Source organism: Pteronotus mesoamericanus, unplaced genomic scaffold, assembly GCF_021234165.1.
Source record: "Pteronotus mesoamericanus isolate MK-2021 breed Mesoamerican mustached bat unplaced genomic scaffold, CSHL_Meso_final scaffold_165, whole genome shotgun sequence".
Classification (NCBI taxonomy): Eukaryota; Metazoa; Chordata; class Mammalia; order Chiroptera; family Mormoopidae; genus Pteronotus; species Pteronotus mesoamericanus.
Window position 1 is genome coordinate 5,054,816 of NW_026555307.1, and position 142,415 is coordinate 5,197,230.

The 142,415-nt window shown below is 50.7% G+C and overlaps 2 protein-coding genes across 5 annotated transcripts; both read left to right on the forward strand.

The window, feature by feature from the left end:
• Window positions 1–2,836: 2,836 nt before the first annotated feature.
• CHST8 (carbohydrate sulfotransferase 8) lies at window positions 2,837–60,871 on the forward strand. The gene is made up of 3 exons (XM_054588843.1): window positions 2,837–2,982; window positions 58,748–58,785; window positions 59,335–60,871. The coding sequence occupies exons 1-3, from the start codon at window positions 2,853–2,855 to the stop codon at window positions 60,433–60,435; spliced, it is 1,269 nt and encodes a 422-aa protein (XP_054444818.1). The 5' UTR covers window positions 2,837–2,852; the 3' UTR covers window positions 60,436–60,871.
• A 25,108-nt stretch (window positions 60,872–85,979) lies between these two features.
• KCTD15 (potassium channel tetramerization domain containing 15) lies at window positions 85,980–101,827 on the forward strand. 4 transcript variants are annotated; one of them, XM_054588987.1, is made up of 7 exons: window positions 85,980–86,114; window positions 87,682–87,780; window positions 89,183–89,275; window positions 89,910–90,085; window positions 94,851–94,995; window positions 97,374–97,679; window positions 98,833–101,827. In XM_054588987.1, the coding sequence occupies exons 3-7, from the start codon at window positions 89,210–89,212 to the stop codon at window positions 98,989–98,991; spliced, it is 852 nt and encodes a 283-aa protein (XP_054444962.1). In that variant the 5' UTR covers window positions 85,980–86,114; window positions 87,682–87,780; window positions 89,183–89,209; the 3' UTR covers window positions 98,992–101,827. The 4 variants fall into 4 exon arrangements, with proteins under 4 accessions (XP_054444962.1, XP_054444963.1, XP_054444964.1 ...); XM_054588988.1 differs by having other exon boundaries at window positions 87,685–87,780; XM_054588989.1 differs by lacking the exon at window positions 89,183–89,275.
• Window positions 101,828–142,415: the final 40,588 nt, after the last annotated feature.

Sequence of the window (142,415 nt, forward strand, 5' to 3'; positions counted from 1 at the left end):
TATCAGTCCCCTTTTTACATCAAACAGAAGGTTTGGGCTGAGGTTGGGTGGCACTTTATCAGCTGTTTTACCAGGCATTTTTAGCCATAAAACTTGCCATCCTTTTTTCCCTTTTTTCTCTCCCTTTCCCTCCTTCATGAAATGGCCTGACGTCGGAGGTCATCTGAGATCAGATTGGCCTCCTGGCCTCGGGTCGGACTCGGGAGGCCCATGTAGCTGTAGAGCATGTACCAGCCCCATGGCCAGCATGGTCAGGGCTCCGTGGCAGTTCCTTGTAGCTGGGGTCTTGCTGGGGACCATCAGTGGTGCGGGTGTCCAGGTGCTCACCAGTGTGCATGCAGGCATGTGTGTACATCCGTGTTAGTGCATGTGTCCTGTCCCCACTGCATCGGCCTGCGTAACGTCATTCCCCTCTTTCAACTCTGGGAATCCCAAGGGGTTAAGCCAACTCCTGGGGTGGGGGCAGCATGAGGACGGGAGAGAATAGCTCCACCTCCCAGATCAGCGGCTCGCACTTCCCTTGGAACTCGGGGCTGGCCCCGGTGCGCCCTGCGTGCAGTGCCTGGGAGACCGCAAGGCATCGAGCATGCTGTGGGCGGCACTGACCTTGTCCTTCAACACAGCCTGGGGCCTGCACTGGCCCCCAGGAGAGTCCCATCCGGGGCAGCCATGGAGGGGGAGGCCACGGCTCTACATGAAGGGCTTTGGGGTCTGAGCCATTGGGGACAGGGACACGTGGCTGCAAGCCCAGGGCAGGGTGTTCCCGGTGATGGCAGGGAGCAGCGGTGTTTTTCTGAGGTGGGGGCCATGCAGTGAGGTTGGGGCCAGCCTGAAACCCCAGGGCCAGCTACAGAACAAAGCTGAGCCTGGCTCAGCACTGCCTGCCAAACATAAAAGCTGGGAGGTCGTGGGAACCACCTGCTCGGCACAGCCCAGAGCGCCCGCGTTCAGGCGCGCTCCTGGTGCGTAGAGGCCTGGGGCAGGTTAATTAAAGTTAACTGAGTGAAAAAATAATTACAGAGACTGCAGAGGGGAGAAACCCAAACCTGCAATTTACTACTCCTCAGCCCCAGAGCTTTCCTGAGAACAGTCCGGTCCTTGGGATTTTTGGTCTGGGCAGGGGAGGGAGGGCTTCTCAATATCATTTCCTGCCTCATGCCCCACAGGCTGGACTCAGAGGGACAATAGCTGGATTCCTGCCCTAGGGCTTGGGTGCCAGGTCAGGAACTGGTTCCCTGCACTTGAGGAGACCCCAAGCAGAGAAACATCCTTGTGACAAGCAGCACGTCTGGTCCGGGGCCCAGCCACCCACTCTCCTGTGGTCTCAGAGGCTTCTGGGAGCTACCCACCTGGCTCAGCTCCCGTGGGCTCTGTCCTGTTCCAGGATGTGAAAAGCCAGGGCTCCTTGGGTGGAAAGAGGGTGATATGTGCCCTGACTGGTGTGGCTTAATGGGTTGGGTGTCGTCCTACAAACTGAAGGGTCACTGGTTCAATTCCCAGTCGGGGCACGTGCCTAGGGTCCGGGCTGGGTCCCCAGTTGGGGCTGTGCATGAGCAACCGATCGATGTCTCTCACACGTCAATGTGTCTCTCCCTCTCTTTATCCCTACCTTCCCCTCTCTCTAAAAATAAATGAATAAAATCTAAGAAAGAAAGAAAGAGAGAGAGAGAGAAAGAAAGAAAGAGACAGAGATGCCTCTGGGCCTGGGCTGGTGAGAACTGGAGAAAGGGTAACAGAGTGACTCTTTTTCAAAGGGGAGGTCCTGGGACACCTGCCCATCTGGCACGGCCTCCTGGGCAGGTTCATACCCTCCCCTCAGGCAGATGGCCTTCGGTTGTCCCATTTTGACCCTCAGCCTGGCCCAGCTGGAGTCGCAGGTTGATGCTGGGGTATTGGGGATCCTTCCCCTTCAGGAGGAACCAAGGCGAGGGGCCAATTGCCTGCAAGCACTGGGCCTGCAGTGGCCCATCTGTAGGAGCGTGGGGGCTGTTGGCACCAGCCTCTGAGGCTGGCCACAGTCAGACTTGGGTCTGGTTGCCCCACTTCAGCCTCAAACCTGAGGGTCTCAAGACTGGGGACAACCACGACTGGCCAGAGCTTCAGCTCCCACCAGTGTGACCATATCCACAATCCCACCAGTCCATCCATCTGCCTCTCAGGGGGGGACAGCTCTGGCTGGTGTGAGTGAATGGCTGGGTGGGTCAGTCTGTCCCTGACATCCTCTGAGCCTGGGAGGCTCCTTTGCAAAGCTTCCTGCTCTGTGGACACCCTTGTCCTGAGCATCTCACAAAGACGGGCCAGGGCAGAGGAAGATCCGAGCACTTCTCTGTCCACTGGGCCAGTTGCAAGGGAAAAGGACCTGGATTCCTGCCTGCACCTAGAGCCCGCCATGGGGCTCATGCGCACTCATTTAGAGGCTCGGAGCCTGGACAGTGCAGGCGGGAGGCCACTCTCCCTGGCTCTGGGTTTCAGGGCCTTACTCTGGGCTCCCTCAGGCAGAGGCCAGGGTGTGCCTCTCTCCTTGGTTTTCCCGGGGGTCCTGAGAAAGGAGACCTTGAAGAAAAGCTGGCATCCCAGCCACAGGTGGTGAGTGGGCTCCCCTCAGCTTCCTTGGGCTTGAAAAGGTGGAAGGGAGACATCTGAGTAAGCCAAAGGGCTGAGGGCCCTGGGGACTGCACTTGGTCACGGGCAGCGACGGGGCCTCCGCCCGCCCCGGAGGCCCTGTGCCTCGGTGATGGACCATCTTTCTTCCCCTCTGCCCTGTAGACCGTGGCCTGATGGACACCTGGTGTAGACAATGAGGGAAGGACTCGCTTCCCACACCCAAGAGGTGACCCCGGAGCAAGGCTCGGATGACCCCACGTGCCGGAACAATGCAGCTGGCCTGCATGTTTTCATCTATCCTGCTGTTCGGAGCCGCAGGCCTCCTCCTCTTCATCAGCCTGCAGGACTCCACGGAGCTCACCCCCCGGCAGGCGCCAGGTGAGTCCTCGCATTCGGCCCTGCCGCCTGCTTGCCCTCCAAGGCTGCCCTGGTGCCAAATCTGTGCTGAGACCCCCCAGCAGGCAAAGGAGGGGGTCCTGGCCTCCTCCTGGCGGGCACCAGCCTCAGTGTGGGAACACTGTGTCTGATGTCAGACTACTAGCCTTAGGGCTACGGCCTCTGACCTCTGGCCTCTTGGCCTCTAGCCCATGCACTCCTTTTGAGGATGATGGTCAGGCTTCCCATCTCTCAGCTGGTTGTTGCCTTTGGTGAAACTCAGATTTAAAGAGGATTCGGCCACCTCTCAGGGCCTCCTCCACACGATCTGGGGGACATCAGAGGGCGAATGATTTCTCCTTGAACCCACACCCAACTGGGGAGATGACTGAATCTAGCCCCTCTGCCTGGACAGAGGGGTCAGGGGGAGCTCCTGGCTTTTTGAGAACGAGGCTGCTCCTGCTGGCGCCCCACCTGCTGCCTCCTATCCCGCCTGTCCCTGGTGACCTACTGGAGGGGCAAACCCTCCCTGACTGGCAGAAGTCTGCTGGGGATGGGGGATATGGCAGTGAGGGAAGAACAGGACAGATGGTTCTGGAGCCTTTGACAGACAGGATGTGGAGAGGGAGCTTAGGCAAGGGGCCTGCTGGTGGGACATACCTCCTGCCTCAGAAAACACAGCAGGGTGGGAGGGCGGCAGGTGCAGGGCCGGGGCTGGGGGCCGCTGTGCTTTGGAGTGAGAGGAGAGCACCGTTGCCAGGCCCAGAGCACCTGTGTCTCCTGGCAGCAGTCCCTGGGGCCTTGTTAGGGGAAGATCCATGAAGACACCCATGTGCGCTGTGCTCTAGGACGTGGACAATATGAAGGAGGCCTGGAGGCTGGGGCTCAGGCAGGGAGATCCTGCACCCTTTCTGCCAGCTGCACTTAGAACAGGAGGGCAGAACATGGCCTGGGGGCACTTGGCCCTCGGGGGCTGGGGTCACAGGGTCCTCAGGCAGGCGGCCTCCTCCCAGATCCCCTCAGCGCTGGCTGGCGCTCACTCTCAGGGTAGAATGTGGGCCTGCAGTCAATAGGTGGAAAGGCAGAAGGAGCACGAGGAGGCCAGAGTTAGGGCGCCTGGTTTGGCAGCTGCTACTAGAGGCGCTGGCAGGGGAGGCCTATGAGTTGATTCTTTCATCACAGAGAGTCAGTGAGAGGCGGCCAAGGCCGTGTGTCCTAGGAGATGGCAACGAGTCATTGGTGCTGACTCACGCGGGGCTGAACCCTCACAGATGGTGGCTGTCACAAGTGGGTCTGGCTGCTCCCCAGCAAGGACATGTGACCAAGCTGGCTGCTGCGTGGGGACTTTGCAGCTTCCTATGAGGCTAACGACTCTGTGCCAGCAGAACCGGGCCCCGCAGGGCGGCACTGTCAAGACCGAGAGTCGGCCCGCGGCTGTGTGTTACCTGTGAGCAATCGAGCTCCTGGAAAGGGGGCCTCAAGCACAACTTGGGGTAAATGGCGCCTCACACTCCTGGTGCATGCCTTTGTGTGTGTGGCGGGGGTGCACACATGGGCAGAGGGTTCTCATGGCTACTGTCCGTGTCTTGTGGGATGAGCGTGTCTGTGGTGTCCGTGTGGGGCGGCGCCATGCGCCCACCTTGGCACGCACCAGGGGCAGGTGCTATGTTGCTGGGTGGGGTTGATCTCGTGGCTGGGATTTCCAGGGTGAAGCGGTGAGCTGGGTGGATGGGGGAGGATCACAGAGGCTCAGGCTGGCAGAGTGTGACGATGGAAGGAAGCTGAAGCCAGCCTCCCCTGCAGCCTGGCAGATACAGGCGAGAAGCAACCTGGGGTTGGAGCCGCGTTCTTCAGGCTGTAAATGGAGTTCGACCACCCTCGCCACACACCGGGTGATGGGCAACCTTGACACTTCGCGTAAATCACATCAAACACAGTCATAAAACTTTAAATAATGCTTACGTTACTTTCCCTGAGCAAAGTGTTCCTGACACAGGCTGTTTGTGTTGATTTGTTACTATTCATTTATTCTTTCCCTGTACTTCTCACAGCAGCCTAATTGTGATTCGGTACCAAGAAAGCAATATCAAAGTAATTTTCCACAACATTAGTTACAATTTTCTTCTGATCTTTCAAGTGAAACAATCCCATCCTGTTGGCTTCTCTGAGCATATAAACCTTGATTACATTTATCTGTTGGAAACCAGTGCTTACAAAGTGTATGTATCCAGTTGCAGAGGTGGGTGGCCCCAAGGGCCTCTGGGTGGATATCCACCCGTGGGAGATGCAGATGCGGAGGCTGCCCCACGGCGCCATCCGGACCAGGCAAGGTAGGGTGGGGGTGGGGGCAGGGCATCTGCAGAGGAAACTCCACGCAGGCTGCTCTGTCTTTCTCAGGGGCAGAAAGTCCCTGGGAGCGGAGTCGCTGGGACCTGCTGTTGGTGGCACTGACCAAGGTGGGAGGGGAGGGTGGACAGGTGAAGAAACGGAAACAAGCTTGAGGGCTGCTGGGAGCTCTTCGCTCCTGGTGGTCCCTCGGGGTTCGGGTGTCAGCGCTTTCTCCCTGGCAACTACTGGGTGTTAACAGCAGCTGAATTTCTCAGGGGCCAGTCAGCAATCCTCACCTAGCTCGTGCATCAGACGCAGTCTTATGGGGTTGCCAACTCTTGTAAATCAAGCTATATTTTCCAAACGTTTGCCATATTTAAATCAAATCTTTTGAAATGTGAGTCGCTGCCAGTTAACGTACCTTCATTCTAAGATTAGATTTTCTTGCGTATCAGAGAATTCACCTATCCAACTTTTTATTCTTCAATATTGCCAGGCCCTGAGGCTTCAAGAACCTCATTTCTTGACCCAGGAAACTAGACGTGCCCTTTCCCTAAGTGGGAGACTCAGAGAACATGCCAGAACTGGGTATAACACAGCCCAGCATGCGCGCCCTGGGGAGGCAGAAGTCAGGCTCCACGCCCATGGCTAGGCAAGCTGAGATTTCATGAGTTGGCTTTCTTCAGGAATGTTTCATCATGGAGAGTTGGGAACACACACAAAAGTAGGCCAGAACAGTGCGGTGAACCCCATGCACCCGGCGCCCCACCATGTGGTCAGGCGGGCCCCACCCACATCCCTGTCCACTTCCCTCCTTCTGTACGCTTGTAAGGCATATACAGATGGAATATCATTTCAGCTACAAATATTTCAATATATTTCTTAGTTTAAAAGATAAGAGCTCTTTGTTTTTAACATTCAACAATTTCTTAATATTATTAAATGTCTAAGCAGTGTTCAAATAACTTGTTGTATCACCAATATTATAAATACCTTTATTTCCAGTATGTATGTATGTATGTATGTATGTATGCATGTATGTATTCAGTACCCAGATCAGGCCCACACATTGCAGTTGGTGGGTGAGTCTTTAAATTTCTTCCATCTGTAAGATTCCATCTTTATTCCTCCCTTGCTATTTATTGGAGGAAACTAAGTGGGTCACAAGTCCTGTAGAGTTTCCCTCAGCTGGGATTTTTGCTGATTGTGTCTGCTTGGTGTAGTTCAATATTGTCTCCTGTTCTGTGTATTCCCTGTAAGTAAATTAGCATTGTCAGATACAGGCTTAGTTTTTCCTTCTTTCTTTGGCCGGAATTCCCATGCGGTACCGAGGTCTTCCTTCAGGAGGCGCACATCTGCCTGTCTCTCTTTTGCAATGTCAGTTGCCTAGATCTGTCCATTCACTGGGGCTGCACAATGCGCTGTTTAATTTTTATCATGCTTTCTTCATTCTTTTAAGTGGGATGGATTTTGTTTTAATGGGATGAAATGAGTCATTGTTAGTGATCCATGCAGCTCAAGTGACTGGTGGATTGATTGGTTTATTCATTGATACATTTTTAAAAATTGACTTTATGATACCAATTTTGTTGCTAGCACACTATAAATAGTTTGTTTCAATGTTTGGTTTTGGCGGAGTGAGTTTTCTGAGAGGGAGGCCACCCCATGCTTCAGTGACGGAACTCTGCCGGCCCGAAGTCGTGTGTAGCGGTGCAGGGGACTGGGGCTGGCGCTGGGGTGCCGAGGGGGGAAGGCAGCCATGGCGATGGCAGAGACCCCACTCAGGGGTCCCAAGTGCAGACCAGGGGGCTGGAAAGCTCAGACAATGTCTCCGTGCGCTGCCTGCGCCAGGGCATAAGGGCACCCCAGGATAATAATAATAACAACCACCAGGCATTTACTGCATGCCAGGTCTTGTGCTAAGCACTCTACATGTTTTAATGCATATAATTCTTATGAGCAATGATTATTCCTACTTGCAGATAAGGCACTAAACACTCCCTAGGGTAGACACACCAACAGCAACACGACTGACATCTGCGCATACTCCCAGGGATTCACCTCGTGACAGGTATTGTCACAAGTACACATATTTGGCATTCACGTAATGCTTTCAAAACCCCACGAGTTAAGTACTGTTACACCATTTGAAAGATGAGGCTTCTGGGGTGAAAGAGGTTAAGAGCTGCCCCCAGAACCACATGTTTTGGGCCTCGGGGCCACCTTCTGAGCTGGCTGCTGCCCACGGCACCTGCTGCCTTCCCAGCACCTGTGATGCTCCTATGGCCTGGTGTGGGGCTGTGCAGAGCCTGGGCGGAGAGAAGAGCATGGATCAAGGCTTGGAGGCCTGAGAGAAGGCGGTATGGCAAGAACTCCCAGTGGGTTCGGGGCTTGGTGTGCGACCTGTGGGTCTAGACTCATGGCTCAAGGCACAGCCAGGCTGAGGCCCAGGGAGCCCTTGGAGCGTTTGGGGAAAGCAAGCCTTGGCCGCGGGCCATAGGGAACTCAAGGGACTGGGATGGGGGCAGGGAGGGGTTGGCTTTAAGAAGCCCACTCTAGCAGTCACACGTGGTGGTGCCACAGGCAGGAGCAGGGAAGAGGACAGCCACCACAAGGAGTCCAGCCAGGAGGCGCTGAGTGAGGTCCGAAGAGACAGCAAGGCCTGGGGTGGGAGGGGACGGCGTGGGGTGGAGTCAGGGGTCAGGTTCAGAGTTGGACCGTGTGGGTGGGAGGATGAAGAAGGTGAGGAGGGCAGCCGTCTCGGTTCAGGGAGACTTCCGCGTGGGGTTTCTGGCTCTGGAAGATGGGGGTTGGGGTCCCTCACTGAGGCGGACACTGGACGGGATGTGGTCTGGGGGAGGGGGCTGGAGACCACGCGTCTGTTTTAAGCAGATGGCATCTGACATGCTTGGCATGGTGCATGGAGCTGCCATGTAACCTCTCACCCAGGGCTCCAGCCCCACAGACCTCAGCGCCAGGCGAGAGAAGCGGGAAGCCCGCCTTGCCTCCACCCGCATCTTCATTCTCAGGCCGTACACCCAGTCCTTCCCTCTCACACATCGAAGGGCAGAGTCCTGGCGGGAGGAGTCAGGAGGGCTCCCTGGAAGAGGGGACTTGTGAGTTTCTTATTTGCCTTCTCTACCTCACAAGAGGTGACCAGGCACTGACCTCCAGCAGAAGCAGCGCAGTGGGCTTGGATGAGACTCTGGAGTCTGGGGTTTCTCCCCAGAGCACACTCTGCTCAGGGTCTTGCCCAGCAGCTCATAGCTAGAAATCTACAGAGCCAGCATTCCAATGCCCACAGGCCTGGCCAGCTCCGGGGGCCTGCTCTGGTCCCCTAGAGGAGGAAGGCCCTGCCTCTTGGTGCCACAGTGACCAGAGACACACAGCCCTGCCTGAGCCCGTGATGAGGGCTACACTGCAATGTCAGAGGGTTTGTCTTGTTCCTACAACAACCAGTTTTGTCCAGGTGTATCCCGTTGGAGCTCTGAGAGCAGACCTCTAGGCCAAAAGCCCTGGGCGGGCCAGGCCACAGGTGGAACTGCTCTGAGACTCTCGTGGCTCTAACATTGCCCGTGTGAGACTGATGGAGAAAATGAAAGTGTGGTGGCCGTCCCTCCTTGGCCCTGTCCAGGGAGGGGCGGCCTGCTGGGCCAGGGTGTCCTACTGCTCCGGGCCAGGCGAGCCAGCCCCTCCAGTTTCCGTGCAGCCATCTGCTTTCCCTGGACGAGAAGATTTTATTGGAATCCTCTCGAGTCTGTTTCCTGAAACCATTCTCTAACGGCATTGCAGAACATCATATATATTTCCTACAAACCTTGCGAGGCTGACACATCCTTGTTGTGACTGTTAATATCAGAAGTGACATGTAATTGCAGTGATCCATCCTGTTAAGTAGCTGGCAATCTATCATTGCAAAATCAGCAGGGCTGGGACTCTCGGAATCCGGTGTTTCTAAACAATGCACCTGCAGCCTGTCCCAGCTCTTACCTCACCCAGAGTGCCGCTGGGCTCACGAGGGCCTCCCCGCCCTTCCCCGCTCGCCTGTTTGCGACCACAGCAAAGAAAAGTGTACTTTGGGAAAAGCCACCCACTGACTTTCATTCTCTGGAGGGCCTTCTTCTCATCACAGCATGCGCCAGGCTCTCAAAATCGGGGCTGTGGGTTGGGGTGCTTGTACCAGTGGCCCTTTGGCTTCCTGCCCCCCTCTTCCTTGTAAACTCCACAATAGCTTCATAGGGGTTCATCCTGGTGCCAGGGAGTGGTCAGTGAGCTGGAGCCCTGGTGGGCTCCGTGTGGACAACGTGAGGGCTGGCGATGGAGAGAGGACCGGGGCTGGCCAGAGCCCAGGCGCGTGGACGGCCAAGCCCACCTCGATGGGTGTGGGTGCCTTGGGGCAGGACCGGCACGTCTGGGGCACCACTCACACTGTGTTCTGTGCTGATTGCAGGGTGGTGTTGACTTAAACTGCACTGTGAATGCTGTTCCCCAGAACTGCGCAGAGGGCAGCACTGATGCAGGGGCAGAAATGGGCCCCCCATGTGGCAACTGGCCAGCGAGGGCCAAAAAGGGGGGTGGCGTCAGGTAGGCAGCCCTCAGCTGTGGGCACCCGGAGCTCAGTGGGTTTGGGGGGTCCCTGGGGATGCTGGCTTTGGGGCCTTCTCTGCTTATATTTTTGGGGACAGGGCTTCATGAAGGATCTTCACCACTGCCTTCCCTGGGAGGCCCTGACCTGAGGACGCCCAGCGTGGGCCCCGCCTCTGCAGTGGGAGTTGGTCTGCCTCAACCGTCCCCCACCTGAGGCTGGGCCCTTCCGAGTGGCTTGCCTGCCCTAGCTCCCGGCATCTGCTCCACTGATGTGGCCTCAGTTTCCTGGGTTCCTCCCCCCTGCAGGTGGGGGGAACACTTCCCTCCTCCCTGCAAGACACCCTGGGGTCTCCAGCCAGAGCCTCTCTTTCCTTTGGTACATTAAAATATGCTAAATGAAAAATAATGAGCATGTAGGAACTAATAACAGGAATCACCTAATTAAATTAGGAAACAGACATCATATTGCTGTAATCTGAAAATTCATATTAATAGAAAATGGTCCCAGAATTGTTATGCTAAAGGTTCCTAGGGGTGGGGAAATTAAAAAGGAGAGCAGAACGGAATATTGGGACAATCGTATCCAATAAGAGCAAGACTCATGTTTTAAAGGAATTAAAGTAAAATGCTAAAAATAGAAGGCAGGATCATTGTGTAGTTCTAATGAAGTCATGGACAAAAATGGCTTTGAAAGCCACAGAGCTCCCCACTCATGCATGATGATAATTTTGAAAACAAGACAATGTAATTAGCTTCAGTGTGCCTGAAACATAGTGCCAGTTACAGTTTCTCGGCGCCTGGCACTGTCCCGGTGCCTGCACTTCCTCTTCCTTCCCTTTGTGAGGGCGGCGTGTTGCTCTCAACTTAGACTCTGAGAGGTAAGTCAGACGCCCCACGTCCTGCCGTGAGAGTGGCCCAAGGCAGGATTTGGACCCAGATTTGCCTGATAGCAAAGCCTTTGCTTGGTCCGCTCTGCCCTCACCTGTTGCTACTAGTTAATGTCACAGTCTGCATTTCTTGTGTATTCTGTGTTTCTGCCATTTCTTCAAAGGGCACTTCTTGCCGACACTCAGCAGATTTTGGCAGCAGCCTGTCTCCCTGACCCCAGCCCCAAGGCTCCTCTGGTGTCTTGGTTAACAAAGGGCACACCGAGACACCTTCTGAAATTACAGTCCAACTGGAAAACTGGGTCTCCCATTGTGCCCGGGCCTGAGTGGGGGCCAAGGAGGGCTGGCGGTTCCGACACTTGCTCCAGCTCCCGGAAGACCCAGTTTCAGGTGGTGTCTCCACAGCAGTTAATTATTCCCCCAGGCCCTCTATTCAAGGGGTGAATTGGGCTCTGTTCACCTGCGACATGAGTCATGACTCAGAGAGCCCAGAGCGGAGCTCAGGTGTGGGCTGACCCCTTTCCCACTCACTGGGCCCAGGGTAAATTGGAGGGACCCAGGGAAGAGAAGGAGGGGGCCAAGATCTGTGTGTGAGATGCCCCAGAATTACATCTGGTCCGGGACGCAGTGACTGCAGCTGGGCAGGCGCTGAGCCCAGTGTTGGGGTGGTGCTGGGGAGGCGTTCCAGACGGGGCTGAACTTTCTCTCCCTCCACCTGCGCCCCACACCTTCCCCACCTTTCTCCCCATTCACCGCAGAGGCATCTTCAGTGGGAGTCGCCTGCCACCACAGCCGAGTCCCCTCTCAGCCCAGGAGATCTGCCAGGAAGAGCAGAAGGGCAGGACAAGACTGCAGCGCAGGGGGGCACAGGGTTTGGAGGGCTGGCCCCTTCTCCCTGGCTTGCCTCCCTTCTCAGCCCTCCTCGGCCTGTGGTCTCAAGGCTGTGAGAGGGGTGAGCTCAGGACACACAGTGAATCAGAGGACCCCGCTCAATGCCAGCATGGGGAGGGACTGCTGGAGCCCTAACACACGCTTCTAGGCCCCACCAACCTTCCCGACATGGCTAACATTAGCCGTGGAGAAAGGGTTCTGTGCCAGAACAGGGTCCAAGGGCAGGGCCGTTGCTATGGTTGCTGTCCTTCTCCATGGCCACTGGTTTTTTAAACCCTGACAAGGTCATGGTGGGAGTTATGACAATGGAGGCACTGAAGGGCTACTCTGGAGGCTGGTGCGCAACCACGGGGCAGTGGGCCCTTCAGCGCGCCCTGGGTGTGGGCGGCAGCCCTCACGCCTCAACTGCCAGCCTCTCCTGTTTATGGTGACACCTTTCATGTGGCTTTAGGGTCAGTGTGGGCATTCTCCTTCCCAAAATACTTGCAGGAAGTTGGAAGCTCAGGCAGAGCCTACCTAAGCCAGAAGTGCATAATTATGTATCTGCAGACATTTTCATTATAAATCTTCTTTCCCCAGATTTGTGGCTCTGCAGAATTAATTTGAATCATAGTGGAACTCAATGGACAATTCTTCCATTCAAAATTTTTACTTAGGTGGAAAAAACAACTGAACTTACATGGGTCCCATTGCCCCCAACAGCCTCTGCCTGGGGGACCCAGCACAGCTCGCTGGCTCCTGACAGGGCAGGGAGCACCTGGGGCCCTTCCCGTTCTCACAGTCTGGGCCCAGGCAGGGAGCTGGGGGCTGCCTCTCACTGAGCCTTAAGGCCTGGCCATGCCATTTTCTAGCCCCCAGAAGTCCCGAAGAGCACCCATAGCGTAGACTGGTCCCCATCCAAGCTCTGCCTTCTCTCCAGTTTGGTTTGTCCCCAAAGCAAGTCAACGGTCTGTCTAGTCCCTGGCCAGTAGTTCTCAGCCCAGGTGGTTCCCAGCCTGGACTGGACTAAACGCCTTGCCACATTTTGGTTGTGTGTTCAAATGTGCTTTGTTCTGTGAAAGGCAGCCGGAAAGGAGCCTGGGACTCCCCTCCCCCTCCCCCCAAAACTACCATTTGTGAATACATTCAGCCTTTGCCCTCCGAGTCTGGACCAGCTCTGGAGGGAGGGTGATAGGGAAAAGGAAGGGATGATGAGGGGGATATCAGTGAAAACAGTGTGGGGTCTTTAGTCCATCAGAAAATGTACGCTAAGCAGGATGGGGGAGGGGAAATGGACAGACAGCTCCCTCCAAGAGTTCTGAGTGGGTTGCAGGCCCAAGGTGGCCAGACCCTCCTTTTTATTTTTTTTCAAAGAAACTAGGAATCTATAACACATATTTCTGTGAATTCTTCTGATTTTTAAGTGACAGTTCTAATTTTAGAAGGTGTTTTCAAAGTCCAACAATAAGCCATCTTGGCACCTGCTGTTGGTCGGCTGGAAGGAGAGGGTCTGTCCAATATCCCAACCTCCCTCAGGCTGAGGCCTGCCCCCTCCTCCTCTCCCTGTGCATCTCTCCCCTCCCCCCAGAGAGGGTGGGGCCCCCTGGCAGGTACTCAGATCAAGCCAGACCCCAAGGGATCATGGGCAGAGCTTCTCCAGAAGCCTGCTGACCATCATTGTTTCCTGGGACCCCGAGGGGCCTCTGTGTGGCTCAGAGGTTCAAGAGCCCTGCCAGACACCTGCTCACCAATCAGGCGTGAGACCTGGGGGCCTAGAAAGTGACTGGTCAGGAGAGGTGTGGGGGAGGGACGAGGGCCAGGTGGGGGCCTGGGTAGGGCACACAGTGAAAACTTCCCTTCGTTTACGCACAGTTAATCATATGTAAATATTTGCACCGGAGAGCAAGCTATTGTTTCTGTGAAAAAAAGGACAATCATTTCTGGTTCTGGACAAACCCCCCTACAAAGCTGGGCCCTTCACCAAGGAGCCGGGGGTAGGCTGTGGAGTGTGCTTGGGTTTCTCTGGAAATCCTGTTTTCCACAGTGATGGGATATGCTACACTGGCCTTCTTCCTTCCCCAGCTAGGACACTGTCTGTGGCAGTCAGACCTGTCAAGGGTCTCCTGGGAGAGGGGCCAGGCCCGGCCTGGCAAGGGACACTTTTCAGACAATCCCTTCCCTGTTGCCTCTACTTCAGCAGGGGCCAGGCCACCCGGGAGGTGAGCGAAACCGGGGCTCCTGACAGCAGCTGGGAGGCGGCCCCTGGGGGCGTGGTCTGACTGTGGTGATGCAATGAGTGCTGAGTGCCTACTGTGCGCCCGGCGTTGCACTTTCTGTGCCTTACACATGTTCTCCCACTGAAGCCTCACAGCGCCCTGTCTCCATTTTACAGATAGGAAAACTGAGGCACAAAGAGACAAGTCACTTGCCAAAGATCACACAGCCAGGAAGTGTCAGTGCCTAAACTAGAACCCTCTGTGTGTCTTCAGATCCCAGACACACAGCGACTTACTGGTGACTCTGACAGTCGCTCAGAGCTGTAAAAACACCCACTGTGAGAGACACATGGTGTGGGAGGGCCAGCCTGGCGCCTGCACGGCTGGCCACGCGGGTGTCTGGGGTGTGCTTCATTCCCGTGCATTGCAGACATGTTCTTATCTGTGCACACATGTGTGCTGGTGAAGGGATGGGGACCTCTGGGAATGTGCATGCTTATCTGGCTCTCATTCACAATCGTGTGTGCACAACCATGAGGTGTGTGTGTGCTTCGGGCTTAAGGCTCCTGTGGAAAGTGCTTCCCACCAAAGTCTGGGGCTGGCTGCTCTGCGTGCACACGGACATCTTAACCTGCAATGAGCAGGTGTGGGACACGGCCATGCCCCAGGCTGAGGCACGTGACTTCGGTGCTGCACGGGCACAGAAGTGAGTGAGGAATTGCCACTTAAGCACGAAGTCGGCAAAACCAGTTATTGTAACCCCCTGCCTGAGACCTGAGCAAACCAAATAATGAAACTATATTCGTAATATTTCAGGTCAAGTGATTGCTGCTCGAATTAGTTCCTTCCCACAACCCAGCCAGAAGTAGCAGCAGTAATTAAAGGATTTTCTGGGCTTAAACCAAGTCTGCTCACCAAGCAGGTAGAATATGGGCTTGCAAAATGTGTGTGGACCTGTCCCTTTCTGGGGACTGGGAGGGACAGTCAGTGAGAGCAGGAAGGCCACAGGACAGGAGGAGGCCGGCCCTACCTGCTGTGGCGCTGTCCCGCCTGCCCTCACTTATTCAGAGACAGGGACCCCGAGGTCCCATTCTAATGGAACTCACAGTGACCCAGGTGACGGGGGACTGCGGGTGTCCACCCTCACTCCTGCCCAAGCAGGCATTGCAGCGCTGCTCCCAGGAGCCCTTGATGTCGCAGCTTCCTCCTCCCATTCTGCAGCTGCAAGTTAGGGTCTGAGGCCAAGGACATGCTGGCACTTCCCGCCGATCAGAGAACGAGAAAGGAAGGGCACCAGCATGGCCTGTCCATTCCGGTGTCCCAGAGAGAGTGAGGCAGCCAGGCCCAACAGCAGGAGTCCCACCCAAGCTGGGACATCGCTCCACCAAGCCTGTGTTTCCCTTCTTCCATTGGCTTCACTGAGGGGAACACATGGCCTTCTTGGAGAGCAGGAAACACCAGAATCTCACGAAAGTGAATACCAACAATGTGGCCAGCCTCGGCAATGTGGGCTGACTGAGCTGCTGTGCCCACGTGCCCTGGGTAAAAGGGAACCTAAAACTTTTTAAAAATTCAGGAAGGAGAAATCCCAGGAGCCAGAAAAAGACGGAGGATGAGAGGGAAGCGGTGAACTCCAGGGATGCCTGCCACGGGGCCCGGGACGGGGGCCTTTTAAATAAAGCTTTATTCCGGTAAAATTTATGTGCCGTACATGCATCTGTTTTACATGTACATTTCAGTGATTTTGAGTAAACTTACAGAGCTGTGCAACCATCACTACCATCCAATTTTAGGATGTTTTCACTGCCCCCCAACCCCCCATGCCCCTTGGCAGTCAGTCACTCGCAGGCAACCTCTACCTATTTTCTGTCTCTATTGATTTGGTTTTTTCTGAACATTTCACATAAATGTTATCATGCAATATTTAGCTCAGCATAATGTTTTGAAATTTGTCATGTTGTAGCTTGTATTAGTAGTTTACCCCTCTTTATTGCCAAGTAGTATTCCATTACGTGGAATTTCAGTTTATTCACTCACTAGTTGATGGTCATATGGGTTGTTTATACTTTTTTGGCTGTTATGACTAATACTGCTGTTAAAATTCACATGCAAGTCTTTGTGTGAACATATGTTTTCATTTTTCCTGGGTAAATATTTAGGTCATATAGTAAATTTATGTTGACTTTTTAAAGAAACTGGCAAACTGTTGCCAAAATGACTGCACTGTTAACAATCGCACCAATAACATACGAGGGCTCCAATGTCTCCACATTCTCATCAACACTTGTTACTGGCTGTCTTTTTAATTATAGCCATTCTAGTGGGTGTGAAGTTGTGGTTTTAATTTGCATCTCTCTAATGACTAATGATATTGAGCATATTTTCATGTGCTTGTTAGCCATTCAAATATCTTTTTTAGTGAAATATTCTATTCAAATATTTTGCCCATCTTTTAAATTGTTACTTGTCTTTTTATTGAGTTGTTATTCTTTATTTCCTAGATACAAGTACTTATTAGATTTATAAATAATTTCTCCCATCTGTGGTTTGTTTTTCATTTTCTTTTTCTTTTTGTTTTTTTTGGGGGGGGTTTGTTACATAAATTAACCCATTTATTATCGACTAGCAATGCTTCAAATTGTGGAGCTTCTGCTGGTCTTTCCAGTCCTTCAGTCTTCTGATGGCAGACTTGACTGCGACAGCGGAAGTGGTGTTGTAGGTCCAGGCACCACCAGCGACCGTTTTCATGCAGGAGCCACAGTGCCAGATCCCCACTGCTCGTCCTTCATCTTGGTTTTGCCACAGACGGAGCAAGCGTGTTGGGCGTGCTGGCCGATCTCAATTTTCTTCACCATTTTCCTGAGGAAGGCACCGTAACGGGTGCCGTATTCATCAACAATTCTCAATTTCTTGGTGCATTTAGCCATTTTGCCACAAAGTAGGTCAGACCCCCTGTTTTTCATTTTCTTAATGGTTTCTTCAAAGCACAAAACTTTTTAAACTTGGAGAAGTACCGTTCATTAACTTTTTTCTTTTATGGGTCAATATTCTTGGTGTTGTATTTAAGAAATTTCTGCCTAACTTAAGATCATAAAGATTTTCTCCTATGTTTTTTTCTAAGTTTTTCTAGTTTTAGCTCCTACATCTTTGTGATCTATTTTGACTTAATTTTTGTCCTTTGTGTTAGATAATGGTCTACCTTCATCTTTTTGAGTGTGGATATCCAATTGTTCCAGCACCACCTACTGATGACCATCTCTCCCTGCATTGAATTGCTTTGGCACTTTGGTCAAAAATAAATTGGCCATAAATATAAGGGTTTTACTTCTGGTGTCTCAGTTATATTCCATCGATCTATATGTTGATCTTTACTCCAATAGTACAATGTCTTCATTACTATGAGTTTATAAAAAGCATCATACACCATGAAATCAGAAATTATAAGTCCTCCAGCTTAGGTCTCCTTTTTCAAGATCATCTTGGCTGTTTAGGACTTTGTAAAGCCATGTAAATTTCCATTAAATTTTAGGTTTAGTCGATGTCTGCCAACAAAAAGCCTGTTGGGATTTTCATAGGCATCGCATCAAATCCAACAATCAATTTGGGAAGAATTATTCTCTTAACAATATTGAGTGTTCCAGTCCATGAACATGGAATGCCTCTTCATTTATTTAGGTCTCCTTTAGTTCCTCATAGCGATGTTTTGTAGCTTTCAGTTTACAACTCTTACCCTTCTTTTGTTAAATTTATTCCTAAGTATGTTATTCTTTTTGATGCTTGTAAACTTTATTTCTTAGCTGTATTTCCGGATTGTTTATTGCTTCCTTATTCTAAGATTTTATTTATGTATAGAGAGAGCGGAAGGGAGGGAGAAAGAGGGAGAGAAACATTGGCTGGTTGCCTCTTGCCCTGACCAGAAATCGAACTGGTGACCTTTCACTTTGCAGTACAATGCCCAGCCAAGTGAACCACACCAGTCAGGTGGCAATTGATTTTTCTATATTGATCTTGTACCCTTCAACTTGCTGGTTAATTCTAGTAGTTCTTTTTGTGAATTCCCTAGGATTTTTAAAATACAGGGTCATGTTGTCTGCAAGTAAAGAGAGTTTTATGCCCTGACCAGTGTCACTCAGTTGGTTGAGCATCATCCCACAAAGGGATAGACCGCTGGTTTGATTCCTGTTTGGGTCACATGCCTGGGCTTTGGGCCAGTCCCACTTGAGGCACATGCAAAAGGCTAGCTGATTGATAGTTCTCTCACACATCATGTTTTTCTCCCTCTCTTTCTCCCTCCCTTTCCCCTCTCTAAAAAGAAATAAATAAAATCTTTTAAAAGAGAGAGAGAGGGTTTTACTTCCTTTCTAATCTGAATGCCATTTTTTCTTTCCTGATTGCACTGGCTCGTACAATATGGAACACAAGTGGTGAATTCTGACCTCAGTGGGGCGGCACTCCCTCTTTCACCAGTAAGTATTACTGTAGCTGTAGAAAGGTAAAGGATGGCCTGGACCAGTCTGAGAAAGTTTCCTTCTACTGCTACTTTGTGGGGGAAAAAATTGTTTTTTACCATGAATGGGTGGTGGATTTTGTCAAATGTGTATTCTACATTCACTGAGATGTATAAGTGGTTTTATCCTTTATTCTATAAATTTGGTGTATAATGTCGATATATCAATCTTGCATTCTTGAGATAAACCTCACTTGGTCTTGGTGTATGATCCTTTTTATATGTTGTGGATTCAGTTTGCTAGGATTGTGCTATGGGATATTTGGAGAGATAGCTATCAGTAGTTTTTTATTCTTAAGATGTGTTTTTCTGGCTTTGGTATCAGATTAATACAGATCTTAGAATGAGTTGGGAAGTGTGTCTCCTCCTCTCTACTTCTGGAATGGTTTGCAAAGGATTGCCATTATTTCTTCTTTAACTATTTGGTAGAATTCTACAGTGAAGACATCTGGAGCCAGATTATTTATTTATTTATTTATTCATTCATTCTTTGTGGAAAGATTTTTTGAATTACTAATTCAATTTCTTAACGTTAGGACCATTCAGATTCTCTGTTTCTTCTTGAGTTAGCTTCAGTAATTTATGTCTTCATAGGGCTTCATTCATTCCATTTAAATTGTCTCAAAATTGTCAGCATCTCATAAAGATGCTGATAGTATTCTTATACTCGTTAGTGATGTTCCCTCTTTCAGTCTTGATTTTAGTAATTTGTGTATTCTCTTTTTTCTTTAAGCCTAACTAAAAGTTGGTCAATTTTGTTGATATTGTCAAATAATTAACTTTTAGTTTCATTGCTATTGTCTTTTATTATTTTCTGTTTCATTGATTTCTACTCTAATGCTTATTATTTCCTTCTTTTGCTTGCTTTGAGGTTTTTTTTTTTAAGTTTCTTAAGGTAGAAGCTTAGGTTATTGATTTGAGATCCTTCTTTTTTAATAAGAACATTATAGCTATGAATTTCCCTTTCAAACACCGCTTTATCTGTTGTCCACTTTAGTTATCTCATTTCCCAGATCTCCCGTTAAATTTCTGTCTGGCCTGTGGGTCTACGGCTTCCCCCAATCCGTATCATGAGCTCAGGCTAGCTGAGCTTTAGAACTATGATTTCCAACCACATTCCTGGGCATGGCCTGCTCTGCCGCATTCGAACGTCACCCATCACGGAACTGGGTGAGGAGGATGGAAGCAGCCCCAGGCTAAAATGCCACAAGCTCAGTTCAGTAGATTTTCTTGGGGAAAAAAATTGCTTCTTAATATGTTGTAAACATTTAGTCAATTGTCAGAGTTCTTCAATTGCTTGCTTTTCTTTTTCTTTTCTTTTTTTTTTTGTCTATTCTGTCATTTCTTTGGGGAAAGGAATTTGCCAGATCCTCACTCAGCCATTCCTGAGGCCCTCCCTGCAGGACTGGGGTCCTGTGTCCACACAGACAGGACATGAGCTCTCTGGCCTGACCCAGGCGCTGATATCGGGGGCACCCTCCCTTTGAATATTGCCCTCAGAAGCCATCACACCTCTGCCCATTAGACCAGATTGCCTGAGACAATCCCAGTCAACACTGTGGCCTGATGTAAGTATTATCAGTGCCTCCCTCACTCTCAGAAGTGGCTTTATTTTTAAGACAAATCATTGTATAGATATACTTATATAAGAAGAAAAATTTAACCAGCAAGAATGGGGTGGAGATGGAGCTGGTCCCACCAGTATGGGCCCTCACCCTGTGGACAGCAGCCAGGCCTCAGTGATGAAGCCCTAAGCTCACAATGGGACTTCTGGCACTCACACCCCCGCCTGTACAGGAACCCCAGCCTCACCTGGCACAGGCCCCTTCATCCCTGACCCATTGCTGCATCCCTACAACCGGTGTAGTCCAGAGGTGGGTGAAGTGAGGTTCCACTTGCCACTTGCAGCTTCTTCTGGCTCACAGGCATCTGTGGAGGTGCACTGTCTTCCAGCATCCACTCTCCCAGAGGAGGAATGAGAACTGGTCTCCCCGTGGGCACCGCTGCTTGGCACACTGGGTCCACAGCAGCGGTGAGGCAGGCTCCCGCCTCAGCGGTATTTGATGTGTGGGTGGTTGTGTTGACTGACGCAGCTGCTCACATCTCTTCATTCCCCCGGGTCTCCATTAAGGCATGTAACGACCAGGCAAAGGCAGACATTTCAAGTTGTTGCTGGAGAGACTGGGACTGGGGTTTTGAACCTGTCATTCTTTTGAGCTACAGAGCCTGGCTAAGGCATGCAGGGCTGGGCGAGAGCAGCCACAGAAGTACAAGTGCAATGCCAAGGCTTCCATCTACAAGGCACAGGGAGGGGCAGCTGCTACTTAGAACAACGGTTCTCTACCTGGGCCGCTCATTGGAGTTGCCTGTGTAGGTGTGAAAAACCTGATGTCCCAGCTGCATCCCAGACCAATCAAATCCGCACCTTTAGGGGAGGGATCCAGGCAGCAGTTTTCAAGGCTTGCCAGGCGACTCCACTGTGTGAACAGCTTTGAAAACCATTGGTTCAGAATAGTGCTTCTCAGACATGAACAGAACAGTCACTCGGACCACCTGTTAAATGCAGATAATGATCCAACAGGTCTGGGTGGGATCCAAGGTTCTGCATTTCTAACAGCAAGTGTTTATATTCAGAATCATGCTACTTAGAGTGTGAGTGTGGATCACTAGCACCGGCAACATGTGGGAGCTCCCTAAAAATGCAGTCTCTCGGAACAGGCTCCAGATCTACTGGACTAGAATCTGCATTTTAACAGGTGGTTGGAATGTGATGGGAGGTTGAGAAGTGCTGATTTCGGAGACTCTCCTGGTCCGGCCTGTCTGAGAGATGGAGGGTGACATCAGGCCTCATCTGGGATCACAGGCCAAAATCTCATTATCAGAATGACAAAGCCCAGGCTTGGGTCCTTTCAGCTCTGTAGCTCTTTTATCCTCTCTCTCCTGGCCCACTCTACTCTGGCAGGTGACTCAGCTGGGCGTGGCGCTCTCTCTGTGCCCTCCCCACCCCCTGCTTCAGCTCCCTCCTTCCCCAGTCTGCCCTGGCTGGGGGTGCTGACTCCAGGGCTGCCCCACACTGCCCCAAGCCTCTGAGTTCCGCTGTGGCTATGGCACAGCCTACTGACTGCAGAGAGCTCTGTCTAACACAGCATCCACCCTCCGCCCCACCTTGAGAGACCCAGCTGACCCCTCTTCCCACGGGCCCCAACCCTAATCCCAAGATGTGTCACCTCCTACAAACTCATGGCTCTCCAGCAGCTCATCTAGGATGGTTGATCTGCTCTGCTCCATTTTCACATGCGCTCTGTTGCCCTCTGAGCTTCCCCTCTTCTCCAGCCGGTAAAGAGCTCCATCCCTGCCCTTGGACAAGTCACTCCCTCACACCCTGCACCCTGGCCCGCCCCTTCCCCACTCACCAGGGGCTGCTGTGTGGTCAAGGCCATGGGTGTGCTGTGACTGGCCTGAAGCGCCCCATCTACTGTCTGTCTGTGCCGACCTCTGCCTCCTCCCTGGTGTGATCTGAGCCCTGCGGGAGCTCGGACCCAGACCCCCATGCCCAGGGTGTGTAACTTGGGGGTCTTGGCTGGGCCACTGCAGCTTCTCCTGACAGCTGGGGTCAGGGAGGGAAAGGAGACACAGAGGGACAGTTTCTACACTGACAGTGACAGGCCTTTCAGGAGCACTGATAGGACTCTGATTCAGGAAACGGAAGACAGGACTTCCCTGGGTCTGTCAGCTCTGCATCCCGTCGCACTTCTGGTTGCCTTGGCAACGCAACAGGTTCAACTTCTTTTTTGGGCATCTGTGACTGTTCTGGCAGGAAGTGACAGGGCCCATGGAAGTGTGCAGATCTTCAGGGGGCAGGCACTCAGTGTGCTCAGGATGACGCCCGCCTCCTTGCTGGGTGAGCTGCCTCTGGTTGTCGTCCAGCTCCCTGCCTGTTCACATGAGCATGTCCAACCAGCCACCCATCCTCCATCCGTCCATCCATCCGTCCATCCATCCGTCCATCTATCTGCCCATCCATCCGCCCATCCATCTGTTTACCCAGTGAGCAGTCATTGAACACCTGCTGTGTGTCTCACCTCATGCTAGCTTGCTCAGACAGTCAGTTCCTGACTCTCTGTGTCAAACCAGAATGCCTCTGTGGGTCTTAAGGTGTCTGAGCAAGCAGAGAGGTCAGAAAGTCCATGGTGACTTTCTTTTTGAACCTGGCACATGTGTGAGCCCATTTAGAAGGTATTCTCAACTTCTCACCGCCACTCCACGGCAAGCCTGCCTACCACCTTCTACCAAACCCTTCTTATCTACCTGCAATTTGCATAAACGCAATCACCCGCCAGGTACTGCCATCCATTTTCCTTTACCTAACTCTGTGTGGGAGACCTCTTTCCAATTGATGCCCATAGAGTGTAAAAGGGGTGAGCTCCTTTTAGCAGCCTTACAGTGTTCATGTAAAAATGTACAATTTAACCAGCTCCCTACCGATTTATGTTTAAGTTGTGTGCAGTTTTTGGCTAGTTCATAGATTATTTTTGTTTCCTCTGGGGTCACTTTTTCCTACTTCTTTCGGTCTTTCTTGTGTTGAAGCCTCTCTGCACGTGCTGAGCGACCTTAAGTTATCCCTTCATAGTTGAGAGAGGGACAGCAAATATCTGATTGATGTGAACGGGGGACAACGGAACTTTATACACAAAGTGTGGTGAAGAGTCAGCGTCTTGCTGGAGTGTTCCAAGGACGAGTGTACTAGTTTGCCAGGGCTGCCACACACCAACACAGACTGGGGGCTCAAACAAGGGAAGGACAGTCCTGGGCGCTGGAAGTCCCAGACTGAGGTATTAGCAGATCTGGTTTCCCCTGAGGCTTCTCTCCTTGGCCTATAGATGGTCTTCTCCCTGTGACTTCCCGTGGTCTTTCCTCTGTGTCTGTCTGAATTTCCTCTCCATATTAGTACACCAGTCATATTACATTAGGACTCACCCTAATGACCCACTTTAACTTAATTACCTCTTTAAAGGCTCTATCTCAAGTCACATTCTGAAGTCCTGGGGGTTCGGACTAAAACGTGAATTTTGGGAGGATGCCACTCAGCCCGTAACTGAAAGACTTGCAATCTCCAGCCTTGCGGGAGGAGCGGGGGAGGAACCCCGGATACGTGCGGCTGGGCAGGGAACCTGGGGCACTGGCATCTGTCCCTCTGAAGCCTGCCAGTTAATCCTCTTATTTCAGAGCCTCTCTGCTCCCCTCCCAGCCTGAGTGCCGGGTCCTTTGTCCTTGCTCTCCCAGCAGATAGTCATCTCCCATCTCCTGCCAGGTGGGGACAGGCGAGGGGATGGACACTTCAACCTCCAGATTCAGTGAGGTGACTCCGTTCTTCACACAGGCCGCTCACCTGGGGATCTGTTACCACCCTCCACCCACTTTCTGACATCCCAAAACTTGGAATCTGTCACCTGCTGCTGTCCCCACTCCAGGTCTCTTTGTTCATAGGGAACAGAGTGTTATTCCCTGCTGTCATCACACTGGGGTGTTGAGAGGAGGATGAGATAAATGCACATGTTCAGTCCCGTGTCCTGCAGGGAGGCAGCTAGAGTGCCCAGGCCCGGCGGATCCGGTGGCAGGGGCTGCAGCCTCCTGGGCTTGGGAGGGCTGAGACCGCGGCTGCGTCTGGGGCCTTGGGGTCTGCTCTTTGAATCCAGAATCGCTGTTGCTACTCGGAGAGGAAGGGAGGCTCCCAGGTCTTGCTCTGCCTGGGGCCGGTGGGGTGGGTTCTGGACCCCAGGCTCTGGTTCCCAGGGCCTGGAACCTGCCTTGCCGGCCAGCTCCCTCTCCCCCTGGTGATGTCATAGTGTGACTCTCTAAAGCCAGAGACGAGGTGGGCGTCTGACACCTCCCAAATAATATGAGTTTTCCATACTGTTTCTGAAGCTGCTAAAATATTTTGGGATTTTGGGTTTTTTTTAACCATTTGCACTTCCCTTGCTATAAGGCAAACACCTCCTGGCGCTGGGTGCTGGGCATGGGTCAGGTGGGGGAAGCTGGGACTGGAGAAGCAGGCTCAGAGCATCTCTGGGTTTGCATTCACCGCCCCTCTGCCCCGGACACATGGGGAGGCCTCAGGGGAGACCAGGCCTGGAGGAGGGGCCCTGTGTCTGTCATCACTTCACTGCACCCAAACACACACCACACCCTACACACACACACTCTGCCAATACCACACACATGCTAAACTTGCCACATATACACATACCATGCTCAGCACACACATACGACACACTCACCACATATACATACACACACACCACACACCACACTCTATTCTATTGGCCACTGTTCACCAGCCAAAGTCACACTCAGCTGAAGCACCTCTGTCAACCTGAAGTCTACTCACTGCAGAGGGGGCAGCGCTTTTCCCCATTTTAACCAACTCCAGGGCTCCCACGGTGACCTCAGCCCCTCACAGCGATCAGAGGGAGGCAACTTCACTCCAAAGTCATGAGGACACAGAAGGCAAGGAGCTGGTGTGCAGTGCAGGAGCTTCCAGAAGGAAGGCCCTGCTTGCCTATCCTAAATGTCACCCCCTTGGTTCCTCCCTCCCTGCAGGGGTCGGCCTGGCCCGGCAGCTGGGCCAGGAGCTGAGGCGTCCCCATCAAGGATGGCCGTGCCCATCGCCATTAAAAGCGTCAGCAGCCAGCACTGTGCTCTGGCCCAGCCTGGATGCTGAGAGGAATGCTGGTCCGACCTGGCCTGAGCCAGGGTGGCCAAAGCTCGGTCTGACCAGCGATGCTTTGCCTGCCCTTGGCCTGCACCTGTCGTCACGCCCAGGCTCAAGGCCGTTTGTCCCAGATATGCCTTGTCTGTAGCAACAGGAAACCCAAAGTCCACATATCCATGAATGAAACTTTTGCAAGAAGTGATAGGGCCTGACCGGAAGGCTGATGGTCTCTTGGGACCCTTTCTTGGAGCCCCATGGCCACTCCTAGAAGCCCAGTTCAAAGGTCTCTAGAGCCAATGCTGCCTTTAGAGGTGTGCAGTTGCTTTGCCACCAGCAGAGGGCGCCCTGAGCCAGCTCACAGGGTACTAATCTGCCCTCAGTCATCTGTCCTGGTCTTCTGAGACTGGGCACCCCCCAGGACAGGGCCCAGGTCTGTTCCTGTCTCTGTTTGCCTCCAGCCGCCTTCCCACTTCCCATAAGCATAATGGATGCCAGGATTAAGGGCTGCTAGGTGCTTAATAAATGTCTGTTGAGTGGAAGGAAGGGAGGGAGGGATGGGTAGATGGTTGGATAGATGGGATAGAGGGACATATGGGTGGGTGGGTAGACAAGTGGTGAGTGAGTGGATGGATGGGTGGGTGGATGGATGACGGGTGGATGGATGGATGGATGGATGGACGGACGGACGAACAGATAGATGATGGGTGAGTAGGCAAATATACTATGAGGGGGAAGTGAGAGGGAGATCAGTAAAGGTTTATTGATAGACTAAAGCCATAGTCCCTGCCGGGGACTAAATTATGTCAGAAAACAGAGAAAAAGCTTAATAACATCTCCAAGAAAAGAGCCCGAATGCTGCTTTCTTTCTTGCTTTTTTTTTAAGCTCTCATGAACAGTGTTTCTGTTCTCTTGTCATTAGCTTTCCCTCTGTCCTCCCTGTTCCCTGGTCATATCCCTTCCCCTCCTCAGCCCGGGCTGGGCATTCATGGCTAAGAGCACAAACCTGTCAGGGGCGTAGCTGCACAGATGAGCTTTCTGAGCAGAAGCAGCTGTTTCTCCGCAGCACCCTCCCTCCCCCTGACTTGGCCCTTCCCTCCCCTGCTTCTTATGTTCTTCAGCTGGTCCTGGCTCAGGCTCTGGGGTTGCTGGTATGAGTGCACTAAGTGGATCAATAACGAGTCAGCCCTTTGCAGAGAACGAACCACATCAATCAAGTGCTGAGTGACAGCTAATCATTTTCAGCTGGTGTTCACCCTTCCAAAGATCCTCAGGCTGCGCTCTGAGGCCTGCTGGAGACCAAGAAGCAGTACCAGACTCTGCCCTTCCCCTGCAGGCTGGGAGTGCTCCCTCAGGCCATGTTTCCACGCCAAACACACATCAGTATGCGGTTTAGTGGGAACGGGTGCATGACCTGGGCTCCCGAGAACGGGTGTGCCTGTGAGTGTGAGAATAGCTGAAGGGCGAATGCCTCACTTTGGGGCATGCCTGAGGGCGCATCTGCGTGTGTGTGTGTGTGTGTGTGTGTGTGTGTGTGTGTGAGACTGTATTTGTCGGAGAATGTGCATGTCTGTTTGTGTGTGTATGACTGCATGCATGTCCGTGAATATCTCTGAGCATCCTGTGAGTATGAACACACAGGTGTTTAGGAGTACATGTCTTTGTGAACATGTGCCTCTGTGTACGTGCATGGGCCCACACGAAGGTATGTGCTGGGTGCCTGTGTTTGTTATCAGGGCGTTGCTGTACAAGCCAGAGGTCGCAGCCCCCTCGGACACTCCTGAGTTCTCTCCAGGGACGATGTGCCTGCAGGATACCTGTCCTGGGCCAGCTCGCCGTCCCTGGGCCAGTGCCTGGGAGGGAGGAGTGGTGGCTGGAGCCCTATCTTCTCCCACTGTCCCCTTCCTGAGAGAGGGTCCTGGGTGGACAGGAACGGTTCCATTTCCAGGGACAGCACCAGACGGGGCTGCTTTCAGGAGCTGTCTCGGGTCGTCAGGACCCCGCCTCTCCACTCCTCTCCTCCACTTTCCCCCATGGGCTTCGCTCCCAGGCAGCCTTCCCTCTAGGGGTGGCCTGGCATCTCCGGCCGCCCTATCAGCCCGGCTCCGTCCCCTGGCTATCCCTGAGGCAGTTCCTAGGGCCGGGGGATGAGCTGAATCCCATGTCCCTCCTCGTGTTTATGGTGTCACCTCACCCAAAGCACAGGGGCTGAGAGTGGGGAGGGGGCGAGCGGGTGCTGGTGGAAGGGGCGTGGAGAGATGGGTGGGCGGACGTAGTCTATTGCACTTTACTCCACGACGTAGGTCTCTTGTCCCAGGCACTAACTGGTACATCCTAATGGGTGCTGGGCCTGCCTCCTCAGTGTCCTTAGCCTCACCCAAGGGGCTCACAACAGTCACTATGCAGGCCCTGTGTGAGGCCAGCTGTTCTTGCTTGCTTCAGGCTTTCAATGACCCTGGTCTCTGACCACATGTGCTTGACCAGACTCCACTGGTTACCACCAGCCACCCAGGCCCTGAGCTGGTTCCTGTTCCTCAAACCCAAACCCTACCCCAGGTTCCATTGCCAGGCCTCAATGTCTCCTCCCTGGGCATGGGGCCCCTCTCCCTGTAAAGCCTCTCAGAAGAGGGGGAAGGTGCTGGGCCAGGCCCCCACGCATGGGGTCAGGTACAGTGGCGGGGCTCGCCCTCCCCAGTGGTCCTCCCACCCTAGGTAAGGACACACCCGGCCCCTCGGGGGCACAGCCAGAGGAGCCCCAATCAGCCTTGTGCAAAGTGTGGCTGCAGGGCTGCTCTGGGCAGGCACGCAGCTCTTCCAAGTCCCCATGAATAATTGAAGACACCTTAAAACGTGCTTCTGCAGTCGGGAGGATACCCCTCCCCCACTGTGTGCAGGAGCAAGCCCAGACAATGCCCCTGGGTGGGCCCCATCTGCTGGGGACAGCTCTGAGGGGTGGGGAGTGGAGGCCAGGCCCAGGCCTGCCCACCCTGGGCTTGTCCCCCTCCCGTCTCCTCCGCCCCTGTTCTACCCAGTCTCCTTCCCCACCACCCTTAGAGCCCCCAGGTCATGAAAGTCTCAGCCGGGAGGGTGTGCTGCAGACGGCTGGCAGGCACAGCAGGCTCTCCCAAGGGCTCCTGAGCCCCGTTGCAGAGGCCAGCTTTGGGTGGGGGCAGTGGTGGGGTGGGGAGGACTGACTTGGGGCCATCCCTGGCAGCCCTTCCTCTCCACAGCCACTCCAAGGAGCCCGGGGGGCAGACCACACTTGGTTAGACCCCCATGAGGGCCAGGCTGGAGCAGAGCCAGCCTGTAGCTGCTTTAAGGCAGATCCCTGGAGGAGGAACCCGGCAAGTGATGGGGAGACAGGGCAAAAGTGTTTGCCCAGAGTTCCAGGGAGCCGCTGAACTCGGCTGTGTGTGTGCACGTGCGGGCGGGACGGGCACAGGTGTCATCGTGAGGGCCACGAGTGTGCATGAGCGGTGTCACACTGTGGGTGCATTGGGAGCTGTGTGGCCGTGTATATGATTGAGGGAGCACACTGGGTCCCCAGGTCTGTGGCTTGCTCTGCGTGTTGCAGAGACCTGACTGGGGAGAAGAGGTCCTGGGCCTGGAAGGGCACCCCCTTTGGTTGCAGGCTGACCCCCGCACACTGCCCCAGGGTACCCCCAGGGTATCCTACACCTGAGCTTGTCTGAGCCTCCAACTGGCTCCTTCCAGACCCTCACTCTGGGAGCTGAGCCTCAAGTCCTAATCCTTCAAGCTTGAAATTCCTGGTAATGAAATTTGCAAAAGGTGAAAATTAAAACCAACTGCCCCAGTCTTTTGTCACTGTGCTGGCCTCGCCCCCTGCTGGGCCCTGCATGACCTCTCGGAGGCTGAACCTGCTCTTCTCTGGATAACTCTGCCCTCGCGGAGGGACCTCAGTCTCCTCCTTGGTAGAAAGGGACAACTCTTTCTCAGCCATTCTGGAGGCCACATGAACGGGAGAGAGGATTTCTCCCTCGGCTCTCCTGCCCGCCTGGGACTTCAGGGTTCCCAGGAGAGAGGCGTGAGGAGGGAAGGGTTTAGGGTGTGCAGGGAGCTGGAAGAGTTGGCCTGCGGCATTCAGCTGTGGGAGACCCTTCACCTGTGGCCTCAGCATTCCCTGTCCCTTTGTGTCCCTTCATCCAGTCACGGTAGATGCTTTGGGAGGCTCAGGTCAGAGTGGCTGGGCTCAGCTGGACTTGCTGACTCAGGACACCGAGAATGGAGCCATTTAGGGCAGCCTGGGTTTACTCTTTCCAACGGCCACGAAGGAGGGAGCCCTGGCAAGGGGGGTGGGGAGATGTGGGCCGAGGGCTGTGAGCAAAGGGAGTGGGAGGAAGTGTGACAGCAGGCCTGGCATCCGGGGCGCCATCTGCCTTGCCGCGGGGCTGCTGCTCCCACCGCCACCAGCACCCCAGCCGGGCCGCCGTCCCTGACTGCTCCTGACCTGACAGGCCCCCTCCCAACACGCAGGTGCCGGGATGATGTGCCTCGTTCAGAATCACTCAGGAGCCATTGACAGCCCCACACCCAGCTCCCCAGATGGGTCCCACAGGTCACGATCCTCTCACTACCTCCCTTCCTCCAGAACCATGTGTTTTCTTGCTCTGAGGAGGAGCCTGTGCTCCTGCCGGGGAACAGCCTGGCTCCGTGGGCATCCGCTCCTGGAAGCCTCCATCTGTAGAGCTAGGGATGGAAAGGCAGGGTCGAACCACCACCTCGTGCTGACCCAGGAGGCTGGACCAGGCTCCCATGGCTGCTGCCAGCACCACCCAAGGAGTCCCTGCCCGGTGGGGCCTGGGGCTGGGGGGCAGGACTGAGCCTGTGTATGTGGTGTGTGCGCCTAGGCTCCTGCAAGCCTGTGGATGTGTCCCTCCTCACACATGAGTGTCTGTGCACATGTGTGTCCCACATAGGCCTGAGTGGGCCTCGGGAGAGCCGGGCCTCTGTGGCTGGCGGGTCCCCTGCTCCCAGCGGAGGCGCGGTGCTGGGGCTGGGGCTGCTGCTGGCTGGGGCTGGCTTCTTTATTAATCCATTTTGTGAGACGACTCAGGAGTTCATGTTGTGAATCTGGCCATTTGCTCCTGTTTCCTCTGTGCCCCCCGGGAGGAGGAACACATGTTAAATATTTGCGGTTTTGCTGTGTTAGGTTTTAAAGTTCAGCAGTAATTACCGTGACCAGGTGCCAAGTGCAGCTGCTCCCTGGGGAAGCCTCCCTGTGCAGCAGGCTGGTGGCTGCATTCCAGACCAGCGGGCGTGTGCTGTTTGCACAAACCCGTGTGCCTTCCCTTCCGGAGTCCCTCTCTCCTGGGCCCCTGCTGCCCAGCTGAGCCAGGAACCCAGCCAGGCTACACCCCCTAGGGATGGGGTGCCATGGATGCCCTGCAGGGGTGCTCTCCGCAGAGGGCCTTGGGCGGGGCTGTGGCAGACGACGCTGACATGGACCTGCTGTGAGCAGAGACTGGGAGCTCTAGCAGGCACCTTAGCCCCATGGCAGGCTCACAGCCACACCTGTGGCAGTCCACACAGATTCTGGCCTCACATGCAGGACTGTCTTTATTTCCAGAATAGACTCTAATCCTTTTCTAGACCTCCAGCCTGCCTTGTATCAGATGACTTCACTAATCTCTCAGGTAAAGTCGGTCCAACCCATGATTTCCTGGAGAAATTCAGGATAATTGACACACTCCCATGAAGCCCGGCACTCTCTCCAGGCTCAGGCATGGCTGAGGGGTGGCCTCCCTGTTCTCGATCTGGTTGCAGGGGGTGCTGCTTTGGGGAGGTTCCTGTGGAAGTGTGGAGCCCTTGGGCTTTCCAGGTAACACCTGCTTCTCCCCTTGGTGTTTCCCAGGATTACACGTTATACCCCTCAGCAACGGATGCCCTTCGGGGTAGCTGCCAGGTTCAAAGAAGGGGAGAGGCGATGGCGCTAGGCAAAGAAGGGGCACATTTGGGCTGAACCTGAGATCACCACGCCCCATAGCCTCAGGCAGTCCTGGGAGAGAACTCCTAACATGTCCCCTGATACTTGTGTTTGGTTGATCGGCACCTCGGCCTCCCCTCTGTGGTCCCTGAACTGGCTGTGGGCTGCCAAACATGCTCTGGGGCTCACAGCTCCCTGGGAAGAGGGGTGTAGGAGAGCCCAGAGGGAGGACACAGACCTCAGGCCTTCCAGCTCTCTGGGAAGCTGTGAACTGGGGTCCAGAGGACCTGGGCTCCCCTGGGAGAGAATGCACCGCAAGTCTGTCCGGCCTGGTGAGGGAGCCTTGAGCCTCAGGATGGAGGCGAGCTCACACACTCAGGGCATTACGTGCTCTAGTCCCACCCCAGCCTCACCCTCTGTGGACCCCATCCAAGTCCTGTAGGAGGGGCTGGAGGCGGAGGAGTAGAGCAGCTAACCAAATGCTGGCAAAGCATTCTGGCACAGGGAGCTGCTCGGGGGGCATCTAGCAGGGGTGGGATGGAGGGAAGGCAGGCCCACCCCCATGTTGCACCAGAAGACCTGCTATTCGGGCGTGCCAAGAGCTCCAGGCCTGGTTGCCAGTGGCACTTAGTGGGAGGCCCAGCGGAAGCGCAGAGGGAAACACACCGCAGTCATCTGAAGGTCCGATGGAGGGCAGAAGGGTTTCCAAGCTCAGCCCAGGTGGGTGCTGTCAGGATTCACTTCCCTCGAGCTGTTGGCCAGAGAACCCCCTTGGTTCCTGCCACGTGGTCCTTTCCATAGGACGGCTCCCAGCTTGGGAGCTGGCTTCCTTTGAGCAAGTAAGTGAGAGGGCGAACGAAAGCAAAGTCTCGGCGTCTTGTGGCTTACTCTTGGAAGTGACATCCCATCATGTTAGATGTCTTGTGGGTAAAGCTAGTCTCTAGGTTCATCCACACTGAGGGGATTACACGGGCAAGTTACCAGGCGGTGCGGCCATCGGGGGCCACCTTGGAGGCTGCCTGCCGCAGGTGAGATGTGTCTGAGGTGCTTTCAGGGGGAAATTTACTATGTAAAAATGGCCTTCTGGCTGCTGTGGAGAAACAGTGGGCAGGGGGCAAGGTTGAAGCAGGGAGGCCTTTTGGGAGAAACTTCACTTAGAGCCGTTAGGTGGGTGTAAAGTCAATGACAGAGCCTTCCCCAGAGGGCATCATGACATGTGGACTGGGAGGACCTGCGGCCTTTTTCCTTTGGATACACCATTGCCCACCCGACCCGACCCTCCAGGGTCTGGCATTTGCTCCACCCCCTTTAGTTCATTGGATGTGTCTTTGTGTGTCCACGTGTGTCCGCATGTTTGTGAGCAACGATGGGAGACAAGGGTCACGTTCTTCCTGTGGGGTTCCAGCCGTGTGCGGGAGGGCAGCCGGTCTCTGGTTTGCCCAAGAAGAGCCTGGGCAGAGGACAGGTGCGAGGTTGCACTGGCCTCCTCATGGGCTGCCTAAGACCCTGTTTCCTCCTGAAGCAGCTCCCAGCCCCGGGCAAACAGGGGAGCCAGCCCAGCCCCATGATCACACGGCAGAGATTGAGGTGCAGGGGTAGGGGGCCCCTCGTCCATGTACTGGGACAGCTGAGCCTCCACTTCAACCCTACCCGGTCTGCCACTGCCCTGAGCGGGGCCCTGAGTTCAGCTGAAAGCTGGATGGGCCGCTCCACTGCGATACTGCCTCTTTCTTTTGAGGGTCTGAAAAATGGGCCCACGAGGCCTGGGATTGCCCTTTAAGGATGAGGTCAAGCACCCAGAAGATCCCACTGTCTAATCCTCAGACCAAGAATCCTTGCTGTGCCTTGGCGGTTGGGAAGCTCACGCCTGGTGTGTGAGGCCGCGTGCTGTTCCTCCTGGCTGGGCTGCATGGCAGTGTCGGTCGGCCACCAGCCCTGGGAGTTGCATCAGCGCCCACGAGCGAAGGGCAGAGTCCTCCTCAGGACTGAGCGACGGCGGACACCAGCTGCGGATGCCGCCCCCTGGCCAGCCACACTGCGATCAACACACCACCAATTCAGGGGGTCCCATAACTTTGATACTTCACTGGAAAGACTCACAAAACCCAGGAAAGGGCCATATTTACAATTACAGTTTTATTATAAAGGAACACATAGGTCAAGGCCTGGGAACTTCTGTGTCCCCCCACAGAGTCAGGGCACGTACCCCCCACCATGACCCCAGCACATCACTGTGCTCAACCAGGGGTTCTCCTGAGCCCCAGTGTTCAGAGTTTCCTTGGAGGTTACAGTTCCCAGGCACATTCAATCAATCATCAATGGGTCTTAATCGCCAGCCCCTCCCCGTCCTCGGTCAGGTCTTGAAAGTTCCGACCCTCCGATCAGGTGGTTGACCTTTCTGGTGACCAGCCCCCATTCTGAAGCTGTCTTGGGGCCACCACCAAAAGTCATGTCATTAGAATAACACAGACACTAATCACTCAGGAAATTGCAAGAGTTCTGAAGCTCTGTCCCAGAAACTTGAGGACTGAGACCATATACATTTTATTATACCCCAGCCCTCTCCCAAGGGAGTCTGTCCCTGCGAAGCCCACTTTCAGCCCTGGTTCTGGATCCATCCGCATCCGCTTACTTATTTTCCTTCTGCTGTCACTTTTAATCCATGCCATTACTTCTTGTGCACCATCCTAAAGCCTCTGCATTAGACAGAGTAGGATAGACAAATTATCGCTGGCTCTGGCTTCAGTGCCAAAACCACCTGTAACGTAAGAGCGGGAACTTCCTGTGTGGGTCACGCCGGCATCTAGGAGCACTGCTTCAAAGTCCCTGCTCCACACCTGCTGCAGAGACCTCAGTGGCTGGCCTTGTGGATTCCCCTGGCTCGTTTCTCTATGAGCAGTGACAGGGACCCACGTGGCATGACACAGGTCAGGGGGAGGTGAAGGGATGGGGGTGACAGCTAGTCAGGCCAGACCCCAACTCAGCCTCCAGGAGCGTGCCCTTCCCCTGTCACCCCAAAGGCAGGAGCTCAGCAAGGGGAGAGGAAGGAGGGAGAGCACTTGGTGCCCAGGCCAAAGGGGACACCAGCAGCTGAGTCAGCTGGGACCCACCGTCCTGCTCCCAGAGCTGTCCCAGCCTGATCACCATGCTCAACGCACCACGCTGGCAGCTGGACTTTCCTCCAGTAACTTTCCTGCCAGGAGCAGGGTTGGGGGGCAAGACCCTGCAGGCTGAGGTCCCATCGACAACCACGAATCCTTCCCCATTGGTCCCCAAAACATCCCCTGCCTCTCGCATCAAGCTGAGCAGCGGGTAAGCAGGCCCTCTGTCTGGGGGTCCTCCATGCCATGGCGCATGCAAGGCCAGAGGCTGTAGGCAGGGAATGTCAGGCAGGGAAGTCCCCAGCCCAGGGAGAAGGAGGCAGCCTTTAAAGGCATGTGCTTGCTGGCAGGCAGCAGTGCCAGGCCTGGCTTTCGATCAGAAAATCCCAGCCATTGAGACAGAGACAATCCCTGAAACGACCTGGCTGAGCAAAGATGGGAGAGAGGGTGGGGACGGCTCTGGGCCCCTCCCCCACTGACCCACAGCCTCCCACCACTGTGGCCAACCTTGCTTCTCAGTGGGGAGCGAAGGGGCACATCCAGACAGGCTTCAGGTGCCTCAGCCTCAGTGTAAGCAACTGAGTGGGAGAAGAGAAGTCACAGGCTGATAGGAAGAGGCAGCAAATGTGCCCCCGGCAACATGAGGACTGGATGTGAGAGGGGACATGCCTGCCTCCAGCCAAGGGCTTCCCTCCTCCTGACTGACCCATGGGCAGCCAGAGGGTCTGTTCTAGTGCATTGTCTCTCTCTCACACACACGCTGCTCTCTATAGCAGTCATAGAAAATTATATTCTCTGCCTTCTTCTGAAAGGATTGCTCACAACTGTGAATGTACTGACGCGTCCCCTTCACCTGTTTCTAGTTAAGGATGTGTGTTTTCAAATGTATCATCCCTCTTACAAAAAGGACATTTCTCTGTTGAGGGGACAAAGTGGCCTCCACCCAACAAAGCCAAGAATTTGGAGACCTAGACAGACACCAGGGGACGGCTGGGATTCCAGCCCTGGACCTCTCTTGCAAGGGCCGCACTCCTGTCCTGGACACTCAGCCTGGGGACAGTCTTGGCGGTTGTCTGGAGGGAGGCGGCCTGCAGAATTCCTGCCAGAGCCTGTGCTCCGCTGTGTTTGGGGAGTCTAGCAGCACCCGAAGCTGCCCTCAGGCTGAATGATTGGCTTTCATTCTTGTCGCTATCACCTGTGCCCACTGAACTGGGAATTGGGCCCCAGGAGGGAAAGCAAAGGGGCTGGAGGGCCAACCAGAGAGCGAGTGCTCCAAACACCCGTGCGTTCGGAAGTAGGGAGTGAAGAGCGGGCCAGGAACTCTGTACTGACCTGGACCCTGCCTGCCTTCCCCGGAGCATCGCTCCTGGACGCCGTTCCTGGCCTTCCCCACGGCCCCCCAGCTCCCGGGGCCCCTGCCTTTCTTTGCCAACTGTGAGCATGCTGGGGTGGGGGACGCTTAGTCTAACCAGGGGCTGTCAACCTTGGCTACAGGTCAGGACCACACTGCGCTCTCCCAGACCCTCCCAATCAGAATGGGGTGGGGCCTCCCAAGGTCACTTAGAAAGGCTCCCGTGAGTTCTGATCTAACCCAGCCTGCTTCCCCCTTCTCCTCCCCCAGCTACGATTTGCACCTGCCTGTGCCTTTAACCCAGCCCTGCCCATCTCCAGAGAGCAGGACCTCGCTTTTACACTGCGGGGATCCCTCTGAGAGCCCTTCAAGGCACTCCGGGGAGTTTGCCTGAGCTCAGACTGGCTGCATAGTCCAGTGCCTGCTGAGCCAACTGGGGTGAACACTTGCCTGGCAGATGAGGGGGGCAGTTTTGGGGACCTAGGGCACTGCAGTGGGGCCTCCTGTCCTTGCGTCTGTGGAAAATGTCCTGTCCAGACTCCCTTCCTGTTCTAGAAGAGCTACGCTGGCATCAGCGGACACTCTGGCCACCACCCCCAGCCTCCTGCCTCATACCGAAGAGGTCGGGCACTGTGGCCGTGTAGGCTGCAGCCCACAGCCCAGCCCCCAACAAACATGGAAGAAAGAACGTATGGCGTGCCATTGTCATTCCACACCTGAGTGCAGGCAGGGCCCGTGGGGTATGCACCGGAGCTCTTCCCAGCAGTGGAAATTGGCTGCCTGGTGACTGGAAATAAGGGTTCACTGTGGCCATTATTAGAGCTGAGACAGACGGGGGAGACAGCCCAGCTGCCCATGCGGTTCTGTTCTAGCAGTCAGCTTTTCAAAATCCAGAAAAAGGCCACAGGACAGAACTCCAAGAAGGAAATGTCCTCAGGGAGCATCTGGGTTTGTCACACTCTCCTCTGAAGTGTGGTTAGAGGACAGGTGTCTCAGCCAGCTCTTCCCTTGGGCTCCCCTTGGGCTTTCTCCAGTTTGTTCTCTGCCTAGCTCAGTCCTGTTGCCCGACCCTGGGCTTCTTGCTAGTCCTGATCGATCACTTGTTATGTGACCTCTGCATTTGATAGCCTTGCACCTGACCTCCAGGTTGTGACAGCATTCATCTCCAAGTCCTGGAGAATTTTTTCCTGTCATCTTCTTCAACAAGTGGTTGCAGTTTTCATTATAAGACTTAAAAAAAAAAAACCCAAAAAAACCTGTAGCTGAGAAAAGAGATGTGCTTTCCACCTTACACTGGGGACATCGTGACATTTAAATCCAATTATCCTTTTCCCATGCTTGATGAGGATATGACATGCAGCTAGAGAACATTCTGCTAGATAAATACATCATATCCTCTGACTGCTCAAAACTCCCCAGGGCTGATTTGAGGGTTCTGGGTCCCCGGAGCACCGTCAGCCTGTGTGGGAGGACTGGGTCATGGGCTGGCCACATTAAAAGGCCCTGCAAATGTATGTTTGGAGAATTTTTGTAGCATTTGATCTCTGCCTTTCCTTGAGTCATCATTTGGGAAAACAGAACAACAGCAGAAGCAGGAGAACCCTTGTCAGCCTTTGTAAAGAGTCTGTGGTCGTTCCGAGCTCCCAGCCCTGGGCTTTCAGCAAAATGCCACAAACCAGTTGGCTGCAGTAGAGCAGGATTAGTTCAACACATTCCCTTATTAATTCCAAACTGCAGTCTCTCAGAAGCAAAGCATGGTGGACTCCAAGTGAATCAGAAATCTAGTGAGCAGCATTTGTGCTATTATTCTGAGGTAAATATCGGTTCTCTTCGGCATCTCGAGGGATGGAGTGCAAATTATTTAGCAGGGTGCACAGGCTGTTCCTGGCTGGAGAGGGAGACAGTGGGAGAAGAGGAAATTGCCAGGATTAATTAAGGCTGGGAGAATCCTGCCTCTGCCTTTTAAAAGGGCTCCCTGGTCTGGCCAGTATCTAAGGAGACCAGCCCCAGCTCCCCACCCCAACCCTGCCCCCTTCAGAAATCCCCTTACCACTTAAACTTACAGGGTTTGCCTCGACTCTGCCCGCTCCATTTCCATCTGCAGAGAGAGAGGTCAAGGAAAATACGAGTTCATGGAGATTTAAAGTCTCATTTTAACTTGGTTCCAACCACCTACTCTCTCCCCCGGCTGCCTCCCGGGCATGACTATTACCAGCCTGAGCTGACTCTTCTCCCCACTCCCAGAAGATGGAGTGTGGACAAGCAGAGAAGGGGTTACCCCACCGCAGGAGTCAGGGAAGCAGGAAGGCACTCGCCCCTCCCTCACCGTCGGAGCCCTCCCACACAGCGCAGCCGCGCCTGGGTTCCCAGCCTGCCCAGGCCTCTCCAGCCTCATCGCCTCCAGGAGCCCCCAGAGCCCCCACGGTCTGCGTAGTCGCATCGGCTTCATCGGGCCCGGGTTCCTGCCCTCGCCGCGTTTCTAAGAGCCGTCCTCGCAGCGTGTCCACGTCGTCACCTGGGGTCCTTGCCGTAATGTGAAGTCTTCCTTCCCAGGAGAATGCTCCCCTGTGAATTATTCCCCCTCACCCTCCTCTGTGTTCTCCTTTCTTAGCCAACACCCTCAAGCCAAGGTCTTCATACATTCCTCGATCCTGCCAGTACCTGTTTCTGGGTCATTCTTCTCTTGGGGGACAGCCCCAACTCTTCACATGCGTCAGTCCAGGTGTCCCCCTCCCATGCCTCAGGGCCCCGTTCTTTCTTGGCTTGGTGTCTGACATTGCTGAGAATTAACCTTTGCAGCTGGGGCTGGTCCCCTCGCCATGGAAGACTATAAGTCTCTTTATAGGCTGCAGTTCCACCGTCACTAAATTGCTCCTTGCCCCATATTTCTCAGCCTTCTGATACATGCTTGTACACACCTGGGCGTTTTCCTCCATGGCTACGCCATGCCAGTTTACCACCAGGAAAAATGTTAACAGTTGCATTACTGTCTCTTGCCAGGGGTCATCTGTGCCCCACCTACCACCACCAATTCTGGGGGCCCTGTTACTGGCTGGTCACCAGGGGATTCAGCACTAACATTGCAGCTTAGCATCTGCTTTCTTGCAACTGTCAGATTCTTGGGAATAAGAATCCGAGACGGTTCAGGGAGTGCTTGGGGGAAGAGAAGGAAGCAAGAGCGGGCAGAGGAGAGGGTTGGGCTTGATGTAGTCAGCCGGCCCCACGTGGAGCTCTGGAGCTGGGATGGTGCTGCGGGGTGGTCCAGGGTTGGTGCAGGGGGCCTGAACCTTCATACTCCATCCACATCACTCAGCAGCTAGACATAGGCAGCCTCTGGGAGCAAGATATGACCTTGGGTGAGGCAACTTTCTGCAGCTGAGAATGACGTCTAGAGGGAAACCCGGCCGTGAGCTGTATCACTGTGCTTCCACAGCGGCCGCTGCACCCCGCCATCCCCACAATTTGACGTGACCCGGCCTTGCTGCAGCCTTGGCCCCTGGCTCGCAGCCCGCACTCACCCCACGCCTGCCAAGGGTACCTGAGGCTTAGTTTGTGAGGGGGACAGTTTTTCCAAATTGCTTAGCTTACTCAAGGATCATTGAAAATTGACTGTAGCTGATGTTATTGAATTCCCCCCTCCTTTTTTTTTTCTTTTTTTGTTGTTGTTGTTGTTGTCAGTTTTATGAAAGCCTTTTCCTTCCAGGTATTGCCATTTCATTTCTGAGATACTAGCAAGATCTCGGCAAAATTGAAATAGCATTTTTTTAACATGGCACTTTAGAGTTCTAGAATAGGTTCACACAACTTTTTATCAATTTAATTGAGGTATAATTTATATACAGGAAAACACATTCATTGTGAGTTTGAACAGATGTATACCATCACTTCAATCCAGATATCCAACATTTCCTCACCCAGAACATTCCCTTGTGTCCCTGCTCACTCAGACCCCCTCCGCCACAGCCCCCCAAGCAACCGCAGAACTTATTCCATGGCCAGAGATTACTTTTGCTTGTAGAATTGATATACGTGCGATCCCACAGGACGTACGGTATGGCTTATTTCACTCAGCCGAACGTTTGTGAGCTTTATCCATGTTGTCATGTATATTGGTCATTTGTCTCTTTTTGTGGACAGTAGCATTTCACTGTATGGGTATGCCAGTTTGTTCATCCATTCACCTGTCGATAGGCATGTCGTCTGAGTTTGTCGCAGCATACGTGGACACAGGCAACCTGGTCCTTAGTGACATTCAGGTAGGAGGTGCGACCTGTCCACAGCCGTGCAGCCAGCGGTGCTGGAAGAGGGGCTTCATGGGTCAGGAGGCCAGACGCACTCCAGCATCACTTAACTAAAGAGCCCTAAAAACAATGACCTGGCCAAGTAACATGTATTTTTCCAGAAGGGGCTCTAGGCATTTTCTCTCGATGCTACTAGAGTTAGCATCCTGCCCAGCAAGATCAACTCTCCTTTTCTAATTCAGGATAATAGTAATGGAGGGGCAGACTTGCAGAGCAATCTGTTTGGGCACATGCGTGTGGCACGGACCATATATCATGACATCAGACATTCTGAGAAAATTGCTTTTCCTCCCCGAATGCCAAGTCATAAATAATTTCGGGTTGGGAAGAGCTCTGGTAAGTATGTGCTTGACTTCAGGGAGTGGCCTGTAAATACTGTGAGCCATAGAACAAAACAATGAGGGGGCAGATTTGTGGGGTCACTTCTAGTCTGGACGCCGCTCTAAGTTGCTGAAGTCAATGCTGTGGGTGCCCCGCCCAGATCTGCTTCCCAGGTGGGTGCGCCCATCCCCGGCCTCTGTGAGTGTGGGCTGTTCACGGCTCCCAGCTGCACCCTTAATCAGAGATTTGGCCTCTTCTGGAAGGTGATGCCTTCCCCGGGAGGCGAGCTGGTAAATGTGCTTTGGGGCAAGAGACCAACCAACAAATCCTGGGTTTCTGATTTACCAGTTTCTGTGGTGTAAATACTCCCACTGTGGCCAATTCCAAGCTACCTTGCACAAATAAGTTGCTTACAGGTATAAGCACATGCCAACAACAACAACAACAAAATTAAAAACAAAGGAATGATAAACACAGAATGCAGTGCAGTGGTCAGTCCTGGCCAGGGTGGGATGGGATGTCTGAGGGGCAGAGGGAGCTGCGATGATACTGATAAAACTCTGTTTCTTAAACTGGTGGTGAATACCGGGGGGTGTGTTCTTATTCTTTATACTGTATATATTGTTATATGTTTTCTTTTACCTGGATGAAAATTTCATGACAAGAACAATTCTAAGGACACCTTTTAAGATTTGAACTTGTTTTCACCTGCACATACGGGATATGGCTTTTGGTGGAGACGCAGCAAGCAGCTCGAAGGCGGGTCTAGGTGCCCCTGCCCTTTGGCGTGTATCTGCCAAGCTCACATTCCTAACGAGTTCTGTGCAGGAGAAGTGTGGTCCCGCGAGGGGAGACTGCCATTTCCCTCAGGAAGGGCAGCCGGAGGATGTGAGCGAAGGTGGCGGACAGAACTGCCCTGTCCAGTGTCCTCTCCCATGAGGACCAGGAGGAACGCCACCCCCGACTCATCCAATGCAGTTCTTCTTTGAACCTCGTGGGCTGTTAGAGCCAAGCTGCCCCACTGCCTGATACTCAGCTTTCGGACCTTGAATGTCTAAATATGCCCAGGTATTTACCTTACCGGCTGCAGGTATTCTGCCTCCTGCCTCCCGCCTCCTGCGGATGAGCTTGCGTAACCCTCTCCACAGTCTCCCTTGTCATTTCCACCTTCCACGTGAGGAGATGCAGGACCAGAGCCACTCTGGACCTGGCCAGGGCCCCACGGCTGCCGGGAAGCGGAGCCACAACTTCCACAGGACGGATTGCTCCCGCGCCACTCGGTGCCCCCTGCAGCCTGGTGCCAGCGCCACTGAGCCGCTGCGACACTGTGCCCCCAGCAGCCCAGGTTCCCCTTCACCGGAGCCTGCCTTCCCCAGGCTCCTGCTTCTGCATGCAGCCTAGCCTGGGGTCCCAGCCAGAAAGGGGGAGAGAGAGGGTCTGGCCCCGACCTGGGCACCAGGGGCTCTTGCTGTCTGAACACGACTGGGGGTTCCTGCACGCTGCTTCTCCGAGCCCACGGGCCAGGCTGTTCACGGTGTCCGTTCCTCCCAGAGACTCATTAATCTTTGGGTGCAAAGCCACTGGTTTCCCTTTGTAGAGAAGGCAAGACCGAGGCTGCGGGCAGGTGAACTGGGTCATGGGACCCGCGGGGGCAGGGGTCTCAGGCTCAGGCCCACGGTGCTCAGGCCGCCTTCCCCAATCTGGGAGCCAGTGCAGCAAGGCAGGAGGGACCCACAGCTCAGGGAAGGTGGCCGGGGCTGAAGGCAGCGAGCCAAGGAGAGACTGGCTGAAGAAGGACATGAGACCGGGCAGCTGACGCCCCACAGGCACACACAGACTCCTGAGGGCATCAGAGAAGTTCCCGAAGCTCTTTCGGATAAGGCCGGGGCTGAAAGCAGTGGGGGCAGCCAGGAGAGTCTCCTTCCTGAGTGGATCCCAGAGAGGCCCCGTGGCATGGTTGGGGGGATCAGTGCTGAAGAGGGGAGGCGGGGCAACCCAGTGGGACCCCACCTGCAGCCACAGGCAAAACGCCGTGGGAAAGCAGTAGGAGGAGAGGAGAATAGAGCCTGAGGCCAAGGACATGCAGGTTCAAGTCCCAGCTCAGCCACCTGCCCGCTGTGCACCCTTGTGCAGCTCAACATGTGGACATCATAGTTTCTTCATGTGTTAATTTGGGTGGACTTCTTGGGAGGGTCCAGGGCTGCGAGCTAGTGGGAACTTAGTGGGAACGTAGAATCAATAAATACCTTCACCAATGACAGGTCAGTACAATAGTGGGCCCGGTGGGGCTCTGCCCTGGGTGGCCCCTGTGGGTGGTCTCTGAGTGCCATGGGGGGTGCATCTCCCTGAGCCCCCAGGCTGCTGAGGTGAGAGATGCAGCCTTGCAGGCCAGGATCAGACTCCCAGGGAAGGGAGGCCGGAGCCCCCGGCGGATGAAGGGCACTGTGCCAGTAGGCTCCCCAAGCGCGGTTCATGGAAGGAGTGGGTCGGTGGGTGCATTAGGCAAGGGGGCCACGGGTGGGCACACTGGGTCTCCAGGTGGTTCTTGCCTTCCACCTGTCCACAGGCTGACTGAGTGGGTCCTGCAGGGCCTGAGGGTCTCCCGAAGCCTGGTGCCTGGCCTAGGGGCGGTCCCCGGCCGCTGACAGGAGTGTGCGGCCGCAGCATCCAGAGATAGACCGGAGGGGTCAGGGTTGGGGTCGGGGAGGACCCAGCCCTGCTTCAGAGTGCTCTGCACCAGGCCCGCCTGAGACGTGGGGACGCTCCAGGGGGAGGGGAGGTAAGGTGACTGGGAACCTGAGAGAGAAATGGGGCCTGCAGAGGGTGTGGTAAGAGCTCAGGGTCACCTAGGAGACCGTGAGGGGGCCAGGGAGTCAGGTCTTAGGGGCCACAAGGGTGTGACTAGAGGAGGGCTACCAAGTGGGGTCATTTTGGGTCGGAGGGTGCGTTCCTGGGCCTGTCACATGTCCAGGGAGGGCCACAGCTGAATTCAGTTTTTTCAGTGGCATGTGAAGCTGGGTGCCCTGGCTGGGGGCTCTGGTCGTCAATGAAGATGCGCCCAGGACAGACTCCTTCTCCTCAGAGCCTCTTGTTCACTCCTCTCTGGCGCTTCCTGGGCCTGTGGTCCTGTCCTGAGGAAAAGCCCCCGAGTTAGCACCTCCTTAGGCCACCCCTCTCTTCATGCCACCCGCCTCAGCCTTGGGCCAGGTCATTTGGTCAGCAGAGACTGCGAGAAGAGAGAGCCACACGCCCACTGTGCCAGCAGCCAGGCTCTGGGGTCGCCCCCCTTCTCAGTCCCCTTAACCCTAACTCTGGAGCTATCGGATGGTCCTTAGTTGGTTGCCCATAGGGGATCACAGAAAAAAATAGGCAAAGCAAAGTAAAACATTCTTCTTAGTTTTCCACAAGTGTGGACACCAGCCTCATGGCTCTCCCATGAGATGCTGGACACAAGACCCCCAGACCCTCGGACAGAGCCTCCCCTCCAGGACACACCTGCGTCCCTCAGCAGGAGGTAGACGTGCCCCACCAGCCCCACAGCCCCCCGCCCCCACCCCGCCATGCTGAGGAGGGCTGAGCATTTCATTATGAGCTCAGATTTTTATCAAGTACAAGAGGGAATGAAGGGGACATGATAAGCTCTCCTTTTAATAATGAAGCCCATTTCCTCTTGCAGTTGGTTTTCTTGCAACAGATGCTGTTGCAGAAAATGGAACAAAATGGAAAAGATAAAAAGGCGACTAATTAACTCAGCCCAAAAGCCTTCCCGGCAGATGTCAGGGACAGCAGGGCAGGGTGCCCAAGGCCCGCCCACCACACTTGCCCGGCACGCCTGCCCGCTGCTGTGGCAGGGACACATATGTTTGCATGATTCTCGGCCCTCCTGCTGTGTAGTAACTGAAGACCATTTTTCTCCAATTAAAATGAAATTGAAGGATCTTCAGACTTAGACACCCAAGTAAAATAATTAGTGCTTCAAACGTTAATAGTGCTCAGATGTGCCTTTGCCTGTGAAGCAAGCATGGAGGAAGGTAATCCTCTGCCGAGAGGGCTATGTCGCTTCTGCTCCCTGCCACCCCTCAGCCGCTAGACTCCCCAGCAGCCCCAGTATGGACAGCCCCAGGCCAAGACCGTGGGACATCACTGTGATGGCTGTGTGAGGCCTGCTGTGACCCGCCGCACTGCCAGCTCTCTGGCCCCAGACACCCACAGGCAGGGTTGTGTAATGGTTAGAACACGGGCATGGAGTCAGACAGGTCCACCTAGACCGCAGTTCTGATGCCCGCTGGGCCAGCTCTGTGGACCGGGGCAAGCCGAGTCACCCCTGAGACTCACTGCCCTCACGCAAAACACTGAGAGTAAAACCGATCCTGCTGAAGCACTTGAGAGCCTGGAGCATCGTTTTATCCACCCTTTTGTCCTCTGCACCCACAGGTCCTGGATGAGCCATTGTAGAAGGGCAGGCCCATTGTGTTCTCTCCCTGTGGGTGGCGAGGGGCCGGTTCTGTGCAGCCTGCTTGCCCCGGGCAAGGCTCCGCAGCCAGCTGTCACCTGAGCCTGAGGGGAAGGAGCATGGGGCTGCCTGCACCCACCAACCTGCTCACAAGCTGGGGGAGCGTCTTCCTGCCCCTGGAGAGGCATGCATTTCCTAGGGCTTTTCCTGCTGTGACTTTGTACACACATGCGCCCCAGCTCCACTCTCTGCAGAGATGACAAACCTAAGAGGCTTAGGCTCCTTTATGCCGCGCATCCCAAGGAAATCCACTTAAGATATTCTGAGTTCCCTGATCTGCCATACAATACAATTCCTTTATCTCTTGTTGTCATGAGAAGTATATACTAACTGATTAATATTAATGTGTTAGCAGATTAATATTAATATCTGAACCAATTCATACTTCACAAAGCAATGATATTGACGAGCCCCGCAGAGCCCAGACGGCTGTGGGGTCTTGGCAGCTCCCGGGGAGACGGCAGAGGCCGCCGCGGACCCCCGCCGCGCCTCCTGATGGACACCGCGTTCTCCAGCAGTGTCTGTCGAGCCGGCAGGGAGGCGTGTTCGGACTCTGATTGTGGCAATTAAAATCCTTGCCCTCCAAGACAGCATATTTGATCATTTAAACAACATTTTACATTCTCCTAGAGTATTTTCCCAGTAACGTTGTTAAATTAGGTGATAAGGTTGAAATACATTCCCCTTATTCCTTATCTGCCTGGAATTAGAAAGGTTTCGGCATTACACGTTCTAAAGGTTTCATTATCAATATTTGCCAGACTTGATAAAACAAACAACTTTTTTTGCCCTTGTTTCAGCCAAAGATGGACAGAGGCTTTGTCTTCTGATGTGGGGGTTGCTTTCAGCATTGGTGGACGGGGAGGCACCATGTTTTGCAGGAGCCAGGATGTACCCTCAAGGGGTCAGTGGGGCCCTGGCTTACCTTTGATTTGGAGATGCCACCACTCTGTCACCTGCACGGCCTCCTGAGCATCAGGGAAGCCAAAACAGTCAGGGGTGCCCCAGCTTCCTGTCCTTCTTGCCCACAAGGAAGGTCCAGCCAAAGGGGACACCGTTGGCTCACAGAGCTGGACTGGAGCCTGCCTGTGGCTGTGTACCGTCCCAGCCCCTCTGTCTCCCCTCGAGCTGCCTACCCGTCTAGCCCCAGCCCCTGCCAGGCCCCCATCTCAAATCCTTTACTCTCAACTTTGAACCATCAGCCCACCACCCACCCACCACCATCCACCAACTACCATTTATTCATCCACAACCCACCCGGCATCCGCCCGCCACCCTGTACCATCCACCCGCCATCCCAGCTGCGGTCAGTGTGCCATCCATGTGCCGTCTCCCCATCACCTGTGCTCTGTCACATCTGTCATGGAAGATGCCCTTATGCAACACGAACCTCTCGCCACCGCGGTTCCCTTACCCATGCCTCCCAGTTAAATGTGCCATGAACAGTGGCCGGGGCCACATACCTGGTGAGGGATCACTTCCTCCAGTGCCCAACATCCCCGACTCACCCTGCATCATGACCCCTCACACGGCACATGGGGGTCTTCGGAGAACACATCTCTGCCTGGGAAAGAGAGCACCTGGACTGGACTGTGTTCCCCTGCGATGAGGGGACTTTCCCCTGAAATTTGACCCTGGCCCTGCCTCCTCCCATCCCCTGTCCCTCTGGATGCTAGGGACAGGATTAACTTGACCAATGAGGAGGCCCCGCTCTCACAGACTTCTGGCCCGAGGGAGCTTCAGCTGGGCTAGTAGGGGCAGGCGAGGTTGCTTGGGAGGCAGCTCCTCAGGTGTTTGCCCACCCTGCAAGCCACCTCCCACCTGCGCCCTGCCTCACAAGGACAGCCGGTCCCAGCTGTTGGGGGCATGGGTGACAGCCTCTCTGACAGAAGACCTCAGCTGAGGACAAGGATGGGAGCTGGGGAAGCGGGGCTGCCAGTTGCTTCCTGAGCCAAGGTGGAGTCTCCTGTAAATCTGCTGTGGAGGTGAACCTCGACATTGACTTCAGGGCCTCTGAGCTCTTTTCTTTCTGTAGGGCAGGTTTCAGTGGAAAGGGATGACTCTCTGCTGGTCACTGAGTGAGAGAGGCCAGCTCAGGGGCGCCTGTCTGCAGCGCAGTCGGTCCTCATTCTTTCGCGGAGCTCAGCTCTGCAGGGCCATCCTAGCCTGGCCCCACCCCGCTCTCTCCCGTCCCAAGACAGAGCTGCAGGCTGGAAAATGGCCCCGGTGTGTTCCAGGAGCCGCCCTGAGCACACAGGAGAGGTGCAGCCCTCAGGAGGCACCTGGGGGTGGGGGCCCCGGCCTCATCTGGCTCATGCTCCCCATTGGGGATGCAGCAGGGCAGACGGGAGGAGAAAGCTGGAAGTGACATTCTCAGGATGTCCACCACGCACACGCTGCCCCAGCGCCCCCGATAGTGCCTTCCTGTGAATTTCCAGCTCTTTTGAAAGCCCTGCTGTCCCCAAGCACAAATTCTCATCAAAGCCTCAGGCATTCAAAGCCTGATGCCCTTTGCCCAAACTCCCAGCCCCTGACACCATGTGCATCCTTGCCCCGCATGTGCGTTACTCAGCAGCCCCTCATTCTCCCATCCCCTCCCTCCAAACAGAGAACATGCTGGTCGCCATTGTAAGCATCCCCGGTGTGATTTATTGCCATCATCACAATATTTTGTTTGGAGCTGTAAACCTCCAAACATAAATCAAGTCATTAGAAGGAATGACGTATAATCCTGCAGAAGATGCCTCGGTGGGCTGAGCAGCTCTCACCCAGCTATGGATTCATTAATTTCGGAGAGGATGGCCCCCTACACACCTCCACAGGCAGCTCCTCATCTCCGCCACACATAGTGTGGAAGGCCAAAGGCACAAGCCAGGCAGCTTTGTGTCTCGGAATAAGCGCATTCGTGACTGCAAAGAGGTGTCCAAAACACATGCCCGGTAATTGAGACTGGAGTCTTCATTCCGCAGGGAATGCACGCAGCCGGGAGGGGCCGCCTTTGCGCGTGTGAGGGCTCTCGTCCTGAGAGCTGCCGCTGGTCGGACTTCAAAGGCAGCAAGGAAACAGCTCAGAACATCTTCCAGTCTCCTCTCACAGTGACCCTGCCATCCTTCGAGCAGCCATTATGCGGGGACCGTATTCTATTTGCAAAGCTACAGGTCTCGTTCCAGTCTTTGCTGCGGATGTGCAGGCCATGGCTGAGCCTGGAGGGAAATTCAGGGACTTCAGACAGTGCTTTCCAGGAGCCCAGCAGCCCCCACCCCACCAGGCAGACACCGCAGCAGTTCCCTGCATTGGGGGTCTCTCATCGATCAGAAGACGATTCCATTGTGCCAGAGAGGGGACGGGACTGGGGGTCTCCACTGAGGGATTGCCCTAAAGTCTTTGGCAACTTTAAGTCCACATGACAATCGTGAAAATTCTGGGTGACATTTCCAGTGTTTAGTCCTACTTCTTATTCTTGTGCTCAGAGTTAACAAGGGTGTTGTTTTGCAGCGTGGGTCAGAGATGTTGGAAGCTGTGGGGCTGGGTGGCGTGGTTTGTGTCTGGATGCTGTTTTTCCCTACACTCTACACTGCTTCCAGCTGCGGGCTTCCACCTGCGGGTCTGTGTCTCTGCCTCATGTGGCAAAACCCAGCATGGGGGCTTCTCCCCTCAGCTCCTCCCTCCCCCAGACCTCCTTCCAACAGCGTGTGGGGACAGGGGCAGAGAGTCCCTTACCTCGCCCCTTGGACCTCTGGCTCCAGCCCTGCACGGGTCGTTCTCCGGAATCTGCCCTCCTCTTCCCCTCCCTGCCTTACCCCCCATTCCTCACCTACCTTAGGATGTAAGAATCCTAATCTGTTTTCCCCTTCCTTTGGGCTTTACTCTTCTCCGGGCCATTCCCCAGTCACCTCCAGAAAGACCTTCGAGCCTGCAGCCCGCAGGCCCCTCGCCCCGCCCCCCTTATCTCAGCCATGTGTTTGGTCCCCCAGGACTGGTCACCGTCCATGAGCCAGGGGCTGGGTGCACAGAGCCAGGGGAAGTGAGTGCTGGCCAGACGTGTGGGGAAGGTAGTGTCCCCACAGCCAGCCACTACAAGGCCAGGATGAATGTCTGCACTCCGGGCCTTACCCCTCAGGGGAGCCGGCCAGATCCTCAAGCCAGAGGCTTTCTGAGCTGCTGGTGGCCCAGCTCTTGGCTGGACCCTACTCCAGGTTCAAGGCCTTGCCTTCGGGGTGTTACCTCTCTTCTCAGATGTGCATTGCAGCTCTCCAGACCGCAGCCCGGAACTGGACCGGCTGCCAGGGCTCCCAGGTGCTGCCCGCACTTCCCGCCTTGCCCTCTCCTTCTGTGAGTTGTTGGGGGCCCTGTTCTGTCAGGGGCACGCAGGATGGCCTCTGAAGTGCAGTTGCCCTTCTGTGGTTCCTGGGGTGTGTGAGGAGACACTGGAGACAGGGAGGGCCTGGAGCTCCCTGCTGCCCATCCGTGGTGCTTGAGCAGGGGCCAGGAGGGGAGGTCTGCTGCCCAGAATTGGGGTGCAATCAGTGGACAGTGGAGACCACGGGTGCACAGCCATGTCCCTGAGCTCCTGGGCAGCCTTAACAGGGGGCTGGCACCCCCAGGGGCCTAGAGTGCCTTCCTCAGGAGGGAGGGGCCCCCACAGCAGGTTGGGGGTGTGGGCACTTCAAGGAAGCATCAGCTAGGACGGATTTGCTTTTGTGGCTCTTCGGGGTATCTCAGGCAACAGCTGTGACCGTTCTGACAGCCACAGGCCAGCTCAGTAATTGACGCTGCAGCCGGAACGACACATCCTGAAGCCAGCGAGAGCTGGGCTGATCATTATCTTGTGGCCAGGCTGCCTCAGTAACGAGGCTGCCCCGCTGGCGGCCTCCAATGGCCTGACTCTGTTCCAAGAAAGAGGTGCCTGTCACAGGGCTAGGCCAGTCAGCATTGCTGGCACTTTTCCTGAAAACGGGCAGCCCTTCAGTGGGGCCACCCCTGCCTCCAGCTCCAGTGTGACTCACTCATTTTTATTTCTTGGTAACCCCTGCCGGGAATTCACCAATATTTAAGCCAAATTAGATCCCTTCCTGCAGAGCTGGCTGGAGAGCGGTCACTCGGTGCCCTGACAGCCAAACAGGAGGAGTCTCTGCGTCCATCCCATTTGACCAGCCTCAGCTGCTCAGAGCCGATACTGGGACTCCCTGTGGGTTCTGGACAAAGGCAGGGCTGGGGCTGGGCCTGCTGCCGGGGCTTCTCTGGCTGCCTCAGCTCTGCGTTCTCTGCTGTGAGAAGTGCTGGGCCCCGCTCTCCCCGGGCCCTGGAGAGCCACAGGCAGTGGAGCTTGTTCCTGGGCACCTCTGTTCCCATCCCCCAAGTACCCTCGGGACGTCTATACTTGGGAGGCCCACAGGCATCTCAAACTTACGGACGCTCTGCACTGCTTTGCAGGGAATGGCACCGGTGTCTACCCACTGTTCAAGTCAGAAACCAGCGTCTCCCCGTCCCACTCGCAGGCAGCCGGGCCCTGCTGGCGCGGTGACGGGCAGGAGCGGGCTTCCACCTGCCCAGGGGGCCCGACTCCACGTTCACACGAGCAGCTCGAAATCTGCTGTGATGGGAGCGTACCCCACAGAAATCAGCACACACTCCAAATTAGGCTGCTCCCTGTCACCCAAGGTGCCAGTTGTTAATACGTTTACCAAGCACACCACCCTGCTAACTATTTCTCCTAAGTGCGTTTCATGCTTTCCTCTACTTTCTGCCGTCAGCACCTCGGTCCAGGCGCTGGGCAGCTCCTGCCTGGACAACGGCATTTGCCAACCAGCCGCTCTGCTTCTTTCTTCAGCTCTTCATCTCAGGAAGGTGCTTACATTCAAAATAACTCCCAGCTGAAAGTCCTTCTAGGCTCCCGTTGGACCTTAGGAGCCGGGATCCAGGGCCTTTGCCCGGACCATAGGCTCTTCACGTGCTGACCCCTGCCAGCGCCATGGTCCTGCCATTTCTTACATGCCTTTGTCCCAGGAGCCCTGCACTCGCGGGGCAAGGCTGCCAAGTCACTACCTTCGGGAGCCCTCACCGGATGTCCTGGGCTTGCTGACACTTCCCCATCCCACGCTGCCTGCCCTGTCCTCCTTTGCCACCACTGCACTTGGAATCGCCATTCAGTGCCTCACTTCTTTGGTAGATGGTAAACTCCATGAGGGCAGGGACCATGGCTGTCTCATTGGTGGCCAAGACACCGTTACCTGTGCCTAAGACACTGTCTGGCACCTACAGGTGCTCAGAAGTGAATGGGAAAATGGTGTTGGACGATGTGACTTCTGCTGCCAGATATCCTTGCTGCCAACGGGCTGAGGGAGGCAGGGGTGGGCCGCCAGCGGCACTAAGGCCTTGCTGGTGAGTTCTTCCTCCTCTGCAGTGCCCTTCACTAGCTCCTGCTTATGCTTCCAGGCCCACGTGTGTTGAAAGGGTACACAAAGGGAAGAAAAGGCATGTACTCTCAGGAACCGTACACAGACATGAACACATATACTCCCTACCCGGCACATGCCACAGCACATAGCAGGAAGCATGCACACGAGTGGCACAGAGGTGTGGTGTGACGCATCCCTCCGGAGTGCGTGCTGTAACATAGTGTAAGACGTTACCAAGTCCTGTTCCATGCAATGTGCATGTGTGGGTATGCAGTGCAGTGCATGGCACATATGTGCTGGGGCCACACACACACTGACCATGGTGGGAGCCGCCCCCAGGCTCTAACAGGACAGCTTCAAAGCAGGAGCTGAGGATCCCTCCCTCGGGGACAGGCGGGCACGCGGAGGATGCTCAAGGACGCCCCCGCACCCGCCAGGTGGTGGGCCGGTGAGTGGGTGGGGAGGGGCAAGACAGCTGTTGGGTTCGAAGAGCGGCTAACTGGCGGGCTGGCTGACTGACAGGCAGCTCCTGTGCTCCACTCTGACAGCTCCAAGGGAATTCGCAGCCAAGGCTGAGCTGACAGGGAACTACCCAGCTGAATCGTGAATCCTAATCACGGAGGCGAGGGAATGGAATCGCTAAACAAAACAAGTAGCGGTCAGAGCTGTCAGGTGCCTGTCAGCCCGAGACAGAAGAGTCCCCCGCCTCTCCCATGCAGACAGGTCCTAGAGTCCCTGTGCCCACCCGTGCAGGAGGTGGGGAAGCTCAGCTGCTATGAAGGTGCCAGGTGTTAGGAACACCAGGAACTGCAGCTGCCATCCTGTGGGCTCGCTCTCAGCCCAGCACTGTGCACCACTTCATTTGCACATGTGCAGACTTGCAAGATGGGTGCTTTTTATCCTGTTTTATAGATGAGGAAAGTAGGTTCAGTGAAGTCAAGGACTTGTCCAAGGTCTGTGTCTGTCTGTCTGCCTGTCTGTCTCTTCCCTTTCTTTAAAAATATGTTGACCTCTTGTTAAAAGCTGTAACTCAGAGTGGAGACTCCAGGCAAAAGGGTCAGGGGTCACTGTGTGACCCATTTGTGGGTCTGGTTTTCTCAGAGCAACTGGAAGAAGCCCACGCACAGAGGCTTAAGCAGGAGGAGAGGGCCCTGCAGGGCCACCGGCCCTGCCCAGGAACACCCCTGGCCTGACTCACACCTTTCCCCCAGGCCCACGGGGCCACCTTTGGGTTCCAGGAGCAGCCAGCACCTTTGTCCAGGGCGGCCCCACTGCCAGGAACCCCATCTCCCCGAACCCTGGGGCAGCAGAGGTGGCACGGCTGTGACCAAGGCTGGCCTCCAGGGTGTGACTGAGGCCCTAGCAAAGAACCTGATGAGTTAGATTTTCCTGTGAACACACGTGAGAATTTAAGGCCCTTTGGTGAGGCTTCTTCCATTTGAATTCTGGGCCTTGAGTCCAGACTGCCCTCTAATTGCTGAATGTATTTAAACTTTAGTTTTGCATCTAATCTGCATAGATTAACAGTCGGCCCAGGAGAAGGGAACAGCTCACAATGAGGCAGTCAGAGGCGGATGCTGGGAAGCACCCCTCCCTCCACAGGGCACAGCCTGAACTGCTGGGAGGAGAGCCAGCAGAGATGCAGCCGCCACGAGGCTCGGCCCCAGCGGCAGGCTCCGGCCTGCGCCCCACAGATGGCAAGGGAGGCAGCCAGCTGGGTGCATCACAGTTCTGACCACACGGCCGGGGTGAAGAGGACAGACCTTCAGCTGGGGCAGCCCTTGTCTGCATCCTGCCACTTGGCTGGCAGCTGCCACCCAGACGTGCGGACCCTTCCCAGGCTGCCAGCAGGCCAAGCTGGAGAGGTCACTGCCCGGGGTTGGGGGGGGGCTCCAGTCAAAGCCCTGGGCCTAGGTTCTGCAGGGAGAAGCCCAATGCCCACCCTCACCTCCAGGGCCAGCTCTCAGGCCTGGCAGCATCAGCTTTTCTGCAAGCATTTCTCGAGCCCCTGCTGTGTGCCAGGCATTGTGCCAGGCCCTGCCTGGGAACAGGTGGACAGACACAGCCCCTCCCCCAAGAACATGAGAACTAACACAATCTTTTGCTACTGATGAGACACCCCAACCCAGCAGGGGAAATATTTTCTCGCTTTTTCCAAGCTGTAGCTGGCCTGTCTCCAGAGTGTCCTTAAAGCCCCCTGAAGTCACATCAACCCTGTTCTGAGTTGAATTGTGTCCCCGGAATATATTGAGGTCCCAACCCTGGTACCTCTGAATGTGACCTTATAGGGTCTTTGCAGATGTTATCAAGTTAAGATGAGGTCATTAAGGAAGACAATCCTATGAAGATAGAGGCAGAAACTGGACTTAAATTTGCCACAAACCAAGGAGCATCTGGGGCTGCCAGAAGCTGGAAGAGGCTCCAGAGGGAGACAGCCTGGGCGACGCTTTGCCTTCAGACAGCCAGCCTCCAGAGAGAAGAGGTTTTTGCTATTTTAAGCTACCAGATTTGTGGTAGTTTGTTACAGCAGCCCTAGGAAACTCATACACCTCTGTGATGCTTGATTTCGTGCACTAATTAGGCCCTGGTGCCAGATGTTTGGTCAAACACCAGTGTAAATGTTACTGTGGGGGCATTTTTTAAGGTGTGATTGACCTTTAAATCAGTAGACTTTGAGTAAAGCAGATTACCTTCTTTCTTGTGGGTAAGCCTCACCCAATCAGCTGGGCGAAAAGACTGAGGTCACCCGAGGAAGGAGGAAGCCTGCCACCAGACTCAGGCTGCAGCATCAGCTTTTCCCTGGGCCTCCCACCTTGGCCTGCCCTGCAGATTTTGGACTTGCCAGCCCTGCCATCGCATGAACCCATTCCTGAATAGATGTCTCTCCCGCAGTTCATGTATGTATCCTATCGGTGGTTTCTCTGGAGGACCCTGACTCATGCCGTCTGGCACTCAGAAGCCCTCCGTACTCCTCCGGAGCGGGGCCTGGCACTTCCCTCGGGGCTTTGCCCCCTGACCCCCAAGGGCCGCCCGCCTGCCCTGGCCGGGCTTTCTCCTGCCAGCACCCCTGCCTCACACCCTGTGGCTCATCCCGTCTGTGGGAGTCCCACACACTGACCAAGCTGTTCAGGGCACCTCACGGCAGGTCTTTCTCACAGCATACACGTTAGGTGCGGGAGCCGCTTCTTTCTAACTGGGATGTGGAAGCGCAGAGCAGGACCAGGTTTTTGTCCCACCAACTGCCAGGGAATCTGGGGTGGGACCGAAGCTTGGGCTCAGGCTTTCACACTGTGGGGAGCCAAGAATCCATGGGCAGCTCACCTTCAAGTGTCTCCCCTGGCTCAGAACAGTCTGAACCCCCGGACATTTTCTGGCCTCATGGGCAGCCTAAGTGGATGACACAGGTGGATGTGGCCACACAGGCCCAAGTATGAGAAGATGTAGGACATGGAAAAAGAGCCAAGGAAAGGCAGCTTGGTTCCAGAAGCTCCAGGGATCCAAGAACCATGAGTCTCAAAGTCGACACAGCGCAGGGACTTCAGACTTACACCCATGCCCGGTTGGTTCTCCTGGCCCCTTCAGCTCTCTCCCATCTCTGTTATTTGTGGGTCTGACTCCCTCAGGACAGCTTTGCCTTCTCCCAAACCACAGTGTTCAAAGAGGCAGGACCCTCTCCCCACTGCCTTCCAGGGCCTGGAGCTTGGGCCCTGTTGTGACCCTTGTCTGTCACCTGTCTACACAAACTGACTAAAAGGCTGATGATCCTCAGGCCTCATCCCCAGTGGGTCCTGGGCATTGAGGATTTGGGGCTATTGAGTCAAACCCAGCAAGCCTTCCCCCTGTGACTTGAATAGGAGTGGGCAAGGGGCCCTTCTCTCCAACAGCTCATGTTGCCAGTGAAGCCCTCTCCCCAGCTCTGCTCCAGGCCCAGGTTGCACAATCTAATTAAAAGAGCTGGCTTTACACTCCCTCCTCAGCCTTTGCCTCCCCATGGCCGGTAACCAGGAGGCTTTTCACCCAAACACCCGGAAGAAAACCCACGAAGAGTTCACAATGCGGAACACAGGTGGAAGTCCCAGTACCTCACACCTTGTTTATTCTCACCAACGCTCACTCTTAGTGTATTGTGTGTATTCCAGCCACTCTCTGAGTGGCCATCTGTCCAGGAAGGCAAAGCGGTTGTTTATTTCTACCAAAGTGCCAGAGGATGGAGCCCCCTTACAGATTGTTAACATTATGTTGAAAGGAAGGGACATCCCTGGCCAGGTGGCCCAGTTAGTTGGGGCGTCATCCCATACACCAATAGACTGCAAGTTTGATCGTCGTTCAGGGCACATACCTAGGTTGCAGTTTCAGTCCCCAGTTGGGGCTCATATGAAAGGCAACTGATCAATGGTTTCTCTCTCACATCAATGCTTCTCTCCCTCTCTCTAGAATCAATTAAAAAAATATCCTTGGGTGAGGATTAAAGGAAAGAAAGGAAGGGAGGGAAGGAAGGAGAGAGAGAGGAAGGAAAGGAGGAGGAAAGAAAGGAAGGAGGGGACAGGTAATTGAGACACTGAAAGTAGCACATACATGACTGGCCTTGGGATTTCCCTGCCCCGGGGTGGGGGCAGGAGGGACAGGGGATGTGCGTGGAAGCCTTGGTGGCATTGGCTGGATGAGGCGGCTGGGGGTCATGGCTTGTGTTGCTCAGAAAGCTCATTGTTTTTATCTGGATTATATGTTCATTTCGGGGCTTAGGAGGGGCTGGCTGTGGTTATATTGAGGCCAAGCACTCCCTTCCGTAAGTCCCTCACAGCACCAATCCTGGTGGCTTTTGGTGACAACACCTTCCTTGTGGGTGCGGCAGTGGCAGGGCCCTTAGCTGCCTCCCCTAGCTCCCCATGGAGCTGTCCATGGTCCTGCAGCGCAGCCCGCTGGGGGATGTGCAGACCCCCAGCCTCAAGACACCCAAGGCTCCTGGCCATCCCTTGTTCAGAGCTGGGGTGCTCTTTGCTTCAGCCTTTTGCAAGCAGTGTGTGGAAGAGCGGCATCCTCCCTGGAAACAATAGGGACACTGGGCCTCTGGCCAGGGGGAGAGGCCACTGCATTTCCTTTGCTAAAATTCTGTCTTTATTCCAAAGTGATCATGTGGGACAGGGGTCATCTTTGCCCACCAGGTTGCCATAAGCCTAAGGGCTTGGAACATACAGCTTGTGGAAAATTCAGTTTCCCCTTAGGACAATTTTTCTTTACGATGGAGGGAACTGCAGCCAGGTCGGCTTGTTACACAAAAGTGGCCAAAAGATCAGGAGACTGACTCACCCAGTGCTGAGCTCTGTCTAGCTAGAACTGTTTCTTTAGCCCATGCCCAGGGCTCTGGGCCTACCAGCCTTCACATGGGCCAACCTTGGAGACTCCCGTCCAGTCTGCACAGATCAAATGGGACAGCCCACCACCCTCTAGGCTGTGGGGACAGTGCCGGTGGGAGGTCACAACCGTAGGGGATGTGACCTCAATAAATACATCATCATCTGACTGCACCAGCTGGCAGGATGCCTTCTGTAAGTGGCTTCTCGGCCCCACTTTTGGCCAAGTCTGGCATGACTCATTTGCGCCAGAAAAGGAATATAAATAAGCGCCATTGCACCTTGACAAGTTGACAGGATTGACAAGCAGAGTAAATTCCTGCGTCTGAAATTCTGAGGAGGAGAGGTGATTTAGCAGAGCCAGCTGCCATCACCAGAGAAAATAATTAAGGAAACCCAGCAGTGTGGAGGAAAACTGAGTGTGTGGCAGGCCCCTTCTGGAAAAGGGATCTGTGATCATTGTTCTGCGGAGGAAGCTGCACATGCCAGAAAAAATGAGCTCGGGAAGCTCCTGCTGGGGGTGGCTGCCACGAGGAGGATGTGGGGCTTGGCTGGCTGGAAGGAAGCAGGCTCTCGGCTGAGAAGGGGACCCTGGCAAAAGGCTTAATTCTACAAGGCCCCTGCCTCACGGTCAGGCACACCCTACTCACATCCCTTACTCTCAGGGTACAACCAGTTCTATGTGGAGCTTCTCCTCAGCCTCCATGGAAGAGTCTAGAAGGCCTGTTTCTGAGCTTTTCCACCACACACGTATATGCACGTAACCTTGAGAATACTCAGCAAGGTGTGGACACTGTCCTTTGCCCAGGGAAGGCCGCACACCTGTTCCCAGCTCAAAAGCATCAAAGAATAATACTGCAGTAGTAGAAAAACACAGTGCACCCAAGTTCTGCCTTTACTTCCACCTCTTGGGACTTGAGAAAGGCCCCAGCAGGCTCAGGATCTTTAGGCTTTCCAGTCCAGGGGGACCCTGGCCGCCCCCCTCATCATTTGCTCATGAATGAAAGAGGCATGTGGGCACTTCTTCAGAGTGACAGGCCACCAGTATAAGGCCAGGGCCATAGCAGTGGCTGAACCTACAAAACTGGACCTCATGGAGAAACTGCTGGACTTCCTGGGTCAAGAGCAGAGGACCTGGATGTCCCCTCACCAGCTGGGCTCCAGCCACTGGAGCCCTGCCCAGAACACAGAGACAGCAGGGGAAGGCTGGGCCTCCAGAGCACCCCACGCCAGGCCGCCGCCAGAACTTGGTCAGGCGTGGTCAGACACCATGCCCCACCGCGTCAGCTGGGAGTTCTAGCTCTCCGCTTGTTTAAAGGGTGGCTGGTTCAGATCGTAACTGGCTTTCGGCAAAGCCTCAGTGCAGACAGCCACTCACATGGCACAGGGGCAGAAAGAGCCCCTGATGCCTCAGTGGCCTGGCGGGGGTGGGGGAAGGAGGCCCAGAACCCTAAATAAGTTCCCCCAGAAGGAATGCTCTTGACCTCCCAGGACATTCCCCAAAATAGATCAAACCAGGTGTGATGCGGGACCACCTCCTCTGCCAAAGGTTCTCCTCCCCAATGCTTGCTATCTCGGGCGAGCCCAGCCACGGCCCAGGCAAAGGGCCTCTGGTGGGCAGAGGGGACATTTTGGAGCATGGCCACTGATGCGCTGATCTCTCTCCGTCTTCTCCCAGTCACCAGTGAGCGTTTTCTGGACACTCTGCCTGGGCTCTGCTCAGCCCTTTGGATGCGGTCAGCTCACCGCCAGAGCTCCACGGCCAGCTGAGAGGCCAAAACCGCAAAGCGGGTGGCTCAGTTAGGGAACTTCATGGAGTAAGTGGGGAGGCCCCATTCAAGGGGGACGAGTGTGTTCCAATCCCAGGCCTGGTGTGTGCCAAGGTGTGTGTTCAAGTGTGTCATTTTCCAAGTACAGAAAGTCCACACTGACTCCAGCCAGGGCAGGGCCAACAGGGCATTGGGGAGTAAGGAGAAAACTTTCTGAAGTGTCCTTTCCCCCATGACTTAATGGCAGTGTGCAGTGGGGAGTGGACTGTGAGGTTCCCAGCTGCTCCACTGGGCAGGTGTGTGGGCACCCTTGGGCAGGGCACCTTCCCAGACCTTCCAGGTCAAGGCAGGAGCTGAGACACCAAGGAACGAGCATCAGCAGGCAGTCAGGGGGGCAAGACTTCCCGGCACCACTATTTCCTATGTGGATGGGGAGGGGGCCCTCATACATACTGAGCCATGCCTCTTCTCACGCCCCCCCCCAACTGTCTTTTTACGGAGCCTCCACCGAGCGCCCTCCCTGCATGGCACCCACAGTCAAGAGGCCATCAGCAGGTTCCTGGGAACCACGTGGTTCTTCCACCGTTAATACTGTCCTCTCTGTTTTCTTTTCAGGAGTAAAGTTCGACATCAGGCTACAGCAGCCCCACAATGTGAGTTCTAAGAGTCAGATAAATCTCATTATGGGCAGCCTGGGGAAAGTAGGTGAAGGCAGGGAAGAAAATTTGGAGCTCACATTAAACCCATTCGTGAAAAGAAAAATGTGTCCGGTCCTTCCCAGAAGCCTGGGGAGCAAAGCCGGAGGCTTTGGACCCATGAATTTCCCTTTTGGAGTGAGCTAATTGACTCAGTAAATCTGAGCCAGCCTCCCCCAAGCCACCAGCTACTCACCGCCCCCCGCCCCCCGCCCGCCTCGCCAGGCCGAGGTTCCTGGGAGGCCTGCGCCATCTTGTGGCCAAAATGACATTTGCACCGCAGACAAGGCCAGCTGAGAGGAGGGGGACTGCAAGGGCTGGGCAGGGGCCCAGACCAGAGAGGTCACGTCCTGCAGGGTCAGCCTGCCTCCCTCTCCCTCGTCTTGGAAAAAACTCGGGTCACGGAGAGGGCAGGGACCTCGGACAGGGCGAGGGCCTGGCCTGTGCGACCCTCAGGACCCCGCTGTCCTGTCCACCCTGGTATAATCATTTCTCTGCTTGCCCCAGGAGTTCGCACCAGGCCGTTCCCAGGACGGTGATTTTAAGGCACCCGCGGAGAGGGTCACCCAAGACTTGTCCAGCCGGGCACCGAGAGGCTTCAACCTGCTGGTGCCTGACCAACCTCAAGCACACCCGGGGGCCCGCCTGCGACCCCGGCAGCGCCGCCGCCGGCTGCTTATCAAGAAAATGCCAGCTGCGGCGGCTGTCCCGGCCAACAGCTCGGCCGACACCTTCGTCCGGCCAGCACCCCGGGCCCCGGACGGCCGTTGGGTCAGCCTGCAGCAGAGGCAGCAGGAGCGCAAGCGGGTGATGTGGGAGGCGTGCGCCAAGTACCGCGCGAGCAGCAGTCGCAGGGCGGTTACACCGCGCCACGTGTCCCGCATCTTCGTGGAGGACCGCCACCGCGTGCTGTACTGCGAGGTCCCCAAAGCGGGCTGCTCCAACTGGAAGCGGGTGCTCATGGTGCTGGCCGGGCTGGCCTCGTCCGCCGCCGACATCCAGCACAACACCGTCCACTACGGCAGCGCCCTTAAGCGGCTGGACACCTTCGACCGCCAGGGCATCCTGCACCGCCTCGGCACCTACACCAAGATGCTCTTCGTCCGCGAGCCCTTCGAGAGGCTGGTCTCCGCCTTCCGCGACAAGTTCGAGCACCCCAACAGCTACTATCACCCCGTCTTCGGCAAGGCCATCCTGGCCCGGTACCGGGCCAACGCCTCTCGGGAGGCCCTGCGGACGGGCTCCGGCGTGCGCTTCCCTGAGTTCGTCCAGTACCTGCTGGACGTGCACCGGCCGGTGGGCATGGACATCCACTGGGACCACGTCAGCCGGCTCTGCAGCCCCTGCCTCATCGACTATGACTTTGTGGGCAAGTTTGAGAGCATGGAGGATGATGCCAACTTCTTCCTGAGCCTCATCCACGCGCCACGGAACCTGACCTTCCCGCGGTTCAAGGACCGGCACGCTCAGGAGGCGCGGACTACAGCGCGGATCACGCACCAGTACTTCGCGCAGCTCTCGGCCCCGCAGCGGCAGCGCGCCTACGACTTCTACTACATGGACTACCTGATGTTCAACTACTCCAAGCCCTTCGCTGACCTGTACTGAGGGCCAGCGGCTGGGCGTGGGCGCCCTGCCCACCCACTCGCCCGTCCGCAGGGCATGGTTCCTCAGCCCGGAGCCTGCAAGTACCCCGAGCAACTGGGCTCTGAGAACGAGAGGAGCTGTGTCTGCTGCAGGCCTTAGGTCGGGGACAGAGGCCCAGCCCTGGGTGGGGACCCTAGCCTGAGCTGCATAGCTACTTCCTTGCTCCTTGGCTGAGGAGCAGACGCGAGGAGGTGTGTGAGCTGGTACCTCCGGAGTCCCAGCTGTCCACCACACCAACTCAGCCAAGAATCAGGGTGACCAGGGAAGTCTGAGGCCCTGCGGCCGAGGGCCCAGCGGCAAGGGATTTCCTGCAGTCCCTTAGCCTTTGCCTTGTACCAAACCAAATGGTTTGCAGCTTTTGTATGACCCAGGAGGAGGTTCCCTTGGAATGAGATTCCAAATAAAGCACATGGTTTCCAGAGCAGCAGTGTCTACACTCCGTGTGTTGGTGTGGGAACACCTGGCCCCTTCCTGGTGCTGTCTAGGGCTCTTCCTCCCTTCCCAGGGCAGCCAGAGCCAGGCGCCTGCAGGCTGGGCTGTTCACGGAAGTCCAGGGCAGGAGCGGTCGGTGTGTGGCAGGAGCAGAGGACTCAGCAGCTTCCCTTCAGGGCCTCTGAGGCCAGGACCCAATCAGCTGGGTGCTCCTGTCTCAGTGCCAGCACCCTCGTCCTGAAAAGAGATAGACCTGTCCCCATGGGGGCCCCTTGGGGTCTCCTCCTGCCAGTGCACTTTGTGGGGGCCCCCTGAGGACTGCCAGGGCAGTGACGAGCTCCTTAGGCAAGCTGCCATTTGGGGACGCCACTGGGCTCTGCGTTGCGCTGTATATGGATGGGTCTCAGTGGGTGTGGCATTGCCGAGCAGGGAGTAATGCCATCCCTGGCCTTCTGAACCTCTGGGGTCAGCAGGGCTTTGGACCAAAGCTGCCATCTGCAGACCCCCTGACCCCGTCCTTAACCCCTGGATCCATTCACCTGATAAACCACTTCAGAGTTGTCAGGATCATCTGCCCCTGGGCGGACCAGCTCTGGGGGAGGGGGAGGGGGTGTGGTAGAGGAAACTTCTCCAAAAGCCAATGTGATTCCAGAAAGGTCTTGGAGAAAGTGTTCGTTGGAGCTTTGAGTGTGGGTGTGACTGGCTGTTTTGGGGTCTTGTTTGCAATGGGAAGTGCCGCCTATTTCTAGGGATCTGTCTCTGTCTGTCTGCCCGCCTACTTTCAGGTCTCTTTTCTCTGTTTGCCTGTGTCTTCCAGGCCCTCCTGTGGTCTCTCTGTGGATCTCTCCCAGGGGATCGCTCTCACTCTGTTCCCACTTGCTAGGGGAGATGCTACTGGATGCTGAGAAGGAGATGCTGTGGTCCCCAAGGTGGGACATGCTGCTGGATCCCAGCCAGGTTCACATTGGTGTGAGCAGCTCCATCTCCCTTTCTGCCTCTGCCACAGGCTCTGAAAACTTATAAATGTGGAACAAGGAGTTGAGACTGCCACCCCCCTGTTCAGGCCACGTGCATCCAAGAACCCTGAGCGCGGTGAGGCTCCGGCCAGGTTCCAGCTGGAGTGGCCTGGGCCCCCTGACAGAACGAACCCAGAGTGGCAGGGAGGAGGCTGTGATGAGGGCCTGAGGGGCTCTTGGGTGTGGGCGGTGGGAAGGCAGATGCGGAGAGGCTCAGAGAGCCGGGGCCAGGTCGCGTGCGAGCCAGCAGACTGAGACGGGATTCACAGCGCAGACACAGTGTCTCTGGCCCCGGCTGCACTTGGCCAAGCCTGAGTCAGAGTCACTGGTCATCTGCTCAACAAGAGGGACACGTGGGAGCCCAGCTGGGGCAGCCTGCAGCTTGGAGAAAATCAGGACGCCTTGCGACCATCCTTCCCCAGTGTGAGCGTGTATGTGAGTGTGTGAGTGTGTGTGAGTGTGTGTGTGTGTGTGTGTGTGCATAAGGGGTAGGAAAAGACATCATGTGTCATCTCTGAGACAACCAGACCTGAGTTGCACAGGTGTTCATACACAACACATCCATCAAAGAGGGGGTTTCCTTCCGGGCAGTGGTGGTAGGTGACAGAGTCCAAGCAGTGACCATGACCACCCATTTGGTGTCCCCCAGCATGACCTCCAGAGGCCCAGTCCTGAGACCTCACCCTGCCAAAACCACTGAGGTGGTTTTGGACCCAGCTCCAGCCCCAACCCCAGCCTCAAGCTTTATATGGCCCTAGGGCTTGGGGACAGTGGACCTAACTGCCACAAAGGAAAGTGTGTGTGTGTGTGTGTGCGCACGCATTTGTGGGCTGGTGGTGGGGGCTGGGTAAGCAGGTACATCTATATAAAAGTCTGTGTCTGTGTCTCTATGTATGTGCATCCGTGTAGACATCTGGGTGTTGGGGGTGAGCATGCGAGTCTCTGTACGTGTATGTGGGGGGGGCACGAGTGGTGTGGGAGGTGTCTGTCTTATGGATATCTGCGTCTGTGGGAAGGCGGTGTGTGCATGTGTGAGCCTGTATAATGTGTCAGGCTTAGGGGGGACTGTGGACAGTCCCCCTCCTCTCTGGGACCACCCTATGCTCTCTGTCCTGGCCCCATTTCATCTGCTCCACACTCTGTGGGTATAGTCTGGAGGGAGGGGCTCTCTGGGTCCAGGACCCCAGATGGGCCCACAGGCTCTGCCCAGAGGTCAAACAGGCCCACCAAGCTGGGGAAATAACCACCGAACCCCAAGCAGCCTTCCCTAGCGTGGTCTTCCAGGTGGGGCTCCCTGGCGCAGCCCACAGTGAAGTCCCTGCCAGGCTTGTGCCCTCCGAGCGGCTCAGACTTCCTCTCAGCCTTGCTCTCTGAGCGGGGAGAGCACAGACCTAGGGTCCTCCTGGAGGCCTGTGAGTCCCTGGAGGCCTGAGTCCTCTAGGGAGATGAGTTTTGAGGTTCAGCCAGATGTGAGATTCAGGCACCTCTGGCCTCCAAGACACAGCCAAACCCTCCTACTCCCTACTGTCTCCACTGGCTTGACCTCCCACACAGAGGCCCAGGACAGAGGTGGGCGGGCAGTGGATGAGCGAGCAGTCCTCCAGCCCCCTCTCCCCTCCCATTTGCCAATTTCGTTCTCCCTGTTACCCAGACCCTTCATTGGGGGTGGGGCATGGGAGCCTCAGGTAAGCCCTGGGCCTGGCAGGGGTCTCCCCTCCCTCTCCCCATCTCCTCTGAGCTCATTCTCTCTGGGGAGCACCCATGGCTCATCAAGGGAATCTCCTCCTGCTATCTCCTACCCACTCCACCCAAGTGCAGCAGGACTCAGAGCTGGGCAGCGGGTGACAGGGATCAGACCTCCGCTGGCGGACACACCGCTCGGCCACCAGGGGATGCTAAGTCCTCGCTCCTGAGCGGAGGCCTGGTTATCCCCGGCTTGGCCACGAGGTGGCAGCAACACCCCGGCTTTGTGCTGCTCCATGCAGGGCGGGGCATCCCCATACCCACGGGGCACCGCGTTCCCAACCTCGCACACCATTTGGCGTCTTCTACCCTCTCGGCCACGGGTTCACCGGGGCCCTGCCTCTCCAGCTGACTCCGGGAAGATCCTGGAGGTCATTCGGAAACTCACCTGCCCTAACACCAAGCCTCCAAACATTCCCAGCAGACCTTACCCCTCACATGGGCCCAGTGAGAACATCCCAGGAATGCCTTGCAAGCACAGGCTGGTTAGCAGGGAGGACACGGTGCATGGAAGGGCCGAGCGGCACCAGGGGTGTGTGGGGAGCTGCCATCGCCTGTGCTGTCTTCTTAGACTGGGATGCACCCTGACCCGCCTTTCCACCGTGCCCGGCTCCTCCTGTCTCACTTCCCTGGACGATGCCAGCCCCGCCGCCCTTCCAGCCTCCTCCCCACGCTGCAGGGGGCAAGGGCTCGCAGCGCTTTTCTTACGCTCATGACCACAGACTTCACAGAGCCACCAGTAGGCCACCAGCGTTTGTCCTCCACTCCCCATGAGTGTGACATCAGGCCTTCTGTGACCTCAACTGCGACTTCGCACATGCTGGATACATACCGACACAGGCAGACACACAAGACATACCCGTCCTCACAAATATACTTCCAGACCCAGAGACACATCCACGAACACACAGACACAAACCTACATGCAAGCATACACGCACCTGTGACACACACGCACACAGCCCTAGATGCACAAGGACACAGAGAGACACGTCCGCACACTCACACGGACGTCCCAGAAAGGTGCACAGCCAATGGTGTGTTTCTGACTGCAGTGAAATAAAAGGGGAGGGCCAGAGAGCCCCTCTCTGTCTTATGTCAGAATTATGCTCCTCCTGTCTGCACTGCCTCCTGTTTCCCCTCCACTCCCCAGGGCCCTTTCAGGGGTCAGCCCTCCACTTGCTCTGGGGTCCCCAGCCCTATGTCTCTCCCTCAAGCTCTTCACTCACACGCTGCTTGGTCATCAGACTTTCCCATCAGCGCCCCCTCTCCAAACAAGAAAAAGCTTTAGCCCCACATCCCCTCCATCTCTTGCCACTTTCTTGCACAAGTCATTCTCTCTGCCCCCTAAGTGAATCCTTTTCTTCCTTCTCCAGTGCCTACGTCTTTTTTTTTTTTTAAGATTTTATTTACTTGTTTTTAGAGAGAAGGAAAAGGAGGGGGAGAGGGAGAGAAACATTGATGTGAGAGAGAAACATCGATTGGTTGCCTCTCACAAACCCCCAACTGGGGGGCTGAACCCACAACCCAGGCATGTGCCCTGACCAGGAATCAAACCAGGTGCCTTTCGGTCTGAGGGACGATGCCCAACCCACTGAGCCACAGCAGTCAGGGAGCCAGTTCCTGCATCTTAACCCACGCCACTTTGTCTCCTGCCTAGGCTCCCAAAGCAATAAGAGTTATGATATTTACTGGTTTATCAGGTACTGTTTGAAGTATTTCATATGTGTTATCTTATTTAATCCTCATCATAGCCCTGTAAGATAGATATAATTATATCCTCCCCATTTTGTACAGATGAGGCACACAAACTGAGGCACAGAGAAGTCAAGTGATTTGCCCAAATTCACACAGCTATTAAGAGGATGTTCCAAGATTCAAACCCTGGCAGTTTGTCCCTGGTGTCTCCAGCGTGCCCTCCTGCTTCTCCAGCAGCCCAGAGAAGGCCAGAGCTGGGCACCTCCTAGGCATGTGTGGCCCAAGGAGGGACAAGACAGGAAAACAGTGGCCCATAGGATCTAGGCTGGACAAGGAGGTGCACGAGCACAGGAAGGGCAGATGGGCAGAGGGAAGGTAGGAGTGGGGAATCCGGGACCTTGGACAGAGTGTGGCTTCCTGTGGTGATAAGGACAGACCGTGGTGGAATGGGGTGGGAGGCCAGGATAGACAGAAGGAAAGGTCATTGGACATAAAAGACCTCAGTTCCAGATCTTATAGACAAGTCATGTCCCATAGACACATTCTTTTCAGACTCCCCTTGGATCCAAAGACACCATCATCCTACACCTGTGTCTGCACCCAACCCCATCAGATCATACCTATTGCCCGCCCACAAACCTGCCCAGCACCTGGTGCCTGGCACAGCCTGACCATGCTCTGTGGCCCTTTGTTATCTGCCTGTGTCTGGGTCAGCCTGTCCACCTGGGTAGGTAATGGTTACCAGGGCTACGATCCAGGCCTCTCCTTGAGGTGCAGAGGTTGGAGCAGGAGGGGAGCGGAGCCCAGGACTACAAGGCCAGGGGCCCGCTGGGGAGACCCGCACACAAAGGGCAATCCCCACAGACCCAGGGAAGGGAACGTGGCCAGGCAGGGCAGGGCAGGGTGGGCGAATGCAGGCCAGGAGCGAAAGCTCCATCCTTGCTCTCTGAGCCGATGTGCTGAATTTTACTTTTCCTTTTATTTATTTCTTCTTCTTAAATCCTGTTTCTCTCCCTGAGGCATCTAATCTATTATTTAACATTGGATTGTGCGATTGAAACTCCCAGGCAAATTGAAAATTATTTGTGTTTGAGGTTTCAGGCATGAGGCTGAGGCAACCAGTTCTGGGAGATCCAGGGAACCTGGGCGAAGGCGCAGAACCTGCAGCCCTGCTCCTAGAAGGGGCTGGGCGGAGCAGGCTGCAGAATGGGGGACTCAGGCCCGGCAGGCCCAGCCCAGCTTCGCTCAGGCCTTTCGCACCCAGAGCCCCCCGCTCAGGGGTCATTAATCTCCACGCAGCATTTCACCAGGGAAATGCCGTCCAAGCCTCCCACTGGCCAAAGTCCTCGCAGGCGGAGCAGGTGCAATCAGTCAGCCTGGCCCTATGCCCACCCTGGGGGAGAGGCCTCAGTCACAGGAGGATTAATGACATGGGACGAGGGCCCACCATCATTTTTCAGGTGTTGGGCTCTCCATGGGATTGCAGTCAGGGTTGCTGCCTAACAGGGTCTTAACCGAACCGACGGGGACAGTAACCGAGGTGGGGCACAGGGTGGGGCCCAGGGCCCTAGCCTGGGGGCACAGACCCAACTGGGTACTGAGGCCCCAAGGACCTGAGGGCGTGTGACCTTATAGAGCTGACTCCAAGGACATGACTCAAGACCACTGCTGAGCTGGAGCTGGCCGGAGCCCGGGCAATGTGCACAGACACGGTGTGGACGCCTGCCACACACGTGTGCAGGGTGCAGGGACGACAGATGCCAGGTCAAGTAGGACCTCATGGGCAATGATAAGGAGATTGAATCTGGTGCTGAAAACAATGGGGACCACTGAAGGGGAGGAGGGATCACATTCCATGCCAATAAAAGGTCCATAATGAGTCAAGGAGGCCAGAGCTTGTGTCCATTTCACGTTTTCTGAGTGGCTACAGGTATCAGACGCTGTGCTAGGCACTGAGGACAGGAGGAGATGGCACACATGTGCTCCCAGCCTGGAACAAGGACTCAGCGTCCAGAGGAAAATGAGGTTGAAGGAAGAGCGTGTGCAAACGTCCTGGGGTAAAAGAAATCGTGGCCAGGCTAGGCATGGAAGAAGGTTGCTGGGCCGGAGCAGAGGGGATGTGATGGGTGCCACGATGTCCCAGGTCCCCTTCAGGAACGAAGGACTGGTCACTGAGTGCTGCCAGCCGAGCGTTCTCCGCCACCCGCCCTCTGGAGGGACTGCCCAGGCTGCTCATTCAAGGTCTCACCACACCTAGCAACTAATCATCTTGGAAGCAGAAAAGCCCAGTGCCCTCTCCCAAAAATGCTGAAGGGCCATCCAGCTTCAAAGCTACACAAGATAGAAAGAACAATGGCCTCCTAAAGATGTCCATGTCTTAATCCCCAGAATTTGTGAATATGTTAGTTTACATGTCAAAAGGGATTTTTCTGATATGATCAAGGATCATGAGGCGGGGAGATTATCCTGGATTATCCAGGTGGGCACAATGTAATCACAAGGGTCCTTATAATAGAAGGACAGAGGGTCAGTCAGAGAGAAGATGGGACAATGGAAGCAGAGGCCAGAGTGAAGACAGAAAGGAGCCATGAGCCAAGGAAGCTCCTACAAACTGGGAAAGGCAAGGAAACGTGTTCTTCCTAGAGCCTCCAGAGGGAACACAGACCGTTTTAGACTTCTGATCTCCAGAAGAACAAGGTAATAAATTCGTATTGTTTTAAGGTGCTTATGTTTAGGGTGAAGTGCCATAGCTGCAGCAGAAAACTGATACAGCACCGGAGCCCAGCTTTTTCCTCTGCCTAGTCCTACGTTCTTCCCCTCCATTCCACAAGTGTGCGTCCTGGGGGCCCCTCTAACGACCGCTTGCATGATAATGAATTCTCTCCAGGGAGCCCCACCCCCAGCAGTGAGTGCCCAGGAGCCTGAGAAGGCAGGGGCAGGACTATGAAGCAGGTTCATCCATCTTATCTGCCCGGCTGCAGTTGTAGGTAGGCACAGGTAGGTCCTGTCACAAGATGACTGCGCGTCATTCAAACTTTGACCTTTGGTGAGTTGGGATGGTTTGCCTGTGCAAGGAAATGCAGTGCTGAGGGCAATGCATTCACATGCTGGAAAAATATCAGGGAAAAGCAAAGCCGCAGAATTAGGTGGCCACTGCTAACACTGACCGACACTTTGAGAAAAGAAGGAAAGGCTGAGAGCAGTGAAGAGCTAAGCGTGGAAGCCGGAGGCCTGAGGAAGCCTGTACGGAGGCCCTCGGGTGCCGTAGCAGGAGGGCAGACAGAGCTGAGGACCTCGGAGCAACCAAGCTCCAAAGAAGGTCAAACTCAGCCTGAGCAGGCAGGTCTGCTGTGCCAAGGTCATGGCCTGGTTGGCAAAGAATGACATCCTCACATTTCTGGGAGGATGCCTGAGTTGATGTACCTCAAGTTGTAAGTCCCTAGATTATCTTGAATCCTCTGAGCCTACAGAGGTGGCCTACTCTTCCCTATTAAGGGCTAATGCTCCCTCATTCCTGGAAGAAATGCGAGGTCTTCTGCCCTGCCAGACAGCGTGCAGCCCCTCTGGGGCCTTCTGGCCACTACCCATAATGAGGGGTCAAGCCACAGCATAGCTGGGCTGAGGAAGTGCTGCACCGGATAGGAAAGGGAAGGAACTATCGCCAAGGAGCCATAGCCCACAAGTTCTGGCAGGGCCCAGGAGAGCACAGGTGGGGCTGGATGCTGAAGGGACTTGGTTTGAAGTCAGGCAGGGGTGGGCTGGGTAGGCACATAAGGTTCAAATGGGTTGGTGAGCTTACAGATATGAGAGCATTCTCCTGGGAGACAGGGTTCAGTATCCTAGCAAGGACTACAGGTGATGGTACAAAAACACTGCTCGGATGGGTCCTAGAAGCATGGGGGAGGTAGGGGCCCGTGCCCTTAGAAATGCCTGAGATTGCGGGTTAGGTGGTAAAAGGCCCTGCAAAGTGGGCGTGCTGCACTGAACCTGCCACGTAAGGCCAGCAAACAATGGAAGAGGACTGTGTGCTTTGGGAGGGCCCAGCCGATACACCCCTCACCAAGGCAACACCGCTCATCTGACCCAGTGTCAGCCACTAAGAGGGCAGCGCTGCCTCGCTCTATAGGTCAGAACTAAGGCAGAAGAGGCTCTCATGGCATGTGGGTCACTGATAGCCATGCGGGCAAGAGAACCCCCAAACCATAGACATCTAACGGGGGCATTTCCCCAGCAGAAGTGAGGTAGATACAATTCCTGAAATGAGGGGTCTGGTAAGAGTGCGACCTGGCTGCAGCGAGTCATAGAGCCAGTAATACCACAAGGTGTTTCTGGGGGCAAAATATGTGGTAACTGCCAAGTGTACTCCTCAATTTGTACAAAGAAGTCTAGAATGGACAGTCAGGAGCCTGAGGGCAATCCTCCCAATTTAAAAAAAAATGAGCCCTGGCTGGTGTGGCTCACTGGATTGAGTGCCAACCTGCGAACCAAAGTGTTGCGGTTCGATTCCCAGTCACAGCACACGCCTGGATTGTGGGCCAGGTCCCCAGTGGGGGGTCTGCGAGAGGCAACCACACAGTGATATTTCTCTCTCTCTCTTTCTCCCTCCTTTCCCTTCTCTCTAATAGTAAATAAATAAAATCTTTTAAAAATAAATTTCATTTGTAATATTAACTTAAAAAAGAAAAATGTGATTCCTTGCCCAGTTTCTGGACTTAAGCCAGTTTTTAGACCAGGAACATAGTGACTGAAGGAGAGGCAAACTCCCAAGGTGAACCTGTAACACCAAAGTACATGTATCTAGTAATCATACTCTCAGTCCCTCTCCAAAAGGTAGGACCGTTGGAGAGTATCTGACTTGAGATTGATACACAGAGATCTAATGTATCATTCTGGTCCTCTGTTAGAGTTGGGGCGTGTGGGACCAGGTAATAAATGGAATGCTGGCCCATGTCTGGCTTTCTGTGCTTGCACCAGATGCTTCGACTCCCCACTCCCCTAAAGTGTAATTCAAATAGGCTTACTTGGTAGTTATCACAAGTCCCACATGGACTCCTTGGCCTATAGAGTAAGAGCTTTTGCAGTGGGGCAGGCAAAGAGTAAACTCTGACACTGTCCCATGTCCTCTTCCAAAATAGTAACTTAAAAAAATATATATATATATATATATAGCACCCTGGGGGCAGGGGATTGTGTGGAGAGTGGTGGCAGATATTGGAGCTACCTCTTAAAACCTAAAGGTCCCAAGGGTAGTGGTCCTCATCATAGCCCCATTGAACGGACTGCTTAGCTCCTGTAAAGACAAGACAGATCCTGGAGGATGACAGTGAGCCACCGCAAACCCAGCCAAGTAGTAGTCAAAACTGCAACTGCTGCGCCTAATGTGGCATCCTTGCCAGCGTGAAGTACCACGACCTCAGTGCATGGTATTTGCCCATTGATCTGGCAAGTGTGTTACTTTGCAGCTTTATCAAAAAGATGACCAAAACCAGTTTGCAGCTCTGGCTGGGTAGCTCAGTTGGTTAGAGCATCGCCCCAATACGCCAAGGTTACAGATTCGATTCCTGGTCAGGGCACGTACAGGAATCAACCAATAAATGCATAAATAAGTGGAACAACAAATTGATGTTTCTCTTTCTCCCTTTTTCACTCTCTCTAAAAATAATCAATAAATTTTTAAAAAACCAGTTTGCATTCAGTTGGAATGGAATGCAGTTTGCATTCAGAATTAAACATAAATATATGCATTTATATAGTCCTGCCCCAGCAATATGTTAACACTCCAGTGCTCTGTCCAAATTTAGACCAAGAAGACCCACACGGGTGGGATATCCTGTGGAATACCATACTGGTCACATATCAACAACCTCAAGCTGATCAAGAATGAAAGGGCCAGAAGTGGCCAGTGCGCTGTGGGCCCTCGGAAGACGCACACACTGCAGAGGGTGGGAGGATGAGCCCAGCGGAGTGTCGAGGGCCTGTCATATCAGAAAAACTTTTAGGAGCTGCAGGAGGCAGGGCATGCCAGGACAACCAAAGTGAAGGGCAAACCATGAGATCCTGCCCCTCCCACCACCAAGGAGGAAACCTGGAGTTCAGCAGGCCTCTTTGAGTCCTGGAGGCATAGTCCTCGCATAGGAATACTCCGAACCACTTACCAGCAGCGTGAAAAGCTTCCAGCCTTGAGTCAGTCCAGAGATGGAGAGGGTTTTGCAGCAGGTCCAGGCTGTGGTGCAAGAGGTGCAGACTCGCGCTATGCGACCCAGAGGACCCCATGGTATTGGAGGTATCAGTATCGGCAAAAGACACCATGTCGAGTTTTTGGCAACCCCCGAAAAGGGAACGACAATGCAGACTTTTAAGGTGCTGTCACAAGGCCATACCATGTGGAAAATTATACACCTTTGGAAAAGCAACCCCGGCGTGCTGCGAGCGCGGGCAGAGACGGAGCGCCTGACCACGGCCCGGGGACGCCACGTGAAAATGCAGCCAGAGCTGCGTGTCTTATCCATTCTGGCCGCTTTAACAAAATGCCATAAGCAGAGAAGTGTATTAACAACAAATATCTGTTTCTCACAGTTTTCGGTGCTGGAAAGTCCAAGACCATAGCGCCAGCGCAGGTGGGCGAAGGCCCTCCTTCTGGCTCACAGCCAGCTTCTTGCTACATCCTCACAGGGTGGAAGGAGCTAGGGATCTCTCTGGGGCCCCTTTCATAAGGCACTAATCCCATCCATAAGGGGTTCACCCTACCCTTAATGACTTAAGCACCTCTCAAAGGCCCCCCTTCCTAATATCATTATCTTTGGGGGTTAGGGTTTCAACATATAAGTTGGGGTCGGGGGACACAAACATTCCGACCATTGCACTGTCCATCTGAGCTGAGTTCTGTCAGACCCACCCTGCCAGAGGGTCGAATGGACCCAGAAGCATCCATGCACAAGACGGAAAGGTACATCTAGGACCACGTGTGAGCAGGACGAGAGGTCACAAACTAGCTGTGTGAGCACATAGCCCAGAGGCCCTTGCTACCCACCAGGGCTGCACCAAGTTCTCCCCCTTGACTCCCGGGGCCCCATGGTGGGAGGTGTGACGAGTTGGCAAAAGAACAAAAAGCCAGAGCTTGGCTCACAAGAGTGCTGGCTTTGTACGTGAGAGCAAGTAACACTGGATGGTGTCCGCCCTGCAGCCCGCTCAGGGTGGTCTTGAGACATGTGACTCAGTTGGTTGGGCATCGTCCCACAAAACGAAGGGTTGCCAGTTCAGTTCCTGGTCAAAGCACATTCCTGGATTACAGGTTCCGTCCCGGCTGGGGGCATGTGTGAGAGGCAACTGATCAATGTTTCTCTCCCTCTCTTTCCCCCTCCCTTTCCTCTCTCTCAAAATAAATAAAATATTTTTTTTTTCAAAACCCTCCCAAGGGGTAGAGCTCTGGGTACTACACCTGGTCTTCCAGGTTGGTGGAAAGAAAGTGGTCAGGGGCCTAGAAAGAGACTGATTAGAAACCAGGACAAATCTTTCGGGGCAGCCACGTGGGTGGGCCTTAGCCCAGGCGTGAAGCGTGCGGTCCCCCACATTGACACTCATTGGCGAACGTCCATTATGGAAGATGCACTAAACAACCAGGTCAACAGAATGACTTGGCCAAGTGACATCAACCAGCTTCTGTCGGCAGCTTCTAGCAGCAGAGCCCAATGCTGAGTCCCAGACACAGTGCCATTACCTGCGGACACCAACCAGTTACCCAGCGGCAGGTTGACTACGTTGGATCCCTTTTATCCTGGAAGGAGCAGTGATTGATTCTGTCAGGAGGAAACACGTAGTCTGAGTACAGGTGTGCTTTTCCTGCCCAGCCTGAGTCAGACCGCTATCCAAGGATTTAACAGAGTATCTGATGCTCCAGTACCACATAACATTGTATCAGATAAAGGGGGTCGCTTTGCAGCAAAGGAGGTGGGAGGGTGGCACATGACCATCAATGCATTGGTCATATCACTTACTGTATATGACCAGTAACCCTGAATCTGCCAATTTGATAAATCAATGGAAGCCTGAAAGAAGCATGACTAAAATGCCAGTTCAGAGTTGGTATTTTGCAAAGATGGGGTACCATTCTCCAGAGAAAAATGTACTCTTGGAATCAACAGTACATTGTTGACACAGGTCTACCCATGTGTGGTAGGCAAACTAAAGACCCCTTTTCCCCAAAATGCCCTAATTCTAAGAACTTGTGAATATGTTCCCTTACATGGCAAATGGGGCTTTACAGATGTGTTTAAGTTGAAGATCCTGAAATGAAGAGATTACCCGGGATCATGAGGGTGGGCCAACAAAAGTGAAAGAGCAAGATGGGAGAGTGTCAGAGTGATGAATGTGACAAAGGCAGGCAGCCATTGCTGGCCTTGAAGATGGAAGGGAGGCATGAGACAAGGAATGCAGCCACCTTCTGGGAGCCAGAAAACGAGGAAAGGGATTGTCCCCTACAGCCTCTAGAAGGAACCCAGCCCTGCCTACACCTTGCGTTTAGTCCAGTGAGACCCATTTTGGACTTATGACCACCACAACTATAAGATAATAAGTCTATATTGTACTAACTCCCAAAGTTGGTGGTAATTTGTTACAGCAGCAACAGGAGACCAAAACACTACCTTGTAGCTAAAACAAGTCTGGGAACCAAGGTGTGGAAGCAAGAGAGCCTGCCTACCATCACTCCTCACCACCCACTCAGGGAATTTGTGCTTCCCTGGGCGCTAAGGGCTTAGAGATTCCCACGAGGAGTGCTTCTGCCAAGGAACACAGCAAGACTTGTATGAAGTACATGTGAGGACGCTGCCTGGGCGTTTGAGGCTCCTCATGCCGAGGTGCCAGCAAGGAAGATGGCCACCATCTCAGCAGAAAAAATGGACCCTGATCATCAGAAAGAAGTCACGCTTTTGGTATAGTATGGGGGCAGGGCAAAATATATTTGATGCCTGGTTAATCTATTTGGGTGCTTCTTGGTACCTCTGGCCCAACTTTTAAAATATGTGTATTGATTTGATTTTAGAGAGGGAGGATGGGGGAGGGGTGGGGGAAGAAAGAGAGAAACTCATGTTGGTTGCCTCCTATATGCACCCCAAACAGGGACTGAACCCACAACCTAGGTATGTGCCCTGACCGCGAATTGAACTGGCAAACTTCTGGTGTATGGGACAGTGTTCCAACTGACTGAGCCACCCGGCTGGCCCCCACCTTGCCCAGTTCTGACAGTGGTGGACAAGTGTAGCAGCTCTGGCCTGAGAAGGTCATGTCAGTCACAGTCCTCAAGGATGAGGGGGTGGTTACTCCCCCAGGTAAGCCACGGAGGCCAGGACAGTTGTTGGCTGAGGGTGAGGCGAATTTAGAATAGACGACCAGGTGAGAGAAGGTGAACATCAGTTGAAGCCTCAAGACCAACTGCAGCAGTGGGGGCTGTAGTTGCTCCCACTAACCCCCCGCTTCTACGTCTTCCCATGGCACGCCAGTGTCCCGGGGCACTGCTCTCTGGACATATGTGGAGAAGTGGATCCTGGCCGTGCGCCACCCAGATCCTCCTCCAGTCGTGGAGATCAGGTCCGTCCAGCTTCTGGAAGCCTTCTGTAGAAAGCCTTCAGCCATCACCCTTTTCAGAGAATGCCTCCGGTGAAGAGTGATAACTCGCCCATGTCCAGCGACACCTCCAGCCATCAACATGGCCACACAGAGATATGTGAAATGGGGGACAACTCTGTGCCCCTTGGGTTGGTGGCGCCTCTGTTCAGACTGCAGGAGAACTCCACTTCTTCCTCTGTCCACTCCTCCCTTCCACAAATCTTAATACAGAAAAACGCCCCCTAAAGAGAGCTCCTGCAATAACCTCCACCTCAGAGTCAGCTTCCCAGGGAGCCCAACCTGCAACGGAGAATGAGGGGTGTGTGAAGTGGGGTAGGGAAAAGGTGGGCCAGTCACATGCACCATATGGGATGGTGTTATTATATTGTAGAGCAAGGGAAGCCTTGGCAAGGCTTTAAGCAAGCAGTTGCATAATCCTTTGAAAAGATCCCTCTGGATGCCATGGGGAAAACAGATTGTAAGGGCAAGATTGACAGCAGCGAGACCAGGAGGACAGCGGCGGCAGCCATCCAGGTGGGAGACGGCGGCGGCTGGGCCAGAGGGGCGGTGGTGATGGAGGAGCGAGGGTGGGTCCGAGGGGTGATGTGACAGGTCTCGGTGATGGGCTGGAGATGGGAAAAGGGGAGGAGGGTCAGGAAGGAGGCGGTTCCTGGATTTCTCCCAGGTTCCAGCTTGCACAACTGAGTGGCGGGCTGAGATGGGAACACTGGGAGGAGGCCAGGTTTGGAGGGGGCAAAACCGTGAGTCTGAGTCAGGATGTGTTGGGTCTGAAGAACCTCTGAGACATCCCAGGGGAGGCATCAAGTGGGAGGTAGAAGGAGTGTGAATCTCTGAGTCACTGATGCTGCAGAGCTACAGAAGATTACGTTGGAGACAGTGTGGGAAGAGAATAGAAGGGAGCCTGGGGATGGTCAGACAGAGGTGGATCATCCAGCCAACAAAGCCTGCAAGCAGTGGCTGAGTAGAAGGGTAAAGAAATGGGTGCGAGTTCTGCTCTTGAGATGTCAGCTGCGGCCACCCGTACAGCCGAGGTTATGCTGCAGAAACTAAAATATCACAGCCCTAAAATGACACCGGTTAACTTCTCCTTCACGGCACAGGTCCAGTGTGGGTCTCTGCCCATCATGGTCCTTTGGGAGCCTGGTGGATGAAGGCTCCGTCTCAAAGCCGGCTTCTGCAATGGCCCAGGCCGGGTAGGGGCCATGGGAACGGCACATTGGCTTCTCAAGTTTCTGTCTTGCATTGTGCTGACAAAGCAAGTTAGAGGGCCTTGCCTAACTTCAAAAGAAGCAGGGAAGGACAATGCTGCCGTGGAGCCTGCAGAGGAAGAGAGCTGGGAAGTCTTGGGCAGCACTGACCTCCAATGCACTGAGGAAGGAGAACCCGGCTGAGCCAGAGGCTGCTGAGCGGCCCAGTAACCTGAGGACTGAGAAATGGCCCTGAATGAGGTGATGTGGGTACTTACTGACCTGAGAAGGAGGTGTTTGGGGACTGTAAGGTACTAAAGGTCTGAAGGTGACAAATTGGTTGGGGAGAACGGAAGGCAAGTAGACGAGAAGGGTAGACCACTGTTTCCATGGCATCAGCTGGGACAGGTGGAGGGAGGAAGAGAAGGGGCTGGGAGGGCATATCCCGAGCAGCTGGAGCTTCGTGTTTTTTAGTGGGAGACAACTTGAATGTGCGTAAAGACCAATGGAAAGGACCCACTGAGTGGGAGAGATTAACTATGCAAGAGGAAGCCAGGATAAACAATAGAGAGCACACAGGTCTCCTTGTCCTGATGCACCTGGGGCCCTGGAATTTCCTGTCCAAACAGCCTTAAGCTGCTGTGGCCAGGGCCTGCATGGACCTCTCCCTCCAGCCCCTTGTCCAGAGGGTGGACAGCATCCATCAGTGTATGCACGCCAATTCTGAGGGGTGACCAAGAGGCAGCCATTCGCAGGGCGTGCGGACAGAGCCAGGCAGTGCAGGCTCAGATGTGTGTGCAGTACTCACGAAGCGCCCGCCTCACGGTTCGGGGTGGGGCCAGGAAAGCGAAGGAAGGGGGCTCTTCTCACGCCGCCAGCTCTAGCCACTCAGTCCAAGGAACCTGAGATTCCAACTGAGCCGGGTGCTGCAGGTCATCATGAGGGTATACCTGCCAAGGTTGGAGGATAAAATGTGTTTTATTTAACAGTTGTCAGCTTATTTATACCTTTTAAATATTTAGACATATGATATGTGGATCTCCATTTTTCCTCTTGTTCTGAACCCTTCAAATGTTAGGGGTGGGCCAAGATGTGTAACAAATAAACAAATATACACAATTTCATATAACATTTACAGATTATGTAATTAGAAAGTCATGGAATAAAATATTTCACATAATCCCAATCTAATTTGTGTGGGAATGTATACACACAGACACACAAATACAGTTTGTATCAGTCAGATTTTGCTGTGTGACAAACACAATTTCAGTGGCTTAAACAACAGCCACTTATTGCTCCTATGTCTTGTGGTGGCTGCTGCATCCCCACCCACGTGTCTCATTCTGGGGCTCAGCGGCTCCCTTCCTGCTGGAATGGCAGGAGTTCATGAGGCAAGCTCGGCCCCCGGGGTGTCTCTTGGGACTGCTGGGGCCGCATCTACTCACTTCCCCTCCGTGAAGGCCAGAGTCAGGAAGTGGAGAAGTATATTCTGTCAGGCACGAAGCCGTGGCAGGGTATAGATGTCTCAAGCTACTATAAGGTGGGGAAAAATTGGAATTAATAATTTAACCTATCACACACCAAGCTGAGTTTCCCTAAGAGAATGAAGTGAGACTGCCAGTGTGTGTGTGTGTGTGTGTGTGTGTGTGTGTGTGTGTGTGTGTGCGCGCGCGCGCGCCAGGGGGAGGGGGCTAATTTGTAATTAATTCTAACTACTAAAAGAATAGATTTTTTAATTTTTACAACTTACATGTATTCCTATACTTTTTCTGTAATAAAGCAAAAATAAGAAGACCTCAATTGTCTTCAATTCCAATCAAAATCCTAATATAAAATTTTTACTGGCTGATTTACCTGGAAGCCTGGCTAGCCATCTTTTTTAAAAAAATTATTTTTTTAGATCCTGACCTCAAACCATAAGCAAAAGTTAATTCTAAAGGGATAAGAAACCTACATGTAAAAATAGAACCATAAAAAACCGTAGGGAGACTGTATTTTGAAATACATCAAGATGTCTTTTCTTTTTGTACTTCCTTGGGTGACCTTCCAGCTCTTTCAGCCAGAGGCTCGCATCGCCTGGAGGCAGAGGGGGATGGAGGGAGGGAAAGGAGGAGGAGGGAGAGGGAGAAGGAGGGAGAAGGGAGGCAGGGAGGGGGGAGAGGGAAGAAAGGGAGGAGGGGTTCGAGGAGGTGGAGGGAGGAGGGGAGGAGGGGAGGAGGAGGGGAAATGAGAGAGGGCAGGAGAGGAAGGGAGGTGGGGAAGGGTGGCCATCACCCACCCGAACACCTGCCAGGCAAGGCCCTCTTCCCAAAGCATCGGGGTGGGGGGTGGGATTTGGGAGGCGGAGGCTTTCCTTCCCTCTGACACCACAGTGGTCAGAAAGCACTGTTTTCAGCAAATGCATCAAAGAGCAAGTTCCACCATGAGGGGCCCTTTGGGGGCTTGGCCTGTGCTACATAGGAGAGCTGGCTGGGAGAGGGGGCTGGGCCAGGAGGGAGCGGCCCACTGCGGATAAGGGAGTGACAAGGAAGGGCACCAGCCTGTCCAGTGATGCAAGAAGAGCAAGTGGTAAAAACAAAGTGCAAGAAGATACATGCAGCGGATACCATTTCTGTAAAAGTTTAAAACATACACAGATGTTATCATTGTTTATAAATACATTCATATGTTGCAAAAAGTATAAAAATGTGTTCAGGAATGTTGCGATTTCTGGGTAGCAATTATGGGGTGGGGTCGGGGGAGAAGGAAGGGGTTTAAACTGATCAGTATCATTTCATTTGATTTTTAAAGAGGGATCTGAAGCAAATATTCAAAATATTAATATTTGTATATCCTAGGTGCTGGGTATATGGTTGTCTCAGATTATTTTCTATATTTTGAAATACACGGTGAGGGGGAGAGAGGCTGTGGATTAGTATGGTTTGATATAATAGTGTAAAACTATGTGCACATGTGTGTGTTTGCATGTCTGTGCTCAGGCATGTGCCCACACGTATCTTTGTACTGGGTGACTGTCCGGGTCTATGCGTGAGCCTCTGTGCTGGCCACTTGTGCGGGAGCGTGTGTGCATCTTCCAGAGTGCAGGATCTATGCACCTCTCTGTGTCTCTGTGGCTGTATGTGTCTGTGTGTCTGTGCAATTGTGTCTGAGGCTGCATTTGTGAGTCTCTGAGTGTGCATGCACGCACACCTGTGTGATTTTGTGCGGTTGTGTCTGTGTGCGCCTGCACACCCCCGTGTTCATGAATAGGAAGAAGACGGGCTGGACAAACACCAAATCACTGACTCATTTCTCTCTGGGAAACAGAGACAGGATTTTTGTTTCCCCTTCTTACATCTTACATTTTACTCTGTGTGTGCATGTGTGTGTGTGTTTAGCAGTGATCATGTATTCTTTATTAAAATTTTAAAGTATTTTTTAAAACATAGTGAAGATTGTCACAGTTCAAAAAAATGAAAAGAATTTACCCGCAGACCCTCGATGCCTCCAGGTCTCCTCTTTGCCCCAGGGCCCCAACCTGCAATTCCACCCACCCCCGAGCGCCCTGAGGACAGAGGAGCCTGAGGACACTTCCTAGCCCCGCCCCAGGGGCATGGATCAGAGCAAGCAGGCAATTTCTCTGAAGTCTTGTGTTTTATCTTTAAATGTTAGGCAACATTTACATTCTCCCCTGACATGTATATGTACACGTACATGTTTACCTTGATTTTAAGCCCCAAATCTTGGAGTCCACGGGGCTCCCTCTCACTCACTTCCCTAGCTCCGGGTGGCTGCTGGGCCAGCAGTGCCTGGAATAGGGGTGAGTGTGTGACGCAGCCCCTCTGGAGGCAGGCACTGGGCAGGAGCGCCTATGCCGGTCTGGGCCGAGATCTTCGCGCATGCTGTCGCACAGAATTCTCCCTGCAGCCCCATCAGCTTGATACTATTACTGTTCTCACATCTCAGTGGGGATACTGAGACTTGTAGAGATTAAGCCCAAGGTTGCCCGGTTGGACTGACTTCCAAGTGCATGCTGTCCACGGACTGTCTCCCTACAGTATAGGCCCAAGGAGAAGGAGCTGCCTGTGACAAGGAGGAAGGTCAGCAAACTGAGCCGTGGCCCCAGGGGCGGCGGGCGGTTTCTGATTGACCGCAGGCTGCTTTCCTCGTTGTCTCAACTTTTTTCCCCTCAGACCTGTGCAAATGCGTCTGCTGGGCCCCTTGTCCTGTCACCACAGGGCTACTTGGAGGCAGTGACAGCCACACAAAGTCATCTAGGGATGCGACTTGGGGCTCAAGACTGTTTTCCCAGGGATCCAGATAAGGCATACATTGACCGAGACCTGGAGGACCCCCGAGCAGGGCCTCACTGTCCCTGAGTGACAGCAACAGCTTCGTCTTTCTGGGAATCTTTTCCATGTGTTGTAGGGGGGGCAGCCCCAGGGGTGGCTTTTGTGCTTCTTCCTCAGGTGGGGCACCGGGACCCCAGGTGCTGTTGACAGGGAACAGCCCCATCTCCAAGCCCTGAGGGGCTGCTGGACGGACTGCAGCTGGAGAGAAGGATGAGCCCTGAGAGGCACCCACAGTTTTCGAAGGGGTGTCCAACATGCAGCCCATGGGCCGCAGGCAGCCCAGGATGGCTATGAATGTGGCCCAACACAAAATCATAAATTTACTTAAAACATTGAGGGAGTTTTTTTTGTTTCTGTGTGTGTGTGTGTGTGTGCGCGTGCGCGTGTGTGTGTGATTACATGTCGCAATATATTTAACGTGTGGCCCAAGACAATACTTCTTCTTCCAGTGTGGCCCAAAGACACAAAAAGGTTGCACACCCCTGGTATAGGGGTTCAGAGGACTTGGGAACAGCAGCCTGGCTTGATGGCCTGGAAGCAGCCACGCTCTGTCGCGCCACCCCCATGCTTGGGTCTCGTGTTTCCTGGTACCTAGAAGGACCTGGAGCAGCATCGCTGTCTCATGCTTTCCTGGAGGTACCCTTTGGGGTTGGGGTCTCTATTCACTGCTTAGCTTCTACCTTCCTTCCAGCTTTGGGTTCTGGCCAACAGCTCTTCCCCGTTGGGGAAACAATAGCCCCCAACACAAAATCCACCCTCTCCTTCCCCAGGCAGAGCCTGACTTGCCCAGGGTCCGCCTTCTACCACAGGGGTCAGGGCAGCCACTCCAGCCCCACGCAGACCGGGGCCTAAACCTGATTGGTCCGAGCTAATCCTTTTCCAGGGGTTGGCTTGCAAGTTGGTCGATGGGACGTGACAAAGACAGCTGGGGTGCAAGAACTCGTCTCCTTGCTCTCCACGCTTGTCCGGGGAGGTGTGAAGCTTTGAGCTGCATTCCCCTTGAGATCAGCAAGGGGCCAGCGGAGGCTGACCGATGTGAGCAGGACAGCAGGGGAAAGTGGAGAGAGCCTTGCCTACTCCCACTTGCCATGACGTGAGAATCAACTTTCTTCATCTTGAAGCCATCTGAGGTACTTTTACTTGCACCCAAATTTACATAGACCCTTTGAGAACCTGGTCAAAATACTGACTTCTCTTCAAGTACAGAGTAGTGAGCAATTCGGGGGGTTCCTGGTCTCCCAGGGGCTACCCACAGGTCACAACATATTGGGATTCCTGGTCACTGCGAGGCTGGCTCCTAGAGAGGGCTGGCTGGTTTAGTTCTGAGCAGCGTACCCAGCTGCAGGCAAAAGGCGGGGCGGGGGATGTGGGGGCAGTGCTGGTCTGTAGCACCTGGAGACAGCCCCTGCTTTCTCTCCCACCAGAAACTATAAATGCCCACTGAGCATCGTGAGGAGACTGGACAGAGCTCAGTGAGAGCTGGCTGGTCTTGTTTTATTTTCTTCAAAGATAGGCAGGAGCAATCTGCTCCTACCCCCATCCCTCAGGCAGGCTTGGAACCCTGCTCCTCAGGGAGTGGGTCTGCTGGCTGACAGACAAGAGGCCCAGTTTGGGACATGTGGAGGGGCCACGTGGCAGCCCTAACAGTCCCATGTTTATCACTCCCTTTATTCTCCAGGTTCTCTGGAGTCCTAACCAGGAAAAAAGACTGAGGGTATTCCTGGGGTGAAGGCAGAGGCCAAGTGGATGTCAGACTGTGATTGCTGGGCTAGGCTGGCTCCATGCTAGCCTGGTCAGAGGCCATCTCTGAGCCTTGAGGTGGGCACAGACCTAGGAGGGTCTGGCTGTCACTCCAGGGAGGGACGACACAGTCCCGCCTTAAAACCTCAGCTCTCAAACTCCATTGCCAGTGGCCAGGGGGCACTAACTGTGTCTCAGCCTGTTCGTCAGCTGTCTGGCCACAGCCTTCCTGAGAAGGGTGAGTTCAGCAGACTCTGGGATCTCATTTTGGACTCATTTTAGTTTCCTTATTAAGGTCCTCAGTTTTAAATATAGTTTGCAAGCAGCAGCAACAACAAAGTGCAAAGTCACTCTAGAGGCCACTTTGAAACATCTGGAGACAGAGGGCTTGTCTGCAGCGCCTGGATGTAGGGCCTGACCTGCCTGTGCTTCACACAAGCACTTACAGAGGCACCTCAAAGCAAGGCAGGTTTGACCCTGCTTTGTAAACTATGAACTGAGGCTTAAGTGCTAGTCAAATCTACTGATAACGCAAGTTACATTCTGATTAGACTCACATCAAATTTCATCTCTTGGACTAAGATGTATTTCATGGGATGTTTCCATATTTTCAGTCCTAATGATACATCTTTAATTAAAAAAAAAAAAGTCTCATCATTGCATTATATATCACAGATCATTAAATGCTTATCACAGTCCATATCAAGGCTCAAGTGCAAAAGATAGTTGACATTTAGCCAGGAACTTTTAAAACACTGAGACTAAATTATGACCCAAACTTACTCTTCTTAATGACACATATAAAGTTCAACTCGGAATATGGAAACAAAGTTCCCAGCAATATTAAGGAAATAAAGGTCCTTCAAAATGGTCAGTCCTTGTTTTGATTAAATTTTGCATTTTTAATATAGCTGGTATAAAGCGAAACTCTTAAAAAACATCTAGGAATTTTAAAATAAAATGAAACATCCTATTTTCAGGGTCACCAGTATCATAGTGAGATTTGTCTCTTAAACAATGACACTTAGTATCTGTGTAGTTCCATGAATACTTTTGAAGTGTCATATTAAAACCAATCTTGTGGCCTTGAGGCAAAGAGAAGCAATTAGTCTTGGAGTTGTGAATAAATAAAAATCCATTTATACACCCGTCCTTGACATGTACCTTGCAAATCTTAGAAACTTCATCTAGTGGGAAAAGAAATGTTAAATCATGAATACCAATACTAATCACATTGCCATGTGGCTTCCTAAAATACTTTAGTTCATACCAATGTTTTAAGTATTAATTTATATGTATATATTCATCCATATTGAACACAAAACAAAGAGGCTCTAGCAGGCACATAGAAAAGAGGGAACGAGGAGTGAGGGACGCTGGGAGCCACAAGGGCCACCACTAGGTTTTCAGTTGGTTTGTGCTCCTCATACATAAGCCTGACACCCTTTCCCAAACGCTCCTCCTCCCCCCTCCCCCCCCCCCCTCCGCAAGCACCAGCAAGGAAGGGGTAAGGTTCTGTCCCTAAAGAAGTTTGGGGTGTCCACAATGCCCTCCTCCACTTGTGATCCCAACCACCATTTAAGGGAGGATTCAGGAGGTCAAAGTATTTGGATACTTGCTTCACTTCCTATTTGGGTCCATTTCTTCAATGCCGGATGGGGTGTGTATAAATGGGGGCTTTGCTGTCCCTTGGCCTTGTGCAGCCCTGGAGAGATTGGGGCTGTCAGCCATGGAGCAGAGCAGAGCTCACCTCCCGGGCCTGGCAGGGGTGCAGAGAGACGGGTGCTGCAATCGGGCAAGGGCTGGAGGCCCAAAGCCCAGTGGTGCCGCGACTAGGGGAGCAGTGGGCTGTCCGTGGGGTTGGCTGGAGCCGCTGCACAGATCCCTGACCTACTTCCACGGCCCCTTTCGGGTCTAGGAGCAGCTAAAAATCCATAAATTAAGGATATTAACTGATGGGGCCTGCGGCATCCTTATAAGCTATTTAAATCTATAAATTTACAACATCTTCTGCATATATCAAGTAATTGAACTAACTGCAGGGATGTAACTTTAATGAGAAAATTTCCCCCTTCTGTAGTTCAAGCTCTAAAATAAATAAATAAATAACATCTTCCCTTAGGAGGAAAGTTTCTGTTTATTCCCGCGTGGAGAAGTTACAGACGCGCAGTCCGGGCGCTCCTTCCACGCGCGACGTCCTATAGTCAAGGGAAGCTGGCCCCCTACTTCGTCCACCTCCTACCAGCGCCCCTCGCCCATGGCCGACCCTCAGTGCCCCCAGCGAGTGAGACCGCTAGGGGGCGCCGAGGTCCGGTTAGAGCTCGGGGTGCGGGCCCCGGCGCCACTCCGGGACCGAGAGCACCCACCCTCCAGCCCTAGCCTGGTTCTCGCCCCGGTGTCCCCGGAGCCGGACGGGGGACTCAGTACAGGCCCTGAGCACTGGCGTCTCCAAGCTCCGTTTCCTAGGAGCCGGGAAATGGTCTGGGAGTGTGTGTGGGGGCGGGAGGGGGGGGCGGCCGGGACGAGGGGGACAGGCGGGGCTCCAGGGAAAGCGGAGGAAGGGGAGGAGGAGGTAGGTGAGAAAGAGGTAGGAAAGGAGGAGGAAGGGGCAGCCGATTCCGGGACCTGGGAGTGACGCCCCCGGCGGGCTGGCCTAGGCGCCGTTGGGAGTCTTGGCCGCAGACGTCTCCAACGCGCGGCGCACGGAGAGGAAATGGCGCGTCTGGCCCCGGGCGGCCTGCCGGGCGACCCCCTCCCCTGCGGTGGCCGACCGCGTGTCCGCAGACGTCACGGGCGGCGCTGCTCCACCGAGAGGGGCAGTCAGGGCAGAGACCGGGGGAGGGGGAGGGGCGGCCTTGGCCCCCGGCTCCGCTCCAGCTCTGGCAGAGTCGCAGCCCAGTTTCTTCCCAAGTCCCGCCCCTGGCCCCGGGCGCCGCGGCGGCGGCTGCTCTCCTCTTTGTAACCGAGGAGTCAAGAAATGTGAGAAACGTGCCCTGTGTTACTTATTTGGGAGCCGAAAATTTATGCCCAGCTGAAAGCGCCCGGGGAAATATTACATCAGATGAAATGACAATGATTAAAATCAGCTTCTCCCCCGCCCCCTTCTGAGCCTGGAGGAGGCCCGGGCGCCGCGTGGCCGGCCGGCGGGGGGCTGGGCGGCGGAGGGCACGGGGGCCTGGGCGCACCGTTCCCGGGAGCGTCCTGGCGGAGGCCCGGCGGGAAGACACGGGCTCTGGGAGAGGCGGGTGGGAATCACCCGACGAAAGGAGGGAAAACAGTGCCTTTCTGTCGCCGAGCGCGGCAGGCGCGGGCGCGCGGAGCTAATTGCGACTCTAATCCTCTGCCCCGCGGCGCAGCCGAGCCCCGAGCCAGGAGTCGCCGCGCGCTCCCGCTCGCGCTCGCCGCGCTGGGTAATTTGGAGCCGAATCGTTGCCCTTTGCGTCCGGGCTCGGCCGCCACGGGGCGCGGGCCACCGGCTGGAGCAGGGGGCTGGTTTCCTCGCCAGCAATCGGGGAAGGCCGCTGGAGAGAGAGGAGGGAGGAGAGGAGGTGGGAGCGGCGGGAGGGCAGCCGGAGAGCGGCGCGAAGAGGAGGAGGCGGCGGCGGCCGCGAGGAGGGGAGGAGGCGAGGGGAGGGCGGGGAAGGGAGGCCCCGGCGCGCCGCGCCGCGAGGGGCCGCGCGAAGCGGGGGCCGGGGCGGGAGGGGTGGGTGGGGGGGAGGGTTGGGGGCGAGAGAGAAAGTAACTCCAGGACGAGACCGGAGCGACCCGCGCAGCGAGCACAGGCGGCAAGGCTGCGCCAGGCGCCCGAGACCGGCGGCTGCGGGGGGCGGGGGCTGTGCCCGAGCCCGATCCCCCGCTCCTGCGAGGTAAGCCCCGCGCGAGCGGCCACCTCTTAGCGCCGCGCACCCCTGTCCCCAAAGTGGCTGCGATACCGAGAAAGTCTCCCGGTCGGGGTTCGGACCTGGGCGGGGGCGGCTGCTTTGTCCCGGTGCTGGGTGGCGGGGGCATTCAGCACAAAGGCCTGGTGCGGGAGGGGGAATTGCCCACGTGGGCTGGTCCTGGCTTGGGGTAGACCCTCCCCACGCGGGCGGGCTCGGCGCTTCCAGCTGCGCGGGGCGGTGCGGGGGGGGGGGCGGGTTCAGGCCCCAGCAGTGGAGCCTAAGTGCAGGGCCGGCGAGTTTCCGGGGTCAGAACTGGGCTCACGCAGTTGGGGCTTCGGGTGGCGACGGGGCCCGGCCTGGCGCTCAAATCAGAGAGAGAAAAAGTCTCTAACGGGACAGATGTGCGTCCTCTGACGCCCACCCTGAGTGTGCGAAACGGGACGGGAGGGGTCGGCGCGCTCCTGGTCGTCCCAGGTGCGCCGACGTTTGGGGGTCCGGGGCCAGTAGAGCGGATACGCGATCGCCGCCTCTGGGTCCCTGCTGCCCGCCGGTACTCACTGCCTGGACGCGCGCACCGGACACACAGTCCCAAACATCCCTCCTTCGTAGCCGAAGCGCCTTTAAGTCTTCCCTCGCTCCCCACCCCGACTGCAGAAAGATAAGCTGCAAGTTTTCACTCCGTTTCTCAAATGTGCATGAAGGAATTTAACTGCATCGAATAACAGCATTAGTTCCCATTATTTTTTTTTTAAATCCCGCCAACGATAAACTTTGAGAACAAAAGCGCTTTTACGTCCTTAATTAGGCAGGCTTCCCATCTGTGGTCTCTGTCTGCCTCTTGATTTAACTTTGCCCTCCGCCCCCACCGCACACCCCTCCCCACCATGCCAGGCTCTTCGGGTTCCGGGGCCATCCTGGCCCGCGGCGCCGCCGGCCTCGGCCCAGCCGGCTCCAGGCGCCCTGAAGTTCACACCGGCCGGCTGGCTTCGCGGCGAGGCTGGCGCGCACCAGGTGGCCCACGGATCTCGCTCCCGGCCTAACCCCTGGGCAATTCTGCAGGCCCCTGGCAGTTTCGCCCCGGGCTGGCACACAGGGTGCAGAGCTGAAGAGAGCTAGAGAGCGCCTGCTGTTTACCTTTTATGGTTAAAATAACAGCTTAGCAAAGAAGCGACTTGACGAAGAAGCGATTTAGTGAAATCGTCTCAAGCTGCCGCAGCTCAGCCAGTTTAATCACCCCCAGAGAGCTGAACAACTGCGAGCACAATGGGACACAAAATCATTTTGTGTGTAAATGAGCGTGGCATTCTGCTCGCTTCCCTCTGCTCGGGCGGGCGGGGCTTGGCGGTGGCGGGCGGGCGCGGGTCCCCGACCTCCCGCCGCAGCTCTGAGAAGCGGGTCAATACCCAGCCAGTTTGGAAACCCGCTGGCCCTGCAACAGGCTGTTTGGCCGATCCTCGGATGGGCCGTGGTGTTGGGGCTGGGTCATGGGTTTGATACTGGTGTTGGCGGAATGAACTTGTGTCTCTTACTGCACCCATTTTTATGACCTCAGCAGTGGTCTCGGGGAAAGGGTCGTTGTCCAGCACAGATGCGTTGGTCGGAGAGAGCACCGGAGGTTCTGGTGAAGGCGTAAAGCCTGGGGCTTCCAATGGTGAGTTTCCGGTTTGCCATGCACCCCAGGTTCTGCTTGCGGTGGAAAAGAGACTGGATGATAATAGAATTGAGCAGCTTTTGTGATGGGTACTTGGTGTTAAATGTCACATAGAGTAGTGCCCTGGTAATAAGGAAAACATTGTGCAGTTTGCTTTGATAGAATTTCCGTCAGAATTCTTTCCAGCAGTTTATCCTCAGTGTGGCTTTCCTTCTGACTCCTCACCCAGCAGAGCCTCCCACGCCAGAACAACCCATTCTTGAGGTCTGTTCAGGTTTCTCAGAACTTCCTGAGATAAGTGACCCGCTTTTTTAAAAAGCTAACTGGAACTCAGGAATGTCCAAAGCAGCAGACCCTGTGCAGCCCCCAGTGAGAGTTTAAAATAAACGTCTCTGTCTTCTAATAGCACCCCCAGCCCCGCCCAGTTTTGTGTCAAGGAACTTTCCGGGACACAGGACAGAACAAATCTTAGGAGAGTAATCTTACTTAATTTTGCACAGTTTGATGCTTATTGGACCTTGGTCTGTGTTTCAAAATTGGATGTTAAATTCCAAGGCACAAAGTCAACCCTTAAGGGAGATTGCTTCTCAAGGTTTAAACCTGTAAGAGACAAGTCAGGTTAGGCTTGTGGGAATGGGGCAGGGGTTGGGGGGTGTTGATACTCACTGGACATGCTCTCCCACCCTCCCTGAGATTGGAAAGGGCTGCATAAACCTGCTCTTGCATAGGGCCTATACAGTGCCCTGGGGTGGCTTCTAAAGACTGAGGAACAATCTATTTTCAGGTGGCTGTGGAGCAGAGGGAAGGTGCTAAGTGACTGTGAGGAGGAGCAGGAGATAGGGTTCATTAGCTGAGCTGAGTGGGTTTACTTCTGGCCAGCTCTCTGATGCCTGGAGGGTGTGATCCCAAGGGAGCTGGGGTACCTGAGGCACAGACAAGACCCTCCTGGGGGTCGGAGAGGTCCTGGGCTCCCCAGCCGACAGAGGGTGGAGGATCCTCCCTGCACAGTGGTCCACAAGGTTCTCTGTTGATGCAAGAGGAGACACGCTTGGTAACATGGCTCTCAACCCAAAATACCAGGAAAATCAGATTTGTTCTGAAATATTTTGGGCAATTATGGTGAGCATATGTTTCAGTATTGTCATTAGCTGAATTAGCAGGCATGGAGCTGCCCAGAAAACGTATATGCGTGTGTGTGTGTAATTTGTTGTGGCCTGAGCGCATGGTTTGGGATACGGGGACAGGATAGTGGTGGGTGGAACCTGGAGGATGCTGTGTAGTAAGCATGGGGTCCAAGAGAGCATGTGCAGAAAGGACGATTTTAAGTGTCTGGCTCCATGGGAGACACAGCGCTCATGACTACTGAGGAATAAGCCCTCTGGTGTGTCGGTGCTTCCCACAGATACTCTGGGCAGCGATGGAAGCCTAGATGCCTCACCGCAAGGAGCGGCCGAGCGGGTCCTCGCTTCACGCCCAAGGCAGCGCCGGCACTGAGGTGAGAGCCTGAGGGTGGGCTGGTCAGTGCCGGTGGCCGCCTCTTTGCCCTCTTTCTCAGTGCCTGCTCACCGACTGCCCTGGCTGCACCTCTTCGCAGCTGCGGCATTCGAAAGATGGCTGTTGACTTGCTGTACGATTATGTATTTTTTGAAACAAAAATGCTCTTAATTTGATGTGAAATTTACTACATGTATAAAACTCAATGCCTTAGGTGCTGAAGAAGTCACTAATTTAGAGGTGTCTCGTTACCGAGACAAACTTGCAAAAACCCCTGAATCCCAATTCACAAATTGGTGATTCGTTTGTCAGGGGATATTTCACATCTAACACATAAGCCTGCGACCTTTAATTAGAATTTTGCAGTTTGTTTTATGCCCCTGGAGGCTGACACCTTGAAAATTTTTTTTCTTGATTTCTTATTGCTAATAAGCATCTTTCTTTTTCCCTCTGGTACTTTGAAGAGAATGATGCAAATACACTTAATTACAGTGGTGGCCATAATTTGTCAGCTGAATATGTGATCAGGCACAGGCACAAGTGATCTGATTAGATCTGTGATCACATTGGCAATAAAGGAAGTATACAGCTCTGTTGTGAAGAAACCCTTGTTTCTGCCTTGTTTCCATCTCTAGGAGGGAGGAAGCATGTCCCGGTTGTCTCTCACCCGGTCACCTGTGTCTCCCCTGGCTGCCCAGGGGATCCCACTGCCAGCCCAGCTCACCAAGTCCAATGCACCTGTGCACATTGATGTGGGCGGCCACATGTATACCAGCAGCTTGGCCACGCTCACCAAGTACCCTGACTCCAGGTAAGAGCCGAGCCCCTTGTAGTAGTAGACGTCAGGTGGTAACTGACAGCGTCTGCAGCCTGCTACCAGTGGGGCCTGTCTCCTTTGCTGGGGAGCACGCAGGGACCTGTGATCCTGGCTGCAGTGGTAGTGCTAGGTGGAGCTTCTGACCCACCGGCAGAAGCCGCTTATCCAGAGCCAGTCCCACCTGAAGCTGGCCAGCAGCTGGCTGAGGAACCTGACCTCCCTTCAGGTACCTCTTGAGTGGGACTCGGGCCTGGCCTTTTCAGGGGATCATTTGTGAGCAATGCCGTGTACCTCTTGGGCTTGTGTTCCGATTCCCTTGGGAAATTACATAAGGAGAGGGAGGAGGGGAAGCTATAATTTACCGTCTTTGTCTGTTGGGGTGGCTACTGCTGGACCTTGAGTGCTAGCAGCAGGCTCCCTGGAGTCGGGGGTGGGGAAAACAGTGACTGCTCTGGAGAAGCATAAGCCTCATACCTCATCAGCACACAGTGTCCCTGACCAGGACCCTCCCAACCTGGCACCTCACACTCTGCAGAGCTACCTGGCCCTTCTGCCTTGTGGGCCTATCTGTGGGAGATGCTGGGCACTCTTGACTCCTGCTCTTGCCTCTTAGGCGTCTCCCTCCCAGGGGCAGACCTGGTTTCCCATTGGCGTAGCAGCAGGGCTGACCTGGGCTCGGGTAGGTCTCCCGAGCCTGTCCCAGATGTGATGCGGTGTGCTGCTTGCTGAACCTGCAACTTCTTGCCCCTGGCACAGTGAGGCAGCCACTGCTGAGGGCTGAGCAGCAGGAAGGCCAATGCTGCGGGCATCACCCCTGTGTTTATACATTTAAAATAGCAAGAGGAGTTCATTAATTCCCCCCCAAAACCGGGCGATCAGCTCTGGGACGCTTTCTTGTCAGGCTGCCTTGTTGTCCATGTGGCTGTGCGCAGTACAAAGGACTCCTCGTGTGCGGAGGTGGCTGTATAACGGGCCGGGGTGGAGCACTCCATGGATCTGTGGTGCTCACTCAAGGAGGGAACTTTGAGGTGGATGCCGTGTCTAGTTCAGAATCTGGGCATTCTTGGGGGCAGATGGCAACTGAGGCTTCATTTTCTTGGCCCAGCAGAGGGTAGGCCTGGGACACTTTTGAACTTGGGACCTTGCGGGTGGAGGGGAGGCAGCAGCGTATTGGCCTGTGCACTAGCTTGCAGAGCTCTGTCTAAGACAGGAGCTGGATTCGGCTCATTTAATTTCAACTTTGCTCTCTGTGTGCAGTCCCAAGTTGTTTGAGATTGATCACTCCTTAATCGACTGACAATATTTGTGAGTGAAATTTATAAAACTCTTGCCCACAGCCTCTCTGAAGAGAGTTTCCTGAAATCAGACACTTGCCCTTCTGGAATATTCACAGCCCAGGCCGACAGGGAATGGCCTGCTTGTTCCTGTGTCTAGGCTGCTGCGTGGGAGCCGTGAGGGTAGGGGTGGTCCTCCCCGAGATCCACAGTGCAGCTTGTCCTGGCCCGTGGTCCTGCTCTGTGGTGGGGTCGGCCTTCCGGCGGGGAGCCGAGGCCCCTGTGACCCCTTGGCTTCAGGATGTGCCCAGAGGGGATGGCAGTTTGCATTCTTTCCTGAAGCCAGGGCTTAAGAAGAATGTGCTGTTCTGCATGGATGGCTTCTGGCTCACAGGGGACCTGCTGCTTTGGCCTGAAGCTTTGTCCTAGAGGCCAGGAGGTAGTATGACCTGTAGGACAGCCAGGGGACAGTGGGTCAAGCCAGGCCCAAAAAGTGGTTTGGGCAGCTGTGCTGGCAAAGTCCCCTCTGATCTTTCTCGTCCCTCCTTGAGTGAATCATGAAAATTAAACAACCAGGTTTCACCAATTCTGGAAACCAAAAGCAGTCCTCTACCCGGTTTCACTTTGTGAGTCACCTGGAAATAGAGAATTAAAAGTGCTAAGGTCCCCTGGGGGGTTTCTGTGTAGAAGCGCTGAAGTCCCATCCTGGACACTGCTGAGAGACCAGGGGCTCGTTCCCCCAGACCCTGAGGTCCCTGTGCCCACAGAACTATGCCTGGGCTCCTGGTTCTTGGCTGGCAGGGGTGGCTCCAACACCAAGAACAGTTGCCACCACTGGTTGGCCCAGGTACAGCTGCCAGTCATTGCCCGGAGACAGCAGAACACAGCTGCCCGGGGCTGGGAGTGGGCTCCCCGGGTCTGGCGTTGTATAGTTGCTGCCACCGTAGCTTCACTCTTGCATCCCTGTGGCTGTGGGAAGGAGCTTCAGAACTAATAAAACCTCCCACTGAAACACTGATGAAACTGGAACCAGTGCTTAAAAAAGAGAAAGACCCTTGTCAGCTGCAGTCAGAACTGGCCAGCCTATACCTTGGAGGACTTCTAAATTTGGCACCCAAACCCTGAGGCCTCCCTCAGAGGGTGGCCCAGGGCAGAAGCTGACTTTTAAGACTCTGCGCGTCTGGCGCTCCTTTGCAGCCACTGACCTAATCTTCCCTCAACCTGCTCACATTCTTGGTAGCCTCAGACCCCCAAGGGCATGAGAAGCCTTGGTCCTGTGAAGAGACACTGAATCAGGGAAAGATCTAGAACCAGCCAGTCCTGAAATAACGCAGATTGAGCACCTTCTAGTCTTAGACCAATAAACAACCAAGAACCCCGCCAGCCACAGAATGGGGTGGGTCAGGAGTCCTATAGATTCCCAGCCCTGGCATCAGAGCAACGAGCAATGCAGTTGGAACACTGCTGGCTATTAAGCCGGGAAGGGTGGAGAAGGATCCACGGGGAAGTTTTGGCTTAGGACTGGCTGGCTCCCTGTGGATGTGGCTTTTACCTCTGTCTGCTGATGCCATGTGGGGACCCCCAGCTGTCAGATGGTGACTGCCCATGGCACTCTTGCTCCATCCCGTCTGTCTCCAGGGATGCTGGGTGGCCCTCAGTCTGCTGAGGCCAGCTCTTGGGGGCTTTGACAGTTGGAACAGGCCATGGGGCCCACAAGACTTTCCAGTAGGGCTGTGTCCCCCAGTAGTATTGTCACCAGGCCTGGTGGGGGGGGGGGTTGATAGGGAACAATGGCCTTGGAGCCCTGAGATGAGTTATACCTGAGTGGCCGCAGTACTGGTTCCACAGGCTCTGACCTGCGTATGCCCATCCATGAGTCAGCCTTGCTGGGGCTGTCCCATGTCCCCAGACTCATAACAGGTCACTGAGTGGCTGCACAGCTACCCCACACCTGGGCAGACCCTCATGGCCAGTGCCTGAGTGAGCCAGGACACCAGAGTGGAAGACTGTGTAGACGGGAAGCCCTGATAAAAGGCTTTGGGCCTCTAACCACTGAACTTCTCATGTGCCCTGCCACGCAATAGCAGGGAAGGGCAGGGCCTCCGGCCTGGTGACCTGGAATGGACAGAGGGCTGGGCTGCTGGGGGAGAGGGGCACGGCCCTGGAAGATCCATGCCAGCCAGAGAGCAAGGGGGCCATGGGACCAGCTTGCGCGGGCTGGGCTGGAGGGCCTGGGTCTCAGGTCAGGGCCACCCTGTTGCCAGCTGTGCAGACAAGGGGCAGCCTTGGGAGCGTCCAGCTGTGGACAAGTGTGTGGCTCTGCCTGCTAAAGGATGCCTAGAGGTGCTGTCACTGCGAAGACGTTGCCAACCTCCCTCCTATTTCTGAGCCAAGCTCTTGGCTGTCACTACCCCTCTCTGTGGCTCCTAATTGTCCACAGTTAGGCCTGGGGTCTACATGGAAAATTAGCTAAGCCAGAGCCCGCCGCCCTGGTCATTGGGGAGGCCAAGGCCCTGGCTCTGAGGCCTGCCTTCTCCTCCCTGGAGTGGATGAGGACAGACCTCAGTGCTCCCCCAGACCTCGTGAGTTTCGTCAGAACCACTGCCCTTCCGAGGACGGGGTGCCGGGTCCTTCCTCCCATCCCAGGCCCCTCCCAGGTGTCATATCTTCTTACACTGATGTGTGTGCCTGCCCTGTTTCTGTGTACATACACACCGGGTGCGCTTACACAGGGGTGTGTGTATACTTGCGTATCCTGTGGTGTGTGCACTGTGGCAGGCATGTACACATGCAGAAGGTCCTGCCTGCCTTGGATCTCCCTTAGGGCTCCCCGAGTGAGCAGCTGTCGGTGGCTTATCTGTGAGTTTGTCACATGTACACAGCTATGTCCCTGGTTGGCTTGTGGTGGCTGGTGTGTCCTTTGCCTGGATGTATCTGGGTCTGCCTGTGATTTGTGTGTTGCGAGGGAGGGGACCATGTGACCCTGTGCCCGTTGCTCAGGTGTGTCTTGTCTGATGCCCGTCCCTGTGGGTTAGTGAAGTGGATGTGTGGGACTCAAGACTGTCTTGGCTAGTTTCCCTGTGTTCACTGGGTGTGTGGCTGTGGCCTGGAGTGTCTCATGGTTGGGAGTTTTCTGACTGGGTCTGTCTGGCAGGGGTTTGTGTGGGGGGCCAGGAGGCTGTGTCTGTGCCTTGCTCTAGTTTTCCAGGCCGGTAATGTGTGTCAGCAGGTGGGTGTGTGTAGCTGGGTGTGTCTCTCTCTGGCTGCGGCTTGGGAGTGTGGGCAGGGTGTGTGCCATGTGCTGCTTGCCCTGCCAGTGTCCTGGTTGACTGCGGCCTGGCTGCCTCTGGCGTCTGCGGACATCCATCAGTTTGGGTCACCAACGTAAGGCCCTTCGTCACTCCAGCAGGGCGGGCCCTAAGGAGTGGGGCCGGGGTAGGTGGACTGACCTTTCCATCAGACATCCCACCCTCTGTCTCTCTCAGAATAAGCCGCCTCTTCAATGGCACCGAGCCCATCGTCCTGGACAGTTTGAAGCAACACTATTTCATTGACCGGGACGGAGAGATTTTCCGCTATGTCTTGAGCTTCCTGCGAACATCGAAACTGCTGCTCCCAGATGACTTCAAGGTAAGGCCTAGCCCGTGGCCGCCCTGCACTGCCTCTGCAGTGGTGTTGCGCAGGGGATGCGGCGCCTTAGTAAGTGGGCCCATAGTTGTCATGGCAACCATAAAAAGTTAAGCAGTGAGACCAAGGGCTAAATTAGTTTTTCTAAACTAATTTTTTCTCACACTTTTAGCTTATTTATCAGGGAGTAACCACAATTAAGCAGTGGCAGCCACACTTCCCTGGTTCCATGTTTGTCATGTTGAAGGACTGTTACGTGCTGGAGTTAGAGGAGTTAGAGGGTCCTCCATCTGTTCCGTGTCAGCCATTTGGGGAGGGGAAGCCCAAATAGTCATTAGACAAAAGCTGAGCACAGGCCTCGGGGCAAAGCTGTCCAGCTTCGGGAGTCCTGTCTCGGTGCTGGGTCCGTTTGTGGCCCCGGCGATCCTGGAGGATGGGAACTCTGTCCTGGGCTACTGGTGGCTCACAGCAGCAAGTGTCTGTGCTTCCTTCCTTCTGGCACCCAGAGGTCCGGTGGCTCTGGGGCTGTTTTGCCCTCTGTTCCAGCTAGTTATTGGGTCCCAACAACTGAACTCAGGCCAAAAATACAGTGAAACAAGGCAGACGTTGGTCCTGTCCCTGTAGCACTTAGAGTCTGGTGGGAGGGCGGATGTTGAACAAAAAGGACTTGAATTCCACAGGGGCAAACACTTTGGAGAAGGGGGCAGGGAGGACGTTTCCCTGGGGGTGAAGGGGGATGGGGGCAGACAGGTGTAAGGGCCTTGGTGAGGAGGCAGGGCGGCCAGGGTCAGTGCCTTCCTGACCCGGAGGGAGGTGCTCTCCTGCGGCTGTGTGGACTAGGGGGGCAGGGAGGGAGGCTGCTGGCTGATGTCAGGAGCGTGGTGGCTGGCTCTTATTTTGATATTTTACCTCGAATACAGTGGAATGGTTGAGAGTAGGGGTGACTGAGGGAGGGCGCTCAGATTTGCAAGTGCATTGCCCTGGCTGTTGTGTGGAGAAGGCCGTGGGGGTGGGGGGGCAGGGGGTGGGGGGGGGTGGAGGAGTGGAGATCAGTTGGCCAGGAGAGGCTTTTTGAAGGCTTTGGAGCAGGGGGGAGGCAGGAAGTGAAGAGGGAGCAAAGTGGCAGCTTAGAGTTATATTTACAAAACGGACACAAAAGGCTATGGGTGTGGGTTGTTGGGGGTCAGGGGGCCCTTGAGGGTACCTCTGGGCCTGTGGCTTCTGAGTGGATCCATCGAAACCCAGGGCTGGAGCAGGCTGGCGAGGAGTATGGTACCCAACTCCTCCATGGAATTGCTGGTGGGACATGGCCTGCAGTCGTTCTGGGCTGCAAGGAAAGATGTAGGGTTGTTCTGTGTGCAGATACCATTTACGGAGCGGATGGGAGCAGAAGCTCAGGACGGAGCCCCGAGGACCCCTGTGGAGGAACAGAACGGCCCCTGACAGGCCTCCCTCCAGGGGCCTCCCTCAGGCTGGTTCCACAGGCTGGGGCCAGCCGGCGGCGGGGGGCGGGCGGGGTGGACTAGGCCCTGCTTGGGGTTGAGCTTCCTTGCCTCTCCCCCAGGGGTTCTCAGGTTCACCAGCTGACCTTGAGCCTGGCCCCACGGAGTGGCGTGAGTCAGGAGCACTTGGCTACACAGGGCTGGGGCAGGTGTGAGTGAGCGCATGCTGAGGGACAGTTGGTGTGAGCCCGTCCCTCCCGGGGTGGGGGCTGCCTGCCTGGTGAGAGGTGGCTCCCCACCCCAGATCTGTCCTCACACAGCCTGCCAGGGCTGGGGCCAGCCGGGCACTGGGCAGATCTTGTTGTCCTTTAAAATCTTCACTCCTTTCTCTGAGCTGGGTGTCTACATCCATTTTATAGAAGAGAAAACAGGCTCAGAGAAGCTCAGTTACTGATGATCAGAGGCTTCAAAGCTGGCAGATGAAGATGCCGGAAATCCAGCATAGGCAGGTCTGTTCTGTCTTCCTGCTGGGCTGTGTGCTTTTTTTGGGTAGGTGAGCTTCTCCCTGGGATTGGAGAAGGCAGCAGATCCCTAGGCATAGAGAGTGCCTCAGGTTCCTAGCCTCCTGGTCTTTCCAGAGGCTTCTCTGTACTTCAGGGACGAAGCCTCCTTGAGTGCTTGGGGCCCGATGGAAGAGCTCAGGGGATCTGGCACAGATGCACAGCAGCTTGCTGCCCTTGAGTCAAGGCTAGGACTTCTTGTGTTTGCACACATTCACTTGAGCCGCATTTTCTCCACCTGTACAATGGGCACGACCACCCGGGGGAGTGCCTTGCGGGGGAGTCACAGTTCCAGAGAATGGTGAGAGGAAGCCTCCCTGGAGTTGGAAAGGGCAGCCCCCCCCCCACCTCTCCCCTCCTTGTCTGCACATTCCTGCAGGACTTCAGCCTATTATACGAGGAGGCACGCTACTACCAGCTGCAGCCCATGGTTCGTGAGCTGGAGCGCTGGCAGCAGGAGCAGGAGCAGCGGCGCCGCAGCAGGGCCTGTGACTGCCTGGTGGTGCGGGTCACGCCGGACCTGGGGGAGCGGATCGCACTCAGTGGCGAGAAGGCCCTCATCGAGGAGGTCTTCCCAGAGACCGGGGATGTCATGTGCAACTCTGTCAACGCTGGCTGGAACCAGGACCCTACACATGTCATCCGCTTCCCGCTCAATGGCTACTGCCGGCTCAACTCGGTGCAGGTGAGGGCTGCGTCTGCCCCACCCGCCTCACCCCTGCCTCCCCAAAGCCCTCCGGTGGCAGAGAGAGATGGGGGCAGGCACAGTCCCTGAAATGGTGAAGCCCTTCGTGCCGTCTCAGAAAAGGCAACAATGTGTGGATGCATAATTTATGTCCTGCTCATAATTAAATGATGACGCCTAGGGGGTGGACTTAAAAAAATTGATCTGAACTCTTTGTTTTTTCCAAAAGGATGTTCTGTAAAAATTGTCCAGAGTACTTTCAACAAAGTGTGCTTCCTTTGACACCCAGAGTCTGAGTTTGGATTCAAATTAAATTCAGGGAACAGGAGTGGTAGGTCAGAGGCTGAGCGTGGCCTGCAGCCCCTTCCTCGCCCTGCTGGCCTGGGCCACAGGTGCCCAAGCAGCTGCCCAGAGCAGTTCTGGACTGGATTTCCCTGGATGGGTCTAAAAGTTGGGAAGCCCAAGATGCAGTGGGGCCTGTTTTCCACCAGCTCTTCCAGACCTGAAAACACACCTCTCTTTCAGGTTTAGGGTAGAGTAGACTTTGTGGGGAAAGTCCATCTGCCACCATGCACACAACCCACAGGCTGTTGCAGAACACAGGTATCAGACACAGTGACTAGACCAAACCCTCACAGAGGCAGAAACCCATGTAGACACAGAGGCCTGCAGAGGAGCCTCCTCCTCTCCACCCCCAGCTCCCTTGAGCTGACGGGGCCCTCAGGCCTCAAACCATCTGGGACTCAAAGCTCAGGGAAGCAGGTGGCTGCCCAGAGGCCAGGGGCAGGGTCTCTCTATTATTGGGACAGGTCTCAGTGAGGAGAGGGCCCTGTGACGACGTCTGGAGAGATGGGCCGGTTACACTCTGGAAAAGAGACAAGGGCTCTTTCTCCCTCCCAGAGTCAAGGCTGTGCACCTCCAAGGGCAGCGGCATAGGGAGCCCGCTTGGATATGGTCACATGCGCGGCCCCAGGGCCTGGCCGCCTCTGTCCTGCCTGCGTTTGCCAGCTGGGGGTTCTGTAGGGACCTCTGTCTGAGACTTGAGATGTGAACAGGAGAAGCTAGCTTGCCCAGGCTAGGGCTCACCTGCCTGCCAAGCCAAGCCTGGCAGACTTGCAGCTGGCATTGCTGACCCCTGTTTCTTCCCTGGCAGGTCCTGGAGAGGCTGTTCCAGAGGGGTTTCAGCGTGGCTGCGTCCTGCGGGGGTGGTGTGGACTCCTCCCAGTTCAGCGAGTATGTGCTTTGTCGGGAGGAGCGGCGACTGCAGCCAACCCCCACCGCTGTCCGGATAAAGCAGGAGCCCCTGGACTAGGCCTGGCCTCGGTACCCACCTGAGGCCCCTTGGCCCTGGAGACAGCCCAAGGACCTGGAAACAGTGCTGGGGAGTTCTGCCTGTGCCTGCTTAGCAGTCATCGTGAGACTGAGGGTGGGGCTGCAGGGTCTGAGGCCAGCCGGGGAGCCCCAGGTGTCATGCAACAGAACGTGGGGTGCTGCCGGCACGCTTCCCGGAGGATTGTTGATGTGACCCAAAGATGCGTCGGTGGGAGCTCCGCCACCAGTGCCCTGGGGCCCCCGGGCCCCCAGCCGGGTGCAGCGCCTCCAAGGCCCTGGGGCCAGCCACGGTGGAGTCGGCACAGGCCCCCGCCCACTGCAGAGGAGCTCTTCATCCTTCTCCACGCGCGGGACTCCAGTGGGTGTCCCTGCATCAGAGATGGCTTATTTTTCTACACTATTTAAAACAGAAGTAACTAACTGCACAAGCCAGAGAGGCCAACAAGGACAACACTTCTTCATCTGGTGCTCCGTTCTTAGTCAGACATGCAGTGCGCCCACCCTCATGGTGGAAGAGCTGCTGGGCCCTCCAGCCCAGGTGCCCATGGAGAGGGGCTTGAAGAGCTCTGGTTCCCACTCTAGGGACATGAAGGGGAGGACAGTGCTGTAGGAACTGAAGCAAGGCCCCCAGGGAGCTGGGCTGCTGGCAGGAGGGTGGTTTGGGTGTGCGGGACAGATGGCTGTGGAACCACCTAACACCCTCACCTTTGCTGCTACCTGGGGCGCGGGCCACACTGGGTGGGACACGTGACCTACAGGTGTCCAGGGACTCCCAGTCCGGTTTGTGTGTCCTCACACCTGGGCTTCTGAAGGAGTCTCTCCCCATCCGGACCAGCTACAGGGCCACATGGCATCCTTACCTCAGGAATGGGTCCCACGGTGAAGGGACCCACCTGTCAGCAGCATCCTCTGGGTCCACACCTCAGGAAGCTGTCCCCAGCTCTGATTTTTCCACACTAATATGCACACTGAATTTTAATGAAATTTGTAATACTAGCCTGCCGATAAGACCTGGACATAGACATACCTGGGACTCTTGCCCCGGGTTCCAACAAGGACTGGCCCTGAGGGGTCCTCATAGACCTGCTGCCTCTTAGACGACAGGCCCAAAGATGGACACCCCAGCTTTGTCACCCTTGACTGAGCTGGCTCTTCCCAGGTGGAGAAACCGCAGACAGCTGCTCGGTGGATGCGGCATACAGCCGGCACCACCCTGCATACAATGCCTGTAGACTTGTATATGACTCCTTTAATATCGTAAAGATGCTGGTGTACAATTGTTGTGTTTGTGTAAACACATGATGTTCCTAGTTCATGCCATAAACTGCTATAAAGCAAAAGACTGAGGCTCTGTCCTGTGCAGAAGCAGCTTTGGATTCCCGCGTTGGATGTTGTGCCCTTTGCGCTGGGGGTGGGAGTCCTCCCTCTTCCTTCAGATAAAGGGTGAACTGGCAGTGCTCACTGGGGGAGGGGCGAGGTCCCAAGCTGGCTGTTACTTATTACTGCATTTGGGTGTTTCCTCATCGTGGTGCCCTGTCCCCCATGGGCAGGACAGACTGAATACTCATTCACAGCCCCTAACAGGATCCAATGGGGAGGCAGGCAGAAGGTGTCCCGGGGATTATGAGCCCGGTCTTAAGTGTTTGAGATTTCCCTTCTCTGACTTTTGATTGAGATTGACATCCTCTTAGAGCCCCACAGAGCAGTAGGAGAAGGTGACAGTCCACAGCTCAGACCAGCCGGGAACATGCGGCCCCTGGCATGAGACGGGTAGGTTACCCGAGCACAGCACAAGGCCACAGTGCGTTTGTTTCCAAGAGAAAGAGTTGGAAGGTATTGACAGAGGCCTCCAATTTAAATGAGCCTTTTTGTATTTTTCCTCAAAGCCCTTATGTTCTAACCCACGAGGACCCTTTTACATGCCGAGTAAAGGCCACCAGCCTCGATCTGCCTGGAGGAGGAGAGCACAGCCGCTTCCTGTCTGGGGTTGCAAAGCAGACGCCAGCCTGCTGTACAATCTAATTTGCTGGACAAACTTGCTAGCCTTCTCCTTTGCTTAGCAACGCGCCTCCAGTTGGCACATCTGCATTTTGGCATCTGAGGTTCACATCTGAGAGGAGGAGAAAGTGTGTTTATTAGAAAGGAAGTCTTGTGAAAACAGCTCATTGCAGTGTTATGTTCATGGGTTTTTCTGGTTTGATAGCCAGCATGATTACTGATTGGTGGAGATGTCCTAATGTTTAAAGCAGAGTAGATTTTTGAGTAAACCATAGTGCTTAAAAAAAAAAAAGTACCTTTCTGAATGTTACTCTTTATTCTTTACTAAGTAAAATCAGGAAGTACGATTTTACATAAGCGGGAATTTCTGAATTTGCAGAGAAATTCTTTGCTCCCATAGCAATGCTAAAATTCTAATATGCATAATACCCTAAACAATAAGTACCAAGGATTAATTCCTTTAAAACATTTATACTTCATATGTAATACTTCCTGGAATGAATATATTGTAAGTAATCTTTAGATCAAATGCCAGCAGTATAAATGTTAAATTCTGCTCTTTGTAAACCTCCAAATAATTATTTTTTGATTATAAGCAACCGGACAGAGAGCTGTTCCAACGCCTCCAGTTCCCACTGAAACTCCGCCAGTGCAGGGGAGGCCTCGGCAGGACCGCAGCAGGTGGCATCTGCCACTCTCCAGCTTACATGGGGCTCAAAGCCAGGTCACAGCACTGCTAATATCTTTTAAAAAGTGTTTTTTAAAACCTACCACTTGACTGTGTTCCTTAGAATAAATAAAGGGTATTTTATAAATTATACATGCAGGTCTAGCGCTTTGTTCCTGATTCACGGAAACAGCCACGAGGAGGTACTGTGGCGTGGATGACGTCGGAGCCACCGCTCCTCATACTCGGGGCTTGGCTTGGCCTGGCAGCTGAAGAGAGCCTTGAGTGGCTCAGGCCCCCAGTGCTGAGCCCTCCCTATCTGAGGAGCTGCAGTGAAGGGCTCAGCTCCAAGCAGCCGCATGGTCCCCAGGGGCCTAGCGTGCACCGTGCTGGGAGCTGGGGCAGTGCAGGCGCGGACTTCTAGACTACCTTCATCTCTCCTGAACCCCCAACCTGGATTCCTGCATTCAGGGTGTGTTGGGCCTTTTGCACTAAACACTGTGTTTTTGTATGAACCAAACCACTAGTACATTTGAAAAAGAGGCAAAGACACATGGATGAAAGAAACGTGGATGTGGTTACCATGGAGCCCCTGACCAAGGAAAGACTCATTTGGCCTGCCCCAGCGGAGCCTAAGGAGCCGGGTTGGGGGCTGCCTCCTCCCCATCAAGGCAGACCTGCCAAGATGGCCCCCTCCCACCAGGCCCTGTTCTCTTTCCCGATTCTCTGGAGACAGGAAAACAGCTGCAGTGGCCCTGGAGGGCACTCTAGGACACACAAGACTGGAGTTTCTCCAAAGTAGATGACAAGGAAAAACAAAAAAATAAGCAGGGTGCTTGGTTCAAACCAATGGGGACCTCTAGGCAGAGCTGGAGGGACAAGTGTTGGCCAGAGAAGGCAGCTGCTGACCTTGCGCCTGGCACCTAGGCTGATGTGGGTGTTGTAGGGCTTGTGATGTCACAGTTTGATGGAGATGGGGACCGGTAAGATGGCCCCTTGTGGACCCAGAGAAAGAAAAAGGTATGGGCGGCAGCTAAGGACAGCTTCCTGCCAGGAGCAAGATGAGAGGGATGTGCTCTTAGAAGCCTTCAAGTTTTCTAAAGTGACCTCAGTGGAACATAACCCCAGCGAGGGTTCAGGGTCAGGAAAAAGGGCTGACCAGGGCCTCTCCCTAGAGTCATGGCCCCTGTTCAGTCCCTGCCCTCCCATCTCGGTAAGTCCAGGGGCGTTTCTCCGTGAGCTTCCGGAGGAAGGGAGAGCACACACGGCCTTTGGGCAGCCCCTACCACACGCCCCCGGCTGACCTTGACTAGGACACTAGATGGCAGCTCTCGTTTCCCGAGACTCAGAGGTGAGCAGACACGGCACCTGCCTAACCCACAGTGAGCTCCCCAAACCTTAGAGCCACAGGCTGTGGGGGCTTCCTTGGGGTCAGTGGCCCCTGCTGTAGATACGTATGTGCCTGCTGGTTGCTGTTTATCCACTTTGGAAAAGGCTGTTTCTAGTCCACCCTCCTCTCAGTGGAAGGAGGTCTTGTATAGAATGTGTGCGATTTTAGGGTCACATGACTTTGACCTACGTGGCTACAGAGGTTTTGGACATCCATTATTGAAAGGATCCTTGCTTACTCAAAGATCCTTGTCTTCCAGGCACCTAGTGAGTGCCATGGATTGACAGCAACATGTGCCAGGTGTGTGGGTGACAAGACCTCCTACAAGGCTAAGAGAAGACATTTGTTTGTCCACAAGGATTGTATACTTGAGGTTCTAAAAAGTTATCTGGGACAGAAATGTCCATACAATAGTTTTCAAGTTTGTCATGATATCAAACATGGGTTACCCCCAAATTCCTTGACTTGCACGTGGGCTAACCACCTCTGAGACCTCACTGCTGGCATCTCCCCAGTGAACCAGGCTTCTCCAAGAGTCTAATGAGAGACTGGAGGAAGGAGGCAGGCACACGCCTGCGGGAAACACAAATGTGAGTGAGGGTTGGAAGTCAGCTGCGTTTGGATTTTTGCCTTTATTTCCGTTACACAGAAGAGCCAGTCCTGAAAGCCATCTCTCAGCCTGTAGCCAGTGCTGGACATTGCTCTTCCTCGACCCAGGACCACAGCTTTGGAATGTAACAGGTGGGGGACCTCCTCACAGAGGCATCACACACCAGGACAAAATGTTCTAGAGCAGGGGCAGAGCTGGGTTAGGGCCAGGACGTCCCAGCCAAGCCCCTTGAGGATGCCCGCCCTGCCCCCAGGGGCACACAGGCCTCGCATCTCTGGTAGGATGGGCGGGAGGTACACCACCTGCTACTGGCTCGAGCTGTTCCCGGGCAAGCCTGCTCCTCGAAGCCCTTGTCTAGCATGTCACCAAAGCTTCCTCCTCTGTGTCCTGGACCCGGCCCAGGACTGCCGAGGAAGCTGCGGTTTGGGGCGCAGAGTCTGCAACAGCAGGGTGGGGCGGCAGCTCCCGCTCCGGACGCGGGCCACGCCCTCTTGGACGCGAACACACCCCCATTTCCCGGGGCCTACAGAGTCACGCCTCGCCCTGCAGCCAAACAGCAAGAAAGCAGAATTGTACGAGTATGTACAAGGTCCTGGAATTCTCGCCCGGTTGCCACACAGTATTCGGAGCATAATTGGGGGAGGTTGTGCAACTGCCCTGCCGAGAAGTTGGGCGTGCTGCGAGAGCTCTCCAAGTTCTCAGCACTGGCGTCACGGAGCCTTGGGACGGAGCCAGACGCCAGCATTGCCACCTTTGGGTGGCACTGATGGCCTCACCCTGACAGGACGGCAGTGTGGCTCTGCTGAGAGTGGGGCAGCCCAGGTCCCTGCTGGGCCAAAGGGAGTGAGTGTTGGGCAGCAGCAGGGGCAACAGCCCCGCCTGGCAGTGCCCTGTGCGCAGACGGCCGCCCCCTAGGTCCCCAGGCTGGGCGTGCACCAGCTCCTGAGGGAGGGAAAGCTCCTGGGGGGCAGCACCGGGGGTGGCCCCACCCGACTAAAGCAGGGAACTGACAGCCCCTTCCCCACCCCATGGGGTATGTGCTCGGGCAGCTGGGCTGTGCTATCGGCCCCCCTGAGCCCCCATGGGTGGGCCCATCCCAGGGCCCCAGTGAGTCACTTCCCCAGGCCCTTAAGCCTTAGTCGAAGGTGCCTCCCTCTCCAGCAAAGCCTCCTTTGTTTTACTGGTTCACTTCACAATGCTTTCCTCCCCTTGGTGCTGCAAGCTCAGGGCCTGAGGGGTTTGGGGTCACCAGCTGTGAGGAGTGCAGAGGTGGGCCAATGGATGCTGCCTGGAAAGGGGCTCAGGGCCTCCCACCTCCCACACCTCTGGGGAAACCCCCACTTCTTTGCACAGGTAGTATATGTGCAGCCCTGGAGCATTGATCCTGGACCAGGAGGACCAGTGGTCTGGATGTGCGCCCTGGCAGGCAGCCCCTGAGCCGCTGACCTGGCCCCTGACACTTCTCTAGCCTCAGGGAGAGGCTCCCTTGCCTCATATGCCTCTTTTACCCCCTTTCTCTCTCTCTCTCTCTTTCCGTGCTCCCTCCCTCCCATTGGCCTCCCCCAGTTCCCCTTGCCCTGGTGGAAGAGCCCTGTGGAAGCCCAGCCTAAGAAGGTAATTCATCAAAGCACCTTTGGTCAGAAACAAAGCACCTCAGAAGGTCTAGTCCGCCTTCTGCCTCTCCCCACCCTCCAGCGCCCCCACTTCCTCCGCTGGCCATAGTGGGGGAGGGGGGCTCATTGTCCGGGGAGTTGCCCAGCTGCAGGTAAGCCCGAACCACCCCGTTGCTGGGAGTGTCTCATGTGGTGATCATCAGCCTTGCAGCCAATTGGGGTTCTCATTTTGAAGAAGTAGAAGACTAATTTCCAAAAAAGGTATATTCGTGAAGAGATTCTCAAATTTTACTGACAAAAGTAAATTCAGAAAATGATGGAGGAGGGGGATCACAATGTCCTAAAAACAGAGGAAAGATGAAGTGTATTACGGAATATCATTTGATGAAATATATTTATCTTTGTATAAATATGTATTGTTACAGTCTGCCATGCATTTGTAGAGACCACTAGACATTAGAGGGTTTCCTGGTGGCCAGGAGCTGAGCCATGGGCATTACATACACCAGCTTATCAAATCCACAAACCACACCTGTGACGAAGGAGCAATTTATAGTATTATTTACACAGAAAAGGAAAGGCGTAAGGTCCTTCACCTTTGAGGGCCAGCAGGGCAGCTCCAGCTGGCCCCAGAGCCTGTGCCCCTGCCATTAAAACAGAAGCTAGCGTCTTAGTTCCTAGTGCTGCTATGACAGATTACCACTAATTTAATGGCTTAAAACCATGAATTTATCATCATACCATTCTAGAGCTTAGAAGTCTGAAATGGGTTTCTTTTTCTTTGTATTTCTTAAAATTTTTTCTGTTACCATTTAGGACCCTTATACCCCTCCCCCCAGGAATCACCACACTGTTGTCCACGTCCATAAATCCTTTTTCCTTTTTGCTCCGTTCCTCCACCCTGATCTCCTCCCACCCAGCTGTCAGCCTGCTCTCCATCTCTGAGTCTTTCCCCATTTTCCTTATTTCAGTTTGTTTGTTAGATGCCGCATATAAGTGAAATCATATGGTAGTTGTCTTTCTCTGACTGGCTTATTTCGCTTAGCATGGTGTTCTCCAGGTCCATCCATACTGTCACAAAGGGTAAAATTTTCTTTTTTATGGCTGAGTAGTAGTCCATTGTGTAAGTGTCCCATAGTTGTTTTATTCACTCATCTATGGATGGACACTTGGGCTGCTTCCAGATTGTGGTGATTGTAAATAATGCTGCAATGAACATAGGTGTGCTTATGTTCTTTTGAACTGGTGTTTTGGGTTCCTTTGGATATATTCCCAGAAGTGGGATCATTGGGTCGAAAGGCAAACCCACTTTTAATTTTTTGAGGTATCTCCATACTGCTTTCCACAGTGGTTGCACCAGTCTGCATTCCCACCAACAGTGCAAAAGGGTTCCTGTTTCTCCACATTGAAATGGGCTTCACCAGGTTCAGCTCAAGGTGTCAGCAGAGTTTTGTTCCTTTCTGGTGGCTCTAGGGAGGAATTTGCTACCTTCATTTTCCAGCTTCTAGAGGCTTCTCACATTCTTGTGTTCTTGGATTCATGGACCTACTACCATTTTCAAAGGTAGCAGTGTAGCATCTTTAAATCTCTCTGACTGACTTTTCTGGACTCATGATTACATTGGGTCCACCCACATAATCCAGGATTATTTCCCTATTTTAATGTCAACTGATTAACCTTAATTGCATTTGCAACCTTACTTCCCCTTTGCCATGTCACTTAACATATTCACAGCTTGCTAGGTTTAGGATGTGGACTTACCTGGAGGGCATTATTCTGTCTTCCACAGCTAGGTAGCAATGTTATCCATTCAAAACTATTTGTTGAATATACTTACTAAATGCCAGGCACTAGTTTAGGTGCTGCTGGGAAACAACAATGAATGAAGAAAACAAAAACCTCTGACTTTGTGGCGTTTACACTCCAGTGGAGTGAAATGGACAATAAACAAAATAAATAAGCAAAGTGTATCACAGATTAGATGGTGCTGAGTGATAAGGGGGAAAATAAAGCAGTGAAGGGGATAGGCAGTGTGTGTGTATTGTTATTTTGGTCAGTGGGCTAGACTTCTACCATTTGCCCTCTCTCCTGACCATGTGTCTGGTGGCTAACATTTGTGAACAGCATCAAGGGGCTCGCTTGCCCTCTGGCTCCCTGTTGGACATGGCTGACAGGAAACACCTTCAGGAGACTGGAGGACAGAATGCAAGTGAGGTCAGCATCTCTCATCCCTCTTCCAAAGGCCTCAGCCCCTTTCAGGAGACTTTTCCTACACAGCCCACCAAACTGCCAAAACTCTTCCTTTCCCTCAGGCCAAGGGATGGTAACTATGGCTGCATTTACCAGCCCTGAGGGGACTCACTGCCCCTTCTGGTTTCCCTATACCCTGTTCACACTTTTGTAAATAGTACTTTATTAGACACTCCTCAGATTGTCCTGAATGGTGGGTGCCATCCATTTTCCAATGAAAGATTTTCTGAGCTGGCAACATTTAGATAAAGCTCTAAAGAAGGTAAGGTAGGAGACAGGCTGATACCTGGTAGAAGAGCATTTTGGGAAAGGCGGCTACGAGTGCAAAGGCTCTGTGGTGTGCATTCATAATACATTTGAGGAACAGCAAGAAGGAAGTTTGTGTGGCTGGGGTGAGCAAGAGTGGGGTATGGCGGGAGGTGAGGTCACAGGGCTACCTGGGGTGGGATGGAGTCAGGCCATGTAGGGCTTTTGAAGAAGGTGTTCCCAGTGCCTTGCCTATATCCCCTCAGCACTGCCCACCTCCCCCCCGGATGCGCACAGACCCCATCACTTTTTTCTGCCCCTGCAGCTCACTGTCTGAAGGCCTTTTTTGGCCACAGGATCGCAGCCATCTCTCGTGCATAAGGCAGGCCAGCGAATTAATGCCCCTGGGAGTAGCCTCAACCAATGTGGACTTGGTCAATAAATACCCAAGTGTCTTGCCTCTTGCATGTGACAGTCATGAGGCACACCATAAGCACTCTCTGGTTGTATACTCAGAGAACTCACACAGCGTGTATTGACTTCTTTCCTATCCCTACCTCACTTCCTTGTTTCTCGCCCCTTGTTGCCAGGAATCACCTCCCAAATGAACAACTTGTACTCAAGCTCTTGTCTCAGCATCAGCTTCTGAAGCATCCCAATCAGGGATACCCTGCTGGCCATGACTAGGACTTGGGCATTTATGAGAGTGAGATGAGCAGCCACTGCAGAGCGATGAGGAGAGGAGTGACATGGACTGAAGGGGACAAGGGGGAAAGCAGAGAGACCAGCATGATGCAACTGTTATAGTTCAGAAGAGACCTGAAGGTGGTTTGCAGCAGAGCAGCAGCAGTGGAGGCGGTCAGAGGTGGTTGGATTCTGGATACCCTTTGAAGGAAGGGCCCATGTGATACGCTGCCTGTTCAGATGTGGGCTATGAGAGACAGTAAGCTGCCTAGGGTGATTTCAAGGTTTTTGTCCTGAGCAAAGAAAAGGCAGAGTTGTCTTTTACTGGGATGAGGAAGACTGTTAGATGAGCAAGATAGAAAAGGCTCAGTTTTGGATATGTTTAGTTGAGATGCCTGCTAGACATATGAATGGAAATGCTGAACAGGTATACAGTGGGGAACTCAAGAAAGAGTCCAGGATGCAGGTAGGAGTTGGAGGGTCATCAGTGATAAATGGTACACTTCAAGCCAAGATTGGATGAAGTCTCTTAGGGAGTGAGTGTAGAAATAAAAGGGAAGAGTCCCAGGTGCCGGGGACTGAACCCCAGACACCCGATGTGTAGAAGTCAGGGGAGAAGCATTCCCGAAGGAGCGGCCAGTGAGGTGGGAGGAGGGCCGGGATGCTGCCGTGTGGGAGGAAGGGTCAACCTGCCAGATGCTGCTGATGAGGCAAGAATGATGAGGCCGATGGCTTGAGTGCTGGGTGCAGCAGCGTGGAGCTCCTCGGGGACCTTAATACTAGCCCTCTCAAGTGGAATGAGGAGGCAGCAACCTACATGGAGAATATTCAAGAGAGAACAGAAGAAAGCTGGAAACAAATGTGGACAACTCTTGAGGGAAAATTGTTCAAATATTTTAAATTAATTTTGTTTCATTTGGAAACAATCCCAAATTTACATAAATGACACAAATACCATGCAAAACTATTTTTTATGAACCATTTTACAGTAACTTGCTAACATGATACTCCACCCCCCGCAATACTTCAGCATGTGTTTTTTTATAAACAAGGACATTCTCCTATACAACCATGATACAGTCACTAGCATGAGGAAAGAACATTGGTACATTACCAACACCACCTATTCTGACCTATTCAGTTTTCACCAACACATCTGGTCCAGGATCACGTGCTGCATTTAGCAGTCATGTCTCTTTAGTTCTTCTACCTGGAAAAGTTGCTCAGTCATTCCCTAATTTTCATAACCTTAACATTTTCGATTATTACAAATCAGTTATTTTATAGAATGTCTTTCAGTTCAAGCTTGTCTGATATGTTCTCATGATAATATCAGGTTATGTGACCCAGCAATTGCGCTCTTATATATCCAAAGGATTGAAAACAGGTGACCAAACAAATACCTGTACATAAATGTTCATAGCAGCCCTGTTCACATTAGCCAACAGGTGAAACAGCCCAAATGTCCACCAGTGGATGCCTAGATAAACAAAAGGTGGTATAACCATACAATGAAATACTGTTCAGCCATTAAAAGTAATGATACATGCTACAGCCTAGATGGACTTAAAAAGCATTATGTACACTGAAAGAAGCCAGATACAGAAGGCCACATATTGCTCCATATGAAATATCTAGAGTAGGTGGGTCCATAGACACAGAAAGCATATTCGCCATTGCCAGGGGCTGGGGGAAAGGGAGTCAGGGAAGACAACTGCTTAATAAGCACAGGGTTTTATTTCGGAGTAATGAAAATATTTTGGAACTAGGTAGAGGTGGTAGTTGCACAACATTGTGGATGTTCTAAAAATGGCACTGAATTATTTACTTTAAACTGTTTATGTTTATGCTCTGTGAAGTTCATCTCAATTTTTAAAAAAGATTCTGGTTATATGTCTGGCAGGAATATCTCAGAAGGGTATTCCTCTTCTTCTCACTGCAGCCTAGCAGGTGGCACATGATTTCTATTTGTTCTATTATAGATGATATTCTTGATCAGTAGATTAAGTTAACTCTTTTCTTCTTTGTAATTAATAAGTACTTTGTGGGTAGCTACTCTGAAACTATGTAATACCTTGTTCCTCATTAAATTTTTCATCTATTCATTTATCTGTTTACATCAGTGACTTCCTACTCATTCATTTCTGTTATATTCAGTGGGTTCTAATCTGTTACTTTCATTACTTATTTTGGTGCCCTAATTGTCCCACATTTGGCCAGTGGGTACCCCATTATGCTGGCTTTAGTGTTCTTTTGGCATGTCCCCATCATTTTTTGAGTAATACCTTGCTTCCTGGCACAATAAGGTATTTCAAGCTCATCTTGTACCTTCCCTGCTACAGCCCCGAAGTCAGTCCTTCCTGCAAGGAATTCTGGTTCCTTTTAATGGATAATAGTATTTAGAAACCAAGATGTGGTGGTCACTTCTCCCAGAACTTCTTGGTGGATGATGTCAAGGAGCATGTGTATACATGTATGTATGTTTTTAAATATATTATTTCTATGTTTCTATATATAGAGAAAATCAGGAATTCTCACCAATACTTCCAATTCAAGCTTTTTCCTTTTTTATATTTTAACTCTCTTTTCCAACAGTGAAAAACATGACCTGTAGTTTTAAAATACCAAGTCATTGCTCTCCCCTGAACCCTCAGCTGCCTTCCTCATCCTGCTTGGGTTCTGAGACAAGTGCCCGGTCACCCCCACCCCCGCGCCCTCCTGCCGCTTTTGCACAGAGCACAGATGCTCCCCTCACCCCTGGGGGTCCAGGTACTTCCTCCCCACACTGCTCTCCTGTGCAGGTGTCCTCCTCACATCTCAGGGTGCAAATTCACTTCAGACCACCAAAGCTTCCTCCCTTGTTTAGCCCCACCTAATGCATTTTTGTCTGAATTGTTCAGGAAAGAAAGAGAGGAAGAACTGAGATGAATATCAAATGTGAAAAGCAGATACTATTTCAAATATTATGTGGGAAAGACTTTATAAATTATGTAAAATTATAATTGACATGGTTATGGGTTAAAATTATGAAGATTCTTTTCTTTTCCATATTCCCCAAATTATCTGTAATATGGTTATATTCTTTTTCAATTACAATATTTCAAGAAAAATGTAATTTAAATTGCACTTTCTAAATCATTTCAAGCTGCACATAGCATGCTCAGGACTCTTGCTGATGGTCCAAGAAAAGGCCACAATTTTAATACAAGATGTGGAGAAGAGCATCTTGTATTCTGGATCAGAATACAAAGTTCTCTTAAAAATAAAATTTGAGTTCCAGTTCTAGAGGAAAAGGATACTTTCCCTTACTTCTCTTTGTGTAGTAAAGATCATTATCACATGCCGCCTTGACATCTGGCAAACCCAAGAGGGAATCCTGCTTACTCTGCTCCCACGGACAAGGTCCCCCAGCCAACAACCCTCCTTATCAGAGGGATGGGCAGCACAGTTCCTGTTTATCCCTGAGTATCGGGTTGCAGTGTCCTGCCAGTCCATGGAATTGTTCACACAAGCTAATCACAACCTCCTGCAGAATCAGGCGGCACCCCACCCTCTTGATACTGATACTACCAGCCTGCCTCCCACAGCCCCTGTTTGTTCACTCTGTTCCCAAGTGCAACCTTCATGTGAACTTGTGTGGCAAGTGGTCCCCCTCTGGGCTATGAGTATATGTGACTCTAAAAAGCTTATTTGTCCAGTCTTGATGGTTATATATTCAACCATGCCAACGACCCTAGGGAGGGCAGAGAGCTGAAGATGAGGTGATTGAAGCAGTGCTCTCTAAATACAGTGGAAATTAGCAATGACTAAGAGATTCTTACAGCTGGAGAGAAGAAAGGGGATTAGCTTGGAACCTTAGATTTGAGGAATAACAATGCAGTGAGTTCCTCAAGTTTTCTTTTTTATCTCTCCTGTACCTGGGACAAGGTGCTGAAGATTCCTACAATCCAGAACTGCCAACAGGCATTTTTTAAAAAGACAAAGAAAGCTTTCTCTCTCAGGACAAAGGGCAAGAAGAAGAAAAGCCCAAAAGAGTTAGTGGGAAGCCCCAGTGCTCACTCAATGACAGAGACACTGGCAGGCAGTCTAATCTACCTGCAGCAGTTGTACAGAGTGTGCTTGGTGGCCTGGTCCACCTGCAGGAGCAACATCAGCTGAGCCCTGTGTCTACCCACCCTCCATCTATGGCATCAAAAGACCTGGGCCCCACAACTTCTGTCCCCCACCGTCAACCCTCCAGCTTCAGAGCGTGGCCCAGCAACACCAGGAGGCCCTGGCAATGACACCAACAGGTGATACTAATAGACATTGAGCAGTATACTGCCCTAGCAGTGGTAGAAGAATAAAGCTAGAAGACAAGAATCACAGCGAAAAGGCTCTGATAATCAAACCATCACTAAGATTAATACCTATGAATGTCTATCAGAACCTATATACTAAAACTAACCAGAGTGATTGCCTACTAAAACAGACACAAATAAGTCAAGAGTGTTGTCACATAATAACCAAAATGTCCAGGATACAACTGAAAATCACTAACTGTTCCAAAGAGCCACAATTTGAATGAGAAAAGACAACCGACTCTATTATCTAGATAAATCTGATATTGGAATTATCTGACAAGAATTTTAAAGCAGTGTCATAAAAATCCTTCAACAAATGCAAATTCTCTTAAAACAAATGGAAAAAATCTTAGCAAAAAATAGTAATAATAAAAGTGAACCAAATGGAAATCACAAAACTGAAGAATGTAACTAAAAAATACTTGTTAGGTAGACTCAATAGTAGAACAGAGATGACAGAGGATAGAAACAATGAACTTGAAGACAGATTAATAGAATTTACTCAATCTAAACAACAGACAGAAAATAGACTGCAAAAAATGACAGAGTCTTAGAGTTGTGTGGGGCAATAACAAAAGATGTAACATTCATATAATCAGAGTTCTAGAAGGAGAGGAGAAAGAATGAGGAACTGAAAAAATATTTTAAGAAATACTAAAAGTAATCCACAACAAAATATATCATAATCAAATTTCCAAAAATTAAATACAAAGAAAAACATCTTAAAAACAGCTGGAGAGAAAAAACATTACCTGAGAAGGAACATCAATTTAAATGACAATAAATTTCTCATCTTAAACTATGGAAGACAGAAGGAAGTGGCATGACATTTTTTCAAGTGCTGAAAGAAAAGGATTGTCAAGTGCAAATCCTCTATCTAGTGAAATTATCCATTAGGAACAAAGAGAAAAAAAAAGTCATCCTCAGACAAAGGAAAACTAAGAAAATGTGTTGCTTGTGTATCTATCCTTAGAGAAAGTTCTCCAAACAGAAAGAACAGAATGAGGTTGGGACATTCAGAAAGGAAAGAAAAACAATGGAATTGGTAAGAATAGAAATAAATACAATAGCTTATTCTTTATCTCATGAGTTTCTTTAATCATATGTTATGGATGAGGCAGAATTTATACTACTATCTGATATGGCATTCAATATATAAAGAGAAGAAACTTAAGACAATTATGTTTTTAAATTTATTTTTCAATTACAGTTGACATTCAATATTATATTAGTTTCAGGTGTACAACATAGCGATTAAACTTTTATATACCTTATAAACTGACTACCTTGATAAGTCTAGTACCCACCTGACACCATCCATAGTTATTACAATATTGACTACAATCCCTATGCAGTACTTTACAGCCCCATGACTATTTTATAACTGGAAATTTGTACTTCTTAATCCCTTTCACCTTTTTTACCCATCTTCCCAACCCATCTCCCATCTGGTCACCATCAATTTGTTCTTTGTATCAATTAGTTTGTTTACATTTTGTTTGTTTATTTTGTGTTTTATATTCCACAAATAAGTGAAATCATTTGGCATTAATACAACTATGTTTAAAAAGTGTGGTTAGGAAAAAGATCTAAATGGAAGTATGGTTTCTACTCTTCATTTGAAGTGGTCAAACATTGACACTTGCAGACCCAGAACCACCATTAAAAACTATATAAAGCAATATATTTAAAAAATCTTAAAAAAATTAAAAAGGAACTCTAAAATTGCTCAAATAGCTCACAGAAAGTCAATGCAAAAGAAACACAAGAATGAGAATCAAAGGTTATAAAGAACAAATAATGAAAGACTTAAACTCTAAGTATCAATAAGTACTTTAAAAATAAATGCTCTAGTTTTCAATCAAGATGGCTATTTAATTTAATTAGTAAATTAAATGTTGTATTCACCTCCTACCAAGACCACATTGAAATGATAACTAAACTACAAAACAGTCTTCACTAAGATCTACCTGAAGTCTAGCTGAATAGAAGTCCTATAACTAAGGATAGAGAGAAGAACCCAGGTGGAGACTGTTAAAAAGGGCGGAGATGCTGAGCAGGGCAGGCCCCACACCCATCTGTGCTGGTTAAGAATAGGGAGAGAGATCCCAGCTTCAGTGGAGGAGGAGTCCCAGTCCCACACCAGGCTCCACAGGTTAGGGTTCCAGTGTCAGGAAGAGAAGTCCTCATAACTTCTGGCTGTGAAAGTCAGTGGGGATTGTGGCTGAGTGAGACAAAGAATGTCTGGAGTCCCAGGCATTCCTCTTAAAGGGCCCATGCATGAATTTACTCACTGACGGACTCACTTGCTCTGAGCTCCAAAGCAGGGGCAGTAACTGAAAAAGCACTAGGGACATATGGGTAGGAGCTTCAGGCAGAGGCTGGAGAGGTAGCTTTCTCCCAGGAGGAAGTGATGGAAGGTGCCATTGTTCTTTGGTTGGGCCCTCCCCTCCACACAGCCTGCAGGCACAGGTGGATGCCAAGTGTGGCTCTCCATCAACTTGACTAAGATCACTCACACGACCCCAGTGATTCCATAAAACCTCAGGTCACCCAACTTGTGGTCCCATCCAAGTAACTTCCAGCAGCTTTTCCATACAAAATAACTTCCCTAAAATCTCTCAAAGGTCAACAACCTCAAACAGTGTGTGGCCTCAGCATGCCCATAACTCTTGCTAAGTGGCCTCAATCCTGGTACTAGTGGCAGCCAGTCTTGATTTGCAGCTTAGCGTTTCCTTGGCACCTCAAACCCAGCACAAGCAGCAGTCACCTGCAAATCACTATGTAGCTCCTACCAGCTGGCCTCTGGTTGGGCACAAGCAGCTGCTGACCTTAGCCAGCACCAGAGCTCCTCCCAAGAGGCCCTGGAATCAACACATCTGGTGACCGGCTTCAGAACACACCAGAGCACTATGCAACCACCTCCAAATGACACACCTAGAGTACATGAGCCCCACTAAAGTGGATCCTGCTCCATGGGGTCAGCCTCTGCCACAGCTCCTCAGCGGTAGTCAAGGTCATTCCTCACAGCCATCAGCCTGAGGGTCAGACCCTCCCATTGACATATCAACAGCAATCAAGGCTCAACCACAACAGGAGGGCACACACAACCCACACAAGAGACATGCCTGAAGCAACCAGCTCAGGTGACCAGGGAGACTTACTGCTGGGCCACACAAGACACCTACTACATAACGCCACTCTACCAAGGTTGGGAGATGTAGCAGCTCTACCTAATACATAGAAACAAACAAACAGCCAACATGAAGAAACAAAGAAGCATGTCCCAAATGAAAGAACAGAACAAAATTCCAGAAATAGAACAAAACAAAATGGAGACAAGCAATCTACCCAATGCAGAATTCAAAACACTGGTTATAAGGATGCTCAAGGAACATAGGGGAGGAGGAGAAGAACTTAGCAAAAACTTCAACAAAGAGATAGGAAACATAAAAATGTAAATAGAAAACATAAAAAGAAGTCAGAAATGAAGAATACAATAGCTGAAATGAATACATTAGAGGAAACCAACAGTATATTGGATGAAGTAGAGAATGAAATCAGTAATTGAGAAGGCAAGGTAGCAGAAAACACCTAACTAGAACACCAAAAAGAATAAAGAATCCAAAAAGAAGAAGACAGTTTAAGGGGCCTTTGGGATATCAAGCACGTCAACATTTGCATCATAGGGGTATTAGAAGGAGAAGAGAGAGTGCAAAGATTTGAAAACCTACTTAAAGAAATAATGATTAAAACTTCCTAGCCTTGAAGGAAATAAAGATATAAGTCCAGGAAACACAGAGAGTCCCAAAGACGATGAACCCAAAGAGGCTCGCACTAAAACCCATTATAATTAAAATGCCAAAGGTTAAAGGCAAAGAGAGGAACTTAAATGCAGCAAAGAAAAGCAGTTAGTTGATGGCCATGGCTAGGTAGCTCAGTTGGTTAATGCCATCCTGATATGCCAAGGTTGAGAGTTTGATCTCTGGTCAGGGCACATACAAGAAGTAATCAATGAATGCATAAATTAGTGGAACAATCTCTAGATCTCTCTCTCTCCCTTTCCCTCCCTCCCTTTCTCTCTCTGTCTCTAAAATCAATTTTAAAAATTAAAAAAAAAAAAAAAAAAAGGGAAAAGCAGTTACCTGTAAGAGAGCTCCCATAAGACTGTCAGCTGATCTTTCAACAGAAACTTTTCAGGACAGAAGTAATTGGCAAAAAATATTCAAAGTGATGAAAAGCAAGGACTAGCAAGGCTATTATTTTGAATCAAAGGACAGATAAAGAGCTTCCCAGAGAAGAAATAGTTAAAGGAGCTCATTACCCCCAAACCAGTATTACAAGAAATGTTAATGGGACTTCTTTAAGAAGAAGAAAAAAAGATAAAAAACATAAATAATAAAATGGCAATAATTAAATTCAAATCAATAATTACTTCAAATGTACTAGGAAGCAGTAGGTAGTCTTGGATGTTCCTATTTCCTCCTTGCTAAATAATGAGTGACTGGGTAAGCCCCGTAACCCTCTCCGAGCTTCAATTCCACGTCTGTAAATTGAGCAAACTGGGAAAGATAATGTAAGTAATTATAGTAGGTAGTAAAATGACTTCATTTGATGCCAATATTAACTTTAACAGCAACAATAATAAGAAATGGGAAGAATTACTTAAAATGTAAGTGCATTAAATGCTTCAGTGAGAAGACATGGGGTAGCTGAATAGATAAGAAAACAAGACTCATTCATTTGCTGCCTATAAGAAATCCACTTCAGATCAAAGGACACACAGAGACTGAAAGTAAAGGAATGGAGAAAGATATTTTATGCAAGTGGAAATTTTAAGAAAAGCTGGAGTAGCAATACTTGTATCAGACAAAATAGACCTTAAAACAAAGGCTATAACAAGAGGCAAAGAAGAACCCAACAATTCCACTTCTGGGTATTTACCCAAAGAAACCCAAAAGACCAATTTAAAAAGACATATACATTCCTATGTACATTGAAGCATTATTTACAATAGTCAAGATATGGAAACAACCTAAGTGTCTACTCATAGATGAATGGATACAGAAGAAGTGGTATACACACATGCACGCACACACAATGAAATATTAGTCCAAAGAAGGGTGAAATGTTGTCATTTGTGACAACATGGATGGACCTAGTGGGTATTATGCTAAGTGAAATAAGTTAGACAGATTTCACTTACATGTGTAATCTAAAAAACAAACAAAACTGAAACGAGCTCATAGATACAGAGAACACATCGATGGTAGCAAAGGGGGTGGGATGATTTGGGGGAATAGGTGAAAAAGGTGAAGGGATTAAGATGTGCGAATTGCCAGCTATAAAAACAGCCACAGGGATGCAGAAGTATATAGCATAGGGAATATAGTCAATAATATTGTAATAACGATGTATGGTATCAGCTGGGTACTAGACTTAATGGAGTGATCACTTCATAAATTGTAAAAATGTCTAATCACTATGCTGTACACCTGAAACTAGTATAATATTGTGTGTCAACTGTAATAAAAATAAATAAATAAATGCACATGAGAAGCAACCATATATTGATGTTTTTCTTCCCCTTTTTCTCCCTTCCTTCCCCTCTGTCTAAAAATAAATAAATAAAAATAAATAAAATCTTTTAAAAATATTTTTAAAAAGATAAACACCAACATTCTTTAAACTGGCAGATTTGTTTTTTGGATTTGATACAAAAGTAAAGGCAATGAAAGTAAAAATAAACAAATGGGAATATATTTTTAAAAAACCTCTGCATAGCAAAGGAGACCGTAGGCGGTATCAAAAACCAACCTATGAATGGGAGAAAGTATTTTCCAGTTATATATTGATAAGGGGTTAATACCCAAAATATACAAAAAAATTCATAGAACTCAATAGAAAAAAGCAATTTGATTAAAAAATGTGCAGAGAATCTGAATAGACATGAAGATGCATTTTTCTAAAAAAGACATACTGATGGCGAATCAGTACATGAAAATGCGCTTAACGTCACCAATCATCAAGGAAATGCAAATTAAGCACCTTGTACCTGTTAGAATGGTTATTTTCAAATAGACAAGAAATAAGTGTTGACAAGGACGTGGAGAAAGCCTTGTGCACTGTGGTGTGAATTCAAATGGATGTAGCCACTGTGGAAAGCAGTATGTAAGTTCCTCAAAAAATGAAAAATAGAACTACTGTATGTTCCAGGAATTCTATTCCTGGTTATTTACCCTAAGGAACTGAAAACACTAATATGAAAAGTCATGTAACCCCATGGTTATTGCAGCATTTTTTATACTAGCTAAGACATGAAAGCAATCTAAGTGTTCATCAGTATTAATGGGTAAAGAAAATATAATATATAAATATACAAAATATTATTCAGCCATGAAAAAGAAGAAAATCTTGCCATTTTGACAATATAGGTGGACCTTGAGGATATCATGCTAAATGAAATAAATCAGAAAGAAAAAGGCAAATACCATATGATCTCACTTCATGTGGAATCTAAAAATGAAAACAAACAACATAAAATTCAAATACAGAGTACAGACTGTGGTTGCCAAAGGCAGGGTGTTGAGGTTAGTGGAATTGGTGAAGGTAGTCAAAAGGTACAAACTCCAGTTATAAAATAAGTCCAGGGGATGTAAAGTTCATCATGGTGACTATTGTTAATAATATTGTATATTTGAAAGTTGCTAAGAATTCTCATCACAAGGAAAAAATTGAAACTGTGATGTCGAATGTTAAGATTTATTGTGCTTACAATTTTGCAATATATATGAATATTGAATCGTTATGCTGTATACTTAAAAATAATATAATGGAAAATGTCAATTATATCTCAATAAAATTAAAAAATGGAAAATATATATCATGCATGTTAATTAAACAGGAGTGGCTATATTAATATCAGGTAAAGTAAAAGAAAATTAGCAGGACATACTTAATGACGAAAGGATCAATTCACCAAGATGACCTAGCTATCGTTAATGCATGTGGACCAAATAACAAAGTTTCAAAATACATGAAGCAAAAGATAATAGAGGTTAAAGGAAAAATAAAAAAGTTACAATTATATCTGGAGACTTCTACACCTCACTCTCAGCAATTGATTGACATGCTAAACCTAAAATCAGCATAGATATAGAAAAACTAAACAAGGCTATCAACAAGCAGGATCTAATTGACATTTATAGAATATTCCACCCAACAATAGAGGACATTATATTTAAGTGCCCATGAAACATTCACCAATATAGACCATACTTTGGGTCATAAAACATATCTTAACAAATTTTTTAAAAAATTGAAATCATACAGAGTATGTTTTCTGACCACAATGGTATCAAACTAGGAAACAATAACAGAAAAGTGACAAGAAAATCTCCAAACACTTTGAAATTAAACAACATATTTCTAAATAATCCATGGGTTGAAGAGGAAGTCTCAAAAGAAATTTAAAAAACATATCATCTAGTGAAACGAAAACACAACATGTCAAACTTTGTAAGATGCAGCTAAAGAAGTGATGAGAGGGAAATGTATAGCATTAAATGCTAACATTAGAAAAAAGGAAAGGTCTTGACTTCCAATCAAGATCACAGCATAGGCAGTCATGGCTTGCCTGTTTGCACAGCCACATCAAAATTACCACTAAAATATAGAACAACCATCCCTCAGAACCATTAGAAATTGAGTTGAATGGAAGGCCGACAACTATGGAATTAAAGAAACCACATCCATACAGACTGGTAGAGGGGTGCAGACATGCAACAGGTCAGTCCCGCACCCACATGTGGTGGATAAAAATTTGGGGGAATATCTCAGGAGTGAGGAGTCCCAGACCCACAAAAGGCCAACAGCCCAGGGTACCAGTGCCAGGAAAATAAGTCCCTACAACTTTGGGCTGCAAAAACCAGTGGGAATTGGGTTGGTGGGAGAAACTTCTGGAACCCCAAGCAGTTCCTCCAAAAGAACCCATGCACTTAGATTCACTCCCTCTGAGCTCCAGTACCAGTGTGGCTGAGCCTCCATCAATCTGGCTAATGCTGTTTGACCTGCCTTGGAGATCCCCAGAGACTCTGCCATGCCCAACTTATAGGCCCACAAAAGCTGCTTTTCCATATGAATGGCTGGTCTTGGATCATGCTTCACAGCTTCCTATATCCTTTCAAACAACTGGCTTCAGCGAACCCCAGGCCCACGCCACACTAGAGGCAGCCAGCCTAGATTCAGAGCTTGGCTTCATCTGGGAATCTCTAAGCTCAGCACAAGTAGCAGCCATCTCAGGTTGCTTTATAGCTCAGGCAGGGTGTCCTGGGCAAAATAAGTCAGGGTTGACTTTGACCTGCACTACCCAGAAAATCCCAGGGCCAGCATACCTAGTGGACAGCTACAGACCACGATGGAGCACCACCACCCTGCCCCTATACAGCCTATCCTCCATGGAGGGCAGAGGTTGGTGGTCAGTGGTCACAGCCAATCCTCTCAGCTGACTGGCCTACATAAATCCTTCCCTTGATCTGCCAACAGCAACCAAGGCTCAACTACAAGAGGAGGGTGTACTCAGCCCACATGAAGGGTATATCTCAAGTACTCAGATTGGGTGATAGGGGAGGCTATGCAATTGGACCCTATAGGACGCCTGCTATATTAGGCATTAGGCCACACTGCCAAGACACAGAGTCAAAGTAGCTCTAATTAATACACAGAAACAAACACAAGGAGGCTGCCAAAATGAGGAGACAAAGAAACATGGCCCAAATGAAAGAACAGATCAAAATTCCAGGAAAAGAGCTAAATGAAATGGAGATAAGCAATCTATCAGATGCAAAGTTCAAAACACTGGTTATAAGAATGCTAAAGGAAATTAATGAAGACCTCAAGAGCATAAAAAAGATCCAGTCAGAAATGAAGGATACAGTAATTGAAACAAAAAACAATTTACAGGGGAACAACAGTAAAGTGGGTCAAATCAATGATTTGGAACATAAGGCAGCAAAAACAACCAATCAGAACGAGAATAAAAAAGAATCCCCAAAAAATGAGGATAGTATAAGCCGCCTCTAGGACAACTTCAAGAAGTCCAAAATTCACATCATAGGTACCAGAAGGAGAAGAGAAAGAGCAACAAATGGAAAGTCTATTTAAAAAAATAATGAAAGAAACCTTCCCTAATTTGATGAAGGAAATGGACATGGAAGTCCAGGAAGCAGAGAGAGTCCCAAACAGGAGGGATGCAAGGGGCCCACTTCAAGACACATCGTAATTAAAACGCCAAAGATTCAAGATAAAGAGAGAAACTTAAAAGCAGCAAGAGAAAAGCAGTTAGTTACCTATAGGGGAGTTCCCATAAGACTGGCAGCTGTTTTTTCAAAAGAAACTTTGCAGTCTGGAAAGGATAGGCAAGACATATTCAAAGTCATGAAAAGCAAAAACCTACAGCCAAGATTGCTCTACTCAGTAAAGCTACCATTTAGAATCAAAGGGCAGATAAAGAGCTTCCCAGACAAGAAAAAACTAAAGGAGTTCATCATCACCAAACCATTATTATATGAAATGTTAAAGGGATTTATTTAAGAAAAAGAAGATCAGAACTATGAACAATAAAATGACAAAAAATACATATTTATCAATAATTGAATTTTAAAAACTAAGCAAACAAGAAGAACAGAGACAAGATCATGGATATGGAGTACATTTTGATGTTTGCCAGATGGGAGTGGGGTGGGGAAGGATGGGTGAAGAGATGAGGGGACTAATAAGTACAAATAGGTAGTTACAAAATAGCCATGGGGATGTAAAGTGCAGTATAGGAAATGGAGTAGTCAAAGAACCTATACACATGATCCATGGACATGAACAATGGTGGGGGGATTGCCTAATAGAGTGGAGGGGTGCTGGGGGAAGGGGGTGCAAAGGGGGAAAAATCAGGACAACTGTAAAAGCAAAATCAATAACATATAATTTAAAAAATAAAAAAATAAAGAAAGGAAAGTCTCAAATCAATCATTTAATCTCCCATCTCAAGAACCTAAAAAAGAAAAAAGCAGAATAAATCCTAAGCAAGGAGATGGAAGAAAATAACATAAGAGCATAAATCAACCAAACTGAAAACAGAAAAACAGTAGAAAAAAATAAATATAATCTGGTTCTTCAGATTTTAAAAAATTGTTATACATCTAGCAAGACTGACAGATTGAAAGGGAGAAGACACATATCAGTAATACCAGAATGAAACAGGATTTTACAATGGATCCTGCAGCCATTAAATAGATAATAATGGAATACTGTGATAACTTTACACTTATAAATTCAACAACTTGGAAAAAATGGGCCAATTACTTGAAAACTATAAAACTTAGCCAAAATTAAGTAGATAATCTGAATATGTCTAAACTATTAAAGAAATTAAATTTGTAATAATAAAACACTTGAAGAAGAAAATCTAGGCCCTGTTGGTACCATTAGAGAATTTTACCAAACATTCAAAAAGGAATGATTCGAAACATCCATTAACACCAATGCTGTATACTTTCTGAAAAGAAAAGAGATTAGAACCTTCTCAACTCATTTTATTCAGGACAGTATTATTTTGATACCAAGTCCTAAAAAAAATAACTCCCACCCCCCCACACACAAAGAAAACTACAGACCAATATCTCTCATGAACTTAGATACAATAATTCTCAATGAAATTCTAGCAAACTGAGTCCAGCAATGTATAATATACAATGACCAAGCGGGGTTTATCCCAAGTATGCAAGGTTGGTTCAATGTAATTCATCTCAACTGGCTGTAAGAGAAAAAACATATGGCATCAATTGACCCAAATCAAGCATTTGACAAAATTCAACACCCATTTATGATGACCACCCTTGGTATAGGAGGAATATAGGGGAACTTCTTCAATCTTATAGAGAGTATCTACAAAAAACCTGTAGCTTACATCATACTTAAGAGTGAAAGATCAAATGCTTTCCCTCCAAGGTCAGAAACAAGATAAGGATTTCCACTCTTACCATTCTAATTCAACATAATACTGGAAGTTCTAGCTACTACAATAAGGCACGGAAAAGAAATAAAAAGCAAAGAAATTTGAATGGAAAAACTTAATGGTCTCTATTTGCAGATGACATATTGTATACTAGTAAAACCCCAAGGTATTAAAAAGAACTCCTAGAATAAGTGAGTTAAGTAAGGTTGCAAGATACAAGATCAACATGCAAAAATCAGTTGCACTTAAATGTACTGACAATAAACAAGTGGAAACCCAAATAATGACATGCCATTTAAAATTGCTCCAAAAATTACTTAGATATAAATCTAACAAAACATGTACAAGATATATATGATGAAAATTACAAAATGCTGTTACATGTCAATTATATATCAATTTAAAATATTTAAATATGAAAACAAAATACAAAATGCCAATAAAAGAAATTGAAACCTAAGAACTTGGAGAGACATACCATGTTGACCGATTGGAAGACTCAACATAGTAAAGACACCAAGTCTCCTTCAAATCACCTACAGGTTTCATGTAATTCCTACCAAATTCTCAGTAAGGTTTTTGTGACATACACAAGGTTGTTCTAAAATTTACATAGAATTTTACATTGAATTTACTGGCCTTAGCTTGGTCAAAACAATTTTGGGAAAAAAAAAAAAGAATGCAACTTGAGGTTCATTACAGAACTATGGTAATTAAGACAATGTGGGTACCTGCCAAGGGACAGACAAAGGGAGGAACAGAATAGAGAACACAAAATAGACCCACACAAATATGCCCAATTAATATGACAAAGGAGTAAAAGCAAGTCAATGAAGGAGGGACAGCTTTTTAATAAATGGTACTGAAGCAATTGGACATGCATTGTCAAAAAATTGATCCTTGACCTAAGCTTCATACCTTATACAAAAATTAATTCAATATGGATCTTGGACTTAAATGTAAAATTATAAAATGTCTGGAAAAAAACGTAGGAAGAAATGTTTAGAATCTAGGACTGAGCAAACAGTTCTGAGATGGATATGGCAGGCACGATCCATAAAAAGAAAATTTGCTAAACCGGACCTCATTAAAATTAAAATTAAAATGTTTGCCCATAAGACTCAGGATGAAAGGGCAAAAATACAGACTGGCCAAAAATCACATATCTGGCAAAGGATTTGTATCTAGAATATATAAAGAATCCTCAAAACTCACAGTAAAAAACCTTCAAACAATCCAATAAGAAAATGAGCAAAAAACCTACACAGACATTTCATTGACGAGGATATATAGATGGCAAATAAACACATGAAAAAACGTTCCACATCATTAGCTGTTAGAGAAATGCAAATCAAAACTAACTGAGATACTATTATGCACCTAACTGTATACATGACTAAAATAAAAATGCTGATCAGGATATGAAGACAGTAAATCAGTGATGTTTTGCTGGTGGGAAACTGTATAATGGTCAGTCACTCTGAGGAGTTTGGCAGTTCCTCTGAAAACTGGAAGTGGACTGACTTGACATGCAACTGAGCAATTGCACTTTGGGGCATTTATATCAGTGAAATTAAAATGTATTTTCATGTAGAAACTTGTACATAAATGTTATAAAAAGTTCATTCATAATAGATGCAACCTGGAAACTTCCCAAATGCACTTCAATTGGTAAATAGTTAAACTTTGTACATACATCTCATAGAATACTATTGAGCAATAAAAAGGCATGATGTATCATTAATATACACAAAAGCTTGGAGGAACCTGTAGGAAATTTTTTTAAGCCAATTTTAAAAGGAAAATATTGCATGATTCCATTTCAATAACATTTTTTAAAATCCTTACCCGAGGACATGCTTCTTGATTTTAGAGAGAGAGGGAGGGAAAGAGAGAGAGGAGAGAAACATCGATGTGAGAGAGAAACATTAATTGGTTGCCTCTCATCGTGTGCCCCAACCAAGGACCAAACTCAAAACCTAGATATGAGCCCTGACAGGGGATGAAACTCGTGACACGCCTGTTTATGGGATGACACTCTCACCAACTGAGCCACACAGGCCGGAGCTATATAACATTTTTGAAATAATCTAATTATAGAGATTGAGAATAGATTAGTATCTGCCAGGAGAGTTGAGAGAGGAATGGGAGTAGTTGGAGGGAATCTGGTGATGACGGCGCCGTTAAGTATCTTGATGGGGTGATGGTTACATAAAGCTACACATGTGATAAAATTGCATAGAACCCTCCCCCACCACGCACATATACACAAATACCTACATGTATATCTGGTGAAATCCAAATAATCTCTCCACTGTACCAGTGTCAGTTTCCTAGGGTTGATATTGTAGTGGTTATGTAAGATGTCACTCTTGGAGGAAACTAGAGGAAGCATACACAGTTTCCTCTATGTTTCTTTGTAACTTTCTGAATCTATAATTATTTGAAAATAAACATTTTCTTAAAAAAAGAAAGAAAACCTGTGACTTTGAGCCCAGGGTGGACAGTGTGGGGCTTCTCCTAAGACTCTGGGAGGCCTGTCTCTGTGCTTTGTTTCTTGCTCTGGAGAGGGCTCTCCGTTGCATGCTATACCCGCCTTCCTGCACAGTGCCTGACACAGGCGAGGGGCTCAGTAAATATCTGCTGACCAAGGAAACGAAGGATTAGGACATTGGGGCTCCTGGAGGGGCGGTGAGGAGAGACCAGGAGGCCCAGCTCCCACCCCACGCTGGGCGCTGCTTTGGCCTCAGTGCTTGCCCACTTCTCAGTATGAGTCAGGGGTGGTAGAGACACCGCAGGACTCCCGCGGTGCAAACACGGAAACACCAAACAGGATCCTGTTTGTGCCTTTGGATTCTTGGCTAACGGCAGGCAGGTGACAGGAGAGTAGAGCTGAGGTGCTGGGGACACAGAGGATCCATCACCTATTTTCCCAGAGGGCATGTGGAGGAAAGGTTGTCGTTGGAGGCCAAAGATATAGAAATGCCTTGGTGAGCAAAGAGGGTATCTGGGGAGGATGGAGGAAGGTGCAATGGGTCTGTCACCACATGGCTGTGAGAGAAGCCGGAGCTCTGACAAACATGTCTCAAGGTTTTGGCTGTGAACACCACCTCCTGGGAAGGCAGCCTCTGGCCTCCAGTCCCCAGCTCCTAAACCTAGGGATTTAAACTCAGTCTGTGGGCTGCCGGGAGGCGGCTTTTTTTTTCATTCTCTCCATCTTCTCTTTTCCTCATCATGGTACACACTTTCTTCTTTCTCTTTGCTCAGTTACATAACAAAATTCTAGCGTGTGTAGCAAAAGAGGCAAGCACACACTCAGCAGGTGGGAGCAGAATGTCTGAGTGGGCATTCATGTGGGTCCAGCACACAGTATCTCCTCTACTATAAACAGAGCTTCTCTGGGCAGACCCTCTGCCCTCTTCTCAGTCCTTGGCACCTGTCTCTGTGGGGCTGTCTCTGGCCAGGGGCAGTGACTGGGAGCATGTCACCATCCTCCACCAACAGTGACTGTTCCAGAGATGGAGATGTTGTCCAGTGGCTCCAGAAAGGACTCCATAGGAGCTCCCGCTTATGCTGGAGACACTGGCTACTGCTTGCCTCTGGGAAGGCCTGAGAAGGAAGAGGAGGCCAGGAGAAAGACCTGAAGGGGACAGAGATATTCTTGGAGATTAAAAAGCTGATCGCTGATTTTTAAAATGCAAGTGAAGCAGTGCACAGCAGATTAGATAAGGAAAAAAGAAAATTGAATTAGTGGATTAGAACACAGGCTCAAGAAACCCTCCCAGGGAAATTCCAAGACAGACAAAAGACAGTACAATACATATAAAGTTAGACTCAAGACAACAGTCAGCTAGAGAAAGTAGAAAGGCTGGAAGAGGAGCCACTATCAAAGAAATAATCGAGTCTTCAGTCTCAGCCACATGGTGCCTGAGCTTACAGAAAGCCTTGCCCACTGGACACATAAGAGGCACTGGACAAAATGTAACACTAGTAACTATTAATAGTAATTAATAAAACATTTGAAATACATGGTGGAACATGAAAGACTAAAAGAAGGAGAAATCCCTGAGTACAAGAAATGGAGCAACAACTCAAGGCCAGAAGAGAGGAAAAGTAGAAGCTGCAGCAGCCTTGAACTCATCAGTCTAAATACAGAGCTGGGGGCCAAGGCTGGGGGCAAACCTTGGATAAAGGACATGGCCTTGGGCAGCCCAAGGTAGGGAGCTGGAACCAAGCCCACTGCACAAAGCTGGGGTCCTGGGAAGGCTACCTCTGAAAGTGAAAGGGACTGGAAAAATTCCACTGGCTCAGAGAAACAACAAGAAAGTTTGTCTTTGCCTGGATCTCTTGACAGCAAGACAAACAAACCAAACAACAAAACAACTTTCCATGAGAAAATAAAAACTAAGGATACACACACACAAGTATGGAAGACCTAAAGTTAAACAACTCACAGGACACAAGCCCTAAAGTGAAGAAATACAAAAACTGGTCCAGATCACTGAGACCACTGGGCTTTTTGCATTAAAAAACATAGTCCTGTAGTGACAATTCTGTAGCTGATAGTACACAGAATTCACTTCCACAGAAAAGAACAATCTCCACTGAAGATGATTTCACAACTTTAAAAAGTGGCTGTATGAAGAAATAATTCATTGTGAAGGAGAGTCAGCAGACAGAATGTACAGAAATATCACCCCAAGAATTCAAGATAAAAGAACAAATTGAAAAGGACTATAAAATAAAAGTATAAAAAAGCATTTTCAAAAGATTTAGAGGGTATAATATGATAAAAGATAAAAGAAAAACTGGAAATTGTAATAAATTAATTAAAACTTATGAGAACAGAACGGGCAAGTTTGAAAAAGAACATAATATAGGCCAGTCCCACTCATGAACATACACACAAAAATACTGAATAAAATGTTACAAACCAAATAAAGCAATGTAAAACTCATCATGGCTAAGTAGGATTTAACCCAATAACATATGGATGGCTTAATATTAGAAAAATATATTAATGTAATTAACTGAAATAGATTAAAGGAAAAACACATGATCCTCTCAATAGATTCAGAAGAGCATTTAATAAAATTCTCTATTAATTCATTTTAAAAATTAGGATAAAATAATTACAGCAAAAACCTACAGCAAACATTATTTCTAATAGTAAAATCCCCCCAATTTTTCTTTTAATTTCAGAAAGAAGAAGCTGGATGCTTATTATTATTGCTCTTATTTTACCTTATATTGGCAGTTCTTGCCAGCTCAATAGGGAAGAAAAGAAAAGAAGTAGGATTAGAGACATAATAATTTACATAGGGAAAAAAGCTGGAAACAATCAGTTAGAACTAATTAGAGAGGTTAGCAAACTTGCTGTACATGTAATCAGTATACAAAATTGATATACCTTAATATTAGCAACAAATTATTAGAAAAAACAATTTTAAAAAATTAGGAAAAAAAATACCCTCATAGACACAGTCAACAGTATGGTGATTGTCAGAGGAAAGAAAGGTGGATGAGAGGAGGTAGAAGAGGGTAAAGGGGGGATAAGTGGTGATGGAAGGAGACTTGACTTGGGGTGGTGAACACACAATACAATATACGGGTGATGTATTATAGAATTGTACAATGAAACCTATATAATTTTGTTAACCAAAGTCACCCCAATAAATTCAATTAAAAATGCATGAAGTGTGCACATTTTCAGAGAGAGAGAAAGAGAAAGAGAGAGAACTATGTATTCTAGGTTCCAAAGGCCTGAAAGAAGTTTTATAGGCTCTGTCTTCCTTCTGACTTGCGTTCCTTGTAGGATGTTTTACATACACCTGTAGTATTTAAAAATCCCATCAGATCTGATCCTTGCCTACAGATATCACAGTGTGTGGCACAGCATGTCAAAGGAAGATATTTGGCATTCATGCAGGGTGCTTCCTAAAGACCCCAGAAAGCCCACAACCTCAAAGTTGGCCATCACCCAGCAAAAAGTTTGGGAAAAAAAATTTTTAAATCCCACTCACAACCACAACAAAAACTTCAAAGGGATAAATTTAACCAAACATATGCAAGATATTATGGAGAAAATCTTTACAGAAAGACATACTAAAACAAATAAATCAAAGAACATACAATGTTCATTGATGGAAAAATGAAACCATGCAGATATTGACTTTCCCCGAATAAGCATATAAATACAGTGCATTTCCAGTTAAGAGACCAATATAATTTTGTGTGTGAAATTTGAAACATTGGTCTTACAAGTGATATGGAAAAGTGAAAGGCTACAAATAGACAATAAAATTACAAAGAAAAATAAAGAAGTAGGAGCTTGCTCTACCAGAAGTCAAGGCTTATTATAATGCCATGAAACCAATGAGGTAGTAACGCTGGGTAGATAAGAACCAAATTACCACAATAGTATGGACTGATGAGTGCAAATACAGAAACCTGACATAACAGTTGACTTTAAATTAGTGGGTGAAAGATAAACTATTCCTAAATGTTGAAACTATTTCTACACATTAAAAAATTAATCAACAGAGACAAGAGGGAAGGGGGGGGCAGGGAAAGGGAAGGGAAGGGGAAAGTCAAGGAACATATAGCAAGGACTCATGGACAAAACCAAAGGGGAAGAGCTGAGGGAGAGAAGGTGGGAGGGGGCAAGGGAAAGAGGTGGGGGGGAGGCAGAGACAAATGTATTTAAAAAGTAAATAAATTTTAAAAAAAATTACCTCTCCCCATCATTTTTCACTATACATAAAAATAAATTCCAGAAGAAATGAAGTCTTAAGTGTAAAAACTTTAAAAAGATAATGTAGGTAAATTTCTGCTTCTGGACAAAATTAGAACACTGAATCCTGGCTGGTGTGGCTCAGCGCATTGAGTGTTGGCCTGTGAACCAAAGGGTCCTGGTGGTTCGATTCCCTGTCTAGGGCACATGCCCAGTTTGCAGGCCAGGTCCTCAGTAGGGGGCACATGAGAAGCAATCACACACCAATGTTTCTCTCCCTCCCTTCCCCTCTCTAAAAAATAAATAAATAAAAATCTTTTAAAAAAGAAAGCTGAACAAAATATATGAATGAATTATTTTCTGTCATTGAACAACAGGTAGTGCAGGACAGTGATGTCTGAAAGAATGGAAACAAGTAAAGGGGCTCTTAGAATTACTTTGACGTTCTGCTTGGAGACATCTTTTGGACTGTGTCAGAGGAGAAATAATTCAAAGAGAGCATGACACTTCTGTTCAACTGAGAAGACAGAGATAGAGTTCATAGAGGCCAAGGGGACTGAAATTAGGACATGATAAAAGAGAAAAAGGAATTATGCCAAGAAAGATCTCCAGAAATATGCAAAGGTATCCTCTAGAGTTATTAGTTACAACTTAGGTGTGCATGTACGGTATAAGACTCCAAGAGACTGGGTAGGAAACAACTACCAGAAAAAGAACAACTATCAAGGTGCAGTAAGTGTAACAATTCCCACAGCTCACAGAGAGCTGAGAAATGTTAAAATTCTAATAGGCAAAATGGAGAAAATTCATTGAGACCATTCAGCAGATAACCAAAAAGAACACAGATTGTGTTAGAACTAAATTAGCTATAGCATAAAGACTACTCTAGCCCCACCTGACAAATCTCACATACATGCCTCAAATGACCCACAGGTAAATTAGGTGGGTGCCAAAACAAAACTTAACTCTCTTTAAAGGAAGACAACAAAATCCAGTCATTAGACAATGTCTAGCATTCAATAAAAAAATTACTATACATGTAAAAATGTGACCTATAACCATGAGAAAAAAGAGTCAATACATATACTAGAATTAACAGAGATGATAGGATTATGAGACAAGGAAACTTTAAACGTATACCATGTATTTTTTAAAAATTCAAGGATTTAAAGGGAATATAAGACTAATAGAAGAGAAGAGCCTAATACAACTTATGGGGATGAAAAATATACCCTAGAAATAAAAATTTTACTAAATGAGACTGATATCAGAATAGAAGCTGAAGAAGATAATTACCAGCAAACATGAAGACATAGCATTTGATGACATAGAATAGAAGCAAATTGAAACAGAAAGAAAAAAAGACCTTAAAAGATAAATAGTCTCAGTGACCTGTGGGACAATATCAAGCAGTCTAACACACCCATAAACGGAGGCAAGTAAACAGAGGGGGAAATTTTTCTTAGGAAATAAAGATTCAAAACATCCCAGATTTTATGAAAAATGTCCATCCATAGATAGAAGTATCTCAAAATCCTAAACAGTATAATCACAAATAAATCATACTTAAATGGCTAAAAACAGATATATAATTTAAAAGCACATTACATATAGGATTACAAAGGTAATAGTCAATGTTGCCTGACTTCTTGTCAGAAACAATGCAACCAAGAAGAAAATTGAACATATTTAAGTGCTAAAAGAAAAAAAGGGAGTTGCCCTGGCTGGCGTGGTTCAGTGGATTGAATGCCAGCCCGCACCCCAAAGGGTCGCTGGTTCAATTCCCAGTCAGGGCACATGCCTGGGTCATGAGTCAGGTCTCCAATAGGGAGCATGTGAGAGGCAACCACACATTGCTGTTTCTGTCCCTCTTTTTCTCTCTTCTCCTCTCTCTAAAAATAAATAAAGTATTTTTTTAAAAAAGAGAGAATCAATTTGTAATCTACCTCCAGTAAAAGTAATTTTCAAAAATGAAAATGTTTTTATTTTACTTTAATGTTGAAGGTTATCTTTGCTGGATACAGAATTACAGGTTGGCCTTTTTTTCATCATTTCAGTGAATGTGTCACTAGCAGATCTTTATCTAAGAAATGATAAAAGAAGTTCTTCAGGCTGAAGGAAGATGACACCATATGGCAACTCAGATCGACACAAAGGGAAGAAAAGTGGGCATGGTGAACAGGTTGATAAATGTAAGCCATTCCTTTCTTTTTTAAAAAAATTCTTTTAAATGATATTAGATTATTTAAAGAAAAATAATAAAAATACATTTTGAGGTTTATAACATAATATAGAAACAAACTGTATCATACCAACTTTACAGAGGATATGAGGAGGTAAAAGGGAGTATACTGTTGAACAGTTCTTACATTGTACACAAAGTAGTATAACATTACTTGGAGGCAGACTGTGATAAGTTAAAGATACATGAAGAAAACTCTAGAGCCATGACTAAAAATAAAGAAGTATAGCTATTCGGTTAACATACAGGTAGAATAGTAAAAAAGTACTTAATTAATCCAAAAGAAGGCAGGAATGAGGAACAAAAGAACAGTGAAGACGGAACAAAAAGAAAATGAACAAGATAGTAAATTTAAACCCAACCATTTTAATAATTACTTTAAATGTAAATGGTCTCAACAATTTCTAAGAATTGGATAAAAAAACAAGATGAATTATATATTATTTAAGAAACACTTTAAATATAAAAATACAGGTTGGTTAACTAAAAAAAAAGAGAAATACATACTATAAAGTGCTATAAGGACATGAGGTAGCTATATTAATATCATACCACATAGACATCAGGAGAGAATATTATTGGAGATGAGCAAGAACATGATGAAAAGATCAATTCACCAAGAAGACATTTTAAAAAACCCTAAAATTGTATGTACTTGGTAACAGAGTTTCAAAACTGACACAACTAAAAAGAATAATAAATAAAATCACAATCATAATTGGAAATTTCTATACTTCTATTTAAGTAACTGCCAAAATAAGTAGGCAGAGCATGGTAAGAATATAGAAGACTTGGAAAATATTAACCAACTTGATATAATTGACATTTATTGAACATTAATTATACTTAATAATGATAGGAATGCACATTCTTTCCAAATACACATGGATTAGTCACTAAAATAAACTATTTGCTGTTGTGTAACACCAGTCTTAACATATTCAAAAGGATTGAAATCATAGAATTCATTTTTCAATCACAAAATATTAAATAAAAAGTTAATGGAGCTGCCATATGACCCAGTGATCCCTCTTCTGTGTATCTACATGAAAAATTTGAAAACATTTATTTGTAAAGATATATGTATCATTTCCACGTTCATTGCAGCATTATTCACTGTGACCAAGACATGGACAAACGGCTGAAGTGTCCTTTGATACATGATTGGATAAAAAAAGGTGTGGCACACATATCAATGGAATATTGCTCAGCCATCAGAAAAGATAAAACACTGCTTTTTAAAAATATAAAAAAGATAAAGATAGATCCTGAGAATAGCAGGCTAAGTGAAATAAGTCTGATAGAAAAAGTCAAGAATAACATGACTTCACTCATATGTTATATAAAACTGAAAGCAAAAAACAAGAGAAACAAATAAATACTCATAGACACAGACAACAGTATGGTGGTTAACAGAGGGGAAGGGGGTGGGAAGGAGGTAGTAAAGGCTAAAGGGGGCCAAATATATGGCAACAGAAGGAGACTTTACTTTGAGTGGTGAACAAAATGCAATATACAGATGGTGTATTATAGAATTCTATGCTTGAAACTATGTAATTTTATTAATAATCTCATGCAATAAATTTATAAAAATTTACTAAATAAATAAAATAAAACCAATGACAATAAATATTAAATACCCCAAATTTTGGGAATTAAAGAATACATTTTTAAATAATCAATGAGTTAAGATGCCACAGAAAGTTTATACATATCTTGACCTCAGTAGTAATGAACATGCAACACACTAACTTATTGGTAGTTGAATGCATCTAAACGGTGCTTAAAGGAAAACTGAGAGCTTTCAATACACATATTTAGAAAAGGAGAAAAGTCTAAGTTAATGATGTAAGATCCACCTTAAAAAGCTAGAAAAAGAAGAGCAAATTAAACTGAAACAAAGCAGAAGGAAGAAAATAAGAGTGGAAATCGATGAAATTAAAAATAGGCAAATAATAGAAAAAAATCAATGACATAAAACCCTCATTCTTTTTAAAAAATCAACAAAATCTATAAAATTTTAGTTAAGTGACCATTAAAAAAAGAGTGAAGACGCAAATTACCAACATGAGGTGTGAGGAGTCATCACTAAATATCCTACAGACATTAAATGAATAAGAAAATATTATAAACAACTTTTACCAATAAATCTAACAATGCAAATGAACTGAACAAGCTCCTTGAAAGACACAAAGTATCAAAATTGACTTAGAAATATAAAGTCTGAATAGTCTTCTATCTGTTTTTATAATTTTAATTAATAATTTTTAAAACTTCCAACAAAGAAAATTCCAGGCCAAGGTGGCTTCACTGGGGACTTGTATCAAATACTTAAGAAGAAATCATTCATAAGCATACATAAGTTCTTTTAGAATATAGAGAAGGAAGAAACACTTTCAATGCATTTTATGAGGTCAGTAGTGACCTGATAATGGAATCAGACAAAGACATGAGAAAGCTCCAGACTAAAATACCCCATTCGCATAGGTGTATAAATATTCAACAAAATATTAGCAATTTAATTTCAACAATATATGACCAAATCAAGCTACTCAAGGAATGCAAAATTGGTTTAATATTTTAAAATCAATTTATATAATTCACTATATTAACAGAATAAAAGAAAAATCCATATGACCACCTAGATAGATACAAAAAAATAGTAGGGAAAAAAATCATCATTTTTCATGAAAAATAAAATGCTCAGCAAACTAGGATTAGAAAGGAATACCTTCAGCACAATAAAAGACATTTATGAAGAAGCTACAGCTAACCGTATTACTTATCACAAAAATTAACCTGAAATAGATTAATAGACCTAAATGTAACATAGAAAATTATAAAGCTTACAGAAGTAAATATAGGGGAATATCTTTGTGAACTTGGAGTAAGCATGTCTTAGACAAGACACATTTTCTTTTAATAGAAGAAAATTTTGATAAATTGTACTTTATCAAAATGAAAAAAAAGAAAATTGGTCTCTGAAATACACTGTTAAGAGAATAAAAATTCCAAATATGAACTGAGAAAATATTCTTGATACACACATATTTTTCAAAAGACTTGTATAATATTTTACAATGGGCAAAAGATTTGAACAGACTTTCACAGGTGCAGAAGCACATGAAGAAATGCCTAACATTATCAGTCACTAGAAAAATATAAAATAAAACCACAGAAAGATACCACTAATCAAACACAAAAAATGGGCTAAAATGAAAAAGACTGACAAAACCAAGTTTTGGAGGAGCAACTAGAACTCTCCTACATTTTAAAAGTATGAAATGGTTCAACTACTTTGCAAATAGTTTTTTTATTTGTTTTTTATTTATTTTTTATTAAACAATTTTTATTTATTTTTTAAAGATTTTAAAAAATTTATTGGTGAGAGAGACTTTGATTTGTTGTTCTACTTATTTATGCATTGGTTGATTTTTGTATGTGCCCTGACTGGGATTTGAACCCTCAACATTGGCATATCTGGATGATACTCTTACTAATTGAGCTACCCTGCCAGGGCCGGTTTAACAACTTTTATAATGTTAGATATATACTTGCCATGTGACCCAGAGATCCCACACCTAGATATTTACATAAAAGAAAGGAGAATGCATATCTACAACCAAGACTTGTACACAAATGTTCATAGCCCCAAACTGGAAATAACCCAAATGTCTAATAACAAACAAATGAAAAATCAAATTGTGGTATATATGTACAATGGGACACTATTTAGCAATAAAAAAGATTCAACTCCCGTGCATCTGTTAACATGGTTAAAGCTCAAAAGCATTATGCTGAGCAAAAGGAGGCAAAAGGGTATATGTTGTATGATTCCATATATATGAAATTTAGGAAAGGCAAAGCTCATCTATAGTGACATCAAGCTGGGGACAGGTCAGGAAGGCAGATTGTCTGAGAAGGGGTGAGGGAAAATTCTTGTGGGGTAGGGATGAAATATCCTATATTTTCAGGAAGAGTTTGGGGGCCTGGGGGTGAGCATGGTTACATGTTTGTACATATTTGTCAGATGCATCACTTTCCACTTAAAATGGGTGCATTTTTATTGTGTGTAAATTATGTCTCAATTTGAATTAAGAAGAAAAATATAATATCTTTATGCATTGGGGATAGAGAATGAATTTTCAAGTAAGTTAGAAAAATTATAAATCACAAAGGAGAATTCTTCTGCATTAAAATTCAAAACTTTTGCATATCAAAAGATAGATACCATTATCAATGTTAATATTTGGTTGGCCAAAAAGTTTGTTTGGTTTTTTCCATAAGATGGTTCTAGTAGCACTTAGTTGTCTTTAACTTCATTCTAAACAATTTTGTTAGATTGTATTGTGACAGCTGTCATATCAGCCTGCATTTTTTTAAAAAGTTATCAAAACTGGTGAATTTTTGTGTAGCCATTTTAATATTGATGAGAGAAAATATGCATTTTCAGCATGCTATGCTTTATTATTTTAAGAAAGGTAAAAACACAACTGAAACACAAGGAAAGATATGTGCACTGTATGGAGAAGGTGCTGTGACTGATCGAATGTGTCAAAATTGGTTTGTGAATTTTTATCCTGGAGGTTTCTTGCTGGACAATGCTCCATGGTCGGGTAGACCAGTTGAAGTTGATAGCGATCAAATCGAGACAGTGAGAACAATCAATGTTATACTACACGTGAGGTAGCTGGCATGCTCAAAACATCCAAATCAATAAAGTTATTGGTGAAAATGAAAAATGTGTCATTTATTTTACAGAAACAACTAAACGGACTTTTTGGCCAACCCAATAGAAACAGTCCACAGACCGGGGAGAAGGTATTTACAACCCATTTAACAACAACAACAAAAAGTTTAGTATCTAGTAGTTAACAAACTACTGTAAATCAATAAGAAAAATACAAATCTTCTAATAGGAGACTGGTCAGGATATCATCAGGTAAATAAATCACAGGTGAGAAAAACTAGATAGTCCACAAACATGTGAAGAGATATCCAAGCTCACTAATAAAAAGGGCAATATCAGTAAGAACAGCAAATTGTGATCATCTGATAACACTAGCTGTCGGCAAGCATACAGGGTGATGGAAACAGTTTTGTGTTGCCGGCAGAAGCGTATCTTCATTGGACAATTTGGAGATGAATTTGGTAAGACCTAGGGAAGTTGAAGATGGACTTTTACATCACCTGACAGTTTGTCATTTAGCGATGTATTCCAAGTCCTCAAGGTTGAGTGCCTAGGAGACATGAGGAGACATTAAAATGTATTCAGCACAGCATTGTTTATAACCCCAAAGTGGGAATATCTTAAATTTCCATTAACTGAGCAATGAATTAAAAAATGTAATATAGTCATATAATACAATATACCCAGTACTTAGAATGAATAACCTAAATCTATGTCTATCCACATGACAAGATCGAAAAAATAATATTTATATTAAATATATTAAACTTATATTAATTTAAGCACACACACACACAGAGCACTACAGAAAAAATATGTACTGTCCAAGAAGGGAGGTGCTTAGCAGGACCCTAAGGAGGGGTCCCCACTTTGTAGAGATAGAAGGGGACAGTGTTGGGGTGAACAGCTGAAAGCTGCCTGTGGATAAGGTGTCTCTGAGGCCTAACGCTTCCCAACAGAGACACGCCCCCCTCTCTTTCAACAACACCGGGGTGCTGCTGCCCATCCCCCTCACTCTGGCAGTAAGGTACGAACAAGCACAAGCGCTGGAAAGCGTTGTGATCCCGCACAACCTGAGCGCTGCAGAATGCGAGATGAGGGAGCCCACAGGGCCTCCAGCACTACCCACATCACAGCCTCGCCTTCGTTTTTCTTCTCTTCTACCACCCCACTTACTTTGGCTCCACGGACTTGCCTTGAGGTTTGGCACGTTCACATGCTTAATAGAAACCCAGACTCTTAAGACATCAGCATCAAACCCTTTAAATAAATAAATAAATAAATAAATAACATACAAAGCTACTTCCTATTTTCTATCTGCTCTTTGTCTCCATAAAGGACATGCACATAAGAGTAGTCTGTAGATTGTAGCCTTTTTTTCTAAAAGAGAAAAGAGCAATTTGCTTTGTCCTTCCTGTGCACCCTAATCTCATGATTCCACACCAGTACCAGGGACGGAGCCCTGCTGTGACTTCTGAGGCCCTGCTGGGGGCAGGGAGCAGAGAGGTGGGAGGTGGGCACGTTTGAGGTTTGTCTCTAGCCGCCACCCTTCCTGAATCGGTCTCTGTCTTCTGTGGGGAATTTAAAAAGCATCAGCATGGCTGGAGAGGCCCCGCAAGTGGATAAAGGCCCTTTTCGTGCCTGCCAGAGCACGCTGCTGAGAAGTGGGAACCACTTCCCTGCCAAATGCGTTCCTTTTGCCCTGGCAGATCCCTCTCCACCTGGCTCTCTGCCCTCTAGGCTGGCCCATGTGGACCATGTTAATGGGCAACTTCGCCTCTGGCTTCCAGCTGGGTCCAGCCCCCCTGGGACTCTCCCACTCGAGCCTGGAATGAGAGAGGAGAAGGAAAGAGGTCATTTCGTCCCTGAGGACCACTCTCATTGAAGGTCACTGCCCACAGGGACTATCACATGCCCTTGTTTTCTTTTATACTCACAACCAGATCCTTGTGACAATATACTAGAAGTGAAACAAACCTGCCCTGCCGTGTTCTTAGCAGTTTCTGTTTCTCTGTATTCGGGAGAGAAAACCCAGTCCCCCCTCCTGTGTCTTTCTGTTTTGATTTCACATACAACACTTCACTTCCAGTCACCAGGTATGTGGGGTGCTTTCCCACACCAAGCAATTCTGCAACACCCCTGGGTGCCCTTGAACTGGCCCTGCACTCTCTACCTGGAGATGGCACTAGGTCCCTCAAGTTAAGGACTCAGCCCCACAAGGCTGCTCCCAGCCGACCACAGATGCCACCTGTAAGTCCAGGTCGCCACCTGTGCTTCTGATCCATCAGCTATAAATCAGAGTTTCCCATCACCGTCTCCTCAGGTTTGATTAATGATATCCTTAAAAATAAAAGGTCAAAGTGAGAGGCAACAAGCATTTATCTGAGATCGAAAAAGAGTAGCTATTCAGGAAACACTGATTCAGACAGAAACCCAAATAGTGTTCTGATTAGGAGACAAAGGCAATGGGTATTTATGAGGAAGAGAAGAGGAACGATCACATCAGTAGAAGGAAGACATTCCTATTGGTGCAGGTAACTAGCAAAGTGATGCTAGTTCTAACGAATCCTTTTAATTTTCAGTCCAGTAGCCACCGGTCTAGTATAATAGTCATAATATTGGCTTTTTTGTTATCTTTGCCAACAGTTCTCTGAGTCACAATGTTGTTTTAGGCGCAGCCTAGAGGCTGTTCTGCCAAAGGTCTGAGGCAGGGACCTGCAAGGCAGTTCCCCTGGGATGGCAGCTCCCTCTCCATTTTACACTGTCTCCCTTTATATTATTTTTTACGTTAATTTGCTAGAGTGGCTCACAGAACTCAGGAAAACAGTTACATTTACCCATTTATTAAGGGCTATGATAAAGGCTACAGATGAACAGCCAGAAGAAGAGAACACAAGGCGAGGTCTGGGAGGGCCCTGAGTGCAGGGGCTACTGTCCCAGGGAGCTGGGGTGTGTCGTCCTCCCAGTTCATAGAACTGTTTACCAACCTGGAAGCTCCCCGAACCCCGTACTTTGGGATTTCATGCAGGCATGATCCATCATAAACTCCATTTTCAGTGTTTCTCCTTTTCAAAGAGAATAGAGGGCAAAGCTGAAAATTCCAAGCCTCTAATCATGGCTTGGTCTTCCTAGTGCCCAGGCCCCTAGGAGCCACCCAGAGTTGCCTTATTGGAACAGAAGTCACTCCTATCACCCAGGCGATCACCAGGGTTCTAGGAGCCCCGTGCCAGGAACCAGGGGCAGAGACAAGTATATGTTTTCTATTATCTCGCACTCTCTCCGTTTCCTTCTACTCATTCATTCACAACATCCACTTATGCAGCACCTCCTATGGGTTAGGTACTGGGAGGATGAGGGTGAGGAGTTGGACGGAGTCCCTGCCTTCAAGGAGAACGAGGTCCTCATAGCTGTGTGTGTGGGAGAGAAACGCAGACACACAGCTGTGAGGACTACGAGGAGAGGAGGGTTTCTGCCCACCTGGAAGGCATCCCTCAGTCTTTCCTCACCACAAAGTAAAGATGAAGTGAGAAGGTGACTGGTAGTACTTGGCCTTCCTGAGTAATGTCAGTCACTCAAGGTTTCCTGAGCGCTTGTCTCACGTGACACCTGTGTGAAATCTTCGGCATAGGGAGCAGGTGACAAATTTGGGGACAACCCTGTCCTTGCCCTCTTGAAGATCCCAGTCTGCTGGCAGATGCCAGGTGAGCGGGGCTGCTGGATGAGGAAGGGTTTCTGAGGCAGGTCAGTGAGCAAGCACCCGGTGGGCGCTGGGGAGAATGGGGAAGACCATGGGGTAGGAGGGATTCCACCAGCGCTCTTCATGGACAAGTCCATAGTAGTGTCCATAAAAGTGTTTACCAAACAGAGTGGTTTAAGAAAGTACAACACACTACTGCTGGACTCTTGAGTCCCCCAGTGACTAAGCAGTCCCTGTTTCCCAGGCGCCTTGGGAGCAGCTCCGGACGAGGGCCTGTGAGCAGGCCCAGGAGTGATGGAGAACAGGCTGCCTTCATGGGAGAGTCTGGCCAGTCCTTCCCTCCCTTGCAACAAACAACAAAACCCACAATCACAATCTACCAATATGACCTGCCATCTTTGCCCCTGCTGCTACCCTGCCAAACACCCACCCTGATGGCTCCTGGCCTGCAGCCAGCACAGAACAGCAGCTGGGGGAGCAGAGAAAACCCACAGGTGATCCTTACCATGGGACATGGTCAGCATGGAGGTGACAGAAATGGGCCACGAGACCAGGTGTAGTTTGGAGAGGTGGCACGTGGTAATAACAACGATACTGCCTGACAAGCGCTACCTGTGCCCCGGGTGCTGTGCTAAGGGCTTCCCACGAGTTCCCTTCCTGAGTGCTCCCTGAGCCCTGGGAGGTATGCTTCGTCCTCCCCTTACAGGAGAGGAAATGGAAGGTGGGACTGGTAAGTGACCTGCCCATGGTGACAGAGGGCACAGCATGGGTAGAGGGGTGGGACAGCGGAGAGCGGGTTAGGGGAGGTGCAGGAAGCCAGTCCAGCTGGAGCGGAGACCTGGTGAGGGGTGTGGCGTGGCAGGGGGAGCCCTGTGTGAGGGCTTCCAGGGCCAGGCTGAGGGGCCGGGGCTGGAAGTGGGGGGTGTTGGGAGAAGCCAGGAGGGCAGCCCTGGGGTGCTTTAGAGAGAAGTGCCCCCCAGCCCCTTTTCATTCACATAAAGCTGGGTTTGTTTCCATTTATCTGCTTGACTTTTCAGCCAAGATGCTGTTAGAAGAACATATTGCTCTAATTTAATCCACATGTGCATCTCCAAAACAGAGTCTAAAAGGAAACTTCAAGTCCTGAGCCCCAGACCCAAAGCCTCAGCCCTGTGGCTGTGGCAGGGAAGGAATCTGGCCCCAGGACTAACCCTGATCCACTTTTCAGGGCCTTTCCTGAAGTGAGTCCCTACC

Bases quoted from the DNA above. Each gene is read 5' to 3' on its own strand.
- CHST8 (XM_054588843.1), top strand. From the start codon at position 2,853: ATGACCCCACGTGCCGGAACAATGCAGCTGGCCTGCATGTTTTCATCT. The intron at 2,983-58,747 runs GTGAGTCCTCGC...TTTTCTTTTCAG, and splicing joins CACCCCCCGGCAGGCGCCAG to GAGTAAAGTTCGACATCAGG. The intron at 58,786-59,334 runs GTGAGTTCTAAG...TGCTTGCCCCAG, and splicing joins GGCTACAGCAGCCCCACAAT to GAGTTCGCACCAGGCCGTTC.
- KCTD15 (XM_054588987.1), top strand. From the start codon at position 89,210: ATGCCTCACCGCAAGGAGCGGCCGAGCGGGTCCTCGCTTCACGCCCAA. The intron at 90,086-94,850 runs GTAAGAGCCGAG...TGTCTCTCTCAG, and splicing joins ACCAAGTACCCTGACTCCAG to AATAAGCCGCCTCTTCAATG. The intron at 97,680-98,832 runs GTGAGGGCTGCG...CTTCCCTGGCAG, and splicing joins GCCGGCTCAACTCGGTGCAG to GTCCTGGAGAGGCTGTTCCA.